Source organism: Periplaneta americana, chromosome 11 (assembly GCF_040183065.1).
Source record: "Periplaneta americana isolate PAMFEO1 chromosome 11, P.americana_PAMFEO1_priV1, whole genome shotgun sequence".
NCBI classification, from domain to species: domain Eukaryota; kingdom Metazoa; phylum Arthropoda; class Insecta; order Blattodea; family Blattidae; genus Periplaneta; species Periplaneta americana.
In genome coordinates this window covers 59,200,743-59,342,890 of record NC_091127.1, presented here as the reverse complement: position 1 = coordinate 59,342,890, position 142,148 = coordinate 59,200,743, and the positions used below count along the sequence as shown (strand labels likewise).

Genomic DNA, 142,148 nt, shown 5'->3' with positions numbered 1-142,148 from the left:
TAGCGCAGAACATATAGCATAAAATTGATAGAATAGAACACAATATATATAGAATAGAATAGTTAGAATAGAATAGAATAGATGGACCAGAATAGAATAGAACTGATAGAATAGAATAGATGTAATACAATAAATAGAAGGAATAGAATTGATGGAATAGAATAGATACATGGTATAGAATAAATGGAATAGAAGTGAAAAATGGAATATAATGGATGGAATAGCATAGATAGGAGAGAATAGATAGAATAGGATAGATAAAAAAGAATAGATGGATAGAATTGAATAGATCGAATAGAATAGACAGATAGAATTGATAGAATAGAATAGATAGAATAGAATAGCTAGATATAATAGAATAAATAGAATAGAATGGACAGCTAGATTAGAATAGATAGAACAGACTAGAGAATAGATAGATTGAATAGAATAGATAGATAGAGTAGAATAGATAGAATAGGATAGATAGAACAAAATAGATTGATAGAATATAATAGATAGAATAGGAGAGATAAATAGAGTAGAATAGGTACAATAGGATAGAATAGAATAGGATTCAATAGATGGAGTAGAATAGATGGCATAATATGGATAGAATAGAATAGGATATATAGAATTGTATAACTAGAATAGAATAGAATAGATGGAATAGAATAGAATTGTTAGAATAGAACAGATGTAATAGAATAAATAGAAGGAAAAGAAAAGATGGAATAGAATAGACACATGGAACAGAATAGATGGAAGGGGATTTGTAAATGGAATAGAATAGATGGAATAGCATAGATAGATAAAAGAGAATAGATAGAGTAGAAAAGATAAAATAAAACAGACGTATTGATTTGAATAAATCGAATGGAATAGAGATAGAATAGAATAGATAGAATAGTTAGATAGATCAGAATAGATGGAATAGAATAGATAGCATAGAATAGCTAGATATAACAGAATGGATAGATGGAATAGATTAGATGGAATAGAATAGCTAGATAGAATAGAATATATAGAATAGAAAAGATAGAACAGAGTAAATAGAATAGAGTATATAGATAGTATGGAATAATTAAATAGAATACATAGAATAGCATAGATAGAATAGAACAGATAGAATAGAATGGATAGATAGAATAGATATACTAGAATAGATAGAATAGAATGGATAAAATAGAATACTTAGATATAATAAGATAGTATGCACTAGATAGAATAGAATAGACAGAATAAAATAAATACAATTGAATATATAGATTACATATAATAAGATAGATAGAATGGATAGAATAAACTAGATACAATGGAATAGAGAGAATAGAATAGAAAGAATAAAATAGACAATATAATTGATAGATAGATAGATAGATAGATAGATAGATAGATAGATAGATAGATAGATAGATAGATAGATAGATAGATAGAATAAAATAGATGGAATAGAATAGATAGACAGAATAGAATAGATAGAAAAGATATAATAGAATATATCGAATAGATAGAATAGAAGAGATGGAATAGAATTGGTAGCATACAATAGATTGAATAGGTCAGATAAAATAGAATAGGTAGAATGGAATAGAGAGAATGTAATAGACAGAATAGAATAGATAGACTAGTATAGATACAATAGATAGATAGGTACAAGAGAATAGTTAGAATAAATAGATATATATAGAAGAATTGATAGATGGAGTAGTATTGTTATAGTAGTATAGATAGATATAAGAGAATCGATAGAATAGAATAGAGACATAGAATAGAATGGATAGAATAGAATAGATATATAGAATAACATAGATATAATAGAAAATATATAGAATAGAATAGATAGAATAGAAGAGATAGATAGAATAGAATATATAGAATGGAATAGAGACATAGAATAGAATGGATAGAATAGAATAGATATATAGAATAACATAGATATAATAGCAAATATATAGAATAGAATAGATAGAATAGAAGAGATAGATGGAATAGAATAGATAGAATAGAAGAGATAGATAGAATAGAATATATAGAATAGAATAGATTTATTGAATAGAATACATAGGACAAAATAGAACAGATAGAATAGAATAGATAGAATAGAATAGGATAGATAGTATTTAAAAGTGAGATAGAATAGAATACATATAATAGAATAAAATAGATATAGTAGCATAGATAGAATAGAATACATATATAGAATAGATAGATTAAAAGAGATAGAATGGAATAGATGGAATAGAAAAGATAGATAGAATAGAATAGATAGAATGGAATATATAGAATGGAATAGATGAAGTAGAATAGATGTAATAGAGAGATAGATAGATAGATAGATAGATAGATAGATAGATAGATAGATAGATAGATAGATAGATAGATAGATAGATAGATAGATAGATAGATAGATAGATAGATAGATAGATAGATAGATAGATAGATAGATACAGATGAATAGATACGTAGTGTAGAATGAATAGCTAGAATAAAATGGGTTAAATAGAATAGATACAATAGTATAGGATAGATAGATTAGGATGCATAGAGCAGTATAGGAAAATAGAATAGAATAAACAGAATAGAATAGGATAGATAGAATACAGAGAAAAAAAAAGGAAAAAATAGAATAGATAGAATGGGATAGAATAGAATAGCCAAGAATAGAATAGATAGAACAGAATAAATAGAATAAAATAAATAGAATATTATAGTTAGACAGAATAAATGGAACAATATTGATAGAATAGAATAGAAGGAATAGAATAGATAGATGACAATGAATAGATAGAAAAGTATATGAAGATGGAATAGAATAGATTTAATACAATTGATGGATGGAATAAAATAGAGAGATAGAAGTAAATAGATAGAATACAATAAATAAAATAGAATATATTGATAGAATAGATAGAATAAAAAATATAGATAGAATAGAATAGATAGAGTAGAATAGCTAGTTAGAATAGAATATATAGAATAGAAAAGATAGAACTGAGTAAATAGAATAGACTATATAGATAGTATAGAATAGTTAGATAGAATACATAGAATAGCATAGATAGAATAGAATGGATAGATAGAATAGATAGACTACTATAGATAGAATAGAATGGATAAAATAGAATACTTAGATAGAATAAGATAGTTAGTATGCACTAGACAGAATAGAATAGACAGAATAGAATAAATAGAATTGAATAGCTAGATTAGATATAATAAGATTGATAGAATAGATAGAATAGATAGAATAAACTAGATAGAACGGAATAGAGAGAATAGAATAGATAGAATAAAATAGACACAATATAACTGATAGATAGATAGATAGATAGATAGATAGATAGATAGATAGATAGATAGATAGATAGATAGATAGATAGATAGATAGATAGATAGATAGATAGATAGATAGATAGATAGATAGATAGATAGATAGATAGATACATAGATAGATAGATAGATAGATAGATAGATAGATAGATAGATAGATAGATAGAGATATATAGATAGATAGATAGATAGATAGATAGATAGATAGATAGATAGATAGATAGATAGATAGATAGACAGACAGATAGATAGATAGATAGATAGATAGATAGATAGATAGATAGATAGATAGATAGATAGATAGATAGATAGATAGATAGATAGATAGAACAGGATAGATGGAATTGAATAGGAAAGATGTCATAGAATAAATGGAATAGAATAGGATAGATAAAATAGAAAGAATAGAATAAATTTGAAGAGTTAAAATAGAATAGATAGAATAGATTAGTCAGAATAGAGTAGATAGAATAGCAAATAATAGATAGAATAGAATAGATAGAACAGATAGAATAGATAGAATAGAATAAATAGAATAGCACAGACAGAATAGAAGATATGGAATAGATTAGATGGAATAGAAGAGATAGATAGAATAGAATAGATAGACTAGAAAAGGTAGATAGAATAGATAAATAGAACTGAATAAAATAAATATAATAGATAAAATAGAATAGATAGACAGAATATATTGAATAGAATAGTTAGATAGAATAGACAGAATGGCATAGACAGATAGAATAGAATATATAGAATCGATAGATAGGTAGAATAGAATAGGTTAAATAGAATAGAATAGATAGAATGGTGTAGAACAGAATAGATAGTAAATATTAGAACAGAATAAATACAATAGCATAGAATACATATAATAGACAGAATAGATATCATAGAATAGAATAAATAGGATAGATAGAATAGAATAGAATACATATAATAGATAGAATAGAATAGGATAGCATAGCATAGAAAGAATAGATAGAATAGAATAGACAGAATTGAATAAACAGAATACAACCGATAGCATAGATTGATACATAGAATGGAATAGAATAGATAGTGTAATACAGATAGAATGGAATAGATTAAATGGTATAGATAGTTAGAATAGAATAGGCAGGATACATAGTCACAAGAGATTAGATACATAGAATAGAATACATACAACAGAATAGATAGAATATAATAGACTTATAGAGTAGAATAGCTAGATAGAGTAGTATTGGTAGAATAGAACAGACAGATAGAAGAGAGTAGTTAGAATAGAATGGAGAGATGGAATAGAAGAGGGAATAGAATATACAGAATAGCATAGATAGAATAGAACAGATAGATAGATTAGAATGAATAGAATAGAAGAGATTTATTGATTAGAATAGATAGAATAGAATAGATAGATGGAATACAATAGGTACAATAGAATAAATAGGGTACAATGGAATAGATAGAATAGAATAGGATAGCTAGAATTGCAAAGAGAGATAGAATATTATTAGATAGAATAGATAGAATAAAATAGATAGAGTAGCATAGATAGAATAGATAGTTATAATAGATAGAATAGAATACATAAATAGAATAGATAGGAAAAATAGATAGAATAGAATAGATGGAATAGAAAAGATAGATAGAATAATGGAATAGAATAGAAGGAATAGAATAGGTAACTGGAATAGAATAGATAGCGGGAATAAAATAGATTGTATAGAGAGATAGACAGATAGACAGATAGATAGATAGATAGATAGATAGATAGATAGATAGATAGATAGATAGATAGATAGATAGATAGATAGATAGATAGATAGATAGATAGATAGAAAAGAATAGATAGAATAGGATATGCAGAATAGAATAGGTACATTAGAATAGTTAGATACAATAAAATAGATAGTATAGAAGAGATAGAATAGAATAAAAAAGATAGAATAGAACAGCGAGAACGGAATAAAGAGTATACAATACATAGAATAGAATAGACGGAATAGAATAAACAGAATAGGATAGATAGATAGATAGATAGATAGATAGATAGATAGATAGATAGATAGATAGATAGATAGATAGATAGATAGATAGATAGATAGATAGATAGATAGATAGATAGATAGATAGATAGATAGATAGACAGACAGACAGACAGACAGACAGACAGACAGACAGATAGATAGATAGATAGATAGATAGATAGATAGATAGATAGATAGATAGATAGATAGATAGATAGATAGGTAGATAGAATAGGATAGAAAGAATAGAATTGGATAGAATAGAATAGACAGAATAGAATAGTTGCAATAGAAAAGAATTGATGCAATAGAACAGATAGATATAATAGAATAGTTAGATGGAAAAAATGGATACATGGAATAGGATAGCTATATTAGAAGAGATAAACGGAATACAATAGATAGATAGATAGGTAGATATATAGATAGAATAGATAGATAGAATAGATGGAATAGAATACAATAGAGAGAATAGAATAGAATTGATGGAATAGAATAGAATAGAATAGATGGAATAGGATAGAATGAATGGAATAGAAAGGAATAGATAGAATAGACTAGATAGAATAGGTGGAATAGATAGATAGAATAGAATAGTTAGATATAATAGAATAGATAGATAAAATACAATAGATAAATTGGATAGATAGGTAGTATATATGTATATATATACATATATATATATAGAATGGGACAGATGGATAGAATAGAGTACATACAATAGAATATATAGATAGAATATAATAGATAGAATAGAATAGGTAGAATGGAATAGATAGAATTGAATAGGTAGAATAGAATAGATAGAGTAATACATAGAATAGAAAAGAAAGAATAGCTTAGATGGATAAATAGAATAGATACAATAGAATAGTTAGAATAGAAGAGATACAATAAAATAGATAGATAGAATAGAATAGACCGTAAAATCAAATAGAATAGATCGAATACAATTGATAGAATGGAATAGATAGAATTAAATAGAGAGAATAGAATGGATAGAATAGTTAGAATAGAATATATAGATAGAATAGAATAGATAAATAGAATACACAGATAGATACAATAGAATACGTACAATAGAATAGATAGAATAGAATAGATAGAATGGAATAGATAGAATAGAAAAGAATAAATAGAATAGAATAGAATGGAAAGATAGGATAGATGGATGGAATGGATAGATACATAGGATGGATATATAGATATGATGGATAAATAGATGGATAGTTAGATACATGATAGATTATATAGATTGGAATAAATAGAATAGAATAGAAAGAATAGAATAGATAGATTAGAATAGCTGCAATAGAATAGATGGAACAGAATGCTTAGAATAGCATAGATGAAATATAATAGATGGAACAGAGTGCTTAGAATAGCATAGAAAAGCTAGAATAGAATAGATGTAATAGAATAGATGGAGTAGAATAAATAGATGGAATGGAATAGATAAATGGAATGGAATGGATGGAAAAGAATTTATAAATGGAATAGAATACAAGGAAAAGAATAGATAAAACAGATTAGATAGAATAGGCTCGATAAAATATAATAGAATAGAAGAAATAGAATAGACAGATAGAGTAGAATATGTAGATGGAATAGAATAGATATAACAGAATTGATAAATGGAATAGAATAGAAAGATAGAAGTAAATATACAGAATACAAAAATAAAATAAAATAGATAGAATAGATAGAATAGAATATATAAATAGAATAAATAGAATAGAATAGATAGATAGAAAGATTATATAGATAGAATAGATAGATAGAATGGATAGATAGAATAGAATAGATAGATAGAATGGCATAGATATAATAGAATATATAGAATAGGATAGATAGAATAGAAAAATACAATAGAACAGTGAGACAGAATAGAATAGATATTATAGAATAGATAGAATAAAATAGACAGAATAGAATAGATAGATAGAATTAAATGGATAGAATAGATAGAATAGAATAGATAGAATGGAATAGAGAGAATAGAATATATAGAATAGAAAAGACAGCATAGATAGAATAGATAGATAGATAGATAGATAGATAGATAGATAGATAGATAGATAGATAGATAGATAGATAGATAGATAGATAGATAGATAGATGGATAGATAGATAGATAGATAGATAGATAGATAGATAGATAGAATGGAAATGTTAGAATACTATAAATAAATTAGAATAGAATAGATGGAATAGAAAAGAATGGATGGAATAGAATAGAATAGATAGAATAGACTAGAGAGAATGGTATAGATAGATATAATAGAATAGAATAGATTGAATATAATAAGATAGAATAGAATACGATAAAATAGGACGGATAGAATAAAACAGATAAAATAGAATAGAATAGATAGTATAGATAGAATAGAATAGAGAGAATAGAATAGGTAAATTAGAATAGAATATATAGATTGGTATAGGAAAGCTATAATGAATAGATACAATAGAATACAATTGGATAGATAGGATAGAATAGTTAGAATAGAATAGGACAGATAGAATAGAGGACAGAATGGAATAGGATAAAATAGAATAGGTAGAATAGGACAGAATAGAATAAGATAAAATAGATAGCGCAGAACATATAGCATAAAATTGATAGAATAGAACACAATATATATAGAATAGAATAGTTAGAATAGAATAGAATAGATGGACCAGAATAGAATAGAACTGATAGAATAGAATAGATGTAATACAATAAATAGAAGGAATAGAATTGATGGAATAGAATAGATACATGGTATAGAATAAATGGAATAGAAGTGATAAATGGAATATAAATGGATGGAATAGCATAGACAGGAGAGAATAGATAGAATAGGATAGATAAAAAAGAATAGATGGATAGAATTGAATAGATCGAATAGAATAGACAGATAGAATTGATAGAATAGAAAAGATAGAATAGAATAGCTAGATATAATAGAATAGATAGAATAGAATGGACAGTTAGAATAGATAGAACAGACTAGAGAATGGATAGATTTAATAGAATAGGTAGATAGAGTAGAATAGATAGAATAGGATAGATTGAATAGAATAGATTGATAGAATATAATAGATAGAATAGGAGAGATAAATAGAGTAGAATAGGTACAATAGGATAGAATAGAATAGGATTCAATAGATGGAGTAGAATAGATGGCATAATATGGATAGAATAGAATAGGATATATAGAATTGTATAATTAGAATAGAATAGAATAGATGGAATAGAATAGAATGGTTAGAATAGAACAGATGTAATAGAATAAATAGAAGGAATAGAAAAGATGGAATAGAATAGACACATGGAACAGAATAGATGGAAGGGGATTTGTAAATGGAATAGAATAGATGGAATAGCATAGATAGATAAAAGAGAATAGATAGAGTAGAAAAGATAAAATAAAACAGACGTATTGATTTGAATAAATCGAATGGAATAGAGATAGAATAGAATAGATAGAATAGTTAGATAGATCAGAATAGATGGAATAGAATAGATAGCATAGAATAGCTAGATATAACAGAATGGATAGATAGAATAGATTAGATGGAATATAATAGAGATAGATAGAATAGAATAGATAGATAGATATATAGATAGATAGATAGATAGATAGATAGACAGACAGACAGACAGACAGACAGATAGATAGATAGATAGATAGATAGATAGATAGATAGATAGATAGATAGATAGATAGATAGATAGACAGATAGATAGATAGAATGGAATAGTTAGAATAAATAGATATATATATAGAGAGTAGAATAGATAGATGGAGTAGTATTGATGGAATAGAATAGATAGATTGAAGAGAACAGATAGAATAGAATAGGTAAAGTAGAATAAATAAAGTAGACTGGTTTGGATAGAATAGGATAGGTAGTATTTAAAAGAGATGGAATGGAATACATAGAATAGAAAGAATAAAACAGATAGAATATCATAGATAGAATAGAAAGAATAGAATACATAGAATAGATCGAATAAAAGAGATAGACAGAAGAGAATAGATGGAATAGAAAAGATAGATATCATACAATAGATAGAATGGAATACACAGAATGGAATAGATGAAGTAGAATAGATGGAATAGAACAAATAGATGGGATAGAGTAGATAAAAGGAATAAAATAGAATAGATAGATAGAATAGATAGATAGGTAGATAGATAGATAGATAGATAGATAGATAGATAGATAGATAGATAGATAGATAGATAGATAGATAGATAGATAGATAGAATAGAATAGAATAGGTAAATTAGAATAGAATAGAATAGATGGAATAGAAAGAATGGATGGAATAGAATAGAATAGATAGAATAGAATAGAGAGAATGGTATAGATAGATATAATAGAATAGATAGATAGAATAGAATAGATTGAATAGAATAAGATAGAATAGAATACGATAGAATAGCACGGATACAATAAAACAGATTAAATAGAATAGAATTGATAGTATAGGTAGAATAGAATAGATAGAATAGAATATATAGATTAGTATAGGATAGCTATAATGAATAGATACAATAGAATAGATTAGATAGAGTGCAATTGGATAGATAGAATAGAATAGTTAGAATAGAATAGGATAGATAGAATAGAAGACAGAATGGAATAGGATAAAATAGAATAGATAGAATAGAACAGAATGGAATAAGATAAAATAGATAGCGCAGAACATTTAGCATAAAATTGATAGAATGGAACACAATATATAGAATGGAATAGTTGGAATAGAATAGATGGACCAGAATAGCATACAATTGATAGAATAGAATAGATGTAATAGAATAGATAGAAGGAATAGAATTGATGGAATAGACTAGATACATGGTATAGAATAAATGGAATAGAATTGATAAATGGAATATAATGGATGGAATAGCATAGATAGGAGAGAATAGATAGAATAGGATAGATAAAAAGAATAGATGGATAGAATTGAATAGATCGAATAGAATAGGCAGATAGATAGAATAGATAGAATAGAATAGATAGAATAGAATATCTAGAATAGAATGGACAGCTAGATTAGAATACATAGAACAGAATAGAGAATAGATAGATTGAATAGAATAGATAGATAGAGTAGAATAGATAGAATAGGATAGATAGAATAGAATAGATTGATAGATAGAATAGAATAGATAGATAGAATAGAATAGATTGATAGAATATAATAGATAGAATAGGAGAGATAAATAGAGTAGAATAGGTACAATAGGATAGAATAGAATAGGATTCAATAGATGAAGTAGAATAGATGGCATAATATGGATAGAATAGTATAGGATATATAGAATTGTATAACTAGAATAGAATAGAATAGATGGAATAGAATAGAATTGTTAGAATAGAACAGATGTAATAGAATAATTAGAAGGAATAGAAAAGATGGAATATAATAGATACATGGATCAGAATAAATGGAAGGGAATTTGTAAATGGAATAGAATAGATGGAATAGCAAAGATAGATAAAAGAGAATAGATAGAATAGAAAAGATAAAATAAAATAGAGGTATTGATTTGAATAAATCGAATGGAATAGAGATAGAATAGGATAGATAGTATAGTAAGATAGATAAAAATAGATGGAATAGAATAGATAGCATAGAATAGAGATAGATAGAATAGAATAGATAGATAGATAGATAGATAGATAGATAGATAGATAGATAGATAGATAGATAGATAGATAGATAGATAGATAGATAGATAGATAGATAGATAGATAGATAGATAGATGGATGGATGGATGGATGGATGGATGGATGGATGGATAGATAGATAGATAGAAGAGATAGAAAAGATATAATAGAATATATAGAATAGATAGAATAGATGAGATAAATAGAATAGATAGAATGGAATAGAGAGAATGTAATACACAGAATAGAATAGATAGAATAGTATAGATACAATAGATAGATAGATAGGTACAATAGAAGTTAGAATAAATAGATATATAGAGTAGAAAAGATAGATGGAGTAGTATTGATAGAATAGTATAGATAGATATAAGAGAATCGATAGAATAAAATAGAGACATAGAATAGAAAAGATATAATAGATTAGATATATAGAATAACATAGATAGAGTAGAAAATATATAGAATAGAACAGATAGAATAGAACAGATAGATAGAATAGAATATATAGTATAGAATAGGTTTATTGAATAGAATACATAGGACAGAATAGAACAGATAGAATAGAATAGATAGAGTAGAAGAAATAGAGTAGAATGGCATAGTTAGAATAGAATGGGATTGATAGTATTTAAAAGAGAGATAGAATAGAATACATATAATAGTTAGAATGAAATAGATATAGTAGCATAGATAGAATAAATAGAATAGAATACACATATAGAATAGATAGATTAAAAGATATAGACAGAATGGAATAGGTGGAATAGAAAAGATAGATAGAATAGATAGATTGGAATACATAGAATGGAATAGATGAAGTAGAATAGATGGAATAGAACAGATAGATGGAACAAAATAGATAGAATAGATAGATAAACAGACAGACAGACAGATAGATAGATAGATAGATAGATACATAGATAGATAGATAGATAGATAGATAGATAGATAGATAGATAGATAGATAGATAGATAGATAGATAGATAGATAGATAGATAGATAGATAGACAGATAGATAGTGTAGAATGAATAGCTAGAATATAATGGGTTAAAATAGAATAGATACAATAGAATGGGATAGATAGAACAGCATAAGATAAATAGAATAGAATAGACAGAATAGTATAGGATAGATAGAATACACAGAATAAAAGAGGATAAAATAGAATAGATGGAATAGGAGAGAATAGAATAGGCTAGCATAGAACAGATAGAATAGAATAGAATAAAATAAATAGAATAGAATAATTAGATACAATAGATGGATACTGATACAATAGAATAAAAGAGAAGGAATAGAATACATAGATGACAATAAATAGGTAGAATAAATTATGTAGATGGAATAGAATACATTTAATACAATTGATGAATGGAAAAGAATAGAGAAATATTAGTAAATAGATAGATTACATTAAATAAAATAGAATAGATTGATAGAATAGATAGAATAGAAAATATAGGTAGAATAGAATAGATAGAATAGAATAGGTAGATAGAATAGAATAGATAGAATAGAAAAGATGGAATAGATTAGATAGAATAGACTAGATAGATAGAATAGAATAGTTAGATAGAATACATAGAATAGCATAGCTAGAATAGAACAGATAGTATAGAATGGTTAAATAGAATAGATAGATAGACTAGGATACATAGAATAGAATGGATAAAATAGAAGAGTTAGATAGAATAAAATAGATAGTATGGACTAGATAGAATAGAATAGACAGAATTGAATAGATAGAATAGATATAATAGGATAGATAGAATGGAGAGAATAGATAGAATAGACTAGATAGAATGGAATAGAGAGAATAGAATAGATAGAATAAAATATACAGAATATAATAGATAGATAGATAGATAGATAGATAGATAGATAGATAGAGATAGATAGATAGATAGATAGATAGATAGATAGATAGATAGATAGATAGATAGATAGATAGATAGATAGATAGATAGATAGATAGATAGATAGATAGATAGATAGATAGATAGATAGATAGATAGATAGATAGATAGATAGATAGATAGAATAGGAAAGATAGCATAGTATAGATGGAATAGAATAGGTTAGATAAAATAGAACGAGTAGAATAGATTTGAAGAGATAGAATAGAATAGGATAGAATAGAATAGATAGAATATAAGTCAATAGAATAGAGAGAATAGCATATAATAGACAGAATAGAATAGATAGAACAGATAGAATAGAATAAATAGAATAGCATACACAGAATAGAATATATGGAATAGATTAGATGGAAAGAATACATGGAATAGAAGAGATAGAATAGAATTGATAGACTAGAAAAGTAGATAGAATAGGTAAATAGAATAGAATGAAATAAATATAATATAATACATAAAATAGAATAGATAGATAGAATATATAGAATAGAATATTTAGATAGAATAGATAGACACAATAATATAGACAGAAAGAATAGAATACGTACAATCGATAGATAGAAAAGAATATGATAAATAGAATAGAATAGAATAGATAGAATGGTATAGAACAGAGTAGATAAAATAAAATAGAATAAGACAGAATAAGTAGAATAGAATAAATAGAAGAGATAGAATAGAATAGAATACATATTATACATAGAATAGAAAGAATAGAATAGAATAGATAGCGTAGCATAGAATAGATAGAATAGAATATACAGAATAGAATAAATAGAATACAATAGATAGATAGCATAGATAGATAAATAGATAGAATGGAATAGATAGAATATATAGAATAGAATAGATAGAATAAGGTAAATAGAATAGAATAGATAGAATCGAAAAGATAGATAGAATAGAATAGATTAGATAGATAGAGTAGAATAGATAGAATGGAATAGATAGTTAGAACAGAATAGACAGAATAGATAGATAGAAGAGAATAGATACATAGAATAGAATAGATAGAACAAAATAGATAGAATATATTAGATAGAATATAATAGTTATATAGATTAGATTAGCTTGATAGAGTGGTATTGGTAGAATAGAATAGACAGATAGAACAGAATAGTTAGAATAGAATGGAGAGAGAATATAATAGATTAAATAGATAAATAGAATAGAATAGATATAATACAATAAGTATAATAGTATAGCATAAGTGGAATAGATATAATAGAATAAATAGAATAGATAGAATAGAATAGACAGAATACAATAGATAGAATAGAATAGACAGAATACAATAGATAGAAAATAATAGATAGAATAGATAGAATAGAATAGATATATGAATAAATAGAATAGATAGATAGATAGATAGATAGATAGATAGATAGATAGATAGATAGATAGATAGATAGATAGATAGATAGGTAGGTAGGTAGGTAGGTAGGTAGGTAGGTAGGTAGGTAGGTAGGTAGGTAGGTAGATAGATAGATAGATAGATAGATAGATAGATAGATAGATAGATAGATAGATAGATAGATAGATAGATAGATAGATAGATAGATAGATAGATAGATAGATAGATAGGATACAATAGATTGGATAGAATTGATAGGTGAAGAATAAATAGGATAGATAGAATAGATAGGATATATAGAATAGATGGGATGTATAGATAGAATATGATAGATGCATTGAATAGGATAAATAGAATGGGATAGAATAGTATAGAATAAATGGAATAGAATAGAATAGATGGAATATAAAAGAATGGATGGAATACAATAGAATAGATAGAATAGAATATATAGAATGGAATAGAAAGATATAATAGAATAGATAGAATACGATAGATAGAATAGAATATATAGAATAGACAGAATGGAATAGGATAAAATAGAATAGATGGAATAGAATAAGATAGAATAGAATACGATAGAATAGAAAAGATAGAATAAAAGAGGTAAAATAGAATAGATAGAATAGAATAGATAGAATAGAATAGGTAAATTAGAATAGAATAGATAGATTAGTATAGGATAGATAGAATGGATAGAATAGAACAGAATAGATAGATAGAATAGAATAGATAGATTAGTATAGGATAGATAGAATGGATATAATAGAACAGAATAGATAGATAGAATAGAATAGATAGAATAGAATAGACAGAATAGAATAGGATAGAATAGATAGAATAGAACAGAATATATAGAATAGAATAGATGGACCATTATAGAACAGAATTGATAGAATAGAATAGATGTAATAGAATAGATAGATGGAATAGAATAGATACATGGAAGAGAATAGATGGAATAAAATCGATAAATGGAATAGAATGGATGGAATAGCATAGATAAGAGAGAATAGATAGAATAGAATAGATAAAAATAGATGGATAGAATTGAATAGATCGAGTAGAATAGATAGAATTGAATAGCTAGATATAATAGAAAGGATAGCTAGAATAGAATAGATAGAATAGATACTCCCCTCCATATAGATCTCAACCAGATTGGACAACGAAGGACCATTCAGATGCCAGAAGGAGAACCTACGATACTAAGGAACAAGAAACCAGGTCTCCACATGTACGCGGCGCCCCCTCCCCTCATCCGGACATCGGGCACGATACAAAGGTAACTCTTTCGGACCTTATGAGGGCCAGTATTTAATATGAATACTCCCCTCCATACAGATCTCAACCAGATTGGACAACGAAGGACCAATCAGATGCCAGAAGGAGAACCTACGATACTTAGGAACAAGAAACCATGTCTCCACATGTACACGGCGCCCCCCTCCCTTTCATCCGGACAACGGGCACGGTATCAAGGTCACTTTTTCGGAACTTATGAGGGCCAGTATTTAATATGAATACTCCCCTCCATACAGACCTCAACCAGATTGGACAGCAAAGGATCAATCAGGGGAACCTACGACCTATTATTCCCCCCATCGAGACTACTATAGTACTGTATATGAGGAGCTTAATACCAAAGACGGACATCTGTCTTCTCCATAATTTTGATCTAGAGGCAGTTTTTTAATTCACAGTGTTCTTTGTAATATTTAAGGCAATTTATTTTATAAATATAATGTTAGAGTTTGCATATGGTTTCACTATAACTGGCAACAGCATGAAAATTTGTATAAAAAACCACAGCCATCTAAATTTCGATTGAAGTCAGATATATATATATATATATATATATATATATATATATATATATGAGCTCACAGACTATTTCCTTATCCAACTGCTCTGAAGATGACCACAACACAGCGGTCGAAACGTCAGCTACCAACACCAAGACAACGCGATAGAAGCCCCGAAGCTTATCCACAGACCAAAGAATATTGAGTGTTTTATGTACTAGAGAGCGGAAGAATCTGGGAAGTGCAGTAGAGAAAAAGTGAAAGTGAGTGCAAGTAGAGAGAGTGAACCAGAAAAGCTATACCAATGAAAGTGAAAAAGTGATAAGTGAATTGAAGATGTGGTAGTATTATTCGAATATTCGAATATTGGAACACTGAATGAATGCAAGAGTAAAATTCTGAGAAAAGCTCAGTGAAAAATAGGGCAAATAATGTAATATTGTAATGTATATAATTGGTGAATATTAGTGAGATATAATAATTGAAGATAAATAGAAAATTAGAGATAACAGAAATGAAAGATAGCAACAATAACAGAGGAGGATTAGCTTAGATTGTAGCCGAGATTGTTTCTAAACAAGAATAATATAGACAACTATTGCAAAGTTATTACTAGGGACTGGATTTGTAGTTTTTTTTTTACCTATTCTTTTCCTTGCTTCTGAACTCCTAATTTCTTCAATATTTTTCCGAATTATGATCGTAGGAGTTATGTATGTGAAGTCTGTTGAACCTTAAAAAAAAACCTAAAGTGGACCTTAGTATCTAAAAGAACCTAAATCATTGTTGATAAGCTTTATCCTATATTTACTGCATTATATATTGACCTTTTTTTTTATTTTGAGAGAAATATCAATACATTTCTCTCAGGAAAAATCTATACTTAGCAGTGACAACATCTATGGCTCCCTTCCTTTCCTCAAGACACATTTCAGTGACCTTCCAAAATATATAGAGTACTTGGAATCTTTGTCGCTACAACTGAAAGTTGCAATTGGTGTCATTGAATTGCTTCTACAGAAACAAGTACCAGGTCCTGTGGGTGAAGCCATTACATTAAAACTGAAGAAAGTATTGGAGACGAATCCAGGGTTTGAAAAAATGAAAAATGTGTCCTCCATTCTCCAGGAGGAAAAACTTCAATTGTCAGTTACCATGGGTAACTGTACAGTGGCAGCGATTAAATTTGCGCCTATGACGTCATGTGCTGTCAATAGAATCTTTTCGCCCTTCAAATGCAAAACTTCTCAATCGAGAATCTTGAAAAGTATTTGGTCATATATTGCAACCAGGAACAGTATCAGTAAATAATGTTGTCTGTTACTTTTAAAATAATTCTTGGCCAAGTTTCAACAAATTTAATTCAAAAGTTGTGTGTACTGTACCTTTTATCTGTTGAAAATTGAAATTTATGTAGTTATATCAAGGCAAATTATATTAGATAAAATGTTAATTGTTACAATCATTTATTCAAACTACAAATAATGTTAAAGGGGGCGGAGCAAAAATTTCGAATCTTATAAATTTTGATAAATGCAGTGAAACCTGCCTTTGCGATCACTTCATTTAGTCCACCTGGTCAAAAGGCCAATTTTCTATGGAACCAATTGGATTTTCCATAAGATCAATACAAATTCTCTCTTTATTTAGTGGCCACCTCATGTGCTGGTCAGCACCCAGGGTCTATTTGGATTGGAACCTGACTATAACAGTCACTGTTTAATAAAAAATCTTTTCATGGATTCTGTCAGACCTATTTTTTCGATGGTTAGAGCACAGGAAGGAATGTCAAGAGGACAACTGCTAAGTGTACAACAGTACACCCTCCATATCTTGGGGTTAGTTGGTTGCTGTTTTATGATTCTTTGTCACTTTCCACTCCGATCCTGCACAGCTATAAATTCTTACTCATTTTTAAAGGATTGAAATACGGACATTTTCTATCGAAAATGTCATGGTGATGTTTTAGGTCAGTAGCTAACCATTCAAATTTTTTTATTTTTTTTTCTCCTCTTTCTATCTTTCTCTATTTGGACCAGCTTTCACTTTTCATTCAGTTGATTCAGAGGAACTGTGAACTTAGTTTGAGAGAGAAATCATGTCTAACAGTAAATCTAGAGTGGTGTTAAGTTTAGAGGTGAGATGAAAAATGATTGAAGAAAGTAAGAAGGAAACATCTCGTAGAAAAATTTCAGAAATATTCAAATGTGGAAGGACATTTACGGTATAATTAAGAATATAGATGAAATATTAAAAGAAAAATATGCGTGGTGGTCAAAAAAGGAAGAGAGAATCTGTGTTTGGTAATCTGAATGATTCTGTGTACGAATGGTTCAAGTGTGCAAGGGCGAAGAAATTGCCAGTAAGTGGGCCTCTTGAAATTGCCAAAGAACTCAATGTAAGAAATTTTGCTGCTAGTAATGGGTGGTTAGAGTGCTTTAGAAAACGGCATAACAATGCATTTCGTTCTGTGTCTGGTGAAGGAAGTGGCATTAAAACCAATGTTATTGAAGAATGGAAAAAGTAGACTGCCTTCAATTCTTACGGATTATGAACTCAGAGACATTTACAATGTTGACAAAATAGGTTTTTTTTTTCAGGGCCCTCCCTAACAAAACTTTAAGTTTTAAGAAAAAAGAGTGTAAAGGGGGGAAGTTGATAAAAGTCAAAATAACCCTGCTCTTTTTTTGTAATGCTGCAGGAGAAAAAGAACCACTCTTAATAATAGGGAAATGATTGAAATCGAGATGTTTGAAAAATGTTGACATGGGCTTATTGGGAGTGAAGTGAACTGCAACAATAAAGCTGGATGACATCATCATTGTTTGAGAATTGGCTACGCGATTTCCAAGATTAAATGACAAAGTCGCAATGTGATCAGTGAAATTAGTGTTTCTTCCCCCAAATACATCATACCTCCAGCCCCTTGTTGATCAAGGTATTATTCAGTCATTTAAACTGAGGTACCGCAAGAGAGTTTTGAAAAGGCTAGTTGCAAGAATGGAAGAGGCTGACATTAATATGCACGATTGTTGTACGCACACAGTACTAAAAAGTCAATGAAATTCAGTATTTTCATGCTGATTCATAAAAAACCGTAACCTTAATCAAGCGGCCACCTGATAAAACGACCATTTTACAAAGTTACTTCAGATGGCCGCTTTAGACAGGTTTCACTGTAGTTTGGTTCTTGAAAAGTTCAGTTTCGTGGTCCATGTTGCCTTAATCATCGCTGGCTGCTATACTACACGCCTTCCTACTACTGGCCATATTCGTGTAATCTTGCGAACAGGAGGTGTACACAAATTTGCCACTGTGTCGCTTATAGCGTGGTACAACTCAACCCACTGAATAGTTATTGCCGTGAGTCAACAGTACACAGCTTCAGTTAGTTTGACAGCCTAACGTGATAAGTGTTCTTAAGTAACGTATAACACAAAGGTATCAGTCTTCTGTGTTAATATGTAATTATGGTGTATTGCTGTGTACCTTTCATTTCATGAATTTCCTGTTAATGCAGAGCGAGCTGAAGCATGGTTGAAAGCAATTTCAAGAGACAACTTCCTACCGAATTTTAATTCAAGAAGTTCTGTAGTGTGTAGTTTACCAACCTGAACTGAAAATAAGGAAACTAAAATATGATTCTATTCCCAGTGTTTTCAGTGAATACCCTTCTTACAAAATTACACCCAGAAAGGCGAGCAGAAAACTTGTCTGCTAATCAGAGAGGTACAAAGAGGAAACGTAATAATAGTCCTGAATGCAATACCACTGTTACTGAAAATGCAAATGACGCGGATACTGTTACTGATAAGTCATTCCACTCCGTTGCAGTTCAAACTGAAAGCAACATTCAACATAAATTAAGAGATACTGAGGCAGAAAAAAGAAAACTTCGATTGAAATTGTGGCGAGCGAATGTAAATATACGAAAATTAGAGCTCAGCCTACAAGACGCCAAAAGAAAATTAGAAAAATATAAAAACAAGTATTACGAGGCTCTTTCTGATATATTAAATATCAATGAAAATGATCCCTCGTATCTTAAAGCCTCGATGTTATTAGACTTAATAACAAATTTTCAGAAGAAATATCCTAGATGGTCGGAAAGTACAGTGAAGCACTGTGTGATTTGGCAATATGCGAGTCCTAAAGGGTACAGACATGCCAGAAATTACATTTTCGATATCCCTAGCAAGAGTATACTTTCCAGATATGTAGGCGATTTGTCATGTGACACTGGAATAACACCTCTCATAAAAAGTCGTCTCCTTCTGGAATCGAATCAACTACACCAGGCAGAAAAATTGTGTTCATTAATAGTGGACGAAATGTCAATCAAGCAACAGTTGATATATGACAAGAAACTAGATTCTTGCTTCGGTGAGTAAGATACTTCTGCCCATATTGCAAATTTATACAAAGCAGAAGATAATGATAATAGAAAGGGTGATAACAAAACAACAGAGAAGCAAACCATCTTGGCAAATAACCTTCTTTCTTTTTTGATATCATAACTGACAATGCAATACAAACTTCCTGCAGCATACTTCTTCTCAAAGAGGCTTTCTGGTGCAGACCTCCATAAACTCACTCTGTCCGTAATAAAAGAAATCGAATCTTGTGGGTCCTTAGTGTTACGTGTAGTAACAGACAATCATAAAACAAATATAAACATGATGTGTAAACTGTCATCCTCGAAAAGTGTGAAACCAAGAATACCTCACTCCCACAACAGTGAGCGACCTCTTTATCTTGCATTCGATCAGTGCCACATACTAAAGAATATAAGAAATGCATTCCTAGATAAAGTTATGTTCGATGGTGATGAGGCAGCCACGTAAAGGAACTGTATGAACTTCAGTCAACAGAAACTACGAAGCCAGTTCCTTTTCTCACCCGCAAACACATTGCTCCCACTAATTTCGAGAAGATGAATGTCAAACGCGCCAAAGATATATTTTCCTTAGAAGTTATCACGGCATTGGAATACCTGAAAGACCTTTTACAACAGATAGGCGCACATGAGTTTTGTAATGCTGGAGCAACAATCACTTTCATGAAGAACATTAAAAAGTGGTTCGACATTCATGATGTTAGCAGCAGTAATATGGACATGCATAAACCGGAGAAAATACATTTCTTTAACATTAATGATGAGAGGTTGCAATGGCTCGAGCATGATTTTCCTCGCTACCTTGCCAAAATAAAAGACGTGAGTGAAAAGGAAGGAAAGGGATTTCTCAGTAAAGAGACATACCAAACCATCCTCGTAACATCGTCGTCTACAGTAGAGTGGATTCCATTTTGTGCTCACAAGGGCTTTTAACAGTGATGCAATAGAACTATTTTGCAGTGCATTATGGCAAATGTCAGGGAATAATGATATGCTGGATGCAGAGCAGTTGTGTGCAGTTTAAACAGAATTCTGAAAACAGGCATTCTTTCAGTTCCATCAACCAGCAACATTGAAAGCAAGAGTGAGACAAATATGATAGGAATGACAAGGAAAAATATTTCCTGTGCAGAAAATAGTCATTCTGAGACTGTACACTTACCGCAGGCAGTAACTGATATCCTTCTACGAGTGCTATATGTATGTAACTATAAAAGTAATAGTGGCATTTTAAAATGAAGTTTAGTATGCAAATGTTACATTATAAAATGAATAATATCTCATAAACCTCATTCATAGGCTTGAATATCATAAGTATCAAGTTTCTTGCAAATGTAACATTTTTATTCCACAGTTTTAAATTCGTAATGATTTATACTTGTTTTCTTTCACAGCTCTTGGGTATCCAAGTATTGAGATAGCAAGTATGGCATACATCGGAGGCTACATTATATCTAAAGTGGTAAAGAAAATTGTCATCTGTGTGTGAATAATATAGCCATATCGAAATGCAGCTCCATACTAATGGATTTAATCTATAAAAGAGACGACTGTAATAAGCTCAACTACCCTTCAAACTCTCTGCTTTGGATTTTGAAAGTAATTCACGAGTTTGTTATGAAGGCAGTTGCTTATGTATCATCTAACGTCAGTGCCAGTCTAACAGAAGTTGTTACTCCCATTCTGAGTGAAGCTCCACTACTGAAGTGCTCTCAGCCTGGCCATTTATAAACAATGAGTGAAATAATTTGTGAAAGTGTAATTCCCTTGTTTCTAAAGAACATAGCCTTACAAACAACTGAACGTTTTGAACGAGTAAAATATCTGAACACGAAACCTCAAAGTCGAAAGGTTTTGCGTGTGTAACCAAATATGATCTACTTTCTAACAGTGACACGCAGGCAGCGTTTGAACTGCGTCGATTTCAAACCTAAAATGGTCCGGTTCCTAGTTATTAGAATAGGATGATGATGATGATGCTGCTGTTGCTGCTCATACTGCTGCTACTGCTCCTGCTGCTACTGCTCCTGCTGCTGCTGCTCTTGCTGCTGTTGCTAATGCTGCTGCTGCTCCTGCTGCTGCTCCTGCTGCTCATACTGCTGCTGCTGCGCATGCTGTTTCTATTGCTATTAATACTGCTGTTGTTGCTGCTATTCCTACTGCTAGTCCTGCTACTGCTACTGCTGCTCCTCCTGCTCCTCCTTCTACTGCTCCTGCTACTGTTATTGCTGCTCCTACTGCTATTACTACTTCTGCTCCTGCTGCTGCTGCTCCTGCTCCTACTGCTGCTGCTGCTACTGCTGCTGCTTCTGCTCCTGCTGCTGCTGCTACTGCTGCTGCTGCTCCTGCTACTGCTGCTGCTGCTACTGCTGCTCCTACTACTACTGTTGCTCCTGCTCCTGCTACTGCTGCTACTGCTGTTCCTGCTCCTATTACTGCTACTGCTCTTGTTCCTGCTCCTCCTGCTGCTGCTCCTAATGCTGCTGTTACTCCTGCATCTGCTGCTGCTACTGCTGCTGCTTCTCCTGCTCCTACTACTACTATTGCTGCTGCTGCTGTTGCTACTGCTGCTGCTATTCCTGCTACTGCTACTGCTGCTGCTTCTGCTCCTGCTGCTGCTACTTCTGCTCCTGCTGCTGCTGCTTCTTCTGCTCCTGCTGCTACTGCTACTGCTGCTCTTGCTCCTCCTGCTGCTACTGCTCCTGCTGCTCCTGCTGCTACTGCTACTGCTGCTCTTGCTGCTGCTGCTGCTGCTGCTGCTCCTGCTGCTCCTGCTGCTGCTGCTGCTGCTCCTCCTGCTCCTGCTGCTACTGCTACTGCTGCTCTTGCTCCTGCTGCTGCTGCTCCTGCTACTCCTATACATTTAGGAGCCACAATCAGATAGTTCACCCTTTCAATTTCCCAAAATAAAAATAAAATAATTTTTATTACAATAATACATTTTCCTGTACCTATGTTAAAGTTTAAGTGTGCTGCAACGTCAGAGAAAATTTACACAGCTATTTACCAACTGTGTATTTAATAACATTTTTTTTTTTAATTTCCACTTTTTTTTAGTGACTCTCATCTCTATCTCCCTCTGGAATGAAATTGATATTCTCACAGAATCAGTTAAACTGGCCTAAATATTTAATACTTCAATTCACTTATGGAACAGAATTTCTTTATAATCTCTACATAAACTGATACACACTTTCCCCCATTCATACACACGGCATGCACAAGCTGTCAGTGACCTCCACAGACTATTTCCGATACATGTAAATCTTATTTTTAAGGGGAGGTGGTTGTATAATTTGAATTTTTTCCTATTTCATCGTAATTTTCCTTTTTTTTTTCATTATGTAGAAATATCATTGCTACAACAACTTAAATTTGAGATTAGTAAAAAAAAATTGGGGCAGAAATCTTGGGGAGAAAAAGTACCAGGGCACTGTAGTTCACAACAGTGAATATATCTCAGCCATTTTTAAGATAAATTCAAAACCTCTTTGTCTTTTTACTCCTAAAAGCACATTCTGTAAAATGGTTATAGCATAATTTTGATATTCGTTTTCACAATGTTCAAATAAAGCATAGGCTACATCTTAAGAATAAATTTTAGAGATATTTTTTAAATGCAACAAAATAACAAATCTCTGATACACAGAAAAGTTTCATAATACCCTAAGAATGAGTGTTTCAAATATCATGCATGTAGCATCAAATAGTTCCGAAGATATAACGATATTAACTCTTTTGTGTGAGAATAAAACAAACAATTAAAGTTACCAGAAATTTCAATCAAAGTTCAGTGTAATTTAAAAACCCTGTGCATCAGACCTTTAAAAATGACAGCTAAAAGTACCATAAATGTATTAAATTTAGTGTGATGAAAGTTTCAAACTTCAAAGATTATTTTAAAGCAAGAATTTTTCTTTTTAAAAATATACTGGTTTTTCGCCAAATTTTAACCATCCTTTCCCCTTGAAAACACCGTGCACCAGATCTTTAAAAATGGCAGCTAAAAGTGCTATTAATGTGCATTAAATTTGTGCGATGAAAGTTTAAAATTTCAAAGATTATTTTAAAGCAAACCTTTTCTTTTTAAAAATTTACTGGTTTTCCACCACATTTTAACTATCCTTGCGCCTTGAAAATCATGTGCACCAGAGCTTTAAAATAGCTTTGCAGTAGCTGAAAAGGGCATAAATCCACATTAAAATTTACGTAATATACCGTATATATTTCTCACATATCGAAGTGTATTTTGCAACAAAATCATTTTTTAATTCAACGGTTTTCCACCATATTACAGCCATCCTCTCTCCTTAACATTCACTGTAGCATTTACAATGAATTTTCCTATTTTCTTTTTGTATTAAAGTTTTCTTTTTTTATTGCTTGCCTATTTTTATTTAACAATTTTAATGACAAATGGTATGTATTTATTTCCTTCTAGTTACTTATCCTGTATTATAAACCATAAAGTCATTAAATTGTGATATAAATATGGAATTTATTGGTGAAGCTATAAGAGACGAACATTTTCGCCATGTAATGGCATCTTCAGGTCTTGTACAATTAGTTAACACAAAATGAACACTTTCAGGAATATTTGGTTTTCTAAAAAAATACTCTCTTGAATATGAATATAAGCATGGATCAATAACACTAATGAGAATGTCATAAAATAAATAGTTGATTTACTTTCGATTACACTAAAACACAATTATTTTTCTTTCAATGACGAAGTATACCAACAAACTAAGGGATCAGCAATGGATGATCCGATCTCAGGCCTTCTAGCCGAGATTTTTCTACAGGAATTGGAAAACAAACACGTTCCCAATTTCAAGACAGAATTCAATATACAATTTTATGCTCGATATGTTGATAATATATCGGTATTTTGTAACAATAACAATCTCCACCTGAAGATGATTTTTAAAAAGTCGAAAATATTTGTGGATATATAACCTTGTGATATATTAGAGAAGGATTTAATTAAATCATCAGCCCTCCAGCGAGGGTGACTACAAGGATTTTGAATACAGAGCAGTTATGTTTTTTTATTAATTAAAAAAAAAAAAAGAATACTAAATTTTAGATTTGGGATTCACTTGTTGCCAGAATGTCATATTCACAAAATTATCTTTCTTGAAAATATAAATGATATTGAATGATATGTCTGAAATCTTAACCTCAATATGACTTTCAAATTTATCGAAACCAGTCAGGCAAAGAAACTTGGATACACGTACTGTTGTCACGCCAGGAGAAGTCGCCTGAAGTACTTAGACGGGGCGGAGGGGAAACCATCGCGCATGCGCACTGCGCTGTTCGCAACAATATTCCTATTTCACAAACATCTACTACACGTGTCTGAGAGTGTTTGCGACTTGTGGAATAATGGTGGCGTTTTATTGTGTTGTTCTATTAGTTTCAGCAGGACAATTGTTTTCAATATACCGCAAGTCTTTGCATTGCTTTAGTTATCGTTTGCTTTTAGTGTTAATAATCTTGATAATAATACAGTTAATGGAATTTGTTATTGTATACTTTTAGTTTAGGCTTATATAGCTAGCAGTTTTTGATTTATTAATGGTAAATATGTCGACAAAGAGGAAACAAAGATTGACAATCTATAGCGAAGAAAGAAATATTATTGCAAATGTAAAATAATTCTGTGAAAGAACAACAATGCTTTTGCATTCCTCTAAAGAATCCAACAGCAAAGGCAGAAAAGTACTTTAATCTAGCCACCAGAACGATACAGCGTATAATGACTGAAATGAAAGACTGCACAGAAGAAAGTGCGTTGTCGACACTTGGGAGATGGGGACAGAAACGTCCAGATTACCGAAACGCAAATGTAGATGACTTTGATCGGAGGTTGATAAACAAGAAAGATGGCCACCGGCGCAGCTCAGGAGATAGTGCATTTTCCTGTTCATCCAGAGTTGCGCTCGGGTATGGGTTCGATTCCCGCTTCGGCTGACTAGCTGGTTGGGGTTTTCCGAGCTTTTTCCCAACAGGAAGGCGAATGTCAGATAATCAATGGCGAATCCTCGGCCTCTTTCGCCAAATACCATCTCGCCATCACCAATTCTTACTTACTTACTGGCTTTTAAGGAACCCGGAGGTTCATTGCCGCCCTCACATAAGCCCGCCATTGGTCCCTATCCTGAGCAAAATTAATCCATTCTCTATCATCATATCCCACCTCCCACAAATACATTTTAATATTATCTTCCCATCTACGTCTCGGCTTCCCTAAAGGTATTTTTCCCTCCGGCCTCCCAACTAACACTCTATATGCATTTCTGGATTCGCCCATACGTGCTACATGTCCTGCCCATCTCAAACGTCTGGATTTAATGTTCCTAATTATGTCGGGTCACCAATTCTATCGACGCTAAATAACCTAGCAGTTGATATAGTGTCGTTAAACAGTCAAGTAAAAAGAGGGTAGTACCAAGCTGCAAGAAACTTTTTCCCGTATTACAAGAGAGAATTTATTTCAAATGGAAGGCAACATTAAGACGAATACTGAAGGAAAAGGGGTTTCGGGTGGAAGAAGTGTACATTGAGAAGAAAATGTTTAATTGAAGGGGAAAACACTGTAAATTGGAGGTGAAGATATCTACAGAAAATAGAACAGGTTAGGGAAGAGGGTAAACCGATTTTGTACTTGGACGAGATACGGATAGACACAAATTTAACGTTTCCCAAGTACTGACAGGTTAAAAATGTTACGGGAATTTTAACTACTGTAAATGAGTCCAACAGACTCATTGTTGTCCATCCGGTTGGAGCTCTTTGCTTTGTCGAGAGATGCGAGTTACTATACAAGGCGGGAACAGCAACAGTTGATTATCATGGACAGATGATAGTCCAACAAGTAAAAAAAAAAAAAATGTGATGATAGTAATACCGACAACAACACTTAAGATGCGGAATCTTATATGTCTGACTTCGTTCCCTTATAGTCAAGTAGACCGAAGTTTTCAGGTCAGAGTGTAGCGTAAAGTTCCCCCGTCCCGCCTATCCACTCCACGCGCCAACTCGTAGCGCGAAGACAGTAGTTGAACATTAAGGTGAAATTACATAAAACCAAAGCCAATCTTCGGTTCAACAAACAATGCCTTCAACATAAAGTGATCAATAATAATTCCATAGCTGCCAAGAAATTCAATGACAAACTCAATTCTGTTGGCTCAAAAATTAAATTAAATTTCAAAATAAGAAAAAAGAAACACTCAGCAATAAATTATATACACTGCATCTACTCACAGCAAAATCAACTGGTATATATTGGGATAGCATACAAAAAAAAAAAAAAAAAAAAGACAAGATAAAGTTAATCAATTGATGAAAACTAAATATGAAACTTTAAACAAGAAATTAGACACCCTTCTAACTTCAAAATCGCAGCAAACTACATCATCAATTCAACTAATAGATTAACCAACTCAAAAGACACTTCTCTTTCCCCATCAGAAATAGAAATCATTAACAGAGGCTACAATACATAACTACGAACCATGTGATGAAAATAAAATTCTCGACAATTTAATAACAGAGACAGAACATATTATACAAAGTAGCTCACATGAAAATAAAGAACACCTAAGATATCAAACTTCAAAAATAATTTCAGAGTATATTAAAGATCCCAAAACCAAACATCAAATACAAAAAGCTAAATCCGAACATAAGAAGGTCATCAAGCTAGAGTAAAAATTTAATCGAAATAATATCATTCATATTAAAGCTGATAAATTCGATTCTATTGTTCTAATGGGAAAAAAAGAAGATTACGTTAACAAAACATCAGAATTTATCACTAAAAATCAAATAACAGAACTTAAAGTGGATCCTACTGAACTCTATCAAAAACAAATAAAGCAGGCTATAAAATCAGCAGTTGACCTAATTTCCCGTCAAAACCCTACAGATATATAAGTAAAAACCCTAGTATCTCTATCTTGAAGACTACCCAAAACTCATAAAGCAAATTTATAAATTACACCTGTCGTTAATAGTATGCAGGCTCCAAATCACAAAATTAATAAATTCCTGTTACAGCTAAAAAAAAACACACACACTTCCAATAGAAAATAAATGTACACTTCTGAATTCTCAACAACTTATTCAACAGTTAGGTGTGTTAAAAGTCAATAAACATGATAAAATGATTTCCTTGGACAGAAAATCTTTATACGAACATTCACATAGATGAAACCATTCAAATAATAGTTACAAAATTACAAGGATTACATATCAACCCTAGCACAGTAAAACAAATTGAAAATATATTACACATTTCTTTATATCAAAATTATTTTACTTTCGATAATAAAATATACAAACAAACAAAAGGTTTAGCTATGGGAGATTGTGTCAGGCTTCATAGCCGATATTTTCCTTCAGCACTTATAAAAGCAACATATTCTTAATATACAGCTACAACATAGCATTAAAGCATACTTTCGATATGTTGACGACACTTTAATAATATACAATAATACTTCATAACCTTCATTTACTGGAAACCTACATCAATAAATTATACCATACATCAAACATCTAATCATCACAGTTCAGTTCAGAAGCTTGGAGACTGCAGTCGGGTTTTTGTGTGCTCCGTGTTGCAAGTTACTACAGTCTTAACGATGGGTAGAAACAAAGATGCAAACTGTGAAGGAGGAAGTGGAAAGGATCAGGACAATCAGATTATTTCCACCCTCAAACTTATGTTTGAGGATCTTAAATCTTCAGTGCATATGGAGGTGAATGAACTAAGAAAATCAGTTGAATTCATGTCTTCCAAGTTCAACAGTGTTAGAGAGAAATTGGCGCACACAAGACATGAACTCAACTCCACGCAGGAAGTGATGAAGAGGCTAGCGCAAGAGAATGACCATCTCAAACAGGAAGTGAGTGATCTACAGCAGTACACACACAGAGACAATAAAATGCTATTTGGAGTTCCGGAGATTGATGAACAATTAACTTATGAAGTCAAAGGCGATAGTGAATTGGTGCAACATGATGTAAGCATAGCACTCGTAAGTCTTGTTTGTGTAGTATTACTGTGCACAACAAAATATAAACATACTTTAAACAAAACAACATCACAGAACTCGAAAAAGATCCCACCACACAATACCACAACACAGTAAAAAGCACAATCAAAAAAAGCAAACACGTAATACCGCAAAACATGAAACAACACTGAAACCAATCAAACCAGCAGCACCTAAACCCAATGCACTACCGGTACCCAAAATACATAAAGAAAACATTACACCTCTAATCAACTACAAACAGGCACCAGCACACAAACTAGCCACACACATGGACAAAATCATCACAAACAATATAAAATTCAGAAAACAGACAACAATAAAAAAACACTATAGACCTAGTCAACAAAATAAAAAAACAACAACACATACCACACAGTGCAACACTAGCATCTTTCGATATCACTAACTTATACACTAACATACCAATACAAGATACATTACAGATACTAAAACAAATGCCCATAGACAACAATACACCACAAGAATACATAGAAGAAATCATCCAAATCACAGACATCATAACAAAGCAAAACTATTTCACACACAACAACAAATACTACACCCAAACAGAAGGATTGCCAATGGGATCACCCATATCTAGCATACTAGCAGAGATATTTTTACACAATATAGAATAAACATACATACTCAACAATGAACACAACAAATATGCAGACAACATAATATATTGGCACAGGTACGTAGACGACATACTCATACTATACAAAGGAAACAAAAGACAAATACACAAACTACACCAATACATAAACAAATTATACCCAAAACTTCAATATACACTGGAACTTGAAAACAACAACTCCATAAATTTCCTAGACATCACCATAACAAAAATTGACAACAAACACACCTTCAAAATAAACAGAAAACCAACCACCACCACCACACACATACACAACACTTCTAACCACCCCATACAACACAAACATGCTGCATTCAGGACAATGGTACACAGATTACTCAACATACCCATGAGCTAACAACACTACAATGAAGAAGTGAACACAATCAAACACATAGCACAAGAAAACGGTTACAATCCAAACACAATAGACAACATCATAAGAAAAACAAAACAAAAAGTTAAAAAACACAAAAACACGCAAAACACAACATAAACACAAGAACACAAGAAATACATCACACTAACATATGAAAACAAAAGCACACATAAGATCGCATCTTCATTCAGAAAGCAGAAATACAACATAGCATACAGAACAGAAAACACACTACAAAGACATCTCAACACACAAAAAACACAAACAAATAAATACGACCACACAAGTGTAAACAAACTCACATGTAATAGTTGCGACAAGTTCTACATTGGACAGACAGGCAGATCATTCTAAACACGCTACAAAGAACACATTAATGCAATAACCAGAGGACACAATACATCTACATACGCCGATCACATAAACAATGCTAATCATGCATATAATAACATAAATGCGGACGAGGAAATCCTACACATACAACCCAAGAACCAAAAACTCAACAAAATATACAAACACACCCCGATCAAATTCTCAACACACAGATCAATTTCAGTACACACACACTATTTGACTCCACTTTTCAACAATCAAACGCACCCACACAACAGGCAGAGGAGTTCTAGATGACGCCGAGATCTAGTAGGCTCTGAGGATGGTGTGATGAAGCACCGAAACAGCTGTAAGCCGCACAGACTTAGATAATTAACACGAGTAAGTCCGCTAGTTAATCAATTACTTACATTTCATTGATCGTCCATCATTCAATTAATGTCTTGACCATATTTTCCTAAAAACTGGAAATAACTTAAATTTTATACCTGGAGTTTACGCAAGTGCAATAACAGATCATTATATGACTTTTGCATTGTTGTCAACCAGTAATAAAAGTATCAGCAGAGAAGCCACTGAACCTTCGGACAATTATAAGCTAATTATAAACCATAAAAGCCTAATATAATCATATTAATAATATGACTTGGAAATCTATATTCTACAATGAAGTCCTTACTTGCAAATATTCTAATCATGTCCCTCTCAAATTCTCAAGTAAGTACAAAAAAATTAAACTTTGGATTACCACAGGTATTGTTAAATCAATACTATCTAGAGATAAGTTAGCTAAGTTAAACGTGACCCACAAAGCACTGTTTTATTAAATTATTACAGAAAATATAGAAATATTCTCACTAATGTAATAAGGACTCAGAGAATCAAATATTATTCTGAAAAATTTGACAAAAATAAAAATAATCCAAAGCAATTTTGGCAGACCATAAACGAAGCTACTGACAGCCAATGTAATAAAAATACTATATTAAAGACAATTATAAGTCGAAATGGAATAAAAATTGAAAATAAGGAAACTATTGCAAACGAATTTAACAATCATTTTACTAATGTAGGTCATGACATCGTATATTCTAATTTAAAAAAGAAAGTATTTAATACTCATCACTATAAGCTTACTTATAATGAAAGTTTATCATCTATGTTTATGTTTCCTGTAAACGAATGTGAAATCGTTAATATTGTAAATAGTTTAAAAAATAATGTTGCTCCTGGTATTGATGGTATTACAACAAATACTCTGAAACTTATTATCGAAGCTATTTCTAAACCACTTGCCTTTATATTTAATTGGTGCATATCTCAAGATGTATTTCCCTCAGCCCTAAAACATACTGTGGTGATACCAATTCACAAGTCTAGTGACAAATATAATCTTAATAATTGCAGACCCATTTCACTATTACCCAGTCTCTCTAAAGTATTTGAAAATTGTATAAAAACACTGTTAACACAATTTTTAGAAAAAAAAAAAAAATAATAAACCGCTAAATGATAATCAATTTGGTTTCAGAAAAATTTGTGTACTGATGATGCTATTATGGCCGTTACTTAAAAAATAATTCAACAATTAGATGTAGGAAATAAATGTCTAGGAATTTTTCTAGACTTACAAAAAGTTTTCGATACAGTCAATCACAATATACTTTTAATAAAATGAATAGATTGGGAATTAATGGATTGGCTTTAAAATTATTTAAATCTTACTTAAGTAACAGAACTCAGTCAACTAAAATCAATGATCACCTTAGTGAATTACGTAACATTGGTATAGGTGTATCTCAGGGATGATTTTAGGTCCTGTTTTGTTTTTAATATATATCAACGATTTACTTAAAATTGACATTAAGAAATATTCTGGTACTCTGTATTCTTATACTGATGATAGTGTGGTTATATTTAGCAGTTCGAGTTGGAATGAAACTTATCAAAATTCTAACAGTAGCATTAATATTATTAAAGAATGGCTGCATGCTCACTTACTTTCTTTGAACATTTCTAAAACAAAATTAATAGCATTTTCATTAACACCACATGACCTTGAAGAACTAAACATAAATAATAATAGAAACATAATAATACATGATTGTAACCTACCTACTTGCTCATGTAATGCTTTGAGTATATCCTCACAAGTTAAATATTTAGGCATTATTATTGACCAATATTTAAAATGGGACAAGCATATCTCATTCCTGTGTAACAGATTGTGTAAAACAATCCAAAAATTTTCCATTCTACTTTCTTATTTTTTTTATATTCGTTTGTTTGATATTTTATTCAGTTCTTCATGCTCTACCACTGGTATTTTTTTGGCAATTCATATGCATAATAATACACATTTAACTAACGAACAATTATCCAACTTAAATACCTAATCCTCTATACAAAATCGTAATAAAATTAATTCTCAGATTGATCCAGTACTTCTGCCAGGTAGCCTACATAGTTTTCTTCATGCCAATCACTTTTTGTAAAGGTCAATCGTGTTCTGCTATGCTACTTCAAGGTTGGTGACCCTCCCCCCAACAACTTCCATGTAAGTATTACATCAAACAGCATTCTTCACACATCACCTTTCACGGTTCATGTATTCATACTTAAATTTTTCTAAAAATCTTCTCTTATTGTGGTTGCAGGATTTCTCCTCAAATTTATCACCCAAAATGAAACAACACGATCACGTTACGTAACATAGCATGTACAACCAGATTGCATATTGATGAAGATACTCAGGATATTTATATTATACACTGTGTACCTTAGTTTTAAATTATGTTAACTGTTTTGAGTAGGCCTAACCATTAAAACTGTTCTACGCACTTATGACATACTATCAAGAAAATCCTTTATTAGTTTTTGCATTTAACCATGGCATCATATTTTATAATATGGACTTTGGTTATTCTCTATAACCTATTGATGTTACATTTGTAACACACATTTTAACAATCCAATAGTTAAATTTTCATTGTGGTTGTTTTATTGATCCATGCTTATATGTATATTTAAAAGAATATTTTTTAGAAAACCAGATATTCCTGAAAGTGTTCATTTTGTGTTAACTAATTGTACGAGATCTTGTAGCTTCACTAATAATAAATTCCATATTTATGTCGTAATGACTTCATGGTTTATAATAAAAGATAAGTAATTAGAGGGAAAGTGAGCAAATGCTGGGTAACTATCAGTGCCAGACTCCAGACTCATTTCATTGGCATTATCACCTTCACCTCATTTAGATACTAAATAACCTAAGATGTTGATACAGGTTCGCAAAATAACCTACTAAAAAGAAATAAAATAAATGAAAAATGTGACCACAATGCTTAATTGTCGCCACATTGCACAGTGTTTCCAAGAGACTCAAAAGCTGGCCAAAAATAATTCTTCCATTTTTAGTTTTATGGTGTTTACAATATACCCCAACTATCTCCAAGGTCTGACGGTCATAAAACAGCCACCCTCGTAGCAGGTCTAATTCTATGCAGTTGTATTCGAACCTTTGAAGCCAGTGCATCAAGTGTCGTTTTTGCTGTGTTGTGGCTGTGTGTTTTTCAATCAGAAATTCAGTTACCGGTATTTTTTTTGTGCTTCTATGGTTGATTTTCAGGTAAGTGTTATTATAGATTGTTAGAGTTATGTTTTTGAATTAAGAGTACGTTGTTATTATTATAATGATTAAGTATATTATGCTTGGCTAAGGACATGTAACCATATTATGTAAAAAAAAAAAGGTATCCCTGTAACATGCCATGAAGGCACTTTGGGGGCATGGAGGTAGAGCCCTATGCTTTCCATGACCTCGGCACTAGAATGAGGTGGTGTGGTCGGCACCACACTCTGACCGCCTTTTACCCCCAGGAAAGACCCGGTACTCAATTTTATAGGAGGCTGAGTGAACCTTGGGACCATTCTGAAAGTTTGGCAACCAGAAAAAATCCTGTCACCACCTGGGATCGAACCCCGGACCTTCCAGTCCATAGCCAGTTGCTCTACCAACTGAGCTACCTGGCCGCCAACCATATTATGTACAATTTTATTTTGTGATTCCTTAAGTTCGGTCTTTATGCAGAATAACAAAAATTGCCTCATGTTGCCCCGTGTTATTTCCTCGACCAATGTGTAGTCTCACATGTTTACTTAATGATCTCGATAGGTAAAACTGCCCATACTTGCCCCTTTTGATAAGATTTAGATAAATATATTTATTGGCGTATTTCAAATTAATCGTCTAAAATACGAATATTCTCAGTATTAGTTAATTTCTTCTCTAAAGCAAAACTATGTTCAATTTGGCTATCAAATAGTTAGAAAAGTTAAAATTAACAAATTTTTCGTCATTTATTTTGGTTTCAGAATGGAGTACCATTGCAAAAGGAAGGAATTGTTACATGATTTATAGAAGGAAAAAAGCGGTAGTGAAAAACAAAAAGACGTAGTATTGCAGTTTCTTATTACAAAAATCGGTATAGAAGGCTCCTACAATCAAATTAAATTGTTAGAAAGACATTTTTCCCGTTTTTTCAGTAATTTGTTTTGCAGACTCGATAAATCGAACAGGATGAGTGATAGATTTTTTAAAAACAATGAGCAGTGGTTAGATTAAGAGTTTGTTTGTGGTTTAAATGTTGTGAAACCTACTCTACAGAAACGAAGAAGACCACAGGCAGAGTTTGGGGGGAACAGTAGTACATCTAAGCGTAGAAAAATTGAAAATGTAAGAAAATCAGCAGAAAGTGCGGAAAGTTTAACATTGGCTGCAAAAATGAAGTATTGCGAGTCTGGCAGTGAAGACCATGCTAGGTGAAGACCATGCTAGGCTTTAAGAGGAGATGAATAAAACATCTACTAGAGCTTTCAAAATTAGAAAAAGCTGGACGTTGGCATCAACTAGCAGCTCTGTTACAAGATGCTATGATGAAGAAGAAGCATTGGCACTTTTCCTGGAGGCAGATTTTACAACACACCAGTACAATATGATGAGATGAGGTGCCAAAGATCGAAATGCAGATATATATCCATCGTATAAAAGGATTTTAAATGTAAAGAAAAGTTACCCTGAATCTGTAATGGTCACAGAATTCCTTACAGAAGTAAAACTTCAAGATCTATTGAATCATGCTGCTAGCCGAATTCTGAGGTCACATGAACCAATAATTGAGAATACGAAAGACGAAAAACTATCTATGACATTATTTTCAAAGTGGGGTTGTGATGGCAGTAGAGGACATTCACTCTACAAACAAAAGGCGGAGGGATTTTCCGACTCTGATATTTTCTTCACGTCTATGGTTCCCTTGCAGCTTTATTCTTCAAACGAAAATGGAGAAAAAATTATTATTGATTGGCAAAATCGTCGACCGTCTTCTACATTGTACTGTCGCCACATATGGGTACAATTTCTAGAAAAGACTGCCAAACTTTCTAAGGAAGAAGTAGCTTACATTGAAGAACAGATATGTGCTCTCAGTTCCACTCACATTAATTTATTTGGAAAAGAGCTAGAAATTAACCATGAAATTGTACTAACCATGATAGATGGCAAAATTTATAATGCTGTGATGTCAACTTTATCAATCCAAAGGTGTTACATCTGCAGGGCAACACCGAAAGAAATGAACCAGTTAAATGGCATAGGCAAGAAGACACATCTACTTTTAAATTTGGTTTGTCAACTTTGCATGGCTGGCATCTTTCCTACTGTTTAGCATTTCAAGTTTGGCAAGTGAGAGGCAAGAAGTTGAAAGAAGGTGTGGTCACTTGCAAGAAAGAAATCCAAAGTAAATTCCGTTTTGAATTAGGGCTCTCGGTAGACCAACCCAAGACAGGAGGAAGTTGAAACACAAACGATGGCAACACTGCCAGACGATTTTTTGATAATGAAGGAGTAAGTGCACAAATAACTGGCATTGACAGGAATCTCATCCACAGATGTGTAATTATACTTAAAACTATATCCTGTGGATTTGAAATAAACACAAATGAATTTTAAAATATGCAAGGGAGACTGCCAGATTATTTGTCTCACTGTACTCTTGGTATGTCCCATGCCATGGCATCGTGGTCTAAGGCATCCTGCCTAGGACCCACATTATGGAATGCGCGCTGGTTCGAGTCCTCATGGGGGAAGAAATTTTCTCATGAAATTTCGGCCAGTGTATGGGACCAGTGCCCACTCAGCATCGTGATGTACGATAGGTAGCGAAATCCAGTTGCGAAAGCCAGCTATAACGGCTGGGGGGATCATCGTGCTAACCATCGTGCTAGATCCTTCATGGGCTGTAGCACCACGGATAATAATAATAATAATAATAATTATTATTATTATTATTATTATTATTATTATTATTATTATGTACTTTTGGTATCCCATGCCTGTCACTGTACATAAAATACTCATTCATGGTTCTGTTTTTATTTCCGAGGCATTACTTCCAATTGGACAAATGTCGGAAGAAGCCCAAGAAGCAAGGAATAAACATCTTAAGCAATTTCGTGAACATCTTACCAGAAATATTTCAAGAGAGGCCACTAATCGTGATGTATTCAATCGACTCCTTGCCACCTCTGATCCTTTTATAACATCCCTCCACCAACAGTACCGAACAAAAGACAAAAAAAGGATCCTACTTGTGGAAGTCATAAACCCATTCAGTTCCAAAACAAACAAGGGATGCCTCATAAGTAGGCCTACTACAAGCACAATAACAACTTTCGGAGAGGAAGACAATACCAATACTAGTGACAGTGATCAATGAACATTCTTTATCCTATTAAATTGTTTCTAAAACTGCATTGTGTGCGTGCTTGCTTAGATTTCTTATTTATTAAGTGCCCCATAATAAATATAATAAACAGTGAAGTTACTTTAATATGTGACAACCACTAAAAAGTTACAATTAAACAGTCATGAACATAATCGTACAATGTTTCTAACACATAAGGCACATATTAACTCAATGAACACTAATAATTAGGGATCGGAAGTTTAGGAAAAATGCCTATTTTGTTAATGTACGTTTTTTAAGGCTGTTAATTTATGTATACGAATCACGAAAAATTAAATCTTGTGGTGAAGTTTTATATTGCCTATATTCGCCTTTTTTACAGTTTGTGCCTTTTTTGTTTTTATTTTTGTTCTTTTTTCCTTTTTCTGTATAGGGATATATAGTTAACAGCACTCATTATTAATTTTTTTCCATGAAACTGAAAAAAACTGATAGTTTTTATAGTATACAAAGATTTGTAATGGAATTCTTAAGACCCTCTACCTAACTAGCCCCATCATTCATACCGACAGTCACTGTCTTGAGTTCAGATAACTGTTTACTTTATTATCTACCCTTCTCCTGCATAACATAGACGATGTATCTGCTTGAAGCACACAGTCTAGGATTATCTTTGTATTTAGAGAGAAGTTATCTGACACTCCCCTGCCCCCTGAGCTCACATGGTTGAGAGCAGTAAAATACTATGCGAATAACTTTGAACAAATAGCACTAATTGTTAAGGAATTTTCAGAGAATGATTCTCTGTCAATCAAAGAAGCGCAATGTGTGTTTCAAGAAAAAGGACTTAAAGAAGACTTAGCATATATCGATGCATATTTCACGTTTGTAGCAGATACCATTCAACAACTGGAATCCAGCAGTCTGTCATTTTGTGAATCCACATCTCTGTTATTGAATGCAAAGAAAGATTATGTGTAGCTCCTGGCAAGTATGCTGCTCAAATATATGAGAAGCTAAAAAGTCTTTTTTTCAAGAAATCCTGGATATGAAACCATTAATTCTGTGTATAAAGTTCTAAGTGGGACCAGTGGTGAGCTTCCTAAGGGGTTTAATGTAGCCAGGATGGTACTGTATAAGCACGTTCCAATCACTACAGTGCATGTTGAGAGATCCTTTTCGGTATATAAACAGATTTTGTCCAATAGACATCACAAGAGCAAGTGTTTTAATCTTGAAAAGTTGTTTGTTGTGTACTGTCATTCAAATTATGAACATGAAGACGAATAAGTGCACACTAAATTAAACATTCTGTAGGACAAATACCACTTATCTAATTCTTTTAAATGGTCATGAAGTGTTATGTTAATTTGCTGTGTATACCTACATAAAGAACAAAAAAGCGAATACTGGCATTTAATTAAAACATCGAGTAACGAAATAGCCCAAATTAATTATTGTGTGTGGCATACATTTTCAGTAGTTAATTTTCCCTAAATTTTTATTTTTAGTGTCTTTTAGGTGTCTGGAATACAATTCTTAGTGCCTTTTTAGGAGCCTAAAATACCATTTTTCAGTGCTATTTTAGGAACCACAAACGCCAATTTTTAATGTCTTAACTTACGATCCCTACTAATAATATATAAAGTGTTAAATTAAGTGCCTTTATTATGGACGAAGAAAACTGGGCCTACCACTTCACTGTTCAAGTATAGGCTACCCAGGGGGACGCGAGCCATCAGTTGAGAAACACTGTCCCAAGGTAAGCAAGTTATATTGTTAATATGATATTATCTTTCACTGTGCACTGGGTGGAAACAAGGGACGGAGCATGAGATTCAGACATATTTTTAGCACATAAAGAAAAATACCGCCAAACAAAATGAAAGATTTAATAGTTCGTAACATTAAGGACTGCACATAATGTAAAATTACTCTAACAGAATTGCTTAACTATGAACAAATGGTGAGGGAAACAAAGGTAGGAACACGCAGAGCGTGATCTATCTGAAAATGGCTCTTTAAGACATAAAATTGGTAACTACTTACGCCTAAAAAGACGACGAATCCCACGAAATACATTTCTTAAAGAGGGCCAGAGACAACCCATCATTCTTCTTTCCTCATCTTCTTCATCTGCTGGTAGATGGGCTGGCATGGGAGCTGGCATGAGAGCTGGCATGATAGCTCGCACGGCAGCTAGGATGGGGCCTGGCATGAGAGCAGGCATGGCAGCTCGGACGGCAGCTAGGATGATGCCTGGCATGGGAGCAGGCACGGGAGCTGGCACGGGGCCTGGCATGGGGGCTGGCACGGGAGCGGGCATGAGAGCAGGCATGGCAGCTGGCTCGGCAGCTAGGATGGGGCCTGGCTTGGGAGCTGGTATGGGGGCTGGCATGGGAGCAGGCATGGAAGCTGGCATGGGATCAGGCATGAGGACTGACTTGGCAGCTGGTATGGGGGATGGCATGGCAGCTGGCATGGGGGTTGGATGGAAGCTAGCATGAAAGCTAGCATGGGGGCTGGCATGGGGGCTGGTAGAGGCTGGCATGGGAGCTGGCATTGGGGCTGGCATTGGATCGGGCATGGGAGCTGGAATGGGAGCTGGCATGGCAGGTGGTGTGTTATCTGGCATGGGGTCTGGCGTGGGAGCTGGCATGGGGGCTGGTTTGGGACCTGGCAGGGGGGCTGGGATGGGAGCTGGCGTGAGACGTGGGATGGGGAATGGCATGGGGTCTGGCGTGGGAGCTGGCATGGGGGCTGGTCTGGGACCTGGAAGGGGGGCTGGCATGGCAGCTGGTACGGCAGCTAGGATCGACGCAGGCATGTTAACTAGAACGGCAGCTGGTATGTCAGCTGGCATGGCATCCAGCATTGCTGGTGGTATGTTATCTGGCATGGGAGCTGACACAGGAGCTCGAATGGGGGCTGGCAAGGAAGCTAGCGTGGGGGCTGGCATATCAGTTGGAATGGGAGCTGACATGGGACCTAGCATGACATCTAAGGCACCTATACACGCACTTATCCTGGCACGAAGCATGGCAAATTGAATTTCAACTGGCAGGGGGGCTGGCATGGGACCTAGCAAGTAGGCTGGCATGAGACTTGGCAGGGGTGCTGCCATGGGGGCTGGCATGGGAGCTGGCAGGGAGGCTGGCATGGGAGCTGGAAGGGGGGCTGGCTTGAGACTTTGCATGACATCTAAGGTACTTATACAGGCACTTATCCTGGCACGAAGGATGGCAAATTGAATGTCGAGTGGTAGATTGTCTGGCATGGGACGTGGCATGGGGGCTGGCGTGGGACCTGGCAGGAGGGCTAGCATGGGAGCTGGCATAAGGGCTGGCGTGGGAGCTGGCATGGGATCTGGCATGAGGGCTGGCATGGGAGCTGCCACGGCAGTTAGGATCGAGGCTGGCATGTTATCTGGCATGGGAGCTGACACAGGAGCTCGAATGGGGGCTGGCAAGGAAGCTGGCATATCAGTTGGAATGGGAGATGACATGGGACCTAGCATGACATCTAAGGCACCTATACACGCACTTATCCTGGCACGAAGCATGGCAAATTGAATTTCAACTGGCAGGGGGGCTGGCATGGGACCTAGCAAGTAGGCTGGCATGGGACTTGGCAGGGGTGCTGCCATGGGGGCTGGCATGGGAGCTGGCAGCGAGGCTGGCATGGGAGCTGGAAGGGGGGCTGGCTTGGGACCTAGCATGACATCTAAGGCACTTATACAGGCACTTATCCTGGCACGAAGCATGGCAAATTGAATGTCGAGTGGTAGATTGGCTGGCATGGGACGTGGCATGGGGGCTGGCGTGGGACCTGGCAGGAGGGCTAGCATGGGAGCTGGCATAAGGGCTGGCGTGGGAGCTGGCATGGGATCTGGCATGAGGGCTAACATGGGAGCTGGCATCAGGGCTGGCATGGGAGCTGCCATGGCAGTTAGGATCGAGGCTGGCATGTTATCTGGCATGGGAGCTGACACAGGAGCTCGAATGGGGGCTGGCAAGGAAGCTGGCATATCAGTTGGAATGAGAGGTGACATGAAACCTAGCTTGACATCTAAGGCACCTATACACGCACTTATCCTGACACGAAGCATGGCAAATTGAATTTCAACTGGCAGGGGGGCTGGCATGGGACCTATCAAGTAGGCTGGCATGGGACTTGGCAGGGGTGCTGCCATGGGGGCTGGCATGGGAGCTGGCAGGGGGGCTGGCTTGGGACCTTGCATGACATCTAAGGTACTTATACAGAGCATGGCAAATTGAATGTCGAGTGGTAGATTGGCTGGCATGGGACGTGGCATGGGGGCTGGCGTGGGACCTGGCAGGAGGGCTAGCATGGGAGCTGGCATAGGGACTGGCGTGGGAGCTGGCATGGGATCTGGCATGAGGGCCAGCATGGAAGCTGGCATGAGGGCTGGCATGGGAGCTGGCATGAGGGCTGGCATGGGAGCTGCCACGGCAGTTAGGATCGAGGCTGGCATGTTAACTAGAATGGCAGCTAGTATGTCAGCTGGCATGGGATCCAGCATGGCTGGTGGTATGTTATCTAGCATGATACCTAGTGTGGCAGGTGGCATGTCAGCTGGAATTGGAGCTGGCATGGGACCTAGCATTACATCTAAGACACCTATACAGGGACTTATCATGGCATAGAGCATGACAATTTGAATGTCAACTTGCAGGGGGATTGACATGGAACATGGCATGGGAGATGGCATAGGAGCTCGCATGGGTGCTGGCATGGGAGCTGGCATGAGGGCTGGCATGTGAGCTAGCATGTCAGCAGGAATGCGAGCTGGCATGGGACCTAGCCTGACATGTAAGGCACCTATGGAGGCACTTATACTGGCACGAAGCATGTCAATTTCAATGTCAACCCTCAGGCGGGTTGGCATGGGACCTGGAAGGGGGGCTTGCATGGGATTTGGCAGGGGGACTGAAATGGAAGCTGGCATTGGGTCTGACATGAGATCTAGTATGGTAGCTGACATGGAATCGCTGGCACGAGAGATAGCATGAGACCTTGTAAGGGATCTGGCATGGGTCCTCGCAATATATCTGGCATGGGAGCTGGTAATGGGACGTGGCATGGAATCAGGCATGGGAACTGCCATGGAATCACTGGCATGGGATAAGGCATGGGAACTGGCGATGGGAGCTGGTATGGGATCTGACGTGGGAGCTGATAGGGGATCTACCTTGGGATCACTGGCAAGAGAGCCGGAAATAAGTGCTTGCATGGGATCTCGCATGGGAGATTGCAAGGAATCTGGCATGTGAGCTGGCAAGGAATCTGACATGGGAGCTGGCACGGGTGTGCTGGCATGGCATCTGGCAAGGGATTTCGCATGGGAGCTCGCTTGAGACCTTGTAAGGGACCTGGCATGGAAGCTGTCATGCGAACTAACATCGGTGACATGGGTATTAGCATGGGATCTAGCAGTGGGAGCTTGCATGGGAGCTAATATGGGATCTGGTATGGGAGCAATGGCATGATATCTGGAATAGGAGCTGGTAATGGGATCTGGTATGGGAGTTGAGTTGGGATTTGGAATTGGGCCTGGAATGGGATCTGGCACAGCATATGGCGCGCGATCTGGCACGGGAGGTGGTATGGAAGGTGGCGTGGGTGGTATGGGAGCTGGCCTGGCTTTCGAGAACCCTGCAACATAAAAATAAACTTCATCGTTAAGCATGTGTCATTGCATTCACTGGCTTTCAGTGATAACATTAATAGGGCCACGATTCGTATGCAATTGCATAGTTTTACTGTCCATTTGGAAGTCATACAAAATCATTTTATACACATTTTGAACTACTGTAATGACGAATATTCCAAATTAATTGTGCATGTTTTTGCATATTTCAGGCGTTCTTGTACATAATAGACTAATGAGCAAGCAATATTTTTAGTATTTTGTGGCACAAAGCCCCAAATTCGCATATTTTGTAAAAAAATATTCTGAATTGTTTATCACAATATTTTTATCTTAACTGTACTCGGTGGCGGGAAATTCCTTGAATATGCAATGTGGGTGTGGAAAAATCCAAACAACCACACTATGCTTTTGTTACTGCACAACAAGAAGCAGTCCCAAACACCTCTACCTACCTGAATTAATCATCATCAACAGCAGCTATACAAATAGCCTATTAGCCCATGTGGCCTATTAGGCTCTCACAATAAAGATGAATTCCCCCCCTCTTTTTGGGTCGTCCCAGAAATCTCTTCCCATAGACTTGTAGAGAAGTATAACTTTCGGGATTCTGTGGGATCTCATACGTCGCAAATGGCTCTTCCAATTGTTCTGATATTTCTGTATGAAATGGAATACTGATTCCAGATCAAGCTCTTTCATACTTCGTCGTTGTGTTTGTGGTTCCATTTTGTACAGCAAGCTGTTCTTTGCATAAATCTAATTTCGTTATTGTTATTCTGCTTTCATCCACCCGCCTTAATGTTCATGCCTCACTACCATAACAGTGAACAATGTTTATTAAAGGCGTGTTATAGGGACTTTCGTAAAATGGAAGGTTGCATTATCCTGTTGATTATTCCCATAATTTTGGAGTATTTTACAATTTTGCTCATAGTCAAATCAAATATTAATTTCTAGCCGAGATATGTAAAATCATTAAGTCTTTCTAAAATTTTGCATTCTAAACATTTTACGAGATATTTGTTGCGACGAAAGTGTGAAAAAAATAAGAACAGAAGAAAGAACATCCCTTTTCTGTTACTTAGCAATAAAAATATGATTAATTCACAATATAGAGCTCCAAATATTTCTAAGCATGATGTACTTGTTTGGAAACGAAAGAATTAAATGAAAATTACAACCACACGTGCTTAATTGTCGCCACATTAAGTGAAACTAAGAGACCGAGTGTGAGATTCAGATATATTTTTAGCACATAAAGAAAAAGAGTGCCAAACAAAATGAAAGGTTTAATTGTTGGTAACTTTAAGGAGTGTACATAATGTAAGTACTATTACTGTAACAGAAACAAAGGAAGACGCCGAGGGCGATCAATCTGAAAATGGCTCTCCGACATAAAATGTATATTTACTTACCCCTAAAAAGACGACGTCTACGAAATACATTTCTTAAAAAGGACCAGCAGCCAATCTTCGTTATTTTTTCCTCAGCTTCTTCTTCTTCTGCTGGTAGGTGTTCCAATGATGTTGTTGGCATGCGAGCTGCCATGAGATTTGGCATGGATGGTATGGCCTTCAGGATGGGGATATTTCGATAGTCATCTGTGGGTTCCTTCACCTCTGCAAGAAGCAAAATAAACTTGATCGTTAAGCATGTGTCAATGTATTCACTGGCTTTCAGTGAATGGCTTATTAATAGGACGAGGATTCGTGTGCAACTGCATATTTTTGCTGTTCATTTGGAAGTAATACAAAATCAATTTATACACATTTTGAACGATTGTAATGACGAATATTCCAAATTAATTGCACATACTATTTTTGCATATTTCAGGCGATCTTGTATATAATACACTAATGAGCATGCAATGTAACGTATTTTTAGATTTTTGTGGAATGAAGCCCCAAATTAGAATATTTTGTGAAAACAACAATATTCTAAATTATTTGTAATCACATAATATTTTTTCTCTTAACTGTACCCGATGGCGGGAAATTCCTTGCATATGCAATGTGGGTGTGGAAAAACCAAAACCACCACACTATGCTTTTGTTCCATTTAGTTACTGTACAACAAGAAACATTCCCAAACACCACTACCTACCTGACTTCATCATCATCATCATCATCATATTCATCCAAACATTTAACCTATTAGGCCATGTGGCCTATTACGATCTCATAATAAAGAGGAATTTCCTCTTCAACTCTTTGGGACGTCTCAGAGATCTCTTCCCATGGGACTGATAGTAAAGTATAACTTTTCGCATTCTGTGGATCTCATTCATCGCAAATGGCTCATCCAGCTCTGATATTTCTGTATGAAATGGAATACTGATTCCAGACCGAGTTGTTCCATACTTCGTCGTTGCGTTTATGGTTCCATTTTGTATATCAAGCTGTTCTTCGCATAACCCTCATTTAGTTACTGTTATTCTGCTTTCAGCCACCCGCCTAAATACCCATGCCTCACTGCTATATCAGAGCACAAGGTTCATTAAGGGCGTATTCTAGTGATTTCCTGTGTCATGGAGGGTTTCATTACCCTGTTAATTATTCCCATAGTTTTGGAGTATTTTACAATTTTGTTCATATTCAAATCAATATCAAATATTAATTTGTAGCCAAGATATGTAAAATCCTTAAGTCTTTCTAAAATTTTGCCTTCTGAACGTATTTTACGTGGAAGAGAATATTTTTCCCAGAAGGCTATAACTTTGTCGCTTTTCTTCTGTATTTATTTCCATGTTATATTGTTTTGCAATTATATTTAAATTATGTACTGAATACTGTAAATCATTTTCTGTAGGTGCTATTGAAACCAGGTCATCTGCAAATACTGCAAATACCAATGAACCTATTTTTAAAATTCTGTTTATCTGCAACTGATCATGTCGCATTTGTCTCCATTCCTGAAGAATTTCATTCTTGTGCATTATAAACAGAAGGTGGGAAAGACCGCAATCCTGTTTTACGCCTGTGTTAATTTCGTCATATCGCGTGTGTAGGATGTTTGGCTGTATCAGTAGCTCGTGGATTTTTGTTCTGTTTTTATTGTCGTATGTTATAGATGGCTTATGTTCATGTAACTGATTTACATTTTGTTTTAATGTTTATAATATTAGTGATTAAGGAGATCATGAATCATGGCAGGCCTATGTAAATTTCCAATCTGGCATGTGCCTTCGTGACGGAGGGAAACCATGAAAAACGATTGACTGAGCAAGGGATTTGAACCTGGGGCCTTCCGAATACTAGTTTCAAACACTACCGTTTGAGCCAAGTCGCTCAGTTTTCTTTATTTCTTATCCATTTCTTGTAATTTTATTGTTTGTTAGTTGCAATTATAACAATAAACATTACACTAACAATTATAACAATAAACATTACACTAAAGTAGACTACTAAGACATGCTGTGTTGTGCAGTGTTGTTCAGTTGTGCAATTAAAAGTTCTTCGGAGAAAATTTTGTCACTATAACTCTTATAACTCTTTCATCCAATATTCACACGATGCATAACATGCGAAAATTTCGGGGCATTGTACTGGAATGTGACGCTTTTTAGATTTTAATAATGATGAGGGATATCTTGCTCCAAAACATGACGGCCTTTCTTCCAGAAATTGGTAAATTCCCATCTTCTCCTCAAGTCTTAGGCACGTGGCAGAAATGAAATATTACAATAACTTTAAGAATTGGCAACTGAGCTAAGTGTTTATCCCTTGCTCGTTCCTTAGGGCCCTTACATACGAGCGACTTTTAGCCACCAAGGTCGACTGCAAAAAGCAGTCGGTTTGCCGCCGACATGAGCGGTTCTTCGACGGCAGACGCAGTTGACATGAGCGACTCTACAGTCGATACGGGCGTTGTGTGTCGTCGGTTCCGGAGGCAGTCGAACTGCAAAAGGTGCGTCATTTTCACTCGCATCATAATAATGCACGTCGAGGAAGAACTACTTTTATTATTTCTTCTCCGTCCTAGAAAAATACGTTTTAAACATAGAAAATATCGGATACATCGGATTCTCATTCAATGAGCGCAGTATGGCCAATTTCAATGTATTTTTCACAAGCTTCGTGCCTATGGAGATAATTTTCTTCACTATTTCAGAATGTCAGGGTTATCATTCGATCATCTGTTGGAAAAAGTGACAGACGGTGCAGACCTAGGAAACCTTTTTCTGAAGCTTCTGAAAGGTCTGAGAGAAGGAAAGCTAAGAACATATTGCAGGCCACCAGCGTCAGTCGACTGAGGTGCTCGCCTGTTGATCTGGAGTTGCACTTGGGCGTGGGTTCGATTTCCGCTTGGACTGATTACCCGGTTGGATTTTTTCCGAGATTTTTGAACCGTAAGGCGAATGTCAGGTAATCTATGGCGAATCCTCGGCCTCATCTCGTCAAATATCTCGCTACCACCAATCCCATCGACGCTAAATTACTTAGTATTTGATACAACGTCGTTAAATTACCACACACACTGCAGTCACAAAAAAGGAGCAACTTCTCTTTCTTACACAGATAAGCTTGACAGATCAGGGAAAGAGAGATACTGCTAATTTTGTCAAGGAAATTACAATTACTACACCGAAACGTGCCACAAAATAAAAAGAGCATACATGTCAGCTGCCATAAAGCCTATTCCACTAACTTTTGCCTCTTGTTACAAAATAAATATTTTACCTCTAACTACTGTACAAAGTTTGATCATAATCTGATAGATAGAAGGAAACTTATTAAATTTATCTAATTTCACCCCTATAATGGGGTAGTTTGCTTTACACAAATATAATTAGAGCTTGTATACAAAACAAATATGTTACCCTTAACTAACGTACAATTTTGATGAAAATCTGTTTCGTATGAGAAAAGGTACTAATTTTATCTAAATTCACCCCTACAATGAGACAGTTTCTTTTACATAAGTATAGTTAGAGTTTGTATATAAAACAAATATACTGCCTATAACTACTGTGTAAATTTTAACGAAAATCTGTTAGATAGAAGAAACGTTATTAATTTCCTCTAAATGTGCCCCTTATAAGGGGTAGTTTCCCTCAAACGTAACAAGAGTTGCTGTACAAAACAAATATACTTCCTGTAACTACTGTACAAAGTTTTTAATGAAAATCTGTTAAAATGGAGAAAAATTAATAATACGAGTAGTTGTTAATTTTTCTATAAATTCAGCCCCTATAAAGGGTACTTTCCTTTATACAAGCGTAATCGGAGTTTGTATACAAAACCAATATACAACCCATAACTACTGTACAACTTTTCATGAAAATCTGTTAGATAGAAGAAAAGTTATTAATTTTTCTCTAAATACACCCCCTTAAGGTGTAGTTTCCCATCTACCAACGTATTCAGTTTGTATATAAAACAAATATACTACTTACTTACTACTTACTGGCTTTTAAGGAACCCGGAGGTTCATTTCCACCCTCACATAAGCCCGCCATTGGTCCCTATCCTGAGCAAGATTAATCCATTCTCTATCATCATATCCCACCTCCCTCAAATCCATTTTAATATTATCCTTCCATCTACGTCTCGGTCTCCCTAAAGGTCTTTTTCCCTCCGGCCTCCCTACTAACACTCTATATGCATTTCTGGATTCGCCCATACGTGCTACATGCCCTGCCCATCTCAAATGTCTGGATTTAATGTTCGTAATTATGTCACGTGAAGAATACAATGCTTGCAGTTCTGTGTTGTGTAACTTTCTCCATTCTCCTGTAACTTCATCCCTCTTAGCCCCAAATATTTTCCTAAGCACCTTATTCTCAAATACCCTTAAGCTATGTTCCTCTCTCAAAGTGAGAGTCCAAGTTTCACAACCATAAAGAACAACCGATAATATAACTGTTTTATAAATTCTAACTTTCAGACTTTTTGACAGCAGACTGGATGATAAGAGCTTCTCAACCGAATAATAACAGCCATTTCCCATATTTATTCTGTGTTTAATTTCCTCCCGAGTATAATTTATATTTGTTACTGTTGCCCCAAGATATTTGAACTTCTCCACCTCTTCAAAAGATAAATTTCCAATTTTTATATTTCCATTTCGTACAATATTCTCGTCACGAGACATAATCATATACTTTGTCTTTTCGGGATTTACTTCCAAACCTATCTCTTTTCTTGCTTCAAGTAAAATTCTCGTGTTTTCCCTAATCGTTTGTGGATTTTCTCCTAACATATTCACATCATCCGCATAGACAAGCAGTTGATATAACCCGTTCAATTCCAAACCCTCTCTGTTATCCTGGACTTTCCTAATGGCATACTCTAGAGCAAAGTTAAAAAGTAAAGTGATAGTGCATCTCCTTGCTTTAGCCCACAGTGAATTGGAAACGCATCTGACAGAAACTGACCTATACGAACTCTGCTGTAAGTTTCACTGAGACACATTTTAATTAATCGAACAAGTTTCTTGGGGATACCAAATTCAATAAGAATATTATATAAAACTTCTCTCTTAACCTAGTCATATGCCTTTTTTGAAATCTATGAATAACTGATGCACTGTACCCTTATACTCCGATTTTTTCTCCATTATCTGTGGAATACAAAATATCTGGTCAATAGTTGATCTATTACGCCTAAAACCACACTGATGATCCCCAATAATTTCATCTACATATGGAGTTTATCTTCTCAAAAGAATATTCGACAAAATTTTGTACGACGGCAACAAAAGTGATATTCCTCGAAAGTTACTTCAGTTAGTCTTCTCCTTCTTCTTTTCAAATATAAAACAAATATACTACCCGAAACTATTGCACAAAGATTTATGAAAATCTGTTAAATAGGGGAAAAGTTATTAATTTTTCTCTAAATACACCCTCTGTAAGGAGTACTTCCCCTTGTACCAACGTAATCAGAGTTTGTATACAAAACAAATATACTACTCGAAACTATTACACAAAGTTTTTATGAAAATCTGTTACATAGGAGAAAAGTTATTAATTTTCCCTACATGCACCCTATAAGGGGTAGTTTCCCTTATAAAAACGTTATCAAAGTTTATATACAAAACAAATATACTACGTGTAACTACTATACAAAGTTTCATGAATATCTATTAAATAGGAGAAAAGACATTAATTATATCCAGATAAATTTATATTCTGAACCACTGCATGTCGCCGATCTTGGCGGCTACAATTCGTCTTTGTGTAAGCAGAAAACGCTGCCACCGGTTGCGGGGACTGACTGTGAGTCTGCCGTCGGGGTCAGCGCTCATGTGTAAAGCAACCTACGTTTTCCATTTAAATACATTACCGACTGCATCCCCGCGACAAGCTGCTGAGGTCAACTGCTTTTTGCAGTCGACCTTGGCGGCTAAAAGTCGCTCGTGTGCAAGGATCCTTAAGTGGTGAAGAGTGTGAGGGAAGGCCGTCATATTTTGGAGCAAAGTAATCAAATTTACGTTTCCTAAAGAATGTAAAGGTGTCGTCTTTACATGCAATGAAGGTGTTTGGGGGCCAAGGAGATAGAACTCCATGTATGAGTTACCTCCCATACCTAGTGAGAAGAAAGTAACTAGGGGATTGTAAATAGACATAATAATTAAATAACATTATTTCATGATAATTATGAATATTTCACTTAAGGTTGTTCCACGTTAATTTATCTACATAGGCCTATTTATAAATAAAGTTAGCCTTTCTCTCTTTCTGCATTGGATAGTGACTTGGTTGTATAAAATTCCTAATAATAAGTAACTTATGTATTATGATAATTTGAAATTACAATATTAAAACTTTTGCTTCAGTTGTGAAAGAAAAAACAAAATTACCAAGAATAGTTTCATTTACTTCTGCCTGTATGGCTATTTAATTTTTATAAATAACACTTGTTGAGCATTCGCCTTCCATAAAACTTAAATTTTCATTTTTTCTTCTTCTTTTTGCGTCTCTTTCGTATCTTTGGGGAGCTAGTTGAGATGAGGCAGTCTTTTTCTTGTAATCTTTTAGAAAAATACTGGGAACGGTATGCTAGTTTTGGGGGTGTCCTGATCTCGTTCCCAATAAAATGAATACCACAAATTCTTCTTGCGGGTGTTTGTTTCCAAGGTGAACCATCAACACTTGAAATCAAGATCTTAAAAAACAAGGCTTTAGAAGACTTGATGAAATGCCTTCACGTTTCATTGCACTACACTGATTGCTGTGTGGGATTTAGATTCAAACATAAGCACAGTTAAATGATACTGACTACTAACGACCCAGCAACCATAAAGCATTCCGAATTTTATTGTCAATACTTTCAAAGAAAAAATAATAGCTATATTTCATTCAAATGGAATAAAAATTGTAAGAGGAATATTAAAAGAGGAAAACGAAGTAGGGTAAAAGTTGGTAATCCTGTAATACGAGTAATATCGTGATACTGTGTTTGATAGCTTATCACGGTTTTACAGAGTGAGAGAAGGACCAAATGTCCACGAACTTATCCTTAATACGTTATCGTAAAAAAACTGATTTTTGTCTCGATACGTAAAATTGTAATAAATTCTCAAACAATCACGATATTACAAGCGTTTACCGTATCTTATTAACGTGCATAATAGTGTATTTTGTAGTTAAAAATCTATTTATTTATTTAAATTGTGTTTTTTAATAATAAACTATGGTTCATTGTTGTGTGTACGGTATTAGCACTCAAAGGGAAAGGGGTATTGGTAAACAACTGCCTAAGTAAAAACAGATCGATTTCAAGCCTGCAAGCATAATATCGACGGGCCATTTCAAAAGGGAAACAACTCAAAATTTAAAGTTTTCAGAAAACTGAAGTTTAAAGCTTCAAGCATATATAAAACATGATCCGAATTTGGATTAAGTTAAACGATTTTCCCACCTCACTTCTGATATTCCCATCACATCCATTCTGATTCCTCTCATTGTTTCCTTCAAGTTTTCCAACTTACCTGGTACAGGCGGAGTCTTCACATCCCACGTTGAAGTCGGACTTCTTTTCAATCTTCTTGTCCATCTTGTCCATCTTCTTGTCCATCTTCTTGTCCATCTTCTTTTCTTCTCTCCGTTGGATTTCGTCATGACATGTCCTTCCCCAGTATCCCCCACCCGGACATCCGATTGGGGGGATAGTTTACGTCCGGAATTTTTTACCAGGGAAAGACTCATCATGGCATTTTTATCATATCATCTTCTTGGGATATATAAATGCGGTAGCCTCCCATTGCTATCCGCACACCACTCTCTCTTTCGCATCTTAAAAGATCCCAGGGGGCCCCAGCGTGAAGGTGAGGAGAGTGGATTTGACTAATTAGGCCCTCCGGACTTCACCGAAATTCTCCACAAGGGTTAAATATCAGTTCCATCAGGGTTTTTGACCCGATCAGAGACCAGGAAATCCCAATTAGCCTTTGCCCCCCATATTGAGTTTAAAGCGTTATAAAGGTCATCCATGCGAAAGAATAACTAAGATTCTTATCAAACATAACACCAAGAAAGTTAGTCTTCCAGGATTTAAGATTAAAGTTACGTCATTGAAATACTAGATATGTAAAATTAACATTATTACAAGAAATAAATATTAAATCTCAAATCCCTCTGCAGTGCATATGAAGAGAAGGCATATGTCACTGTTGTTAGGGATTCCTCTGTCGGATAGGGGCATTAAGCTTCACGGCCCCCTTAGTGCTATTCGACAGGAGTAGGCTATGTGCCGGCACAGGGGTTCTCCTTCTCTCTTTCTCATCTTCATCATCATCATCACTCATTCCATATACTATACTTACATATACACTCACCCTAGTACAAGACATAACTCTCCACAGATACACATCATGTACAGTGTGACCCGCCGAAGTAGTGTGCAACTAGAAAATGGGGCACAGTTCTGCAATCTATCCGCAATATGCGAAACCCGAATCACGTAAAGTGAAGTGGGTAGACATTAAATACATACATACTAAGAAATAAACGTGAAGTTCTGTCTACATTAATAAATAAGATTACTATAACTGTCGACCTGCGTGGCGCAGGCGGTATAGCGCTGGCCTTCTGTGCCCGAGGTTGCGGGTTCGATCCTGGCCCAGGTCGATGGCATTTAAGTGTGCTTAAATCTACAGGCTCATGTCAGTAAATTTACTGGCATGTAAAAGAACTCCTGCGGGGCATAATTCCAGCACACCAGCAATGCTGATATAACCTCTGCAGGTGCGAGCATCGTTAAATAAAACAATTTATTTGTTATTAGAACGACACCATTTTTAAGTTCACAAATACTGTTAATTAATTTTTAGTTTGCTCATTATCTAGATGCGAAGCAGAAACAAGATGAAATCAAATGTCTATCAAGATTAAGCAAACTAACACTTCAATATTATTCATTTATGCAGTGATAAGAGAAGTTGTGAAACAAATACAAAGGAAAAATCGTGAACTGAATACAGTTTATTAAATTAATAACTATAGGATTGTTATAATTCTGAAAAAAAAAAGTTTTAATTTTAATTTTTATATTCGTGTGGAGTGGTGGACACACAGGTATGCATGAGATAATTTTGATTGTGCTACTAAAACCCCTTGAGTCTTGGTGTTGCCTAAACCCCAAAAGACACCGCTAGAAGGAAGAACATACTGTTTTATCGTCATTGAAATCGACATGTTTTCACACATTTGAACACAGAAGCTATCAAAATATCTCTACAAACTAATTTCAAGAATTAAGAAGGATTGCCTGTTCAATACGTTATGAACATGCAATAATTTAACGTGTATATTTCTCAAAGCCAAAGCCTTACATTTCTAGAGGTAAATAATCTTAAACCCTCAGTTTCCTGCTACTGCAATGCGGACCAGGAATATTTCTTGAGTAATAGTTCTTGCTAATTCAATTATTTGACGCAATAAAGAAGATGAAAGTCGCAAGGCCTTAACTTGTTGGCGAAACGTTTAGTCCACCATCATTAATCCCACTGTCTGTTATCCTGATGTTCGACAGGGTTAGTTAAATGGTCCCACTCCATGGGCTGCATGTCACTGTCGGCGTCGATGTCTTCCCACTGCATAGGCTCCTGTTGTTCCTAGAAAATTTCAGAAATGTGGAATAATAAATGTTAAAATTTTAATCGACGATGGTGAAGTTTTAAAGACTATAAACGGCGTAATTTGTCTCACTTTAGAACAAAAGTAAAGTGATGTGTCCCATGATTTAGATTGACGCAATTACATTAGACTAGTCTTACCTAAATGAGAGGATTCTATGGAAGATTTAGAGTTCACTTTGTCTGAAAATGTTCTCTGTTGCAAGCAGATCTCTCTGTAAACTTACAATACTGCAAGTAACTTCGATAATAATCGAATCAGTGAATTACTTGAAAATTCCTGGAATTGTTTCGAAAGTTCTGAAAGACTTGTAAAAGCTGCCTAAAATTTTAAATTTAATTTAATACAGCTGGTGACAATCGGCATAGATGGACTAGGGAAAGAGACTTGTGTGCTGGGATGTGAGTTTGATTACACTCCGGCTGATTGATTATAATTATGTGCATAACCTATATTTTATTTCCACGCTCTCGGAGGCAGTGCCGAAAATGCAGTACAGACAGTGCAACTTTCTACATTCGAACGTGGAAAGATAAACTGTATCCACTTTTTTTTTCTTTCCGGCAGCTTGTAAGTCTGTTATTTAACGAGGTCACTCAGCGTCGACTGAATTGGTGGAATGGAGGTGATATTAAGGCAAAATGAATCCATGGTGAAGTACGGGATTATGTGACCCAAACAATTGATCAGACCAAGTGGGCTGGAAGTAGTTACGAGATTCAATATATTTCAATTTCTGTCAACGTTGAGACCGCTTCGATAATAAAAGTACCAAAAAGGAAAGATGAGTTTGTGTCAATTTAGCCGTTATTAATTGAGGGGTCTATGATTAGTTAGTGGCCACCTGTAAGACCTCTGATATTGTGAGTTCGTAACGTTGGTTAAAAATTATAGACATTTCGAAGCAATTGTTCATTCGTACAATATATTTCTATAAAATTAGAGACAGATGAAGATTTTCGTAACAGTTACTTGAATTTGAATTAGATTTAATAACAACTACGAGTATGAACATATTGTAATACGTTATGCCAGTCTTTCTCAAACTTTTTTCCATTTCGGATCACTTTTAACGTAGTGTACAAACTTGGAATTCTTGTAGTCCATTTTTATTATTATTATTATTATTCATTTAATGAGGTGGGTGTAACTGTAGAATTGAAACTATGTTAATAATGCACATACACTCTCAAAAACTTGCATTTTCAATTCGGTTTAAAGTGCACATTCGCTATAATCAGTAGGCCTATTATGATCTTGTATAAGATTTTTAAAAGAGTAAAAAAATAATAACTTAATAAAAAATAATCCTTAGTATACAAATGTTAATATATTTTAATAGTGTTTAACAATAATTCACACACGTAATTATATAAAATCTAGTACTTAATTATTGTTTTGTTGAGTGGGATGAATATGTTACTTTTTAAAGGCATAATTATCTGGTTTTAGGGCGGAAAGCTGTAGACTATTTCTATGATTTGTTTTCATGGATAAATACACAGAGAATCCAGATATGAAGTGATAAATATTATATTTCTTTTTAGATATTCAATAGTAATAATTATGAAATATAATAATGATTAATATTTTGGGGTCGGGCGCAGAAATTTGTTATCATTATTTTACACTAAACCTTGTTTTTAAATTAAGACTAGTACACTGTCTGACATCATGTTTTTATTGATTCGTATTTTCGTGACTTCATATGCTTACATTTTGCAGTAATCTCCAAATTTGAAATACTACTTAAATAGTCTACAATTACAGAATTCCAAACTCTCAGAAGCGCTGCATTATACGATTTATTTTGTTTATGTTTATTGATAAAAAAGGATGGTCATAAAGTAATGTAATGTATTAAAACCATAAAACTTCCTTGTCCTCAGTATTTTTTAAATTGAGTCGCACGATCGGTAGTGTTTTTAAATGTGCCTGTCCAGTCGAGGCTTAATTATCAGCCCCCAATATACACATTTATTCTTAGAATCGCTTTTGACTCTATGAAACGTAAATGTTTCTATTCCCTACTTATTGTTGCAGTTTTCAAGCAAGAATCATAATAAAACTTAGAAAGCTTACCTCAGTGGGAAAGATTCATCCTGGTTAACCCATGGGACTCGAACCGAGCTCCTCAATACACATACTGTACATAAAACGCTATCTTTGCTTGTTTTAATTGAAATAAAGAATCATAATGGCGGTCCAATATGTCATTTGCTTTGTTGAAGATGGCATTGTTACGTGTTGAGCAATGAATTCCATAGAGAATGAAAAAATGGAACTAGCATCAATAAGTAGAAGCACTGCCTGCTGGAACGCATCTTATGGCACATCTTATGATGAGATCTAGCAGACAGTGGTAGAAGTTTTAGAAAAGAAAATTGATAGTAGACTACTTGGGTTGAGAACTTTCTACTTTATTTTAAATGTAGTCGACCGGCCACAAGGGAAATTAAATATTGTCGTTTTGTTTAGATGAGGTGTTTGGACTTTTTCCATTGCTGGTTGTCACCAAAGACGTTTTAGAGTTTAACCTAGACTCACTACGAGCGCTGTTCCTCGACCAAAAATTGAACACTTTCGCGCATCTCCATCTTGGGGCAGAGAGCCAAGTGATTACAATATGTTTACATCACAATTCCACTTAATTTGAAATCACATAGAAAATTATTCAGTATTATTGAATGTGTTAGGAGTAAGTGCGTATTAATTTAATCAATAGTGTGTGTGTGTGTATATAGTGTTTATATAGTTTAAATGAATCGTTCTCCTGTGATATACGTGAAATCACAGTGTAGGCCGACTACTGTGCTACATATGAGGCCAATACATATAGTGTTTATATAGTATTTTAATCATGGTATAAGTGAAACCATCGTGTGCTCTTGTGCTGCATACAACTGTACAAATAGTGTTCTTTTATCATTTATTTTCATCGTACTCCTATATAAATTCCGTAAGTGGAATCATGGTGCATAGTTGTGCCGCATACAACTGTAAGAATCGACGTAAGAAGGATTCGGAAATTTCTTTTCACAAGTAAGTTAGTTACTTATTGTATTTGGATATTGTAAAATGACTGAGAACATTAGTACATATTTATTGTGTTAATAGAAGAGAATGTTTTATAGGAGTAAGCGCAAACTTTCTTTTTAGATTTCCATTCCAAAAGCCTGAGCTTCTCTGTAAGTGGTTATCTGCTATTAAACACGATAAATTTATACCATCAATTCACCACCAGTATTGCTTTGCACAAGAAGATAGTTAGACAGCATCTCTCTAAATCAATTTTATTTATGAATCAATAAGTGAGTGCAAAATAAATCTGATTAAGTATTTTCATACAATCTAGATATGGCATAGTTACAATATTTTGACATTCTTGCACGTATTCGATTTAATAATAACAGTTGATGCATTTCCTTGTTTATTGAAATATTTATTATTAGGCCTAAGCAAAATGCACACAGTGTACAAGATTAAGTTAATGTTCTAACTCGATTAATTAAATATTTCAGGAACTCCATCGGTACAGATTTGATGAATTGTGTAAATATGAATAGGCCCAAGAATTTTTAATTGACAGTTTTAGCATAACACCTTAATATTTGTTGTTCACAAAGATGACGATTACTGACTGACAGTTCCAGTTTCTCCAATTATTTGCTGTTGTAGACTACTATAGGTATGCAGGTGATTACGTTTCACTGTTTATATTTGTTTTTATCCTTGTTACTCTTTTAGCTTATATTTAGTTGTTTTTTATGGTATAGTAATAAATCTTAGTGTCTTTTGCAGTTGCGTTCTATCAGCATTACTTTTCGTCCGCTATTTTTCACGACTGCAAGATTCACACAATGTGCAAGATTAAGTTAATGTTCTCACTCAGTTATTGAAATATATTTCAGAAAGCCCATCCTACGGATATGAATTATATAAATATAAATACCCCCAAGTCACAAAGACGACGACGATTATTGACTGACAGTTGCAGGATTAATATCTTTGATTATTTGATGTTATACCACAAGAATGCAGGTAATTACGTTTTACTATTTATATTTATCTTTATCCTTGTTACTCTTAGGCTTATGTTTGGTTGTTTTTATGTTGTATAGTAATAAATCTTAGTTTCTTTTACGATTGCGTTCTATCAGCATTGTTTTCCGTCCGCTATCGTCACAGCCCCAAGATGGAGGCGAGCGATCGCTTCTATTTGGGTCCAGTTGTATCTTCTGCGCAGCCGGCAGTGTGGGGACTTGGATGTCACAATCAAAAAATTATGACACAACGTTTCGAAGGGTGGTTCTCCCTTCGTCTTCAGGTGGAAAGAAAGAGAGAAGAGAAAAAAACCTATTGTTGGGATCGTTATGTACAGCTATTCTGAATGACTGACCGTCGATTCCTGGCTTCAGTGGAGATTATAATTAAGAAAGACCCGAATTCATTAGCAGTATGTTGGCACTAAAACCAAACGGAATAAAGAAGATGGGCGTGAAGTGGCTAAAAAATTGATGAAAGACACACAAAAGGAGGGGGTGGGGAACTGAAAAAATGAAAAAGTGTTATGATCCCGTGATAGAAAATAATATAAAGCTAAAAAGGAAAAAACTAGTAACAAAGGACAAGATAAAAAAACTACTACTGCCACCTAGCGGTAGCAGACACTACTACTAATTACTAAGCTGCAACACTAGGTTGCGTTGTCTAATGGTGGTGGAGATGACCCCAGGTGGTCTACGTGGTGTAGGTGACAGCATTCTTCCTCTTGTATTGAATATTTCTGATGTCTTGTTCAACTATGGGTAACCAAATATCCGGAAGAATTAGACTAGGTTGACTAATGGCACTGTCCGAAAAACTCATATGTGCGGCTTTCTTGTATTTCCTCTGAGTCAGAGAACGCTCAGTTTGTAGGATTGAAGTATTTTCCCACTTTATTTTGTGTCTGGATTCAAAGCTGTGTTGTACTATTCTTGATTTGTCTATTAGGCATTGTTTGAAGTTGTACTTGTGCTCCTTAATTCTTGTGGACAGAGGTCTGCTCGTTTCACCTATATACACGCGACTGCATTCACACGGAATGTTATAAATGCAGTCTCTGGTATCCATGTAATTAGGTTTGGGTTTGTTGTTGGACAGGATTCGGCTGAGTGTACTCTCTGATTTGAAGACTGCTCTGATGTTATATTTCTTGGAGATTTTCTTGAATTTTTTTCGGAGGTGCCTCTTACATATGGGATAACTGGTACTCAAGGGGTCGGGGAGGGGGGGGGATCGCTCTTGTTTTCTTGGTTATGACTTATGGCTTTTTGATGAATTCTTGGGGATAACCATTCGTTACAAAAGTGTTAGTGAGTGATTGTACTTCATTTTGAAGGTCGGATTCTTTATTACAGATGAAGATACCTCCCCATATGTGTGGATTTCCGGTAGACTGTGGTTGCCAGTTTGTCTTGGTCCCTCGTGACTAATACATCTAGAAATGGCAGACAATTGTCTTTTTCCAATTCCATCGTGAACTGGATAGAGGGGCGGAGTGAGTTGAGATGTATTAAGAAGCCATCTAATAATTGGGGACTATGAGGCCATATTATGAATGTATCATCTACATAACGCAGCTACAGGGTAGGATTATGGCTGGCAGTAGATAAGGCCAGTTCCTCGAAATATTCCATGTAGATGTTGCTGATGATGCTGATGAGAGGGGAAAGGGGGGAACCCATCGCCATGCCTTCGTTCTGTTGGAAGAGCCTGTTGTTAAAAACAAAATAAGTCGTCTTAAGACAAATATCCAGTAGTTCCATTATTGACTCTATGGAGAGTTGAGTGGATGAAGAGATGTTATTATCAGCTTCTAATTTCCTTCTTACAATGGAAAGAGCTTCATCTACTGGGACATTTGTAAATAGGCTTACCACGTCAAAGCTCACAAGAGTGTCGTGCATATCTACAGAGGTGTTCCTTATGATGTCGACAAAATGTCTGGAGTTCTTTACGTAGGAGGACGTCTTCCTGGCGAGATGTGTTAAGGTCTTGCACTAGAATCTAGCTAAGGCATGACAAGGAGAGCCTATGGAACTCACTATGGGTCTGAGAGGGACATCCTGTTTATGAACCTTGGGGAGACCATATAAGTGTGGTGGTTTGCTGTGGCGTGGGGTAATCTTCTTGTAGATATTCGGTGGGAGAAGAGATTTGTGTTTGTTCAACAGTTTCTTGATTTTGTTTTCCACCTTAGTGGTGGGGTCTTTGTGTATTTCGGTATAGGTCTCGTTCTGAAGGAAATCGGAGATCTTTTCTTGGTAATCAGTTGTATTGAGTACTACGGTACAGTTTCCTTTGTCCGCAGGTAGGATTTTGATGTTAGGGTTAGTTTTTAGGTCGTGTAGGGCTTTGCGTTCTGCAGGGGATATATTATGTTTAGGTGGTTTCGATTTCTCGAGCATGGATCTAATTCGCCACCTGTACTCAGAGGCCTGTGGATCTGAAAGTTTGGACACTGCAGCCTCGGTTGTACATGATAGGTCCAGATTGGTGACCGGGTTGGACAGAGCGAAGTTCAGTCCTTTATTTAGAATAGAAGATTCTGCTTCTGACAAGTTGTAACTCGAGAGGTTGATGACATGATTCACACTTGACGAACTGGGTATCATTTCTTGGTTCCTGCGGTTTAGATGGTTCAGTTTGTTGGAATGGGATTCTGATTGTTTCTACATAAAGAACTGTCTGGGAAGTCAATGTCAGTCATTTGCTTAATGCGAGTCTTTAGTCAAGTGTGAACTTCTATCACATTAGAATTCTTCTGCCATGATTCAATTGACAGTATGTTCACTAAAGTCTAGCAGACACTGGTTCAATCCTCATCAGGGAGTGGCTCTATTTGTGAATGTCTAATGTAAGTTTAAAATTATTATTATTATTATTATTATTATTATTATAATTATTATTATTATTATTGGCGGGCGGATGTTGATGAAAAGTCATCTTCTTATTTTCACATTAGGACGATGCCTATTAATATAGAAATCCTTACTATGTTAATATCAACGTAAAAACGTAATTTCTTATATTACATTTTTTTTATATTTTTTTACTTTTTTAACTAACAGGTCATATTTATATTTTTTCGGCATTTTTTGGACATTTTTAATACTTTGAAGAATGTTGAGATAATTTGGAATGCATTTTACTTTCTTCTTTACTGATAGGTCTGTTATATCATTTTCTAATCAAATAGATCAGTAGCAATTACCTATTGAATAAGTGAATAACAATGGAGTTTGAGTTTTATAGTTTGGAACAGACTCTAAAGTCCATCCCTCATTCCACTGAAGGCTTCACCTCACACCAAAGAAGTAATATCAAATGCTTGATAGCAGCTTAGTTTAAGTGAGGACCTTGACCGCTACTGTTCTTTTGTCGGTAAGAGGGTGTCTTTAGAATTTATGTTTGGAACGGGGGAAACTTTCACCATGTCCTGGACAGGACGTTGTGTCCTCAACATGGTTCGGAAGGGATGTCTACTGCAGCAGACAGCATTTTAACACAAAGATTGCAAGAATGCAGCTGCGCCACAATTTGTTTCGTCATTCACACTTCCTCATCTGGAAGATCTGGTAACAAAAGTGAAGTGCGGAAGGAGGAGGAGACAGAATGAAGGCACTGACATGGACCACCCCTGATTGAAACACAGTGTAAACCCTCATTAAAATCTATAGTTTTCCCTTGAAACCTTCATTTTGTTGCATGTTCTTTTCCTTTACCTTAGCCAAATTGCAGGAAGTTGCCTCCTCTCTCCGAGAGTTTCAGGGCAATCATTGAAACAAGGTGACTAATTTTTAAGAAGTTGTGGTGTGAGTACGGTGAATAATATTTAAATGTCATTTTCTTTTAATTTTATGTCATTTTTCCATTAGTTGAAGGGCATTTTAATGATCATTTTATGTAAATTTTGAGGTCATCAACATCCGCCCCCTAATTATTATTATTATTATTATTATTATTATTATTATTATTATTATTATTACGCCGAGCAAAGTCCTTTCGTTGCTCTTAATGCAGGACTAATGAAAATTTGAAGAAAACAATAATAAAGTAATTCTTAAACAAGTACTTGTGGCTTAAAGAATCCTTCTGCAGTTTTCGCTTTTAAGTGACAGAGCTATTCAGTACGTTCTAGTTTTTTCAAGTGGATCTGAACTATATGAACCGCGCTGATAGTAGATTCAACAATATTTTGACGAGAAAATCTCACAATACAAGTAACCTAAAAAAAACAGGTTTTAATTCAATTCTAATGCTGTTTGTAGTTCTTTAATCCCCCCAACTTTTAAAGTTCTATCGAGTTTCATATATGGAAGCTCTAAAATGTATATCGATATCGAGTTTCGAGAAACTGTGGTGCCGACCCATCTCTAATAATAATAATAATAATAATAATAATAATAATAATAATAATAATAATAATAATAATAATAATAATTAATAATACTGTAATAAGCCTCACCCTGTATAGGGCAGAGAGCTGGATGATGCTGAAGAAATATTTTGATGAGTCAATTACGGTTGAAATGGACTTCTGGAGAAAATCAGCAGGAAACCACTGCTAAAAATACATCAGGAATACTGAGATAAGGAGAAATATGAAAATGAAGAGGATATAATGGTGGAAATTGAAAGAGGACGATTTAAGTGGTAGGTATGGACATTTATGCAGAATGGATGAGACATGTACTCCTAAGATGGTGTATGAATGGAAGTTGGAGGGTAGAAGAAAACGACCACAGACTTACTGGAAACAGAATATGCAGCAACCTATGAGGAATATTGAGATCACAGAGGATGATGCTAAAGATAGAGATCGATGGAGGCAGTTAATAAATGGAAAAAAAGAGTGAAGCTTGTGTGGCTGTAATGTCATACTGTTCTGGCAGGAGAAGAGCCTCTGTAGTGAGGAATATCCTCAATGCTTGCTCACTCGCTCGTTCGTTGGTTCCTTGGTTCGTTCGTTCGTTCGTCTGTTTATTTACTTATTTATTTACTTATTTACTTACTTATTTATTTACTTATTTATTTATTTATTTATTTATATTTATGTGCTGGTGAACACCCGTTGGCCAATTAAAATACAGTATATAGGTAATAATAATAGAGTCATTCCATGTCAAATCGACAAATTGGCTGTGGCGCAACTTTTTTGGATACTGGTCAAAATTGTTCCAGTTATTCATTAATACTGACTATGAGTACAGGCGAAGTATTTTGTGCAAAGTCCTATTCATTTCTTTTGTATGCACGTGTTTGTATAGTACTTCATCCCTCGATATTGGTGTACGCCTTTTCGGAAAAAAATCCGTAACTTACAAATGAATGGAAATTTCTCTGTCAAAGTTAGTGACAATATATTAGAGAACATTTTGTACCATTTAGTGACACAGCAGTACAAACTAAGTTTATATTATAATGGAAATAAAATAAAATATATAAAAAATAGGTCAATACTTTCATGTTGTATTGAAGATAAAGGCAAGGAGAAATAATAACGAAATGTTAGTAGCAAAAACATTCAAGCATTCTGTATACACGGTAAAATTTTGAACTTGTATTTCGGCTCCCTTCAGTCTAGACACGTGTGTACGTACATGCATGTTCAAACCTGCTCGGAGTTCGGAGCATAACCAAGCATGTCTTGGAGGTGACGACACTCCACTGTCAGTCTCAGGATAACCAAACTACAGTATCTGCCATATCTGTTGTGTACAGTAACGTTCACTTTCGGATGTAATACATCAAACATGTGTCGGAATTAAGCGGTATCATCAGTAAATCTATCATTTGAGTACTGTTAGTTTATAGATCAGTGAATTAAAACTGTGCGCTGTTATTTGTAGAGTTGTGCATACTTTACAGTAGCTTGACGTTAAGACATTTCTATTTCAATGTATTTCTCGGGTGACGGTAGAAGTAGGATAGATAGTGCCCAAGAAAATGGATTCTTGTTCTGTAGGACAATATTGACAGGGGATAGTTGTCACAAACTAACATTGACCCAATCTATTGCCTTGTTGGACTGAAAACCTTGCCTGATCGAGATAGGCAATTAATGTGATGCAGACTGAGAAAACCGAAGGACTAGAGACTATTTTATCATCATCTGAAGATATACTGCAGTGACAAATATACACATCTCTTTGGACGAAAATGTTGTGATCCATATATAAGATATGACTGTTATTAAGAAGGGTTTACGACAGGTAACAGAAGATCTCGCCGACAGAAAGAAAAAATTCTCTCATACCTGGCCAGTGTATATGTACAAATTGCTATACAAGATTACAAAATAATAGTGATGACCCTGATGAATTAATGGACAATCAGCCATTCTCAGTACCGCCAGACGAAGAGTGAGAGTCAATAAATTTATCATTTTCTCAAGTAGGAATATCACCCTTTAAGCGGAGGAGGCTCAGGAATGAACAAAAACTTGCACTTGGGAAGAGAAAATTAGCACAAGCTTCATCAGCTATCTAAGGTAGATTGGAAAAAACCCTTCAGGTTACATTGGAATAGAGTTCAAAAAATTCAGAAAAACATTTTGTTGCACTTGGTAGGGATTATAAGGACCTTCTTGACTGTGTTATAAGTTCCTTACAAACAGCATTAACAGTTCAAGAGAAAATACAACTAGTTTCAGTTGCGCCACGAAGCTGGTCATTAAAGAAAGTAGCTGAGGAATTTAGAGTATCAGAGTGTATTGTAAGAAAGGCGAAATCACGTGGTTTGTTCTTTGACATCACAAAGAAGACTGGCCAGCCTGTGCCTGAGAATGTTAAAACAGCAGTAGTTGAATTTTATGAAGATGATGGTTACAGTCGCGTATTTCCTGGGAAAAAGGACTTCGTGTCTGTAAAAAACACTACAGCAGATTCTATTGTACGAGACCAGGTGCAAAAGCGTTTAATATTGTGTAACTTTAAATAATTGTACACATTATTCTGCGAGAAAAACCCTTCACTTTCTATTGGGTTTTCAAAATTTGCCGAGTTGCGTCCAAAACATTGCATACTAGCAGGTGCAAAAGGAACACGTACAGTGTGCGTGTGTGCAATACACCAAAATGTAAGACTCATAGTGCCAAGTTTAAAACATATACTGATAGTTCATGGAATGGATGAAAAAAGTCTTCTTCAAATGATGGCATGTTCTATACAAAATGACCCTTATCACGGTGTGAAAAATGTCCTGGCCCTGGAAAAACACATGAATTCTTACTGGAAAGTGAGGAAAGCATGCAGGACGGTGAATATTAGCAGTAGGTGACAGTAGACCGATCTACATTGAAAACACTTTTTACACCATTCGAAGAATTCGTCGAAAAGTTCATTGATAAGATAGGGGTAATTTATCGCCCTCATAGCTTCACTGCTCATAATCAGGCCCAATATTTGAAGCAGTGCAAGGAAACACTAAAGAAAAATACATTCATAGATCAAGATGTGGTTCAAGGCTACCACTGGACAAACGACCAGGTGACTCTCCACCCGGTAGTTATTTCTATGCACCAGGATGAAACACCAACTGTTCCCAAGCCCATTTCTCTATGTAGGTCTATAGTAAGTGACTGATGCATGTAACTAATACTTTTTTCCATTTTCAGAAAGTTTTAACACCTCAAAACATTAGACGAGAATATGACGAAAATTTCTTACTTTAATGACGGAACCGCATCTCAGTATAAAAACAGAAAGAATTTTGTTTATTTATTTCATCATAAAAATGATTTTTGAATAGATACAGAATGGAATTTTTTTCCACAAGCCATGAGAAAACCCTTGTGTGCTATTGGTGAAACAACGAAAAGACTAGCAACAAAAGCCAGCTTTCAGCGTCCATATATGGACCAAATTTTGACAGTCAGAAATCTATACAAATTTGCAAATGAACACATTGCTGGAGTGAAATATTTTCATGTCAATAAAGAAGACATATTTTGTCTCACGGAAGAGGAACTTATGGAACGATTTAATAACACTCTACTAACTCCTGGTACAAGAAAAAACTACTCATACGTACCATTAGATGACGGACATTTGCGAGTTTCCAGAGTTTCATTGTCATGTAAATTCGTTGATATACCTGGAATAAAATAGGCATGAAGTATAATAAGGAAGTAAGCCTAAATATGCAATAAAAATGTCATGGATCAGAGTCAGTAAAATTAATTGTCAATGATGCATGTCAATGATAAAAATGTTGTATCTCTTCCAAGAATGGAAAATACAAGACCGTTTTATTTGTATTGAAAGTACAAATAATGAATAACCTTCTGTAAAAGTTGCATAATGTTTTCCTGTGCCCTTTCACACAATAAATTTAAGAAAATATACTTGAAAAAATACATTTTATTTTCATTTCAGCCAAGGTCAAACAGTAGATCAAGATGTCTCACATGTCAGAATGAGGCAATACAACACCACTATAACTGGAAGAAGTTTCGTGAAATTCTCTGCAGTAGTCTGTCTGTAATTAATTTTTTTCCTTTCAGACAGAGCGCCAAAAGTATGTACACCCCCACATACTCAATTGAACATTTCTCGAAAACTATTGTCCCATAGAAAAAAATACTGTGTTTCCCTTCTTATGAAACATCAATAATTGTTCAGACTAAGTTTCACTCAAATCTGGAATTTGACCACCACAGGTTTTCGGCGAAATTTGTTGATTTGAGATGGAATGACTCAATAATAATAGTAATAATAATACTAATAATAATAATAATAATAATAATAATAATAATAGACTAATATTGAAATTATCAAAAAACGAAAGTTTTTCAAACCAGAACACTCAAACTACAACTGTGGAACACACGAGAATATTTTCGAAGATCATAAAATTCAGTACTTATATCGAGAAATAATGCAGTTAAATTTACAAACAACCACTTCATCAAAGGGATGCCATTAAATGTTGCTGCACAAACAGTAGAGGCTTTCCAATTCTGTTAGGCCAGTGGCCATCAGCACTCGCTGAAATGAGTAGAGTGCATGGAGGGTAAGGAACTCTGCTCCGTAGTGCACAAGGAATAGAGAGACAGCATACCCGCCAGCAGCGACGATTGCACGCTAGGGCAGTGTCTGTCCGCGGGTAAGAGACGCTAGCCCGAGAGTGCAATGTTCTGATGATCGCTGTGTTAGGCTATGTACTAGGGTTGTAGGTTGATGCGTTAACGTAATTTAATCAAGTAATTGTCTTGGAAGAGGGCAATTCAATGCAGATATTGTAAAGCTCATATTATGTGGGGTTGGAGCAGTGCCAATCCGATATTGTAAGAAAGTAATGCAATCTGACATAACTGGGTTACAAAATCATATTAACAATGTGTGAAAGAACAACCTTCCTGATTCGTTTTCTTTATATCGTCGGTTTAGAAGCAAAACACATTAAGTCAAAAATATAACTTCTGAGAAAAAGGCGTATATAATGTGCACAATGCAGTCTATGTGTATAAACTTAGAATTGAACAATCATATACACATAAAGAGAACAACTTACTAAAAATAATACTTTGAGGATTCAGTTTTTCCAAGAACATACAAACGCCATTTCTCAAAATTAATTAATATTTTTTACTTAAATTGTTTTGCTTGTAAACCGACATTATCAAAGATTTATCCTAAATTACCCTATATTAAAAGAAATACATGAATATTAAAACAAGAGAATAATTTCATCTTAGTTTCACACTTATCGGTATTTGCATGATGTCAAATTACAAAATACTTTCAATGAATTGAGGCAACATAGCCTTATTGATCCTAAATCTTTAGGTTTAAACCCTGATATAAGTGTTTTAGATTATTGGAAATTTTTTCTCTGAAAAATGCTGCAGACCATCAGGTGTTCCCGAATCTGAAGACTATTTTCTGTCTGCCGTCGTCAAATGCATCAGTAGAGAGAGTTTTTAGCCAGCTAAAGCTAATAAAAACTCGTCACAGAAATCAGCTAAAAACAGACACGATCACAGTCCATCAGGACTGTGTTAAATTTGAACCCGCAAAAAACTGTTACAGCAGAATTGGAAATAAGACTGATATAGTTCAATATTAATAGTAAAATAATGCTTTAATAAGCAATTTCTTTTTCCATATCAAAGCTTCTAGTTTTTTCATTATTACCCTAAAATTACCCTAAGAGTAACCTTACCTTAGAATTACTCTATGTAGTACAGAATTACCCTAAAAGTGGCAACACTGCTGTATTTGTAGTATTTAAATCTAATTCCATCTAATAAAATACATATTTCGCATACATGGAATGAATTATACCATTATACAGGGTGGAAGGGAACCTATTGCACTAAATCAGAGTGGTAATAGATGAAGTCAATGCGAACCAATTTTGTCAAATAAGTTTTTGATATGTCCAATAGTTTTGAGAATAAGAAATGTAAGATGTTGCAATGCTGCAACGCTCCTTGAGGTCATTGCTACTCAGTATGGGTGGGTGAGTGTAACTGCAATCATCCACTCCGCAAGACTTGCGAGAGGAGAATGTAAACAAAAACGTCTCATAAAATACATTTCAATAAAATTACTGTAGATGAAAACAAAGTATTGAATCAATTAATTACGCAAATTGCTTGGTTTTTAGCATTCTTTATTACATGATGAAGGATGGATAGAACAGAAAATACTTTAGCCCTTTGTCCATTTCTTAATGATTCGAGGGAGTCTCGCTATCCTTCAGCAGGCCTTCGTACACAACTTCTTTCTTTGTCTTGTTTTATCTCCGCCTTAACCGACTCAACAAGCCAATGAGATGTAGGGGATGTCATATCTCTCACAATACAGGACCATCGTGGAGACGTTACAGGACAAGTGCAAGACCTACCGAGTCCTGTGGCATAGAGATAAATTTCACTCCACGTCAGGAATGGAACCACGGACTGCCTAGTTGTGAAGCACACGCTGTCGTAACTGCGGATCCTACACTTCTTTCCTGTGAAAATTTATTGCTAGCTACTTTCACAACGCGACTTCTTAAAAGTATTATTTTATTCTATTTTTACAGCAAAGTGCTGGCTGGCACTTTCTCTTAATTTGCAGTTAGCTTATCGAAACAATTTTGAAATTACTGAAGAGTGTGATTAACTCGCAATTTATTAAAGGAGTATGTTAATTCATTTACAGCTGTTGAAAGGACTGCGACTGGATAGGTAAAACGTTTTCCCGTTACTAATTAAACTACATAATAGCGAACTAGTATTTACTATTTAGATGTAGTTATAGTCGTTTTCAGAATACCCTCAGACCGCTTTAATGTGTATTTGCTATTTGATGTATTACATTTAGGACACTGCAGTCCTAAGTTTCCAATAATGTTTTAATTACCACTGGTCACAAATGTTTGATGAAATAGTTAATTTCGGCGAACTAATGCACGTAGTAATTTACCAGAAATCTTTTCAAACTTATTTTCCTTCTGATTTTGTTGTCAGAAATATGCAATGTGAATTCATCCCTTTCTTGCAATATGCCATTTTGCTTAATGTGTGAATTTCGGTATTTCTCGTGTGATTTATCTAAGTGTATCCAACCGTTCATATAGTGCTGTTTTTTTTAAACAGTGCCCTTTTTTTGTAACAGAAAATAAGCAAGTAATATGTAATAGTAAATAAAATATTTGAACAGGTGAATATGTTCAGTTTAATAGTATGGCTGTTATCAAATACAGCTAAAATGGTTTCTGAGGCTAATGTAATTGAAACAACAGCATTATGATTCACCGGTGAGTAATATGTTTTCTTTATCAATAGTAGCAGTAGCAGGGCAGTCTCTTCTCTACCTTCTACCTCGGTTTGTCACGTGTTTGTTGACAGCTTGCGGACTGTTAGAAGTGGAGTGGGTGAAATTCGTTACAGGGCCGGATTTACCAGTCACCAACAGTACGTACTTTGGTACATCAAAATAATATTCTTTATGACGCTATAACCACTTTAACTTTAAGTTTAGTGCCATGAAACTTAATTTAACATTCACTGTATCTATTTCCATTAAAGATTCCTTTGCATTAGATGTAAACTCAAAATAACATTATTACGAATACACATCCTATAACTCAATCTTCATTCAAGTTATTATCTTTGAAGGAATTAAAAATAAATTAATTTAGAAAAGAAATTAAGTTTACAGTATTGTTAAATAATGTGTTAAGTGTTACGATAGTACAGTAATTTGATCGAAACTTATGTGATGAGACGTTTTTGTTTACATTCTCCTCTCGCAAGTCTTGGAGTTACACTCGTCCCCACTGCGGAGCAATGACCTCAAGGAGCGTTGAAACACGTTATGTTTCGTACTCCCAAAACTATTGACATATCAAGAAAATTATCTGTCAAAACTGGTTCGCATGACTTGATCTATTATCTCTGTGAATATTGTAATAGGTTCCCTATGTATCTAGTTCCTTCTCATACATAGCACACAATTATTCTCCTCCTAAGAAGAGCATGTAGAAATTATCGTGAAAAATTAATTTACCAAAATTGTATTTAAAGAGCTACTTTTAGTTACTTCGTCAAATATTTAAAAAGAAAGTGCGTACTATTTCACACATTCTTATTTATTTAACCGCAATTTTCTGCCATAAGCAATGTTTGTAGGAAAGTCTGTAGCATTTCCCACGTATCAGGCCAATTAATCTGAGCACCGAATAGAGGCATCAGCACTGCTACTATCCGTGTGAAAGTCTCTTGTCCATACCACGAAACTTTGAGGAAATGCATTAGGTTTCATGAACATCACATTCGTGTATATTTCATAATGTGAAAACTAGGAAACTTGGGAAGTTTACAGTTGCCAGCTTCTCCTGTACAGCAACTCAGTGGAGCGCACAGCTGAATGAAATAACGAAATAGGTTTTTGATTCATTCATAAAACATCAGAGTGGACGCAAAACTGAACGGCAAGCAGTTTGACAACCGGAACAAATCTGTCACTTGGTAAATAATTTTTACATATTAAAGTAAAATCTGTTGCCAGGAAGTCAAAAGGAGGATAGCAATGGCCAAGGAAGCTTTTAATAGAAAAAGGAGCATCTTCTGCGGACCTCTGGAAAACGAACTAAGGAAGAGACCAGTGAAGTGCTTTGTGTGGAGTGTAGCATTGTTTGACGGCAGAAACATAGATATTACGACGAAGTGAAGAGAAGCAAATAGAAGCATTTGAAATGTGAATATGGAAAAGAATGGAAGGTTGAAGTGGTCAGACAGAATAGGAAATAAAGCTGTGTTGGAAAGAGTGGATGAAGAAAGAATGATGCTGAAACTGATCAGGAAGAGGAAAAGCAATTGGTTGGGTCACTTGCTAAGAAGAAACTGCCTACTGGAGGATACATTGGAATGAATGGGAAACGAGAAAAGAGTTCGGGGCAGAAGAAGATATCAGATGATTAAGATATATGGACATATGTGGAAACAAAGAGAAGGCAGAAAATAGAAAAGGTTAGAGAAAGCTGAGTCTGCAGTGAAAGACCTGTCCTTGGACAGAACACTATGAATGAATGAATGAAAGTACAATTTGAATATCGTAATTTTGTGATAGGCTATATTGTTGTAGTCATCTCTTGTCCCCAAGGTATCACATTTGCCATCTTCAAAATAGTGTAAAATCTTCAATGCTTTGTGTAACATAACACAATGTAGACCTTACTGATGAGCCCTACACCTCTTAGCTGAGAAAAATAATTATCTCCACCTCGTACAAATGCACTTATATATATTTACTGGATGTACCTGCTCTACAAACCTAAATATTTAAATTGATTTTTTTAATTTTTAGTAGGTTATTTTACGACGTTTTATCGACATCTTAGGTTATTTAGCTTCTGAATGAGATGAAAGTGATAATGCTGGTGAATTGAGTCCGGGGTCCAGCACCGATAGTCACCCAGCAAATGGTCATATTGGGTTGAGGGAAAATCCCGGATAAAACCTCAACTTGCCCCGACCGGGAATCGAACCCGGGCCACCTGGTTTCGCGGCCAGACGCGCTAACCGTTACTCCACAGATGTGGACATATGGTCTTATATCGTTATATGGACACTGACACCGTTTATGAAAGAAATGTCCTGTAAATTATGTTTTTACACGATAGTGTGTTTTTTCGTTACTGCAAACGGCCGCACTTTCTTTTTATGAGAAGTTTTTGATTATTTCCACCTAATTTTCTTCTAATTTCATTCAAAATTCCTCAAAATTCCCCTTTTAGTCATCCATAATCTCTCCAATAAAACAACACTCTTTCTGAAAATGATTAATGTAACCAAAACTGCTTCCATTTTACCTACAATTTGAAGAGCTAAAAACCCAACAAAACAAATTTACAATTCTTGAACCAGGTGACAACCACGTAGATAAAGTGCAACTGTTTTTTGTGGGATTGCTTTTCAAGTACCGAAAGTCAAGAGTTGGTTTATTTCTTCTCCTCGAATATTGTTACACAGCATTCATCTCTTACACATCACGTGCCGCTTGAAGGTGCCTCTGCCTATCTGTCTGATAGGGCTGTGTAAGGTAGACAAATATTCTTTTAGATATGTCAATTCTGCTTTATAGCACTAATATCATGTTAATTCAATATAGCATACTGCGCATCGTATAGCTCAGTGTAAAACAAAAAGTACATTAGCATATTAAAACATGATATTGTTCATATAAGGAGATTCCCTCAGATATAGAAAAATTGAACCAAGTTCAATTCTCAAAATTTCCCAATTCTATAACTTACAGAAAATCTTATTATAACCAAAATATAAATAGACTAAATTAGGATATTTTTAAACACACTTCCATACAAATTTTTCTAGTTTTATGAGAGGAATATTGGTAAAGATTTCTTACTGAAATGAAACAAATATACAAAATATTTTAACTACTTATTGCACTATTTTTTTATTTAGGCTCCTCATGAAAACTCTTCCTTGAAGGACATTAGGACTGAATTTTTGGCCAAAATAGTAAAAATAAACATTTTTGTTTCTTTCCATAAATAATTATCTTATACAATTGTTTATATCCTCTGGCTGATATGTATAGCCTATCTATTATCAGGCAGTACATCTCACTTGACGATATGTGTCAGAGGAAAAATAATTGTTTGTATGCATCTGAAGTCTGACTAGTGTAATATGTAGCTAGTCGGCAATGTATGCAATGTAGGGGAAAAGTAACTGACCACCCTACCCCACTATCTCCTGGTCTAGTTGCCTCAGTGCTTTGTTGGTGTCACTTGTGAGGTTCAAACCTGTCTTCGAACAGTTGACTAAACAACAACATAATTTGTTTAACATTCTGTCCTATATTTAACCCCCACCTACAAATTTTAAAGCTCTGGCGACCATTTTTAAGATGCTCTCTTAAACCTACCACACCCACTAAAAATAAAGTTTTCTCAAAACTAGGGCTTTTGTCAACATAGAACGGCTATTATTTCAGGAGTTGCATAACTTAATGCGATAATTTATGTTGAAGGCTTCCGTTTGCTCCGATTTACATGAAACTTTGCAATAATACTCAGCTTAGTCCAATACACAAAGCTGTGTATGGAATGAGTTCTTTACCGAAAACTTTTCATGACATGAATTTTTAACTTTAAAAAAATTAAAGAAAATTATTAAGCAAAAATTATTATTTGTAAGAAAATGTTTATCTCGTGAACCAATTCTCAAATTTAAAAATCCATACACAGTTTTCTTTATCATGGAATATAAGTCCCTCAAGAAAATGTTTAAAAGCAAAAACAATTCTGAAGCCGTCAGCTAGGACTATATTTTGAATTTACGCATAATTTAAAATTACTTACTTATTTACAAATGGCTTTTAAGGAACCCGCAGGTTCATTGCCGCCCTCACATAAGCCCGCCATCGGTCTTTATTCTGTGCAAGATTAAGCCAGTCTCTATCTTCATATCCCACCTCCATCAAATCCATTTTTATATTATCCTTCCATCTATGTCTCCGCCTCCCCAAAAGTCTTATTCCCTCTGGCCTCCTAAATAACACTGTATATGCATTTCTGGATTCGCTCACACATGCTAAATGCTCTGCCCATCCCAAACATCTGGATTTAATATTCCTAAATACGTCAGGTGAAGAATACAATGCGTGCAGTTCTGTGTTGTGTAACTTTCTCCATTTTCCTGTAACTTCATTCCTCTTTGCCCCAAATATTTTCCTAAGAATCTTGTTCTTAAACACCCTTAATCTCTATTCCTCTCTCAAAGTGAGAGTCCAAGTTTCACAACCATACAGAACAACCAGTAATATAACTTTTATAAATTCTAACTTTCTGATTTTTTGACAGCAGACTAGATGACAAAAGCTTTTCAACCGAATATTAACAGGCATTTCCCATATTTATTCTGCGTTTAATTTCCTCACGAATATGATTTATATTTGTTACTGTTGCTCCAAGATTTTTTAATTTTTCCACCTCCAATTTTTATATTTCCATTTCGTACATAATCATATACTTTTTTTTTCTCAATTTACTTCCAAACCTATCTCTTTACTTTCTCAAGTAAAATTTCCGTGTTTTCCCTAATAGTTTCTGGATTTTATCCTAACATATTCACGTCATCCGCATAGACAAGAAGCTGATGTATCCCGTTCAATTCCAAACCCTCTCTGTTATCCTGAACTTTTCTAATGGCATATTCTAGAGCGAAGTTAAAAAGTAAAGGTGACAGTGCTTTAGCCCGCAGTGAATTGGAAAAGCATCAGATAGAAGCTGGCATATACGGACTCTGCCGTAAGTTTCACTGAGGCACATTTTAATTAATCGAACTAGTTTCTTGGTAATACCAAATTAATAAGAATATCATATAAAACTTCTCTCTTAACCGAGTCATATTTAATATTAATTTAATATTATTCAAATAAATGAAAATTAATGTCTATGGGCCATATTCATAGACATTCTTAGCGCGGACTTCTGGTGTATGATCAGCGAACTAACGTTTTTCGTATTCATAAACCAGTGTTAGCAATATGATATGATATGAATCCTGTACAAGTAATCAGTCGATAGCCGGGGCTAGTTTAGCACGTTCGTAGCGCGGGCTAGTGAAATGTCTATGCATAGCACCCTTTGTAACTAATGAATAAAACTTGATGAAATTTGGTACTGTTATTTAAATGTACAGACACAACAAACCCACCGAATTTGAAATAAATTAATCAAAAACATTAAAAGCTTCAAAACTCAGTCCCAGTGTCCCTCAAACCTCCGTATTACTGCAGAACCTCTGAACAAAAACTCCAGTTTTATTTTGACTGCATGAAATCATGTAAAATAGCGCAAGATTTTAACGTTGAGGCTGATAAATAGAAAACAGATTTTTGAATAGATGTGTCATCCTAATATCGCATTGGCGCACAATTACACAGCACCCCCCCCCCCCCAAATAATCGATTCGTGGTGCGAGAAGCTGCAGTGCCGTGATAACTCGAGACTGCAGCACTGCAGCAGAATAAAGCCAGTCCTGTGCAAGTCGTTGACCGCCCGCCTCTCTCTTTCCTTTGCCGCATTGCGAAGTTGTAAGAAATGTCGGCACAAATGTATTTTCCACCCGAGAGTGCACGTTGTTGCACTACCGTCAATGTAAAACAGCATTACACGGGTTTAAATGTAAACTAGTGGCTTGTGCAGCAAATGCTGCTGCAAACTAAGTTCGTGAGACGTTCAAATAAAATTTTTTCAGATTTATTTTCAGTGAAGAATACTTGATATTTCGAAAGTTATTTGCTTCCATAATAGTGAAACATTCTCCCTCTGAATGTTTCTTTTTATACCAAATACTTTTTCTTGAACTTATCCGTCTCCAGTTCTTGAGTTTCAATGTGAAATCACAAGTAACAATGTCAGGATGATCAGCGAGTTTTTCATGCGGGAGTAATGAAGTAGCTGTTTCAGGTCATTGCGGATTGTAGGTGAAACTTAAGAAAATGTAAGGTTTGTCATGCTTCGAACAAAAGACTTAGCATCTTGGTATAGCTGCTGCATGTTTCGTGAACTACCCTGAAATGTAGAGGGCAGAATCACTTTTTCCCACTAAGAGATCTTGCTGAGGTGATCAAGAGGCTATAAAATCTTGTAGGCCTCTTATTTTACCAGTAAGTACTACCTTTTGGTCTTTTCTTAGGAATTGTAATTTTTGCGCTTCCTCCAGACAATACTAATCTACCAAATACTGCTGGATTAATTTGTGTAACAATGAATGTTATCCTGTATATTCTCTGTAATATAGGCTGTTGTGAGGAATCTATTGCTGAGATGAGGAAAATGAGGCGAATGATATGTCAGAGTTGTAGAATCTTATATGCGCCCTAAATAAAATTGTCCGTCGTAAATTGTTAGCAGTTTCAGTGTTTCATTCGTTGCTGGTTGCGGGAAATAAACTTACTCATCACGGTAGCAAGAAGTGAAATGGCATTCTATTTTCCCTACAACAAAATATGCTTGGCAGCGATCACAAATCTAATCAATTAAACCAAAGAAATATTAAATTAATTTTTATGCAGTTTAAAGATGCAGCTAAAATAGGAAGCATAACTCAATTACTACCAAGGAAAATTAGAGAATCAGACATCATAATTATACATATCTATACCACACTGCCATTAAATACTGTATATGAAAAAGACCCACACTACTTGATTAATAACTATAAAAGTATTTCATTTTTAATAACAATATAGTTACCTTAAGTAAGTTTTATAGTTTTCAGTAACATATATAGCCGTTACTCTGTAAATTATAAAAATGAAGATCTAATATAAAATATTCTCTCTGCGTCTACTTACTTAAAGCCCCAAAAGGATTCACTTTCATATCATCAGTATATCATTATGTGTTGCATTAACTATAATAATATTTCATTTTAATGGTAATAATGTCATAAAACATTCTTAAATTTTGTAGTTCTTAATATCCAATACACAGCTGTACTCAGAAAACTACAGACTAGAGAATCAGACCTGTAAATTATTTTTTATAGGTAATCAAAAAATTACACAAATAAAGATATACATATTGAATTATGATGTGAAATAATCTGAGCCATCTGAACTCTATGTCAGCAATCCTGTAGGTCATGGCCTTCGTGTAATAGTCTATTGTTTATTGTAGTGTGTGTTTTGTTTTATTCTGATATGCAATTAATTAGTTCTCAAAACTGACGAAAGATGGATTTTGGAAAATAGGAAAATGATGTAGGAAAATTGAAATTTCACTGAAAACTACTATTTTTCTGAAAAACTTTGGGTTCCAAGCTTCAAAATGAGGGGTCATTTATTAAAATCCATTCAGCCGCTTTCCCGTAATTTCCATTACCAGTTCAAATTATATATATACAGATATATCATCTCCCTGTGCCTGATTGTTATACTACAATTGAAATTTTCTTCCTGCATTCAATTTATCTTCCCAGTCACCATCCTGTAATCCTCTCGCTTCCATTACGCCAATAAACACTCTTTAATTAAAGCTTGATTAACTTTGTGGTTCCGATAGCTTAAATAATTTTACTTACAAGTTTTTATTTCCTTCATAACTTATGTTTAATACAAATTTATATTTGAACTAACGTTTTCACTGATGTGATTATTATCAGGTCCTAACAGAGACGTACGCAAAGAGTGTGGAGGGGGTTCGAACCCCCTTTAAACTAGAAAAAGACATATTTAGATCTGAGTATTTTTAATCCATAATCGTTTTCCCTCTAATTTTTCACGTCAGAGTAACAAAAACTACATCGACATAAGGTATAGTCCTCCTACCCCTCCTTCAATATAATCCCTGTGCTTGATGCTTCGGCACGTTTGAATTATAACAATGCTATATTTATTATACCGCCTAGTACCGACCTTGTAATAAAATGAATCTGACACAATATGAAATTTAACTCGTTAAACATACTGAAAAGGTTGTTTTGACAGTTCTGCAGTGCAGACGTTAAATATTGTGCATTGTAGATTTTAAAATCATTTTCAGAGCAGTATTCATCCGTTCCTTAGTTATTATGAAAAGTTTGTTTAACATTTTGTGCATTTGACAGTTCATATCTTTAATACAGTATAAACTTCTTATGTAAATATAATAATTACACAAGTATTTTTATTATACAAAATTAAACAGAAGTTAAAATTTGTTAACAATTGACTATGAAAAAATCACGTTACAGAGATTTTATAAAGATATTCATGAATATGTTCTATTAGAATAGTACAATATTAATAAATAATACCCAACATAATAATAATAATAATAATAATAATAATAATAATAACAATAATAATAATAATAATAATAATAATAATAATAATAACAACAAAACACAAAATTTAAAATATCGATGAAGAAAAATAAAAAAGGTAAACTTTCAAATTCTAAATGAGGCAGTACAGTAAGTGAACAGTTTCAAATACTTGGAGTGTACTATAAGCAGTAACATGAACTGCTGCCACGAGGTCAAAAGAAGGATAATAATGGCTCAGGAAGCTTTTAATAGAAAAAGGAGCATCTTCTGCGGATCCCTGGAAAAATAACTAAGGAAGAGACTAGTGAAGTGCTTTATATGGAGATGGCATTGTACGAGGCAGAAACATGGACATTACGACGAAGTGAAGAGAAGTGAATAGAACCATTTCAAATGTGGATATGGAGAAGAATGGAGTGTGTGAAGTGGACAAACAGTATAAGAAATGAAGTTGTGTTGGAAAGAGTGGGTGAAGAAAGAATGATACTGAAACTGATCAGGAAGAGGAAAAGGAATTGGTTGGGTCACTGGCTGAGAACAAACTGTCTGCTAAAGGATGTACTGGAAGGAATAGTGAACGGGAGAAGAGTTCGGGGCAGAAGAAGATATCAGATGATAGACGACATTAAGATATGTGGATCATATGCGGAAACTAAGAGTAAGGCAGAAAATAGGAACGATTGGAGAAAGCTGGGTTTGCAGTGAAAGATCTGTCCTTGGACAAAACAATGAATGAATCAATGAATGAGTCATAGTTTGATGACATTGTGGTTCCGATAACTTAAATAATCTTACTTACAAGTTTTTATTTCCGTCAATAACTCATGTTTAATACAATTTTATATCATTTGAACTAATGTCTTCACTTATGTCGAGCATCATCAGGTCCTAACACGGCCGTACGTAAGAGTGGGTTACGGGATTTTAACCCCCCCCCCCTTGATCTTAAAAAAATGGCATATTCAGATTTGAGTATTTTTTGTATCCATAATCGTTTTCTTTTGTCTAATTTTTCACTGCCAGAGTAACAAAATCTACATCGACATAAGACATAGCCCTCCTAACCCTTGTTCAATATAATCCCTGTGTTTGATGCCGCAGCACGTACAAATTATAATAATGTTATCTTTATTATACAGAGACCTACAGCCTAATAAAATAAAGCCAACACAATATAATAATAATAATAATAATAATAATAATAATAATAATAATAATAATAATATTTATTAATACTATACACTTGAGCTACATTAGGCATTGCAGCCCGAAAGAGCAGAAGCTCGTGCTCGGGCGCAGTTCAGATCAGTTATACAAAATATATCACAAAATTACGAGAGTTCATTGAGCACAATCACATTAATAAATGGTAAAATACATACAGCATGTAATAACAGGGTCTATATACAAATAGAAAATACAGAAGTACATGAATATTAGAGTAACAATTTTAACTCAATTAGCTTAAACAATTAAATAATTAATCTGATTTGTTTCTTAAATCTATGTGTGTTAAGTGTACTTAGCTCAGGGTAAGCTCTAATTAATGTATTATATATTTTGGGTCCAAAATTTCTGCTGTGTTTTAATCCAGCAGTTGTGTGCCATTTGGGAGTATTTAGAAAGAAACTGTAGTTTTGTCTCGTCTGGTATTCATGAGGATCATATTTAAATTTATTGTGGTTTTTATGGAAGTAAATCAGCAATTTTTGTTTATAAATTTGTTCTAGATTTGATACGCCAAATTCCTGTAAAATTAATTTTGTTGGGTAATCAAAAGGTTTATATAGACAAATTTTGATAATTCTTTTTTGGAGCAGATTTAAAGGATGGAGAGTCGATTTTGCCATTCCTCCCCGACCTAAAATACCATACTGAATTATTGATTGAAACAGAGCTAAGTACACAGTACGCAGAACATAAACAGGTAAATAAGAGCGTAGAATGGAAAATTTGTGGATTGTTTTACGCAATCTGTTACACAGAAAGGAGATATGCTTGTCCCATTTTAAATGTTGGTCAATAATAATGCCTAAATATTTAACTTGTGAGGATATACTCAAAGCGTTACATGAGTTACATGAGCAAGTAGGTAGGTTACAATCATGTATAGTTATACTTACATTATTATTTATTTCTAGTTGCTCAAGGCCATGTGATGTTAATGAAAATGGTATTAATTTTGTTTTAGAAACGTTCAAAGAAAGTAAGTGAGCATCCAGCCATTCTTTAATAATATTAATACCACTGTTAGAATTTTGATAAGTTTCATTCCAACTCGAACCGCTAAATATAACCACAGTATCATCAGCATAAGAATACAGAGTACCAGAATATTTCTCAATGTCAATTTTAAGTAAATCGTTGATATATATTAAAAACAAAACAGGACCTAAAATCGTCCCCTGAGGTACACCTATATCAATGTTACGTGATTTACTAAGGTGATCATTTATTTTAGTTGCTTGAGTTCTGTTACTTAAGTAAGATTTAAATAATTTTAAAGCAATTCCATTAATTCCTAATCTATCCATTTTATTCAAAAGTATACTGTGATTGACCGTATCGAAAGCTTTTTGTAAGTCTAGAAAAATTCCTAGACATTTATTTCCTACATCTAATTCTTGAATTATTTTTGAGGTAACTGCCATAATAGCATCATCAGTGCACAGATTTTTTCTGAAACCAAATTGATTATCATTTAGTAGTTTATTTTTTTTCTAAAAATGTTATTAACCGTGTTTTTATACATTTTTCAAATACCTTAGAGAGACTGGGTAATAGTGAAATGGGTCTGTAATTATTAAGATTACTTTTGTCACCAGACTTGTGAATTGGTATCACCACAGCATGTTTTAGGGCTGAGGGAAATACACCTTGAGATATGCACAAATTAAATATAAAGGCAAGTGGTTTAGAAATAGCTTCGATAATAAGTTTCAGGGTATTTGTTGTAATACCATCAATACCAGGAGCCACATTATTTTTTAAACTGTTTACAATATTAATGATTTCACATTCGTTTACAGGAAACATAAACATAGATGATATACTTTTATTATAAAGCTTATAGTGATGAGTACCAAATACTTTCTTTTTTATATTAGATACGATGTCATGACTTACATTAGTAAAATGATCGTTAAATTCATTTGCGATAGTTTCCTTATTTTCAATTGTTATTCCATTTCGACTTATAATTGTCTTTAATATACTATTTTTATTACATTGGGTGTCAGTAGCTTCGTTTATGGTCTTCCAAAATTGCTTTGGATTATTTTTATTTTTGTTAAATTTTTCAGAATAATATTTGATTCTCTGATTTCTTATTACATTAGTGAGAATATTTCTATATTTTCTGTAGTAATTTAATAAAACATTGTTTTGTGGGTCTCGTTTAACTTGCTTAGCTAACTTATCCCTAGATCGTATTGATTTAACAATACCTGTGGTAATCCAAGGTTTAATTTTTTTGTACTTACTTGAGAATTTGAGAGGGACATGATTAGAATATTTACAAATTAGGTTACAGAGTATTTTATAAAAATTATCGAAACATGTATCTGCGTCTTCATTGTAGAATATAGATTCCCAATTAATATTATTAATATTTGATATTAGGCTTTTATGGTTTATAATTAGCTTATAATTGTCCGAAGGTTCAGTGGCTTCTCTGCTAATACTTTTATTATTGATTGACAACAATGCAAAAGTCATATAATGATCTGTTATTGCGCTTGCATATACTCCAGGTATAAAATTTAAGTTATTTCCCGTTTTTAGGAAAATATGGTCAAGACATGAATTGGATGATGGACGAGTAATGGAATTTAAGTATTTCACGTATTCATATTCATGCATGATATTTAAATACGTGTTGCCAAAATTATCTAATCCATTTTCTAAAATTTGAATGTTTATGTCACCAAGAATAACATGGTTGTTTAAATCTTTGTATATTGACAAGAAGCTTTCAAAATTTTTCAGAAATTCATTTTTGCATAGTTTTGGAGATCTGTAAATTGCAGTTAGGTTAACAAGAGTATCATTAATAAGTGTTAATTGAAAATGTATAGCGTTGCAATGGGAAATGTCAATATCACTTAAAGACACTACGATGTTTTCCTTGAAATATACAACTATACCATCACATTTATTATACTTATTACTTTTAACCAATTTTTTATAACCATTAATATCATAGCCAGAGTCATGATCAAGCCAGGTTTCAGTTAGAACTATAATATCAAAGTAAAAGGAAAAATTATTAAGTAAAACACAGAGTTCGGAAAAATTTTTGTTGATGCTACGAATGTTTAAGTGAAATATTTTAAGATCTGATAGAATATTGGTAATATACTCATTGCAGTGAAGTAAATCGTTAAAAACCATTGTGTCATTATTGTTATTAAATTTGCACTGATGGATTTCATTTAATATAGTATTACTAGCCATTTTTAAGTCAATTATATTGTATAATTAAACGTGGTTACCGACACAATAGTATTTACAAATTATTTACATCGTCAACATTAGTGATTTTACTCACGGGGCTGGCTTCATCTTTTCTTGCAAATATCTTACCGTCTCTTGTCCATACAAATTTATAATTCTTCAGTCGTGCTGCATCCCTTGTCTTGTTCAAAAGGTCTCTGGTCACTGCTGTCAGTTGGTCACCTGCTGTGATTCTTCCTTCCGGAAGTTCCCTGTTGACTTTCTTTGTCGCAATCCCAGGGCCGCTGTCGTCTTTCTTGGCCTCGTTCCTGAACAGCTGGAGCCATTCATCACGACTTCTCCTCTTTGTGAAGCGGATGACAATAGGACGCATCTTTCCTGGCCTGGATGGTATACGATGTGCTATGCTTACATCATGTTGCACCAATTCACTACTGCCTATGACTTCCGATATTTGGTCAATAACTTCATAAGTTGATTGTTCATCGACCTCTGGAACTCCAAATAGCATTATATTGTCTCTGCGTGTGTACTGCTGCAGATCACTCACTTCCTGCTTAAGATGGTCATTTTCTTTCACTAGCCTCTTCATCTCCTCCTGCGTGGAGTTGAGTTCATGTCTTGTGTGCGCCAATTCCTCTCTAAGACTATTGAACTTGGAAGACATGAATTCAACTGATTTTCTTAGTTCATTCACCTCCATCTGCACTGAAGATTTAAGATCCTCAAACATAAGTTTGAGTGTGGAAATAATCTGACTGTCCTGATCCTTCCCACTCCCTCCTTCACAGTTTGCACCCTTGTTTCTACCCATTGTTAAGACTGTAGTAACTCGCACCACGGAGCATACAAAAAAACCCGACTGCACTCTCCGAGCTTCTGAACTGAACTGAACTGAAATCTAACTTCTTGTGAAACATATTGAAAAGCTTGTTTTGTCAGTTTTACAGTGCAGATGTTAAATATTATGCATTGCCGATTTTAAATTAATCTTAAGAGTGGTATTCACCCGTTCGTTAGTTAGAGTTCTGACTTTATTGTGAAACATTCATTTAACGTTTTGTGCATTTGACAGTTCATATCTTTAATTTAAACTTTTTATGTAAGTGTAATAATAACACAAGTATTTTTTATTATACAAAATTAAACAGAAGTTGAAATTTGTTAAAAATTAGATAACTGTGAAAAAATTACGATTCAAAGATTTTATAAGGATATTCAAGAATATGTTCCATTAAAAGAGTACAATATTAATAAATAAATACCTTACTTACTTATGGCTTTTAAAGAACCCGGAGGTTCATTGCCACCTTCGCATAAAACCGTCATCGATCCCTATCCTGAGCAAGATTAATCCAGTCTCTACCATCATATCCCACCTCCCTCAAATTCATCCCGTCTACATCTCGGCCTCCCCAAAGGTCTTATTCCTTCCGGTTTCCCAACTAACACACTACATGCATTTCTGGATTCGGCCATAAGTGCTACATAATAAAAATAAATAATACTGTAACATAATAATAATAATAGTAATAATAATAATAATAATAATAATAATAATAATAATACATAACATTTAAAATAACGATAATGTAAATTATAAACAATTTTCATAATGACCGTTATAAACATCTGTTGGTGACAAAGTGTTGCCTTGGAATAAAATAGTCACAACTCAAAAATTACCATTTTTTATTTTCCCATAATTTTAATTTTATGTGGAAAACCGTCACCAATTAAATTCTTTTACTTTCTGAAAAAATAAAATAATTACACTCTAATAAAATGAAAGCTTTGCCTTTAATTCACCTAAAATGATCTCCCAATTACTGGGGAAAGACCGTCATATTACGAGTATAAAAGGGTTTAATAAAAGAGATTTATTATTATCATAATACTCAGAGATTAAAGTCTAACGTAGCACATAGTATCTTCATTTTCGACATAAAACAGTTTTGTTGTAGGTTAATTTTCGGATTCATATCAGGGTTTGTGTAACGCCTAATTTTTTTATGTTTCTCCTGAAAAGAATTTTAATAGTTTGTTACTAGATGTGATTTTAGTCAGTTTGTAAAATATTTTTGGTCCAGGGAAAATATACATCTTTTTATGAATATACAACAATGGCTGACTTAATGGCTTATGCAACGAGAACCGGGTACTAGGAAACTTCCGAAATTAGTAATAAGTATACATATTGTTACTTCAATTTCAATCCCATATCCCACAGTTCAATATTAAGCTTGCATATTAATTCTTAATGTCCAGCTTACGTAAGGAAGAATCAAGAGATACGAAAATGAAAAGGGAGAATTTTGATATAGAAAATATTTTGAGCTTTTTAGTTATATATTTATATACATCATTTTAGAATCAATATTACATAAAAATCCGGACTCTACTCGTAAGTGATATTAATCTTTAAGTTTCTATTTAAACTGAAGCATTAAGTTTCATTCTTTCACCAACTGGTCTCTGCATTCAAAACAATAAGAGCCCTCCACTGCTACTGCAGTTAATATTAGTACGCAACAGCCCATCAGAACTTACACATTTCATTATAAAATGTACCTTTAACGATCGACAAACAAGAAAATACATTCAAATATGTTATAGGCCTATTATCACCTGTCATAGAGCATACAATAGTCACTTGTCTCGTTCCGGACGTATATTTTCTGTTATTTATTCTCTAACCTAGATAGGAAATTAATTAATGGCATCGTTAGTATTCTGCGTGTAAAACCCGGACCTACATCTCTGGAGATGGCTTGCCTGGTCATTCATCCCACAACAGCCTATCTTATGTTTCATTCCGTGTTCGGTTAGCACTAGTATTCGTCCCCTTTTCAAGCTCTTCTTTATTCTGTAAAAGGTGCAGTTAGTACCTTGTTCTTATTTTGTATTTGCATTACTTATAGCAGCGGTGGCGAAAATGTAATCGTGCGCCGAACCACTGTGTAACCTGCAAAATGCATAGCACCTATGGAAGGAGGCAGCCTCATTGCCACCCATGTCACCATTTCGTACTGCAGCTAAAGCACGACTCATATCATCTTCCTACCACCGATCATATTTCATTTTTGATGGTATCTAGGAAAGAAAACATACATATTTATAATATATGCATGTAGAACTAATCATTTGTTTACATTATACAGGTATTAAATCAGCTAGCACGGCTCTTCGTTAACTAATTCGAAACAGTAGTTATGGTGTCCATCATTGGGCCATTAGCCCATTCATAGCAATGCAGACTGACTCATTGAAGGCAACTAGCAGTGCATCGTTTAACATGACTCTGTATCCATCCAAGGTAACTAAATTTTTAATGGAAATATGACTAAATAACGAGAATTCATCGTACTTTCAGACAGTGTCTGTAGAAATTTATATAGGATTAATATTTGACAGAAATGCTTCCTTCATTACACTAGTAAATTAAAAGAAAAACGTGAAAATCTTACCTTATTTCACTTTTGCTTTGTGTCTGCGTTGAGCAACTCACAACTAATATGGCGGCACTTTGGCAAACCTGAAGTACACTAAACAGGCACCAGAGTGTACCTATTGTCAATACCTATGGAGAAATCGAGCCGGCCCATCGAAGGAACTGGCCCATTGATAGCAACCTTACCCTACCTCTACCACCACTACTACAGGCTTGGTTTTAAGAATCGACGCATGTGAGGTGCAGGCTGGTGCTGTGTACCATCTTTGCAATGACATGCGAGGCTTGTGGTTTCTCACGCTGCAGGATTTAGTGGATCAGTTGCTGAACGCATGTTGTGTCCAATGAATCTCTCTGCCTGTTTGCCACTTTTGGGAAAGGAAGTTAAGGATGAAGAAGAAATCATCCTGCACACTTTGGTAGAGAAGAAAGTGATATCTTCAGTAGACTGTCAATACTCTAAGTATCTAATTGTTTTATTTTCCTATTTTATTATTAATTTTTATCACAGATTTGTTCCTTGGACTCGCATAATTACGAACTTACATCCCTATCGATATAAAACATTAAAAAAATCTTCCCACACAATTCATTTTTGGCAGTCTGAGACAAAAATAGGTAGAGTGATTCTAAAACAAGTTACAAAAGAGTTTTTTTACACTATTTTCTACACATTTACAGTTCCCTGTCCAACAATATGAAAGAAGAAGATAAGCATGGACTGGGGTTATCCATGATACTATGGCAAAAACTGAAGTTTTTCTAATCTTAGCTCTACATACTTCGCTTTTGTCTCTTGACAGTCAAACTGCTATTTTGTAGTTAAATTTTAAGTTAATGAAGTGATATCAGAGGTCGCTCCATTCTAATAACACTAGTCAGCGATGAAATTCCTGCCTCCAAAGTTTTAATGTTTTTAGGGTATTTTTAGCATGCTGAAATCAAATTCAAAGCCAAAAAGTTCCTATCACGTACCATTTTTTGTTATTTTTATTTTCTTATAATATATTACGACAATTTATAGCATAATCATTTAAACTGTAATACTTTAACATATGTAGGTTTAGTATGTTAGGATATGAAAACCAAATGTATTCAACATATTTTTAAGGTGTTTATTTTGAAAACCAAGGACACTGGATGTTTCTTAGCAGATAGGGGGTGCAAGCACATAAGGAAGTTAGGGCGAAATAACGTGCAGCCTTGTCATTATTTTTATTTGTGAAAGATAGAAATGTCAGCCACTCCTTGGTGAGAGACTCAACTCAACTCGTCTAGTTTCTCTCATATTTCATTAGTCTGCGTTTCATCTGGAAACGAAACGAAATCAGTTTGAAGCTTTATTGTGGAGTAGAATGTTGAAAGTTTTTAGTTCAGTAAGAAAGTATTTACCATGTTGCATCGAGGATGTCTAAATAATCTAGACCGCTTTTGTTATATAACTTATGTAGGATATACACATTGCCTAAGCAGAGGTGTAATATTACAGATTTTATGAAAAAGTCATACCATGCCTATTTTGGAATCAAACTTGGAGACCAAAGCAAAGCTTGGGCACCACACAAAGTATGTAGAGTACGCACTGAAGAACTTCGTCATTTGATCAATTGGAGAAGACCGTTGCTGTCTTTTGGAGTACCTATGGTTTGGACAGAGCAGTCGAACCATAGTAATGACTGCTACTTCTGTTCGTGTAATGTGAAGGGGTACGATTCTAAACATAAAAATCAAATCGTGTATTCAGTTATTCGGTCAGCCATTTTACCTGTGCCTAATGTATACCAATCCCTGTGCAAGAGGGCCTAGAAATATAACAGAGGGGTTCAATCCTATCCTTTACCCTGTTAACCAATGCTAAACTCTTTTACCCAACACTATGAGCGCTACCATCGTTTCTTACCAACATTCCGCCACTGAATTCAGACTCCAAGAAATGGAAAATGAGCATGCGTGATTTTGGTTTAAGTTGTCAGTCCCAACAAGCAAGGCAAAGTGGGAAGAGTGAATTCATTTTTTAATTTGTTTGATATGTTGTGCTATTATTAAAAATGCCATCACATATTAAATGCGAATATTTCGAGTGCAAGAATCAAAAGGACAGCTACCCGAAGAAATTGCCAACGTTTCTTTAAAATACCAGGAGATAGTGAAAGGTGAGTTTTCATTTACAATGTATTAATATTATCATTTAAACTAATTTGATGTATTGTAGATTTTCCTAGCGACATGGATCATGATGAATTGCATGAATTGCCGGATACTATGTTTAAGTTATATAGGTGTGTATATGTGTGTGTATATATATATATATATATGTGTGTGTGTGTATATATATATATATATATATATATATATATGTATATATAATCCTTACACTCCCCACTTTATTATTTAAATGTATTATATATATTTTTTTTTAATTTATGTAATATATATTCGTCTAAATTAACAATAACTTACCCGATGAACAGATGCAGTAAGCCACGGTAGTACACCGTTTTACTACAAATTTTCGGCATATGAAAGGGCTAACAATATTAATTTTTTATTAGGCCTACATTTAAATTTGTTTCATTCACATCGTATTTTTACAAATGAATAGCTAAGCGGGAAAACGTTGCAAACGACATTATTTCTGTTCCTCTAAATTATCATTTGGAGCTTGCAAATTTTTCCACTTTGCTATTAAAATATTCGTAAATTATGAGTGTTTTTCTCCAAAAATGTGTTACAAACTGAGTAATAATTAGTATTTTTACCTTTAAGGTCATTGGAGCAGTTTCTTTTCATTTTCTAGCTTATCCGAGTGATTTTACAAAGCACCATGAAATGGTGTCGCTGTGCTCATCATTTATATTTATATTTTATTCTCTTTTTTGATTTCAGATGCAAGGCATGGCTAGAAGCAATTGTCAGAGAAGACCTAATGATGAATGTGCCCAAGAAATTGTACAACAACTTTCGGGTGCGTGCAGGCCATTTTGAAGATAAGTATTTCACAAGTACCCTCTGGACACATCTGAATAGAGAAGCTATACCTTGCAAAGTTCAGGCTATCTCCATGAAGTCAAGGTAACTTATTTAATCGTATACTTTTTAGGTATCATCGCCTTACTTCTAAAACCTAGTCCAAATTTTCCAGAATGTTGAAATCTTTGTATAACTACTTTTAAAATGCTTCTGCTGATAACATCTCGTTATTATGAAAATGCTTCTACATTCTGTATATGACAAATGCATAACAATTGTTAGCTGGAGTATAAAACTAATAAATTCTTCCCAACGATATGCAATTTCAATGCTTCAGAACTATACTCATAAATTTTGTCATAATTGGAGATTCTGTAATTGTTATTTATAGGAAAAGATAAGTAGTCCCATATTGGGCTTAGTAGACCCCATAACTGCAACCTCTATTCGTGGTGTTATAGGCCTGCTTACTCTTACTGTTAGTTTATAATTATATATTTTCTGTTTTGTTTTATACAGGTTCTGCAGGGCCAAGTCACATGGAGTGGGAAGAGGCTGCTCAACCCACTGCGAGCTCCAGAGACCATGAGAAGATTGATAGTAACACCGAAGAGGAGAAAGATTCGCAGTCTTTGAGTACAATTGTATCGTCTGAGAGGAAGAGTTCTCAAGACTTCGCAGAAAGAACCGAAAATACACACTGCCCTTGCATTTATAAAGAGTAAGGTTCCTGGGCCATTATATGAACTGGTAAGAAATTGCATCTCTTCAGATGCACGGTGTGTACAGAGGAAATCAGTGGTCACCGGAAATGAAAAAGGCTCTGAACATTTATTTACAGAGCCCAAGTTCCTATAGGATGATTAGGAAGTTATTAAATTTCTCTTGAAAATCTACATTGCTTAGAGTATTGCAAAAGTATATCACTGATATTGGTTTTCGTGATAAACTATTTGACATACTAAGGAATGCCTGTAGTAAGATGACTGAGACTGACAAACTGTGGTGTTGCCTTATGTGGGATGAAATGTCTTTAAAAGCAAACTTATGCTACAATAGTAATGAAGACATCGTAGATGGCTTCGAGAGATATTGTAGCAATTATTCATCAGATAAAATTGCCAACCAAGGTCTTGTGTTTATAGTTGGACATATTTGCATTAATTACAAACAAGTTCTGCACTATTTCTTAGCACATTCAAGCACCCCTGGCAATACATTAGTTGAACTCATTGGCAAAGCAATAGAGAAGCTGAGTAGCATTGGTTTAAAAGTAGTAGCTACTGTTTTTAATCAAAAAGCGTATCATTTATTGAGAGTTACTACAGATCAGCCCTCCTTTACAGTAAATGACAGGAAAATTGTGGCATTTTTTGACACTCCACACTTGATTAAAAGTACACGAAACATGTTCAAAAAGTATTCTGCGAATTTACTTTACCTTCCTATTGTGAATGGGTCGAAATGACCCATTGCATTTACTAAAATTAACACAAAACTTACAAAAACAGCGATAATGTGACAGGGCTTTGAGTAATCCTAAAAAACATCATTACGAATATTTCCTATTACTTTTATTCACAAAAATATAGTACTTCGTCATATTATATTTCACTTTGACACATCTATTGTGATTGGGTCATTTAGACCCAGTCACGGATTTTGATTTTAATTATGAGTTACGGACTGCTGTTGTGTTCCGATACACACTCTCATACACTCTCACACTTTCTCATACTCTCACACTCTGACACACTCTCACACTTTCATACTCTCACAAACTCTCACACTTAGGCCTACACACTCACTCACACTGATATTAGCCGGTGTGTACAGATCTGCTGGATAATCACTTCATGAACTGTGGGACAGTATGTATGGTAGACCTGTTTTCTGTGCAACAGTATCACTTCAATTTTTCCATACTACTAGCAGGTTTTCTCAGGTTTGACAACAAATCAGTCCGACCAGTTAGATGACGTCATGATAAATTGGCTGCTATTATATCTTTTTTCTACATGTTTGTGGAACAAATGCCAAAAATATTCTTGCCCTACTAAGATGTCACAGTATATGAGCAGTTGGTGCCATTTCGAGACAAATGTCCCTTCCGCCAGTACACACTTTCAAAATCCATAGGGAAGTATGGTATAAAATTATGATGTAAAAACGGCATAATATGTTTGTGCAGCAGAAGTGTGCAAAGCAAAGCCAGAAAGTGGACCACGAGAAACAAACCAAGGCAGAAATGTTGGTAGCATTGAAAAGACTGATCGAAACATCACCACGGACAATTTTTTCACCAGCTATATTTTGGCCGGTCCCACGACGTGGTCTAAGGCATCCTGCCTAGGACTCGCGTTACGGAATGTGCACTGGTTCGAGTCTTCATGGGGGAAGAAATTTTCTCATGAAATTTCGGCCAGTGTATGGGACCGGTGCCCACCCAGCATTGTGATGCACTTGGGGAGGTATGATAGCTAGCAAAATCCGGTTACACAAACCAGCAATAACGGCTGGGGGGCTCATCGTGCTAACCATACGATACCTCCATTCTGGTTGGATGATCGTCCACCTCTGCTTCGGCATGCGGCCGTGAGGCCAGCAGCCGACTGGTCGGTCTTGGCTCTTCGTGGGCTGTAGCGCCACGGATTATTATATTTTGGCCGAGGAACTTCTCAAGAGGAATCTAACTTTAGTCACAGCTCTGAGAAAAAACAAACCATAAGATATGCAACTAAACTGTACGAGACCAGGGTGTCCAAGCATTTTCGGATTTCAGCCCGACATAACTATGGTGTCGTATGTGTCTTAGGAGAATAAATCAGTGATTTTGCTGTCCACAGTGCATCACGACTGCAGTCTATCTTCAGAAGAGCACAGAAAGCCTGAAATCATATTAAATTACAACAAAACGAAGGAGGAATTGACACCACAGATAAACGTGCTAGTACCTACTCTTGCAAAAGGAGTACCAAAAGATGGTCTGATTGTATGTTTTATAATGTACTCGATATTGAAGGAATAAATGCTTATGTATTATATATTCATGTGAGTACAATCCAAATAAATTTTACAGATGAAGATTGTTCCTGAAGGAATTGGACTAGGCCTACAATTAACACAAGCAATGCGAGAAAAAAAAAAGATGAAGAAGCCTGCCTCAGCAGATAAAATTATGTTTGGAAAATGTTCCAGGAACTAGTTCAGGAGAAAGTGCAACGAAAAGGAATGTAGACTGAATAAAGACCAAAGACTGTCAAAAATGTAATAGGTGCAAAGCATTCCTCTGCCAAAATCATGTAAACATGTTAGGCCTAATGCAACATTTGCATAGACTAAATTGGTAATTATTTTGTGTTCACACATTGGAAAATAAGACATTATTTGCTTTTTTTGAACCAAGGCATAAATAAAAGAAAATGTTTTACTGTTATATCCATTTTTCAAATCCTGGGTCAAACTGACCCATTCACAACATGTGTGACAAAGTTTCAAACATAATAGGAAGGTTAAATGTGTTGAAGATATGACACATAAGTTTGATAATAACTTTGAAAACCTGATTCCTAAGCCTGATGTAGTACAGAGATTTACTAACCTCATTCAGAATGAAGTTTTTTTGATTTCCTTGCATCTACTTGTAATTCTGATTGTAAAAGATATTTGGTTTCATTGTTCACAAGAGTGCTGATTCATGCAAGATTACGGAGAATGAATGTAAAACTGTCAAGTGGTGACAACAAAAAGGAAGAAAAGAAAATGAAAGAAGTTCTGCATCAATAAACTGGAGTCTTATATAATATAATTTCATATTATATTTATGCTATTTTATGTTAGCAGTTTATTGGTGCAGATGGTTTTTGTTTTTTTGTTTTCTTTTTTTTTTTACATCAGAGGACATATCTTCATTCAGTTTTCTGAGTCTTGCATTGATTTAACATTATAGTGAGAAAAAAAAATAATTTTTACAGTCATACTTATAGTATGAAAGAAAATAAAAATTAACACTATTATGAATCAAGCTCATTAAATTGCTTTCTTACATCATTCTGTGACAGCAGATTTTCTAAGCCATTATGAAACATTTTGGTCATCAATGTGACATAATTCTAATAAATGCATTTTTTAATTGTTTTCTGGACCTATATGGTCACCTGTTATGACAGGCGGATGTATAAATAAATGACAACTGAGGATCTTCGGTTACTTTTTCATATTCCTTGAACATAAATGTTACTAATATTTGAGGAGAAAAATTCGCTCCGGCGCCGGGGATCGAACCCGGGTCCTTGGGTCTACGTACCAAGTGCTCTGACCAGGAGCTACGCCGAATTCAATCCACAGCACCAGACCGAATCCTCCTCCTTCAATGTTTCCCTTTGTGGCCTGACTCCAAGTTAGACATATATGTTGACGTATATGTCCAGTGTCAACTGCCATTATAACTCTGCCAGTTAAAATAAACCATTATTATTATTATTATTATTATTATTATTATTATTATTATTATACCAGGAGCGCACTCAGCTGAGTGACTTGTTTGGCCGGGATTTCTCCTCAAATATTAATTGTCAATATCACAGATATTATTCTGTAGGACAAATCAATAAAATAAATCTACAATAAATGTTTTGCCCTCTTATATTTTTCATTGTCTGCAAGAGCTGCACGACAATTAACACACTGTTTAGCATCACATGTCTTCTTAGCAATATAACCAACAATATATTATTATAATGCATTTGCATTCACGATCTCATTATCAACATCAGAGAAATTAAAAGATTCCCTCACCAGCCATTAACCTCTTTCACAATTTCATTTGTTACTAGAACATAACATTATTTTAAGCAGCAATGCCCGATTACTGTACTGAATATCATTGCAGGAAGAGTTATCTGGCTTGTTCTACCATCTTATTTCTAATTATGTAAAAGTAAATCTCTAAATAATCTTAATTAATACTCCAAATTAAGAGCGAATGCATACCAGTGTACATTTTTAACGACTTCCTACAAATCATACTATAAAGGAAGTAAATTCAGTTGTAGATGCTAGATATAGGTTGGGATGAATTCTTTAATCAGTGCAGCTTATTAAATATGTTCAATAACATATAAAATTTAATGTTGTTAACTAATGCTGAGTTTTTTCATTCAATAAACCCATCAACTCTCTTGCTCTCCAATATTCCCATACACAGTCTAGAATTTAATGTAGAAAATTACGAACAAACTGGCATAATGCTATTAAGTGTTAATCTTAAAAAAAATGTATGTGCCTTCAATGTCATCATAAGGCTTAACACATTGTAATCACTTATTTGAAACATCAATATTTGAGGCGTTCAGAGCTAAAGTGGATTAAGTCACAAATTTTCATACATTGAGTTTAATTCATTTTCTGATTGTCTGAAGTTGGATCTTTTCCGAGCAGTGATAGATCAAGCCTTAATTTCCAAGCATTCACCGGTAGGTGACACTAGTCACTTTTGGCTCAAATTATTTGTTCACGATGTTCTTAGCCACAGTGGATCAAGTCACCAAAGCATTGCATTAATTAACATCACAATTGTTTATACTCGTATATTATATAAATCTAGAATGTAAGAATGGTGCAATAAAATTATTGCTAGCAAAATTAGGTAATCCACTAGAGCAGGTTTGTCCTGCATAGTGGCGTCCTGTCTAGGACTCGCGTTAGGAATGTGCACTGGTTCGAGTGTTCATATGGGAAGAAATTTTCTCATGAAATTTCGGCCAGTGTATGGGATTGGTGTCTACTCAGCATCGTGATGCACTTGGGGAGCTACGACAGGTAGAGAAATCCGGTTATGAAAGGAAGTTATAATGGCTGGGGCGGGGGGGGGGGGGATCGTCGTGCTAACCACACGATACCTCCATTCTGGTTGGATGATCGTCCACCTTTGCTTCGGCATGGGGTCGTGAGGCCAACAGCTGGCCGGTCGGTCTGGGCCCTTCACGGGTTGTAGCGCCATGGATTATTATTATTATTATTTTATTATTATTTCTAGAGCAGGTTATCTTTAAGTCCTATTATCTCAAAACTACAACTCATGGAAATGATCCACTTTAGCTCTGAGTGCCTCATTTATTTTTACAAGACAATAAGAATACAGCATTGCAGACTCCAATTTCTACTGAGGATGATTTGAACTTATTTTCTTCATACAGAATAATAACTCTAATGATAAATCTAGACATTTTAGAAAATGAAATAAACTGACTTTAAATATTTTTTCATGGAATAATCTCTGATTTCCAACATACTTAAGTATACATATGATTTTTTTTTACACTTTCCTGTGATGTTAATTATATTATATTAATTATATTATTGTACTAATAGTGAACTTAGGAATCATGAAATCTTTTCTGTATTGCAATAAAACAGTGGAATTTAATTGTAACAAAATATCTTGTATGTTTATGGAAAAAAAAATTGTTACCTAAATAAATTTAATGCCTTCTAACCACAACAGATTTGGTTGGTCATGTCTAATTCATTTCATATTTCACAGCTCTCTTCCTACCTTCACTTCCTGGCATATCACGTTCTGAAAATCCTGATGATGTTGGCTCAAGATCTTTATTCCAAAAAAATTAATAAATAATTGTAATAGGGATGGTTACATTTCAAACATTGATATAAATAGTAATATAACGGAGAGAATTTGTAAATAATTCACGTGGAGGTGTACGTAATTATCGGCGGAAGTCTTGAAATTGTAAATAATAATACTACTACAGAGGAGAAGGGAAGAGAAATCTTTATTTTCCCGCAATTTTTTGCTTGCTTGTGGCACTCCTCTGGTAGGTACGAGAAGCTTCTTGACAGATTACACTTAATCTGGCTTATGCACTCCTCTTATATATATTCTAAGCCCTCTTGTCCCTGTGCGATCAGAAAATCTTAAACAAACATATTCTATTGGTACTGACAACATGAAATAGGTTTTAAATACTTTTTCTCCAAAGATGATAATTTTGTATATTGCAGTAATGTGAAAGAATTTATGCTAAAACTTGGACTTCCAAACTATGACCTAAGTGAATGGAGACTGTTCACTGATGCTTCCAAGCGAAGTTTAAAGGCTTTCCTCCTTCATAACAGAAACGTTTTTGGTTCAGTGCCCGTTGCCTCTTCAGTGATCCTCAAAAAATCATACACAAATTTGCAACTGCTGTTATAGCGACTAGACTATAGGAACACAACTGGCAAGTCTGTGATGATTTCAAAGTTCTTACTAAGTTGCTGGGTCAACAATCTGGTTTTACCAAATTTCCATGCATTCTTTGCCTATAGGATAGTAGGGTACGAGTTGATCACTGGACTATGAAAGACTGGCCACCTCGACAAAATTTGGAAGTCGGTTGTAAGAATGTTGTGCGCCAAAGCCTTGTGAGTTCTTCTAAAGTTGTGCAGCCATCAAGCTTGGCTTAATGAAACAGCTTGTAAAAGCTTTAAGTAAGGAAGGAGGCTGTTTTAAGTACATATGTGAGAAATTTCCACTACTATCTGAAGCAAATTGAAAGAAGATATATATTTAATGGTCCTGACATAAGAAAACATGTCTGGTGCAGCATTTAAAAACAGTATGGATGAAAAGGAGAAATCAGCATGGATGTTGTTTTAAAATTTCTTGGCAACAAGAATCCTAATTACCGAAACATTGTAGCTAACATGCTTGAAGCATACAAGGAATTTGGTTGTAAGATGAGTATCAAAATTTTCTGTTTTCTCAGCTAGATTATTTTGCCGAAAATCTAGAATTTTTCAGCTAAGAGTAAGATGAACGATTTCACAAGGATCTGCAGGAGTTCGAAAGAAGGTACCAGGGACGCAGGAGCATCAGTATGCTTGGTGATTATTGTTGGATGTTAAAGCGTGAAATACCTGAAGAGAAACATAAAAGAAAGAGGAACAGGAGGACTTTCTCAACTAAGAAGAAAGTGGTGTAATTTTTTGTGTGATACATTGTGCTAATTTATACATCCAATAGTGAAGTAAACAAGACAAAACAAAGCAAAAACACTCTAGTGACATGTATGAACAACCATACACATAATTTCAGCAAGTTGTGTGTTTTAAATATTGCTTTTGAATTTGAAATAAAAAAGTGAAATGAAAAAGTTTGTGATGAAATTCATATAATTATAAAATACATTTAAAGTGATTTTGCAAACACACCTGACGTGATAGAAGCAAACGTATTGAAAATTCGGTTTCAGCACATCGACATTATACTATAAAATCACATTACTTAGTTAGGCAACAAACACAAAGTTGAAATTCGCAGGCTAGTGTAATTTATGTCAATTTTATCAGGTATGAGTAAATGAATATGTCTAATAGTTTGAGATCTTCCCCTATGAACTGGCTCCTTGGGAAGCCAATCTCTAAATTGTCGACAGCAAGATTACCACGTGGATTAGACATGCTCCAAGTGTACAGTTTCATCACTTGGACAAAGACAAGCCCCTCCAACATACTTACAAATTGACCTAAGGGAGCGTGCAAGGATTCCAACTCTGTGAATAGATTTGTGTGTTAAGAAACTTCCCAAACTATGATAAATATCTGGATCTAAAAAAAAGAGCTAGACAGGAAGGAAATAATATAATGAAACAAAACACATTAAAGAGATCTGGGCAAGTTGTTTGACACATGCAATGAAAGAGATTAGAAATGAGGAGGACCAAATATTTCTTGAAAAGCAAAGAGAAAAGTATTTTGAAGTAGCATGGAAGGTAGTGATCTCAAACAGCTGCAAAAGAAACCAAGAATGAATGAAGAGAGCTCGGTACGAAGAAGTGAAATCTGTGTGTGTCTAATGCCTACCCACTTCACTTGCGTGATTCTGCATACCGCGGATAGATGACAGGACTGTGACCCATTTTCAAGTTGCACACCACTTCGGCAGGCCACGTTATGCATAATGTGTATCTGTTAAGAGTTATGTCGTGTATTAGGGTGAGTATATGTGTAAGTGTAGTGTAGGAAATGATGAGGACGATGACAAAGGTGAGGAAGAAAGAAAGGGGGAAACCCGGTGCCGGCACGTAGCCTACTTCTGTTGAATAGCACCCAGGGGACCACCAGGCTTAATGTCCCCATCCGATGGATGAATCACTATCAACAGTGACATATGCCTTCTTTTCATATGCACTGTGGAGAGATTTGGGATTTAATTCAGGCATACTGGTGCACAATTTAGTGAGTAAAAGTTGTGCACCACCATCTCTCCTAGTCCCAAGGTAGAAATCTTACATGAAAATTTCTGACCCTGCCGAGAATCGAACCTGAGCCGGCTAGTCTGAAGGCAGACGCATTACCACAGCGCTAACTCGGTGGACATGAAGAAGTGAATTTATATCCATGAAAGGTAGAGCAACCGACCCTCTTCATCATGTTAATCACCTAGTGCATCTGATAGTGAGAATGCATATCGACTGTCTGAACCATTATCTTGATTTTCAACATTATTACCTGCTTCAGATGTTCCCTCCTCACCACCTAGTGTCCCTAAAAACATATTCCAGTCACCTAAAGTAGTCAGTGCCTTGGATAGAGTCAGTCTTCCAGATTGTGCAGCAGTATTTGTAGCTGGAGGCATTGCTGAGACACTAGACAACATTAGAGAGTGGAACAAACCATCTATTGGTATCAAATACTCTCTAACATTAATACTGGAAAGTTCACGATAAGAGAGGCGAAGCCACCGGCGTGGCTCAGTCAGTTAAGGCGCTTGCCTGCCGGTCTGAAGTTGTGCTCGGGCGCGGGTTCGATCCCCGCTTGGGCTGATTACCTGGTTGGGTTTTTCCGAGGTTTTTCCCAACCGTAAGGTGAATGCCAGGTAATCTATGGCGAATCCTCGGCCCCATCTCGCCAAATACTATCTCGCTATCACCAATCTCATCGACACTAAATAACCTCGTAGTTGATACAGCGTCGTTAAATAATCAACTAAAAAAAAAAAAAGAAAGGCGAATGACTCATCAGTGCTATCTAGCGGCAGGGAATGTTGACAGTGAGGATAACGTGACACATAGCGTGGTAAACTGCATCTAACAAGAGTTTTGTACTTCAACACGTGGTGTAAGTCGTAAGGATTATTCTCATGGCTGTTCCACAAAATGTCAGGGAAAAGTGGAATTGTTTGTTCTGTGTTCTTCTGTAAAAACTACGCTTGGCAAAAAGATGCTAGATCGTTCTTCAGATTTCCGAAGTGAGTAGGTGAGTGAGTAGTCATGTAAATACGAATAGTCTATTACTTTTCTGCCACAGGATGATGATTATTATTATTATTATTATTATTATTATTATTATTATTATTATTACAGTAGAGTCAGTAGATAACTTGTTTTGTGACCTTATCATGTGTTGTGGCTATCACCAATGGGTATGGAGAAGGAAGATAATTAGTCTGAGATGAACTTTCGTGTCAGTAGATTCGTATAATTTTAATCATGAAACAAACTCTCTTTCTGTTAGCTCATTCTTTCCCCACTCGCACGATTGACATGACAGGTCTCGTGTCCTCACCATCATCATCATATTATTATTATTATTATTATTATTACTGTTATTTGTTTTTGTCTTATTGATGTGCCATATGGGTAAATAAATGTAAAAGACAGGACCTAGACGAAACGTTTAAAACTAGAGGAACAGAGTATCTGTACAAAAATCACAGAATATGTTCAGATCACTTTAGATTATCGGACTTCAATAATCCTAATTTGAAAAGTCAGGAGTAAGTAAAAATAAGGTGTAATTGGAAAAGTACCGAAGTTTCAAATGAGTCATAGACCTGTTAATTTTTAATATATTTTTTTTAATAACAGAATGAAGAGAACAGCTATTCCTTCACTGAATTTAACAGCTCCTTCTTCCGAAAATATGGGTCAAAGTATGATGAAAGAACCGCGAAGGTCCCCAAAGAAACGCATTAGACCTTCCATCGAGGAGGCGACAGGTTCTCCGATTCCAGACAGAAACGACGATAGTCCTCTACCAGGTACCTCATAATCAGATAGTACATTAGCAATAACATGTTCTCTGTGCTAAGTGAATCAGTTATTAAACTGCATAAAACTACTTTACTTCCATCATACCAAACACAATTTCTTTATAGTTTCTCCATATAAAATACTGAAAGTCATGACTTTTTCAAACTAAATAGATGCATATTGTGATACGTAACATAAAAATACGAATTATTGATTTTGTGAAGAAAGTGTGTGAACTCATGTTTTCTCATAAAAACTGATTCAGTTAGTTATTCGTAAAATATTATTTACCTAGCCCTAGACTTTCAAGACATTATTAATATTTCACTAAATTAAGTCCCTGTTTATTTTTTAAGATGCAAGAAATCCTAAAAGGTCAAAGATGGCTCAAGATCTTCAGATAAAGACACTTTCTAAAAAATTGATTGTAGCTTAAAAGTTGGTATCTAAACACAAAAAAATTATTTCATCTTTTCGGGCGGTAGTGAGAGCTCTGTAGACAACCAGTTCAAATACTGATTTAATCAAAATTGTTTCTAATGATGAATTCATTATGTCGCAAGTGCGCTTAAAAAGAAAGAAAAAAATGGGAAGGCGGTATTCCAGTTACGATAAAAGTTTTGCATTGGCACTCCATTATTGCTCACCTCAGGGCTACAGATTTTTAAGGAGAAAATTGTGTTTGCCAACAGTCAGATCTCTCCGAAATTGGCTTCATGGATTTGGTATAGGCCCCGGTATAAATCCCACCATTTTACAATTATTAAAAGTTGTTGTTGTTGTCTAGTGCCTTGCATTTGGCAATGAAGCCATTAGCAATCGTGCTTTCCAATACTTTTGAACTGTAGTTTCTTCTGATCTTAATGCTTCACAGGTCTGCAAGTGGTCTTCATTCATTTCTGCTGGATCGTTACACAGGACACATATGGGTGAAGCTGAGATACCTATTCTGTAGAGATGACTTGCTAGACAGTCATGATTTGTCAATAGTCTGAAGGCTGCAACTGCTGTTTTCCTTGGTCTCTGGGGGACTATATCTTGGTTGGAAAGTAGTGTAATCCATTTTTTTGTCTTTAGCATTTGATTCTATTTCTTGTAGGTATGAATGAGAAAATTTTGTAGTGATCAAGAGTTTTATTGAGGAATATGAGAAATTAAATTTAGACTTTTGTTTTATTGTTGTGCCTTTCTTGGCAAGTGTGTCTGCTGTTTCATTCCCCATGACTCCACAGTGTGCTGGAATCCATTGGAAATGGACAATCTTATTAACTTTTTGGAGTTGTGTTAACATTTTGTAGCATTCTCTTATTTTTGTTGACTTCTTTGTAGCATTTGAACATATTCCCTGAATTGCAGCTTTAGAATCTGAAAGAATTACTGTCTTGTTATATTTATTTAAGGGAAGATTTAATAATTGGTGGAGAGCAATGTGTATAGCCTCTATTTCACCATCATAATTTGTTGTGTCTCTGCCAACAGAATGATAAAAGGAAAAATGTGTACATGTAACTCCAGCTCCAGTAAGGTTTTCTGTGGTTGATCCATCTCCTACCCAATTCCCAACCTCAACCTGCCCGTGGTACACCCTGCTTTTAACAGATGAGGATCTGGGGACCAAGTCACAGCGGTATAACTGTTTCATCTAAAATGGAGGAAATGCCACTTACATATGTGCTGGCCTATCACAGCACAACAGCGTCCCTCAGCGGCACATGAGGGAAAGGTCGGTGGATCTAAATAACATCTATTTAGTCCTCCTGGCTAGGTCCGAAGGACCCGTTAACCAACGACAGGTGCAGTCCCCCTTGCATAATGGGGGTTTACGTCAGGTGATGTAACTGCCACATTGTAAAAACTGGTGCCCGTTAAGAAAACAGTTACATGAAAGCCACAACATATATGAGTATGAGTCCTAAAGATAAATATTCTGGAGTTAAAACTGTCCCCCAACCAGATCTCAGGGTGGGGACATCTTTAGGCAAATCTCATCATATCAATTATTAAAAGTAAAGCCTGGAATACTGCCACTAAATGATAAGGTAGTAACAATCGTTGTAGATGAAATGTATTTGAAGGAAAATATAACGTACAATGCTAAAGTGGACATTTTTGAGGGATTCATTGAATTGGGTATACACAGCCCTAACCAACAATCTCCAACTAACGTAAAAGATTCAGAGGTACCACTTGCAAACCAAGCAATGGTTTTTATGATTCGAGGAATGTGTAAAAATTTTAAGCAAACCATTGGTTATTTTCTATCGAAAGATGCCATGCCTGCAGAGATTTTAAAATCACATCTGCTTGATGTAATAAATAAAATAAAAGATATGGGATTTATCCCTAAAGCGATTGTTTCTGACCAAGGATCAAACAACACTAAATTGAGAAGACTGCTTGGATGTAATGAAGTACAGCCTTATTTTGAACACAATAGTGAAAAAATGTATTTGTTTCATGATACACCACATTTGATTAAGAGCGTAAGGAATAATTTAAAACATTATAATTTTAAGCTATTTGATAAATTAATTAAGTGGGAATACCTAGAAAAACTTTATTTTATAGATAAAGATATGAATCCCCGACTTTGTCCTAAAGTAAAAACTTAATCATTTGAATCTACCACCATTCACACCGATGCGAGTGTGCCTTGCTACACAGTTATTAAGTCATTCTGTAGGAAAAGCTATGGCAACTCTCATAAAATTCAAACAGTTACCAGAGGAGACTCAACCTACTGCAGACTTCATCCTGTTTATGGATAAAGCTTTTGATTGTTTTAACTCTTCGAGTTTCCAAACTAGTAAAGCCTTAAATAGGCCACTAAGTGAAAATTCCACACATTGGAATTTTTTTAATGAAATAGAAAAAAACATTTAGAAATATTCAGGTAATAAACAATAGGAAAATGAACCCAAAATGTATAAATGGCTGGCTAGAAAATTTACAATCTTTAAAACTGCTATGGAAAGAATTGCATTATAATTATGGATTTAAATTTTTAATAACAAGAAGATTAACACAAGACTGCAGAGAAAATCTCTTTTCTATTATTCGATCTAAAGGTGGAAACAACGTAACTCCAGACTGCTCGAAGTTTAGAGCTACAATTCGGGCAACCATGACGAATCAATTCCTAAGTCCTCCTGAAACAAGCAACTGTGAAGCTGACGTTTGTTCTTTCTTACTCAAGGAAGGAGATATCGAGGCTGCTAAATTGAATTTTTGCAGTCCAGGCATTACAGATGTCTCTGATTTGGATGTAACTGTTGATGACAAAAATGTACAGCATACAAATAAAGAAACCATGTTGCAAGAAAATGCAAGGGCTTATGTTGCAGGTTGGGTGTGTAGCAGAATAAATCACGAAATTTGTCGAAGAAATTTATCTTGTAAAGAAAACCCCAACAATGACGTAACAACGCACATCGCAAATAAAAAATACTGTAAAGACTCAAAAATTGTTTTTCCTAATGATGTTTCTCTAATGCTCAGCCAATTGTGTTCTGATGTTTTCAAAGAAATTGATCATGTTATTTATAAAACTAGAATTGGTGTAAAAAAAGAACTAGTTAAAATGGTAGTGCTCCCTGTTAACATGTCCATTTGCAGTGACTCTGCCAATGTCTTCATTGGTAAATATTTCAATGTGTTAATAAATTGTTACATCAAAAATAAAATGGACAACCATACAGCTAAAAAACAAAACAAGCGATGTATGAAAGCTGCTAAAGTCATGCACAACTAAATTTCATCAAATTTGAAAATATGAGAATTTATCAATTCATTTCTATTCTAATAACTTTGTAATTTGTTATTAATTAAAAATGTTATGAACAAAGTGACTCTAAAGTATACTATTTATTGCTTTGCAGCTTCTTATTGCACACCTCTCCTCTTTTCCTCACATAATCCAGCACAACGCATGGAGTGTGCGAACGTTTCAAGCCGCCAGATGGCAGCACTGTTACTTTTCGCTGCTGCTTGCAATGCTAAACAGGAAAGCTTTCCAGTATTAATGTTAGAGAGTATTTGTTGGTATTCAAAGTCCATATAATGATATCAAGCTTCTTACTCTCCATAAGAAATATCCCAACCAAACTGTAGATAAGAAAGCACAATTATAGGCTATTATGGCATTTTGCCAACATCTTTGGTTTCTCTCTGAGCATCTAGTTGCTTTTTTGATGGCCAAGTGACCACAGAGAAAAAGAAAAATCATCACAATCATCATCATTTACTAAACAGGCTTTAGATAATGTGGTCTGTTGCGGACTCAATTTGTTTAACCAGCAAAAAAGGAAAATATAGTAACAAACTTGCAGCCTCCACAGAAACCTGATACTCCTCAATGACTACAGACCATGGCTAAATTGTAAAACCTGAAATTGGAGAATCCTTGTAACATTAAGAACCAGTTATTTATTTGAAGACTGAAATTGGAAGAGACAAATCTCTATCTTTCCTGCACAGACTTCCTACAGAGTGGTTTTCAAGGAGCTTCGTGATTGCTCCTCTTAGACGAAAGTAGTAAATGACACGACAGAACGCACTATCAACCTGTTCCAAAAGTAAAATGAGACATTGACGAAGATGAATAGAAACAGTTTCTTCTATAACTTTTATCCAAACACCGATAAGAGTTTTCTACTCCTTCAAAAGCTGCTCTGATTTTTTTCTTTCACTATGTTACACATTATAAACTTCTCAGCTCTGGAGTGACTTGTAAATGGTAATATTTTAATGAAATTTTTTGTGCTTGTTTTACACATTAATGCATAATATTAGCCTTGTGGGAATTTGAATTTTTGAAAGTTCGGTTTTTTGGGCCACACTACCATGTCAAGACACTGGAGGAATTTCTGTTAGCTACTAGCAAACACATGTAATTTTTAAGTGAAGAGTTCTCTTTTAGATCTCTTATGTCAGATTCTAGAATATTGACATAACTAAGTACTTGACTGAGGGTATCGAATGTATTTTGCATGTTTAATCTTACTGTTTCTAGTTGGACTGTAAGAGATTCGGTATCATGTAGACTCTGGCAGACTTAGTGTTCTCTCAGAAGATAAAATTTTCTTGGTAGGCGATCTATTGCAGACTCCATCCTGCTGTTCTCTCACCAGTGATAGCTTGGTTGAAACATGATGTGAACTGACATGAACTTTTGTACTGTCACCCCTTGACAATCTTTCTGATGATAAATATTTCTTGCATGGAAAGATGAAGGACCCACCTCATGTAAAAGCCTCATACTCAGGATTGCCGAATTTGAGACAATCAAGGTGGAATGCACTTCTGACCGCGCACCTCTTAGCTTTACAAACCACTCACTATTGCTCGTATAGTGTGATCTCTCACCTCGCATGCATTGGATCTTAAAAAACAAGCCTTTTGAAGACTTGATTGCTGTGTGGATTTAGATTCAAACATGAGCACAGCTTAAATGATATTGACTACTAACGACCCAGCAACCATAAAGCATTCTGAATCGTTAGAGACTGGAATTTTTTGTTGAGTTCAAAGTGCAAAATGTGGGATTTTCAAATGGGGAAAATCGGTGCTTTCAATTGAATTTTTCAGTATTTTCACATTGTTGTTTTCGAGCTTGGAAATTGGTATTTTCGTTTTTATAAAATCTTTACAACACTTTTTCCCAGATATTCGCAAGTTTTCTTTTTGTTTTGCACACTGCAAAAACAAGTGGCAATAGAAGTCAGCACAAGAGATTGTTCGTCTTCCTTGCGAAAATTAATTGCCGATGCATGTTTTACCGACTTCAAATCTTTCTCAACAGTATCTCTTCTTTCCCACGAGACCTCACAATTACAAAATTTACACATGACTGTACTTTTGTCTGTGCAATAAAACCCATGCCTTATATACTGGAAAGCTCTATTGGAGCTATTTTATTATTAAGCATTCTTGTAGCCTCACTTGCATGGGAACACAATAATGTTATTTCGCCTTTGTGTGACACTATACTTACTTACTTACTTTTACTTACTTATTGGCTTTTAAGGAACCCGGAGGTTCATTGCCGCCCTCACATAAGCCCGCCATTGGTCCCTATCCTGAGCAAGATTAATCCAGTCTCTATCATCATATCCCACATCCCTCAAATCCATTTTAATATTATCCTCCCATCTACGTCTCGGCCTTCCCAAAGGTCTTTTTCCCTCTGGCCTCCCAACTAACACTCTATATGCATTGTGTGACACTATAAACAAATAAAACAAACACACTCAACACGCTCCAAAATAATATGAACTAAGGATGCATTCAGCAGGCTCACAATGCTTACCATGCTTACAATACGATTCTCGCACATCGCTACATATATCAGATATGATGTCAGGAGTGTGTTTAAACCAGGTATTTGAATTAAAACCTTCTAGCTCGTTGACCGTTGACTAAAACAGATTCAGTATCGAATGTGCAATACTAGCGACCATAAATATCGACCTTATCTGTGCGACAGCTATCGATTATCGATTGTAGTAAAAAAAAAATTAAAAATCGAAAATTCGCGCACATAATTCGCTAATTGCTTAAAAAATCGCATTCCCGACTTGATACGGGTTTCGCGATGTTTCACGAATTCAAATCAGGCATAAATGAATTGAAGAATGTATATTTACTGCAATTAGATGTTGAGAAATATTTTTTTTCCAAAATTCGAGAAATATTCCATTCCCTATGAATTGTCAATACTTCAAAAGAAGGAAATAATATATTTCATTCAAATGGAATAACAAATTGTAGGAGAGAGGAAAACGAAGTAGGGTAAATCTTGTTAATATTGTGATAAGAGTAATATCGTGATAATGTGTTTGATAGCTTATCATGGTTTTACAGAGCGAGAGAAGGACCGATTTTATGCAGCAACTTGTCCATGAACTTGTCCTTAATACATTGTCACAAAAAAACAGATTTTTGTCTCGATAAGTAAAATTGTAATAAATTCTCATACCAACTATCACGATATTACTCATATCACGATATTACCAACCTTTACCCTATCTTATTAATGTGTTTAATAATGTATTTTGTAGTTGAAAATCTATTTATTCATTTAAATTATGTTTTTGAATAATGAATTATGGTTCATAATTGTGTATGCGATATTAGCACTCAAAGAGAAAGGGATATTGATAGACGACTGCCAAAGTAATTGCAGATCAGTCTCAAGCCTGCAAACATAGTAATATCGACAGGTCAGTTCTAAAGAGAAACAACTCAAAATTTAAAGTTTTGAGAAAAATGAAGTTTAAAGCTTCAACCATACATAAAACATGATTAGTTGAATTTGGATTAAGTTAAACGATCTTTTGATTCTTCGCAGCAACATAAAGCTTCAAAATGCAGGTTTCTTTAAACTTTAAATCTTGAGTTGTTTCCCTTTCAAGCTGGGCCGTTGATTTTGTATTTCTGTTTTGACTGCCTGCACACTTGGATAAGAAACAATAATTTAATAATATGATATGATTATATTTAATGTAAAATTAAAAAACTAGATAATTTGTGTTAAAATGTTAAATTAATATTCTTCCTTTTATGTCAAGAACCTAATTTGTTTTAACTACAAACATTTAAGAACAGGTTCTATGAACTAAGGCAAATTTAACAAGTGAATCCACTGGATAAATGCCCTATTCCCTACCAGTAAGAATCCAAGTCTCCTGAACTTGTTCCACAGAGTATGTGGATATCCAGAGTACCGCAATCCTTTGCGCTGGAAATGCCGACAAATCAGCCATTTTTATTACAGCGCTTGCTATTTGCCGTACACATTTGTAAAGGAAATGAATGTAGCCTAAATCAGAATCAAATATTTTTAATTTTAAGGGCCATGGCCTCAATTGAGTTTTACTTTAAATGTTCCTATCCCAAGCATGTTGAACTGGAATAACAATAGTGGCCGACTAGTTGATTGCACTACTCTAGGATTCTGCTTGTGCATAGCTGAAAGAGCATCTACTTCAGGATGTAAACAGTTACTGTACCTGAGTACATAGAGAAGTCGAAAAGACGAATCGCCACTCTCTGCAGATGCTGCAGCTCCTCCAGCCTGACTTCCTCCTCCCACTCGGCGTACCGTCTGCTGGATTCCTCGAAGTGGTCGCTGCTCGACGGTTGGGTGGCAGCGTCTAGCATTATCAGCTTTGCCAGCTTGCCAGTTGTATCACGTCGAGCTAAAAGGCAGTGTAATTCTGAACTGAAATCTTCGTAATACACTGATTGTTAACTATGAAGAGAATAAATAGGTACTGTCCAGCTGAATGGTTATGTCTTATCCCAGTTTGTCCCACTCGTTTCTCCTGTCCTCTCTGTAAGGGCTAGTGGCTGAGCTGTTAAGTTCTTCTCTGCAAATATTTGCTATACGGAATTGGAAGTTTACGTAATATTATACAACTGTTTAAAATCATTTAAAGAAAAGGGCCCCATTAAGTAAGTAACTGTCATATGATTGAGTTTTGACGACTGTGTGACACAACCACTTGGATGGACAGTAGCATGACAACATGTACGTCACCAAATTAAACTATTAACAATAAGTGAATCATAAAAGTAAAATCTGAAAAGGAATCAAAAGATGAAGCACGTAGTAATGGCTACTTCTAATATAGGCATAACCTCTAAGAAAAATATATTCAGAGAACTGAACTGAAGAAGTTTAGACTTTTATTAAAAATGAAATTAAATCATCCATATTCTTTTATGTACAGATGGCTTCTAAATGTTATGTTTCTGTGTGTACCAAAAATTACTAGAGTGCTTTAAGTGAGTGTGTTACATTACAGTTCTCAAATTTTCAACTGAAAAGATAAGTTATGTGGCTGGAAGCTACTCGTATACTATGAAATATTTTCACGCCAACAAAGCATTCAGTTGTGTGTATTAAACACTTTGAAGTAAACGATTTGTATCTAGTACATGTTTCTAGAGACAGAGAAGGAAATGTGCAAGAATAGTCCTAAAACAGATGTCTCTTATAACTATTTCCAGGTTTACGGGAACAATTAGATAATCTTATTCCTCAACAAGAATGGACCCTGCTAACAAGTACATTCAGAGATTTGAGCAGCAACAAATTAAGTGGTTGCAAATGGACAAAATTAATTCGTTTGATGAAATATGTAACATAGATACTTTAAAAAAGATAGCAGGTGGATCATTAATCTCAATCCAGTGTTTCTGTACTTTTTGTTGGTTAATTTTGAGGGTGTGTCACAAATATATTGATGTATTAAAATATATGAAAATTTATCAGTGCAATTGTGTGTAAATAATCAAAATGATATTCATTGCATCACAGAGTTGGTAAGTGCACACATGAAATTAGAAATGTGGTCTCAATTGGAGAGCATTCTTCTGAAGTACGTAAATTATAATTATTATTATGGTGTAATGATGTTTAGTGTTAACACTGACAGCATGTTGGCCACGTTTGTATGTTTACTTAAATATAATGCTTTATTGTAGGAAGTATTCGAAAGACGCTTGTTATGTTTATTGGAACAAATTTCAAACACATTAAATATAATGCCAAAATACTTATGTGATGTATTATAAGTGCATCTTTGTTGTACAAACAGTCATCTTCCTCCTACAATGTTATTAGAAACTGTCCATTTTATATACTAATAGAATACTGAAATCTTTTAACAAATGCAGTAAATCAATAATAATGAAGTAATTTTTCACTTTTTTGAACTCGTGTGCTAGTAATCTTTTCTCATGCGTTAATTTACGACTCTTTATCAAATGCTATTATTATCTAGCATCTGAATAAAATAAATAAGTGCAAGAACAAGCGCGATAAAGACACAACATTTGCTCTATATGGGTTGAGAGAAAACTGCGGAGAAAACTTAAACATTGACATCCCTTAATTTGAGGATCAGCCAGCAAACCTTGAGAAACTGCTATAGAAGCAGCACTTTCTCTATCAATACTGTCTTTACTTGTGCAATACAATATGCTAACTATGAGCACTGCGGCTGCAGTTTTTGTTCTGTTGCATTGAATGGGGGACAATCACATCACATACGTGGTCAGAAGTTAAGGTTGTTGCAACCATAAGGCAAATTCCTGCATGACGCAATCTGCAGTAGGTTCTGGAATGTAGACTATGATTACACCGTAAAAAAGGTCCGTTCAAAAGAATAGGGCAATAATGCAACAAAAAGTAGAACATTTCCTTAAAACAGTAAAAGACCAAATAATGCAAATAAATGTAAAATAAAAGTAGATTGTATTGGTTCACATTGAAGTGTAAAGAGTTTATATTGTATCCTGCATTATCTCTGATGTATAAGAAAAAATATGATGAATAGGGCTCGGAAGTTGATGAGCCCTATTCATCACTCATCAACTCATCACTTTTTCCCACCTCACTTCTAACATTCCCATCACATCCACTCTGTTTCTTCTCATTGCTTCCTTCATGTTTTCTAACTTACCTGGTAACTGTGGAGTCTTCACATCCCGCGCTGTACTCTTCAATCTTCTTTTCTTCTCTTCATTGTATTGCCTCATGATGTGCCCTTCCCCAGTATCCCTCACCCGGACATCCAATTGGGGGGATAGTTTACGTCCGGAATTTTTTACCAGGGACGAACTCATGATATGAAATTGAAAATTATTAATGGGATATATAGATGCGGTAGCTTCCCATTGCTATCCGCACACCACTCTCTCTTTCGCATCTTGAAAGATCCCAGGGGGCCCCAGCGTGGAGGTGAGGAGAGTGGATTTGACTAATTAGGCCCTCCGGACTTCACCGAAATTTACCACAAGGGTTAAATATCAGTTCCATCAGGGTTTTTGATCCAATCAGAGACTGGGAAATCCCAATTAGTCTTTGCCCCCCTTATTGAGTCTAAAGCATTACAAAGGTTATCAATGTGAAAAGATAACTAAGATACTTATCGAACATGACACCAAGAAAGTTGGTCTTCCAGGATGATTTAAAATTAAAGTTATGTCATTGAAATATAGATATGTAAAATTAACATTATTACTAAGAAATAAACATGAAGTTCTGTCTACATTAATAATAAGATTATTAGAACGACACCATTTTTAAATTCACAAATACTAATAATTAATTTTTAGTTTGTGCAATACCTAGATGCAAAACAGGAACAAGATGAAGTTAAACTTCTATGAAGATTAAACAAACTAACACTTCAATATTATTAATTTATGCAGTGATAAGAGAAGTTGTAAAACAAATACAAAGGAAAAATCGTGAACTGAATCAAATTTATAAAAGTAATAATTATATGATTGATAGAATTCTGAAAAAAAAAAAAAAAAGTTTTAACTTCAATCTTTATATTTTTGTGGAGTGAAGGGCATACAGGTATGCATGAGGTAATTTTGATTGTGCTACTAAAGCCCCTTGAGTCTTGGTGTCTCTGAGTGAAAACATGTCTACCAGAGTTCACATTTGACTTGAACGAAAAATTGTGTGTGAAGATTTTATGCGCTATGCACTTATCTTTGGACTGATACTAAAGACAGGTAGGCCTACATATTGCAAGTCTGCATGATGGTCAGCACAGCATACAACTACTGCTCACACAACATTTTCCACAGACTATGGTTTGCAGAATTGCCCAGTGTTAGTATTCATTATTATTAATATTGTAAATTTGTGTATCTTACGCTATTTAACAGAATGTTGGAAAAATCTTACTCTCGCCTTTTTGTATTTGTTGTACACACAAGAAAAGGCGTAGTTAAATTTACAGCAGTTTTCATTTCCAGGACTGATCCATTAAAGTTACACGAACATGCACTACAAAGAGCAAACAGCTCATATCAACAAAATCATAATAAAAAAAGAAATGTTATGCATTCTCATATGCACCGAGTACTTACTCTTATCGAAATTCTTTCATGGAGCGAGTCTTGATGGGAATCTACCTGTATGTAGGCAACAATTTCGCACGACTGTCTACAAGTAGCATATATACAGGGGCTCTTGTTTACTGCACATGCGCAATGTGTTGTAAGCGAAACATACAATAAGGGAGCTCCAAATTTTTTTCCGTATCTGTACATATTCGTAGATCTGTAGTTGATACTTTTGTACGTGGTTTGTAACAGCTGGTGTTGCCTAAACCCCAAAAGACACAAAACTCTATATGGAAGAACATACTATTTTGTCGTCATTAAAAGCTACATATTTCCACACATTCAAACATGCAAGCTATCAAAAAATCTCTACAAACTAATTTCAAGGATTAAGGAGAATTGCCCAATCAAGATATTATGAAAATGCAATAATAATTTAACCATGAATATTTCTCAAAGCAAAAGCCTTATATTTCTAGAGGTAAATAATCTTAATCCCTTAGTTTCCTGCTACTGGATTGCAGACCTGGAATATTGCTGGAGTATTAGTCCATGCTAATTCAATCATTATTTAACCTAATAAAGAAGATGAAAGCTGCAATGTCTTACCTTGTTGGCGAAACGTTTAGTCCACCATCATTAATTCCATTGGGTATCCACTTCATTATCTGGTATCCTGATGTAGCCAGATGTTTGACTGGGTTAGTTAAAAGATCCCACTCCATGGGCTGCATGTCATTCTCGGCATTGATGCCTTCCCACTGCATGGGCTCCTTTATTTTTAGAAAAAATTCAGAAATGTGGTGTTAAAATTTTAATCGACAATGATGAAGTTTTAAGGACTACAATGCAGTAAATTGGCTCACTTTAGAACAAAAATAAAGTGGGCATCCCATGATGTAGATCGATGCAATTAAATTAGTGTTATTCCTGAATGAGTGGATTCTATGAAACATTTAGGATTCACTTTTTTTGAAAATTTTCTCTGTCGCAGGTAGATTTCTCTATAAACCTACCATACTGCAAGAAACTTCGATAATCGAATCAGTGAATTACATGTAGATTCCTGGAATTGTTTTGAAAGTTCTGAAAGACTTGTAAAAACTGCCTAAAATTTCTTAACACAGCTAGTGATAAGTAGGGAGCACATTTTTATCTGCTAAACATTTTTAATATATTTATTTCTTATGTGCAAAAAAATACGAAAACATTTGCTAAAAAAATATATTTCTTTTAATATGACAAAAATATCTCACTTAGCTTGAAAAAATTGTTACTAGGTACTCACCAATCACACTTGAGCATCAGTTGCTAGTAGCTGGCCGAGAATTGCAGTGGACAACAAAGGTCATCTCCAAATTCTCCATCACAAATGCATGCCGATTATCTCTGAACAACGACTTATACTGTAAAAACGATCTTTCCACAACACAGGATGTCAGACATGAATATTTAAAGGGAGGAATGTCACAAAGACATACAGTACACCATCAATTTCACCTACAGGCACACCCTCCAATACTTGAGTAACTTCACACATTTTTTTATATCCACTGTTTTTTCCCAAACACATTCTGGAATTTGTCACTTAGTAGGCTTTCTTGTACTTCTGAACCTGGTAGCGAGTCTAGTTTAATCCATAGATGTTTCAAGTTGAATGCTCTTGGAGGCAATGTCGACAATGCAGTACACACAATGCAGCTTTCCACATTCGAACGTGGAAAGATAAAATGTATGCACTTTTTTTTCCTTTCTGGCAACTTGTAAGTCTGTTATTTAATGAGAACACTCAGTGTCAAATGAAATGGTGAAATGGAGATGATATTAAGGCAAATTTAATCGATGATGAGCTACGGGACCCAAACAAGTAATCAGACCAAGTCAGATATAAGCAATTATGGGATTCAATATATTTAAATTTCTGTCAACACTGAGACCGCTTCGATAATAGGAGCAGCAAAAAAGAAAGATGAGTTCATGTCAATTTGGCCATTATTCGAGGAACCTGTCATCAGTTCGTGGCTACCTGTAAGACCTCTGATATTGTGAATTCGTGAAGTGACTGAAAAATTACAAACATTTCGAAGCAATTTTTCATTCATACAATATATTCCTGTTAAATTACAGATATATTAATATTTTCGTAACAGTTACTTGAATTTGAATTAGATTTAAGGCACTCTGGCACGCCCTATTTACCTACCAATGTTAAATTACTGATTTGAAGTGTATGTTTTCTCAGGATTTGCTTGGAGTAGAACTATGAAATTTTGTGGACTTGTTCTTGGGACACTTGTGAGCAATTTAACATGGGCTTTTCAAATTATGTCATATACAGTCTGATCCATTTGGATATGAATAATATTAATTTATCATTATAAAGCTATTATGATGGTAGGAAAAATTTCTTGCTGGTTATATTATGATTAAAAGATGGGAATTTCCATATATGACAATCAACAATGCATAATCTGAAAGGACAAATGAAAATCGTAGATGATTAAAATGGCTACTAAGAATCAACAGGAGGCACAATGTGTTCTTTGGTATGCTAAATTTGAGTGTGTTAAAAGAGGTCAAAGGGAATTTCGTCGTGAGTATGGTGTGCATAATGTACCTAAATATGATTCCATAATGTTGTTGCATTGAATACTTGTAAAAAGAGGTTCTGTGTTAAAAAAACATGCAAGAGATAGCAGGCGAAACCCAATAAGAGAACCAGCTATCCCTTGGCTTGGTCTCCAAACTCCCCAGATCTAACCCCTCTTGACTTCTTCATGTGGGGGTTTTGTTAAAGACATTGTCTATTCACAGAAACCCAGGAACATTGATGATCTGAGAGTTAAAAATTTCTCAAGCTTTTCAACAAATCACCCTCTTATGTTACAACGGACATGGGCTGAATTACATCACCATTATGAGTTGTTCAGAGTGCGCAATGGGGGTCATGTTAAGCTCTGAGGAATCTCCCATCTTTCAGTGTTGTGTGCACAAAGTTTCAACAAATAAAGTTCAGTAGTAAATGTTTTACGGTTGTTTCATTTTAACCACACCAAAACGAATCACCCTGTAGTATACTGATTAATTATTTTCTCTTTTCAGGCATCTTGTCAACAACATTTTTCATCATATTTTTTAGCCATAACTCATATAAAAAATTGAAAATCACAAAAAGCTCGTGTTAAATTACTGACGTGTTCATGATTAATAAGCCCTCAAAATCTGAACTAATTTTTACCAGTACAACCTGAAAAAAAGTACAATTTATAGAAAAAAAACACAACTTATGAGAAATGGCCGCTGAAGTTTCTCAATACATTCCTGGTCCATATGATGGATTGTCAGCTTCCTCTTCCAGATCATCCACTAGTTTTCTTTATGCAGATCTTCTGTGCTGTCTAGTCTTCATTTCAACGTCCCTTGCATACTAATCACCAGCTCCAAGTCTTTCTTTGTCCATCTTGTACATGGCTTTCACTGTACAGAGTCCGATGGTTTTCAACAAGCTCTGTAACACTTTACAACTACACATGTTGCCATCATTGAATGTAATCACAGTATCATACACTCGAAAGTGAAGTGCACTGATTGAAACAAACACTGTCTCTTTGGTAGTTGTGTCCATATGATAGTGTTGACGCACTCATTTGGATTCTGTATCTGATCGTAGAGGCATTTTTTCAAAAGCTCAGTATTTGTAAGATCTTTGAATATTGACTTGTATATGTTGTTTTCTAATGCCAGGCGTTTGACAATAAAGTCATTTGACCTCTTGCACTCCAATATTTTTCAAAGATATTATCATGGCCAGCCACTGAAGCACAGATTTTGAGGTGTTCCGAATCCATTTCTTGGTTTGAGTTGCACAATGGGCAGTTAGGGGACTGATATATTCCAATTCTATGCAGGTGTTTGGCCAAACAATCATGGCCTGTTGCCAATCTAAATGCAGCTACAGACGATTTTCGTGGTAAATCAGGAATTAACTGTGGATTTTGATGCAGAGAGTTCCATTTTTTCCCTTGAGATTGTGTTATCAAATTTTGTTTGTTGAAGTCTAAGTATGTAGATTTAATAAATCTTTTCACAGAGTAATACATAGATTTAGTAACAGGTCTGTAAGTAGCAGTGCTGCCCTTCTTTGCTAAAGCATCCACATTCTCGTTTCCCAGGATTCCACAATGGGATGGTATCCATTGGAATACAATTCGTTTATTGAGTGATATTAATTGGGAGAGCATTTTAGTTATTTCTGCTGTTTGAGATGAAGGTATGTGTTTAGAGGCGATTGATAGAATAGCTGCTTTGGAGTCTGACAATATAACTGCATTCTTAAATTTATTGATGTGGCAGAGAAGATTCCTGAGACTTTCACTTATTGCAATGATTTCACCATCAAAACTTGTTGTTCCATATCCAAGAGATCTATAAAGTGAGAAGAGACAGCACGTAACACCTGCACCGGCACCTTGTTCTCTAGAGATCAGGGATCCGTCGGTGTATAAATGAAGCCAGTTTTGTGGAGGGTACCTAATATTAATTGTCTCTAAAGACAATTGTTTCAATATTTCAGTGTTTACTTCTGATTTCAGTATTTCTTCTGTTAAATTTAGATTATATTCTATATTTAATAGAGTTAAAGGGTTTGGTTTAATTTGTAAGTTTTCTTTCAAATTCGGGATATTGATTTTCTGTTTTAATTCTTGAACAATGGATATGAAACTTTTTTGAGTTAAGTTTTCACCATGCAAAAGGATCGAATATAGTGTGTCTCTCTTCGAGGGTACACCTACTTTGATTGCTTTACTGGTGCCTCTTGTCTCAAATACAAAATTACTATGGTTTCGGCTATAAGGCAGAACATCCATAGTGTTCACAATCTCTTGGATATATTCTTTTGTCTTGCCAAAAAAGGATCCAATTTAATTCAGAATACAAATACAAGCCTAGCTTTTACATCCATCAAAAGACTAATTAAAAATAAATATAAAATCAAGCAAAACCAAGCACTATGTACCAAAGCCAAAGATAAAGAATGGAGCATTTTAATAAAAAAACCAGAAATTATTCCAGAAATTCCACGTAAATCTGCAGTAGCAAAATTCAGACTGCTTACAGAACACGATTATTTGGCCAAACACTTGAATAAAATAGGAATTTACACAAATCCAAATTGCCCTCTATGCAACAAAGAAGAAGAAATGACTGAAGATCATCTCATAACCTGTGAAGTTCTACCTGATGGATCCACCACAGAGAAATATTGGAGAGCAAGAATGCTAATGGCTTCGTTGCCAGAGCCCGGCATTAGATAACAACAACTTTTTTGAGTTTTCAATCTACAGAGAGGACTGTATGAATGCCAATTGTTTCCTGGTAATCTGATAAGTTTTTCATATTGAATCAGTGCTTTTTCTTCTATTGTCATTTTGATGCTGTTAATATTAGTGAGGAATCTCATAGAATCTATGGGAGTTGTTTTGATTCCACCAGTAATGAGCCTGAGAGCTTGGTTTTGAACATATTCTATTTCGTTTATGAAAGGTGAAGTAATTAAAATTTCTCCGCAGTATGTCAGCACTGGCTGTATAAACATTTTGTATGTAGTATTCAAAGTATTCCTAGAGCATTCCCATTTCTTTCCTGCTAGTCTTTTTAGAAGGGAGAATCCTTTACGAGCTTTTTCAGAAATGTATTTCAAATGGTTGCTCCATGTTAACTTACTGTCGAAAATAACTCCAAGATATTTGGATTCATAAGTCCTAGGAAGGTGTTGGCCATTGTATTGGATATTGAATTCTCTTTCTTTTTTACCAAGTGAAAATATTTGGTAGTTACTTGTATATGTATGTATATATATATATATATATATATATATATATATATATATATGTGTCTTTAAGCAATATATCTTTCGGTGGGGCAGCACTTCACAGGATATTGACTTGATTTCTTCTACTATAGCACAAGGTAAACTGTTTCTGTGACTGAAAGGTTGGCCAGATTCTTTGGCTTTTTGGTATTTACACCAAGAGTCACCACCTTTAGGGCATAATTCATGATTTGGACTTTTATCACTCGAAGATATGTGAAGTAAAATACACCACACTGCAGTTTTCATTGCCTCAACACTATGGGTGGTCTGCCTTATAGCCAAAACCATAGTAATTTTGTATTTGAGACAAGAGGCACCAGTAAAGCATTCAAAATAGGTGTACCCCTCGAAGAGAGACACACTATATTCGATCCTTCTGCGTGGTGAAACCATTTCGATTTCGGTAGAGCAGTGTGATTTCCAGAGCAGTGGATGGATAGGGAGGATGGCGTTTGGTTTCTGGAAGACAGGATCAGCAGTCATGAAACCGGAAGAAGAAGAAGAAGAAGAAGAAGAAGAAGAAAGAAAACGATCGGACAGACCCTCACAGAAACAACAGGAAAGGACTTCTGGACTATGCTCTTATGAAATGTGGAAGGGTTAAAAAGCATAGGTAGGTAATGAACTTAGCACTGGATAACCTGCTGGAGACACACGACATAAACCAGAGGTCTGCATCGAATGTTTTTGCTCGAGCGCCAAGTAGTTCATACTTGGTAGCATAATCCGATAGGTAGAGCACATGCATGATGGGTAAAATTGTCGCGAGCGATAAATCCTCGAACGGTATAAGCCGAGCATTAGACATTCGTTCTTGTTACAGTGATGAACTGTATAGAAACATCATATATGTTATGATGTTATCATTTCAAAACTTTGCAGTGTTTAACTAAACTCTCCATAGTACAACTACAAAACTTGCTTTAAAATGTAATATAAATGTTGTAGGTAAACGTTTTTTTTTCTACACAGGAGTGATTATACTTTTGCCACATCTGATAGATGTTATTGGATGTAAATGTAATTATTATAAACGGAGAACACAATCACGATAATGCAAGAACCGTATCAAGTTTTCTAGTAATAATCATCATCATCATCATCATCATCATCTTCCTAACAAGTATTAGGCCAAGTGGCCTGTTACGGTCTCAAACTAGAATTTTCAGTCCATCTCTTCTTTGGACGGCCTAGAGATCTTTTGCCATATGGATGGTAATGAAGCAGTGCTTTTGGAATTCTGCATCGATTCATTCGTTCGAGATGACCCTTCCACTGAAGTTGATATTTGCTGATGAACTGCATAATGGGTTCTATTTGAAGTTCTTGCATTAGGTCCTCATTTTTTTTATGATCCCAGCGAGTATATCCAGCTGTTGCTCTCATAAACCTCATCTCACTTGCTGTTATTCTACTGACATCTTTATTCTTCACAGTCCACGCTTCGCTACCATAGCTTAATACTGGCTGTGCTAATCTAGTAATAATAATAATCTCTAATAATTAGTATATCAATCTTTGCGTCTGTAACAGTTGTGCAGCATGATTATTCGTTTTATTATATTTTCTGTGATGTTATCTCTGTAGTAATATTGTTATTAATCTACTGCTATATCAATAATATTTTGTAAAACGTTTCTACATTGTCGCAGTATATAGGCGGAACACTATGTATGGACCTATCATATTATATATGTGGTAAATCATATAGTGAATAATTCCTAATTAGCAATAATAACTGTATATCAAAGTTTTTCATACTATTTTATTTATAACTTTGTGCTACTGTTTCGGTACGTTCCATTAGACCATTCCATTAAACGTTTATCATAAACGCAGAAAATAAAGCCTTATTTTTACCGTGTGAGCAAAACATATGCATATCTTATGTCGCCTTCCATACAAGATAAGATATGTCGGTGAGATGACCTTGTACTGTGCTTCTATTTATTACGAGTGTATCACGACCGATCTTATCTCACTCGAGGGTGCGACATTCGACCGAGCGCAAGTGAGCAATTTAACTCCAATGCAGCACTCTGACGTAAACATACTCACAGAAACCTTCACCACAGAACCTGCCGAAATACCAGGTTACTATAGTATACATGCCTTGGCTACACAAGAAACAGGAAGATCCACACACATACACACATAAGTTGCATACACAAAAAAACCTGATCTTCCTAGAGACAACGAGTTTATACATAGCAGGAATGTACTGCAGGCCCCAAGAAGACTCAGCAGATATCACAGCAAAATTACTAACTGCAATATCAAAAAATGTGCCATGACAAGCCTGCGCTGATAGTGGGCGATTTAAACTGCAGACTTGACCAACCGAAACTCAAAACAAAAGAAATCTTGAAATGCCTAGAAGAAGAAGGTTTGATACTTATAAACGAGGCAAAAACGAAAATCTACTTTGCACCAAGTAGATGTAGCACAATCGACCTCGTTTTCTACCAAGGAAACATCAGTCATGGAAAGCAGACAGGGAAGTGGAAATCTGGAACAACCCCACTCAGAAAACACTTACCCATTACCACGGAATTCCCCTTCAATGAAGACAGGGGATACAACAGGAAAGACGAGCAAAAGACCACCAACTCGAGAAAAATAGACCCGCAAAAGCTTACTACCGAAAGGATGGAAACAGCCGAAACTCTAATACAAGATGGTAACATAAACGAGGCAGTAGAAATATTAATAAACGTCATCAAAGAAGTAATTGTGCCAGCATACATCAAACAGGGGAAGATGTGTTTCGACCACGACTGCTACTAGAAGCGCAAGAGAGTACTAGAACTTCTCCACGCCATGAAGACAAGTCAAACATCTGAACATATGAAGGAATATTCCAAGGTTCGAAAGGAATACAAGAATATGATCAAGCCGAGAAAAAATAAATACTTAGAAAGAGAAGGAAGAAAAGAAGCCGAGGAAGGCAAAGGTGGACCCCATTGAAACAAAAGAAAAGATACTGAATACAATACCAATGGAGAAATGGGAAGAGCACTTTGAAAGCATCCTCAACAAAACTGGACGAATCCACCCTTAACAAGAGCCTTAAACAAGTCGAGCAAAGAGTATAATAGAATCTCAGAAGAGGAAGTAACAAAAACGGTAACAGCCTTAAAGAAATGCAAGGCTGCCAGCCTTGAAAAATTATTCAATGAGCACATACAGGACACCAGCATGTTAATGACGAATCTATGGTCAAAAATCTTCAACCTAGAAGTGGGAGACATCCCCGACCAGTGGAAGATCTCGCAAATAAAGTTCTTGTACAAGGGAAAAGGATCCACTGATAGCGTCGACTCATATCGTGGCATCGCCCTAGAGAACACCATCTTCAAGGTCTTCACAAAGATTCTAACGGAAAGACTGACCGAACAAATCGACCATCAAACTCCAGACCAGCAACTCGGCTTCCACAAAGGCAGGTCGACTTTACACGCAATCGGGACCTTATAGATGACATAACAAGTGCCATAAGGAGACCAAAACGAAAACTATACGCTGTGTTCGTAGCTTACAAGAAGGCATTCGATTTTGTCGACAGGAAAATTCACAGGAAATGACGAACCCAGTATGATCCTAATCAGAAATATTCTGACAGAAAACAAAGTTCATATAAGTGATTCTATAACAACATCAAGAGAAATAACTCAGATGAACAGTGTTCTACAAGGGGACCCCCTCAGCCCTCTCCTGTTCAACATACATCTGATATCGCCAAAGCACTGCAAGACACGCCAGCCTCACTGTACATGTACCTACACCGACAACATGATACTAGGATCAAGAGATAAAAACGAACTACAAGCGGCACTGGACACCCTGAGTGAATGGGCACACATCAACAGCCTGGAAGTCAACGAAACAAAGACCATGCAGATGGTGTTCAGAAAAGGGGGGCAAATAGCAGGAAGTGAATCTATTGTACTCAATGGGAAAAAATTGCAGTTCGTGAACACCTTCAAATACTTGGGGTAACTTTCCAGACAAGCGGAACATGCTTCAACATACATGCAAAGGAAAGGGCAACAAAAGCAACGAAAGCTTCTTACGAGGTAAGACAGCTAAAGAAACTGTCGCTGGATACTGCAATGACTCTTTTCAGTGCAAAAATATCCCCGATTCTCAATACAGCATAAATCTAATTTGGCCATATTCATCCAAAAAAGCTCTGGAAAACTTGGAAGCAGTTAAAGCCAGATTTCTAGAGACAGCTCTTGAAATATCAATATATACACCATCACGACTAGCTTACGACCTTGCCCGGGAAACCTTCTTCATCGAGGATGTTCGAACACAACTGCTCCTGCCATCTTCAGAACGAGCGGAAGAGCTCTTACTCGAACGAGAAAGAAAAGAGAAGAGATCTCGCAGGAGTTCTTCGCAAGGATCCCATGATAGATAGAAATTGGACAGGACCAAACTGTGAGCTGCGCAGTGCCCTGATAAGACTAGCAGTCCGCAGATTTCACCACAAGCTATGCACAAAGCAAGATTCCAAGAGCCAACAGAACAGTGTGTGTGCAATCTGTGCGAGAAACATTGTAGCCGCTACCATTTCACTGTATGTCCCAACAGTACAAGGTCTCTGAAAGACTACAGCAAAGAATAACCACACAATAACTATACAATCTGCACATTTGTGCGAATTCCTCGTTATTACTATAAATATTCTAAAGAAATCCCTGTATAAGTGGGCTATTCAAATATGTAACAGTTCAAATCTGTGAAATGTCAAAACCCAGACAGGCATGTCCATGTAACGTTTTGTTTAAACGATTATTAAAACTATTTAGAATGGGAAAACACACATACAGTATATATCATTCTAAAGAGGAGTTTAAAGAACATGAATCCATAAAATAAAAAGAATTAAATTAAAAATATCACCATTTTCAGCTGTCTGGAGCAATGATGTTATATAGTGGACCGGAGTGCCTTAATAATAACTATAAACCTAATGTAATACATTATGCTAGTGCTTCTCAAACTTTTTCCATTGCAGTTCTACAAACTTGGAATTCTGAAGACTTAGTCCATTTTTATTTTGCTTTTTATTATTATTATTATTATTATTATTATTATTATTAAATTATGGTTTATTTAACGACACTCGCAAATGCCGAGGTTATATCAGCGTCGCTGGTGTGCCAGAATTTTGTCCTGCAGGAGTTCTTTTACAAGCCTGTAAATCTGACATGAGCGTGTCACATTTAAGAACACTTAAATGCCATCGACCTGGACCGGGATCGAATCCGCAACCTCGAGCACAGAAGACCATCGCTATACGGACTGCGCTACCCAGGTCTACTTTATTATTATTATTATTATTATTATTATTATTATTATTATTATTATTATTATGCATAAATTACAAAAAAATATCTTAATAGGTTACACAATCCATGCTATTGAAATTGGTTTGGAGTGATTTATTAAGGATAGTATCCAAGTTTGATTTAGAAACATGTTAAAGGAATATGCTCCATTGGCTAAAATTATCGTATTTTATTATTTAGACACAAGTTCGATTCAGAAACATGTTGAAGGATTTATTCTTGTGCAAAAACGGATGCTGCCTGGACCAAATGATCATATTTTTATTATGTAATTACTTTATAAAGTTTGTTCTAGCATGGTCCAAATATTGATTTGCAAAGAAAGGAACTTAGTCAAACCTTTCTCTGTATCTCTAACATCAAGTTGATACACTCGTATTTAGCCTATTCATGAAAATAAGTTTCTTTGCTCTCCTGAAAACTAGCAAATTTTGACTTAGTTCCTTCCTAAAGTGTGCTATTCATTTGTAATATTAATACATTTCTCAATTTCATTTGATCATGAATTAACGGAACGCAAATCTGATAACAGTCTCATGTGAGGTATGGGAGGATTTTCAAGTTTCATTATTGTTAGAATTATTATTTTCTGTATTTTATGTAAATATTAAGATATACACGTAGCCTACACTAAATTGAAAATGCAAGTTTTTGACAATATATGTGCATTATTAACATAGTTTCAATTCTACAGTTAAACTTACTTCAATAAATGTGTAGCAGCAGAGCAGCAGTAGTAATAAATAATGTAATTTTTTTCATAAACAAATATGCACAGAATCCAGATATGAAACTGATAAAGGTTATATTTCTTTTTAGATCTTTAATAGTATTAATAATAATGAAATATAATAATTAATATTTATTTTGTAATATTACGATTATATCATAATAATTATTATTGGTGAGGTTTCATATTTTTATTGATTCGTATTTTCGTGACTTTTGTACACATTTTTCAGTATTCTCCAAATTTAAAATACCATTTAAATACAATTTATGATTCACAGAATTCCAAACTTTCAGAAGCGCTGCATTATACTATTTCTGTTGTATTTACTGGTAAGGAAGGATGGTCATAAAAAGTTTAATGTATCAAAACCACAAAACTTCATTGTCCACAGTAAATTTTTAATTGGTTCGCACGTTCGGTAGTGTTTTTAAATGTGCCTGTCCAATTGAGCCGTAATTATCAGCCCTCAATATACACATTTATCCCTAGAATTGCCATTGACGCTACAAAACGTAATTTTTTTTTTTATTCCCTACTTATTGTTGCAGTTTTCAAGCAAGAATCATAAAATAACTTAAAAAGCTCACCTCAGAGTGGGAAGAGGTTCATCCTGGTTGTCCCATGGGTATCGAACCGAGCTCCTCAATACACATACCCTCCACAAAACGCTATCTTTGCTCAAGGCTTCTAAACTCCTCATAGGTTGCATTATTATCGAGCTTGTAGGCGAGGGATTGACGGGGAAAGGAGAGCGATTCTGACGTCACAAGATAGCTGAGCGTGCCAAAGCTCAAATGCTTCAAAGCAGTATCTCGTGTTTTTTCTTGTTATGTTGTTTTGAATGCATTATGCCAGGTCAAAGATGTCCTGTTGCGGTATGCAACAATTCTAACGATAAAAATAAAGCGTTGTCTTTCTTTACCATTCCTAAAGATTTAGGAATTAGAAAAAAAGTGGGTAATTGCGTGCAAAAGACAGGATAAATTCAATCTTGATACAAGCAGAGTATGCTCTGATCATTTGAAAGATGACGATTTTGTTCCTGACTTTCGAGCAGCTTTAATGAAAATAAAGCCGAAACGACTGACAATGTTAAAGCCTATAGGTAAGTTTAAATAAATCACGTAGGTCTATATAAGTAAGTAGCCATGTTAATAACAGCATTATATAATTAGATTTGGTTCATCTATGTTAGCCTACAAATTATTTTTTTTTCTTTTGTAATCATGTTACTTATATAAAAAATACTAACCACTTATACTACTACTAATACTAACAGTTGCATACCAAAGGGGTGGAGGGTTAACGACTGATACCAGTGATGTTTTTTCACTATAATTCTCATTATATTGATTTTATATTAACGATTTATGACATTTTGTCATTATGGCATAATCAGTGGGTTAATCATAATAGCCTCCAATGACAATTCATTGTTGAGTTATAATGATTATTGTAAATTAACGTGTTGTTGACATTTCATTACTGGTACATGCCCCTTTTTCCAAACTGTAGCATGAGATATTAAAATCAATGTTAGATTTTTATAAACATCCATTTAAAACAAAAACACCACCATCTTGTCCCTCTTAAATTTTAGTACATTATTCTATCTTTTGAAGGTTTAACCATGCCATCACCAGCATGGCTAAGTACTTTCAATAATATTGAAAAATTCTACAATGAGTTTCATGGGAAGAACACGATTAAAAAGGGGCGGAATATTATAAAAAGAACCAAAGAATATGTGGCAATGTTCATACATAACGTTCCACATGAAATTTTATTGTTGATTGTACGGTCAAAACTAGCTTCTTCTGACGACTCTAGTATGTGAACACAAGACTGGAAACTAGCAGACGAAAATGGACGGCAGACACTGAGAGCAGACGAATTGTTAAGAAATACAGAAAAATAATGAAGTGACAAGTACAGCTTTTATATACAAGGTATAAACATTTTCAACATATTTATTTTATTCCATGATACGTACACACTTGGTTTATATTCCTTGTAATGTTTTTATTTGAGGCGATTAGCAGCACTAGAGTGCTTAGACAGCTTGTCTCAGGTTGGGATTCCCTATCATCTTCTCTGATAATTGGCTTTGAAACAACTTGTCATTCTAGCTGCAAAAAACAGCTAATGGTTCTGAATACAATTGAATTAAATAAATTTCTTGCCTGTGCTCTTTGTCCAAGAGTCATAATTTTGAAAGGTGCTGCTGCGTCCAAAGACTCTCTATACATCATAATCCCATTTTCTTGAATAAATCGATGCCATTTCACATTTTTCCACATAAACTTTTTGCCGTTACCAATCTTCTTCTTCTTCTTCACTTGCAAGGCATCTTTGAAGAAATCAGAACACTGGTAAAAATTTGCTTCATTTTTATCACTTTAATTGGTTTCTTTCTCCCTGTTCCTCTGACAAGTTGCATCCAATCATGTGGATGATCGATAGACATTCCACTTATTTTCTTTCTTTTTTCTGTCCGAGCTTGATCTGATTTTAAAATCTATATTTTCTCATTTATTTCAGTTCAATATTGCTTACAATAGGTATACTATCACTTACCTCTTGATGAAGAATTGTCAAGACGCATAGAACAGAGTGCTGTGATATTACAAGTCCTTTGCGAAATCTTAATTCACAACTCACAAAAATTTTACTACTATTTAGGAAGTGCCAACACAACATACTTATGAGCTCTAATTTAGAAATTACAATTTAATGCCACCAAACTGTGCTTAAGGAAATAAGTTTACATATTTCCTTTTACCCAAACCAAATTATTACATTAAAGTTCTGTGTCCTTTTATACACGTGGATTTAACAATTTCTAATAGAGATATCTCTGTTTCCCTTTACCCAACTAAAGAACGCGCTTTCAGGATTATAACAGTATATATAACTCATTTTGGCCAAATTTTGACATATTCCCCTTTACCTGAAGACCACAGGTTTTATCCATTACTAGCGTCTAAGTTTAATTTTAAATTGTAGCCCTTTTCTTTGTAATGTGTTGTTTGTGAAGAAGTTAACTTCACTCCAGTTTATTTATCGACATCCTGCGAGTCTGCACACAACTGATATTAACGTCCTTGCACTTGTTTATCACTTGTAGTGCATTTATTTGTTGTAGGGAGAATCTGTGAACGCACCAACTTGAAAATTTGTTAAAGCTCCATTTTAAAATTACAGAGATGTCTATTAATGAATGAATGTATGAATTTTATTGCTGTGCTAATGTTGTCAAGGAGAGAGTGATTTAAAAACTTTTAATTCACTGCTGTGAATGAAGTAATTGTTTAGGTTGCTAAGGACGGTGAAATAAAGACCAGGTTAGATATGAGTAATGGATAAAATCAATTAAAAGTTGTCCAAGTTATTACTTCCATGTGAATAGATAGTGTACCAGAATATTCAAATAAACAATTCATTTCTTTATATAAAAGATAATAGCTTAGAACTAAAGCTCCATGCCTTCATGACCTCGGCACTATAACAAAGTAGTGTGGTTGGCACCATGCTCCAACCGCCTTTTATCCCCAGGAAGGATCTGTTACTCAGTTTGATAGGAGGTTGAGTACACCTTGGGGCCATTCTGAAAGTTTTGGCAACGAGAAAAATCCCATCACCACTCACGACCCAATTGAGTCTGTAGCCATTCCCAACTGAACTACTAGACATTATATTCGTTTTTCCGTACTGAAATGATTTTTTATTCCACACAAAACCAATCCTTTGTTACAATAAAATATACTGTGTACTAATTACTACATTGAGCACCAATATTCCTGGGTTAAATCCCAAACCTCTCTGCAGTGCATATGTCACTGTTGATAGTGATTCATCCATCGGATTGGGATGTTAAGCCTGGTGTTATTCGGCAGAAGTAGGCTACAAGCCAGCACCAGGTTCCCCCTTCTCCCTTCCTCACCCATTCTCTACAATACACTTACACGAACACTTACACACACACTCACCTAAAAACACGACATAACTCTTCACAGATACACATCATGCATAACGTGGTCTGCTGAAGTGGTATGCAACTTGAAAAAAAAATGGGTCACAGTCCTGCCATCTATCTGCAGTATGTGGAACCCAAATCACGTTAAGTGAAGAGGGTAGGCATTAGACACACACGTACCGGTACACAATTTTCAGAAAATGTATGTGTACCTAATGCCTACCCACTTCACTTGCGTGATTCGCGTTCCGCATATTTCGGATAGATGGCAGGACTGTGACCCATTTTCAAGTTGTACACCACTTCGGCGGGCCACGTTGTGCATGATGTGTATCTGTGAAGAGTAATGTCGAGTACTAGGGTGAGTGTATGTGTAAGTGTAGTGTAGGGTATGGGTGGTGATGATGATTATGATAATGAGGAAGGGAGAAGGGGAAACCCGGTGCCAGCACATAGCCCACTCCAATCGAATAGCACCAAGGGGGCCGCCAGTCTTAACATCCCCATCCGATGGACGAATTACTGTCAACAGTGACATGTGCACTGCGGAGAGATTTGGTATATTGGTGCACAATTGAGGAGCGTTTTTGCAAAAGTTGATAGATGCAGAAATCAAGATTTTACAGAAATTACACTAAGTGACAGGATCTATCGAGTTTTGAAAAAATCTGGAAGGTTTGGTAGTCTCTACATACGGTATGAATCAAGTTTTGGTAAATCTGATTTCATAGATCGATTCTGGAGATAGAAAACATACGATATCCATATGTAACTCACTTTAGAAAATTTCTGCATCTATCGACTTTTGCAAAAACGCTCCTCAATTTAGTGATTGGAAATTGCACACCGCCATCTCTCCTAGACCCGAGGGTGAAATTTTACATGAAAACTTAGAAGAAAATGTAAACTACCTTTTATTGAGGTTTCTTTATTTGTTTGTTCATGTTCATATTTCATTTTTACACTGCATGTAAAATTATTTAAACTGGAATGTTTGCCTAATTACACTAGCATTGTACCAGTCATTCTTTATTAATATTATGCATCTGTGCACTGAGGGATACTGCCAGCTCACTTCTTTGGTTAAGGGGTTAGGTACAGCTTACAGCAATAAAATTTTGGAAATATTCAACATGTTTTTCCTCCATTACTGTATCTTGTACAATAATGAAAATTAGTATATGTAAAGCACTGTCCTTCTGCTATATGAAAAAAATATTTTTACGATTTAAAAAAAATATTTACATTTTTTTCTTCAAAATTCAAAATGGTGGCAGTTCACTGTGCAATGATGAAGCGTTTCCCTCACAACTCAAAAACCATCCAACATTGTGATGAAATGTTTTATATGTATTTATGCATGTCATATCTACAATATGATGCAGAATCACTTCTCTACCTTTGATAGATTGTGTGATAAAAAAAATAAATTAATTTAAAATATGGTCAAATATCAGTATTTTCTTCTAATACAAAATAAAAAAAATATTATTTATTAAGGACTGTAGTTGAAAGAGCATGATATTGTAAACATGGGTTTCAGCAATAAAATAAAAGGGAGAGAACATGAAAAAGTTAACAAGTTTATGAGTTAGAGGGAAATGCTTCATCACTGTACTCTGAATTGCCACCATTTTGAATTTTGAAGAAAAAATAATAATTTTTTTTTTAAATCGTAAAAATACTGCATATTTTTTTTTCATATAGCAGAAGGACAATGTTTTACACATACCAATTTTCATTATTGGACAAGATACAGTAATGGAGGAAAAAAATTAATATTTCCAAACATTTTTACTCCTGTAAGCTGTACCTAACTCCTTAAGTACTGCATTTTAGCTTTGTTAAAACAGCAGCAGCTCTGTTAAAATTTTAAAATGCATACACACTCGCACACACAAATACACACACACACACACACACACACACACAGATAATAGCTGAGCATTGTCCCAAATCAAGGGCATCTAGTGTACCATGGTGATACAAATTGTTACTAAATATATTTTACTGGTCTTAAAAATTATAATTTTCGACAGAAGGCGTGAAAGTGAAGGCCAACATGGGTTAATAAGCTAAGGATGCAATAACTTCAACAAAAATAAAAAGAACTGGGAAGAATCGTCAAGATTTACGGATGGAAGGTGAGCAACTGGAAACACAGTTGAGAAGAGCAAACTAAAGGGATACGTCCAGAAGTCTGCTCAGACAATTGTACAAGTACCGCTCATTATCAGACTTGGAGGGTTGCAACACCCTCAGATAGAAGAATTTCGACCATGTTATAGGAAACTACATGGACTCCGTAACTGAAGTGGACACCACCATCACTGAACCGTGATTGTAACCTCTGAGAAGTGCATAATTTTGAAATGCACATCAATACCTGTGACTTGTTGACTACTAGAAATGGGGTACAGATCCCTTTCCTTTGATAATGCAAGTCATCTCCTACTGCTGTCAATGAGAATGCCCATGAGTGCTGTTGTGTGTAAAACTAGTCTATTCAAAGCCAATATTTCATTTAAAAAATGTCTGGGGACAAACATGGCAGCTATTTTATTTATTTCATCTCATACAAGAAGAAAAATAAAAAATGCAGTCAATTTCGTGTTGACTGCCTTTTTATTCCATTATTTATTTCAAATAAATATCTATTAATTTCTTTGCTAAAATGATTGTAATTCACGTGCATCATTCTAAGATAAACTGATTTGTGAATACTGAATATGAACAAAATCCGTCAAATAGTTTATACTTTATAAGACTTCCCTGGTGCCGATAATATTAATAATGATCTAATTAAATATGCTTGCAACTAATTAAAGTAGGCCTACCGCACATTAAATCTATTAAACATATCTTAAAATTCGGTCATATACCTAACTGAAAAAAAGGCACAGATATAAATATAACAACTACAGAGGAATCAGCATTTTGTATATAATATGTTGTATTATAAAACATATGCGACAATAATAAAATAAACTAGTTGGAAATAATAATAGATATTAATATACTACCGGTACTTTAGAAGTTCAAGATGGATTCTGAAAATGCAGAGTTTATGCAGAATGCCTATTCACAATCAAATAATTAAAATCAGAGTTTAACATAACATGTACGGTTTTTATAGAGTTTAAAGAAACTTTTGATAATTTTAATAAAATCACATTATGGATTATAATGAAACAAAAAGGTATAACGCAACATTTAATAGTAGCGATGATGATGATGATGATGATAATGATGATGATGATGATAATAATAATAATAATAATAATAATAATAATAACAATAATAATATATTTGCAAAAATTTAATTTATGGCAGATTGAAAAAGACTGAGAAAGAAGAAAAGATGTACAGACCGATTATTTAGTCCTGACAGCTCGACGAGGCAAAAGAGGGGAAGTAATAGGAGTAGAGATAAGAGTGAGCGGTCAGTAAAGGAATGCAGTTAAGCTTAACTGTACTAGAAACATACCGCTATACCGCACACATGACATCCGATCGCTCTGAAGACAAGCGACTGACTAACCCAAACATCCCTTGGCATAACTAAATGGACTCGCCTGACCCAGGCACACACTGCCGGCGACTGCCAGGACTAAATAATCGTACTGTAAGATAAAGGTGTCCTTATCACAACCATAAGAGCCATACAAGGAAGACATTATAAATACATTTATCATATTTTCTCGAATACTTCAAGTCCTCGCATAAGCTGCACACCCCACTTTTGAAAGGCAAAAAAATAAAAATAAAACAAACACAAATTAAAAAAATTGAACTTCGAAAAAAATGTATTCACGACAAATTAAAACACAAATACAGTTCAGTTAATAAATTAATATATTTTGTACTGGAATAGGACGCATTTCAAACCCATCTTATGCATACACACACTGCACACATGTCAGCTGTCGTCTTAATCTTAACATGATATCCTGAAACATTATTAGCAGGCATTACGATTTCCATGTTCCTCAGGATCTTTGATCATTTTAAGATTTTTGCTGTAAGTAAAGGATCACAATCTCATACTTTAGTGGTACTGATTTTCTTCTTAATTCAGCTATCCACTTTTCAGCGGTTGCTTCTAATTTCTGTCCACCATAAGGATCTATCATTCCACTGTCCATCTTCTAAGTCGAATTTAATAACTTTTTTCACACTACCACACCAACTTAAACGAATTCTTCCTCTTTTCCTTCTGTCCTTGTGGGGGACCAATGAATTATCCGTCTGGGCCATCTCTCCTCCTCCATTCTTTGTACATGTCCATACCACTGCAGTATCAGTTTTTCAGTCCTGTTTACTACAATTTCTCTTGCTTCCATCTCTGCTCTAATAAAATCATTTCTTATATGCTGCAACCGAGACACTCTCATACTTCGACGTAACCCATCCATCTCAGTGCTCTCCAACTTTTTCCTCCATCTGTCATTCAAAGTCCAAAACTCTGACCCATATATAAGGACACTCTCTACCACTGTTTTCAAGATACATTTTTTAGTTGCTTTTGTCATTTCTCTGTTCCAAAGGATACCATTCAAGGATCTAGTTATTTTTCTCTTTTCTAGTTATTGTCCTTTTCACAAGTACCAGAACTATCTATAATTGATCCTGAATATTTAAACTGGCTGACATTCTTAATTGTTATACCATTTACAACCAAGTCCTCTCCTTTCCCTCCAACAACCATATATTTTGTCTTCATAAAACTCACTTTCAATTCGTGTAGTCTATACTCACAAGCTTGCGGAACATATACTCAATATCTTACTGATCTTGTCCTACTATTACCTGGTCGTCGGCAAATAGCAAGGTATGCAACATATGGTTATTAATATTGATGACCATACCTCTGCATGAGTCATTCCATTTCTTCGAGGCATTCTCTAGGAAGATTTTAAATAAAGTTGGTAACATTCCACACCCTTGCCTCAAACCTTTTGTAGTACAAAATTCTGCTGATAGATTTTCTCCCATTTTGACACATACTATACACTTATACATTCTCCTTATGAGGTCTATGGGAGGATTTGGGGCTCCAGTTTTTTGTAGGGCAGTCCAAAGTCGATTAACTGGTACTGTGTCATATGCCTTTTCTAGATCAATGAAGATAAAATGTATCTCTTTTCCTTTGGTTAACATTCTTTCCATCATCTGTCTAATTGTAAATATATGGTCTACACAGGATTTGTCTGTTGTAAACCCAGCTTGCTCTTTGGGTATCTTATTTTGTATTAAAGACTCCAATCGTATCTTGATTATTTTACTGAGTATCCTACTCACTGATGCCAAGACATTGATACCTCGATAATTCATTGGGTTCCTCTTTGTATATTGTACTTATATATGATAAGGTCCATTCTGGTGGAATAGTATCACCCTCTATGATCTGGTTGAAGAGTTTGGTTAAGATGGTACTGATTTTGAGAATTGAAAATATAAGACGCACAAACTATACATTTATCACCAGGGAAAGGATTTATATGTAAATACATATTTACTTATAAAGCTAATATAATTTATATTTTGCATTATCTTTATGTTTCACAATGTGTAGGGTTGAAAAATCCTACTTTTATTTTCCATATTTTTCCATATTTTAGAGTTTAGTACATATTTTCGTTAATTTCCATATATTTTCCATATTTCATATAAAACAGTCCATATTATATTAGGTTTAACAATAAAACAAAACAAAATTCCATTAACTTTTAAAAATACATTTCAACAATAGAGATTTAAACACATGTTCAGTAATCCCTTTAACATCAGAGTTATTTGAAAATTAGCAGTCCTATCAACAATGGGAAAGTAAGTTACAAAACTGTATTAATTTAATTTAAAATTTTTAACAGACTTCAGTTGTGCAGCTCAACAGTTAAATGCCAGTCAGAGTACACATAGGTTCAGTTTTGTAAATCATACTATAAAGACGGTAAATATGCCAAAAGTACGTCATTCAGTCAATTTAAAATCAAAACTAACAAGTTACATTTCAGAATTTAAAGAAGATGGTTTATCAACTGACAATAAAATATTATTTTGTAATTTGTGTCAGTGTGCAGTATCATCTACACAAAAGTTCCTGGTGCAACAACACATTACAACTAGTAAACATCAGGCCAACAAACAACTAAATTCCAAGCAGAGACAATTGTTTTTAACACAACCAACAACATCGAATGTAAGATCTGAGTTTAACATCGACCTGTGCCGTTCTCTCATCTCTGCTGATATTCCTCTCTACAAACTAAAGAATAAGGTCTTCAGGGAATTCCTTGAAAAATATACTCAACATACAATCCCGGATGAGTCAACACTTAGGAAGACGTATGCTCCATCCATCTACGATGAGACAATACAGAAGATAAGAGATGAAATTAAAGATAGTTCAATTTGGGTTTCCATTGATGAGACTCCCGACAAAGAAGGTAGACTTGTTGGTAATGTAGTTATCGGTTTGTTAAGTGAACAATATTCTGAACGAATTCTTTTACATTGTGATGTTCTAGAAAAGTGCAATAACAAAACTATAGTTAAACTGTTCAACGAAGCTATGGGTATCCTGTGGCCAAAGGGTATTATGTACGATAATGTGTTATTCTTTATTAGCGATGCTGCCCCTTATATGGTCAAAGCTGGACAAGCATTATCTGTTGTATATCCTAAATTGACTCATTTTACTTGTGTGGCGCATGCATTTCATCGTGTGGCAGAAGTGGTCAGAGACAATTTCCCTAAAGTAGATTTGTTGATTTCATCAGTGAAAAAAGTATTTCTCAAAGCTCCCAGTAGAGTTAACGTGTTGAAAGAAATGTACCCTGAAATTCCATTGCCACCAAAGCCAATTTTAACTAGATGGGGTACATGGCTAGAAGCAGTTGAATATTATGCCGAACATATAGACTCTATTAACAATGTTCTCCTTGCATTGGACTCTGAAGATGCAGTCTCAATTGATACTGCGAAAACAGTTACCTGTGACATAAGTGTGAAGAATGACTTAGCTCACATTCAGCATACATTTTCATGCATCATAAAAACGCTCAAAAGTCTCCAAAATAGGCACCTTTCACTATCTGAAAGTTTTGAAATTATAAATAGTACTGTGGAACAACTGAATCGTGGTAGAGGTAAAGTTGCAGATGCAGTAAGAGCTAAGGTGGACACTGTACTTTCAAAAAACCCTGGATATGAAGAACTACAAAAGGTTGTTGCTGTGATGAGTGGTGAATCAACAGTGAAGATTAACTTGGACTTATCCCCAGCAGACATTGTGAAATTGAATTATGTACCAGTTACTTCTTGTGACGTCGAACGCTCTTTTAGTCAGTATAAATCTATCCTCAGAGACAATAGAAGAAGATTCACTTTTCAGCACTTGAAAGAAATGTTTGTAACCTATTGTTATGGTAACAGACAATAAAAATTGTGTTTTGTTGAAACTACATTGGAAGATAAGGTACGTCCATTATATTTTTTGTTTAGTTTGATTAAAATGTACCAATATTTAACGTACATAGTCATTTTTTTATAATTTTAAGTCCATATTTAATTCCATATTTTGGTAAAAATCCATATTTAATTCCATATTTTGGTAAAAATAACTACATATATATTTACATATTTCATATATTTTTAGTCCATATAAATCCGTTCCCTGTTTATCACACTTGAACTTGATTCTGACACCTGTACTGCTAATTCAAATCCCAATTAACAATGTTAACAATATTGACATACTCACGTGGAAAGTTAGTGGTATGTACTATCACCTTAGGAGTTCCGCAGGAGGAAAATTGGGCAATGTTGCCAACTTTACTTAGAATAAGCCACGTATTTTTTACTTGTATATTTTGGAAAGAGAAGTGCGTGGGATATTCAAGAAATTACATTTAAAGAAGATACCTTGGCAATATTTATTGACTTTCAGCTAGCATATGACTCTGTTTGGAGAAATAAATTATTACTAAAACTCTAGAAATTAGGTATCTCCAGCAATATGTTCAGATGGATATCAGAATTCCTTAGTCAACGATTCATTGCCACTAAATTCAATAACTCACTTTCTAGTTACAGACAAACATATAGAGGTCTACCTCAGCACAACTTTATTCAATATTTATATAAATGACTTACCCTCCCTATTACAGGAATCAAACATGAAAACAGCACTATTTGCAGATGATATAGTTTTGTGGACTTCCAGATCTTACAGAAGACAAAATTCAAAATTCTGCTCTTAAAGCTCTAAATCAACTACATGAATGGAATACATCAAATTTGATGACACTCAATTTAAGCAAAAGTAACTACCAAATATGTTCACTTGGTAAAAAAAGAAAGAGAATTCAATATCCAATACAATGGCCAACACCTTCCTAGGACTTACGAATCCAAATATCTTGGAGTTATTTTCGATAGTAAGTTAACATGGAGCAACCATTTGAAATACATTTCTGAAAAAGCTCGTAAAAGATTCTCCCTTCTAAAAAGACTAGCAAGAAAGAAATGGGGATGCTCTAGGAATACTTTGAACACTACACACAAAATGTTTATACAGCAAGTGCTGACATACTGCGGAGAAATCTTAATTACTTCACCTTTCATAAACGAAATAGAATATGTTCAAAACCAAGCTCTCACACTCATTACTGGTGGAATCAAAACAACTCCAATAGATTCTATGAGATTCCTCACTAATATTAACAGCATCAAAATGACAATAGAAGAAAAAGCACTGATTCAATATGAAAAACTTATTAGATTACCAGGAAACAATTGGCATTCATACAGTCCTCTCTGTAGATTGAAAACTCAAAAAAGTTTTATATCCATTGTTCAAGAATTAAAACAGAAAGTCAATATCCCGAATTTAAAAGAAAACTTACAAATTAAACCAAACCCTTTAACTCTATTAAATATGGAATATAATCTAAATTTAACAGAAGAAATACTGAAATCAGAAGTAAACACTGAAATACTAAAACAATTGTCTTTAGAGACAATTAATATTAGATACCCTCCACAAAACTGGCTTCATTTATACACCGACGGATCCTTAATCTCCAGAGAACAAGGTGCCGGTGCAGGTGTTACGTGCTGTCTCTTCTCACTTTATAGATCTCTTGGGTGTGGAACAACAAGTTTAGATGGAGAAATCATTGCAATAAGTGAAAGTCTCAGGAATCTTCTATGCCACATCAGTAAATTTAACAATGCAGTTATATTGTCAGACTCCAAAGCAGCTATTCTATCAATAGTCTCTAAACACACACCTTCATCTCAAACAGTAGAAATAACTAAAATGCTCTCCCAATTAATATCACTCAATAAAAGAATTGTATTCCAATGGATACCATCCCATTGTGGAATCCTGGGTAACGAGAATGTGGATGCTTTAGCAAAGAAGAGAATCATTTGTTTCAGAAACAGCACTTCTCCCTCCAGTAACATTTTTCAGGAAATTGAAAAAACGTTCTGTAAGGCATATTTTATTGTTCACACTTGTGGTATTTTTTTCATTTGATCATTTACTAAATACAAACATCCTGACATCTTGCTTATTTGAATGAGTTCAATACCCACAACTACAGAATTTGTTTAATTTGGAGGAGATGTGCTGTTTCTGAAACAAACAGTAGGAATAACAAGAACAACAAGTAGATTCTCAATGTTAATAAACTTAAATTAATATAGAAATGCTAATATAAGTTAGAGAACATGCTTTAAACCCATTCATTCAAACTTCACAGCATAACCTGCCTAATAATCACAACTTAAAATGCAGAAAATGTTACTTGCAAAGAAAAAGAAGTTCACTAAGTTTCTGTCAAACAGGACATTTTTAATTATGTCAATAATAAATTCATGATGGCATCAAAGCATACACACAACATTACTCTTCCTTAGTATGTTTTCTTGCATCACCATGATTAGTCATCAGTTGATGTCGTTGGCCAAGTATATAGTTTATTATAAAAATCATGATATTCTGTTGGAATGTATGGTTCCAATTTGTTAATATCTGATAATAGCCATGTGGATAAGCAGGAACACTGGGCAGCATAGGAAGCACACTTCTAGAAAGGAACAACTTGAAAGTATGAACAGTCAGTCCATCAATAAAGTTCCTTCCTGAGATATGATCCACTTCATATTGGAACTCCATAAAGTCATTCACATGAAACGTTACTTTCTGATCTCTTTTCACTCCTCTTCCTATGGACTCAATGGACAGAACAGACTTCTTGAAATAGGTCTTCCACCAATGGTTAAAGTCCAAAATGCCTGCAGTTTGTATCATTTGAACAGAGAATCTGTTGTTCTTATTTGATGCAACTATTAACTCTATGTATTCTTTTATTGAATAGATTCTGTCTGATATGCGAATCTTCCTCTTTATAACACCAAAATCTCGATCACAGGGCATGAAGGAATGCCCACGAATCGGAAAATAATGGTATATTTTTTTTAATCTGCCAGTAGTAACAAGAGTTTGGAGAAATCGAACAACTGTGTTATTCCTATTCTGACCTGGGCAGCTATCAGAGAAGATGTGTAGGTACTTTGTTGTGTTTGGTAACTCGTTGCTTATGTAACCTAAGATAAATGAACAGACTTCATCTGGACCTTTTTTAACCAGTCCCTCGTGATATATATACAATTTTGCTGTGTTATCCCTCAAGTTATGTATATTAAATACATTAACATTAAGTTGCCTGAGATAGAATGCCTCCTGCACAGGTATCTCTGGCAGATGCAAATTCTGCTTACAATCTATACATATTGAAGAAGTTTCATTGTCTTCTTTGCAGAGATTAGAACAGTATTCCATTTTTTTGGTGAACTTGTTGGCTCTTCTTTTATGGACAATAAACTCTGCTCCTGCTACACGTTTGGCGTTATCATTCAGTGATGGACTTTTCATCCTTACCAATAGTTGTTCGCATGTACAGTAGGTATCCATTTGTGGCTTCCCAAATGATAGACTGAATCGCTCCTTAAAAATTTTGCGGTATAACCAGTAGGATACCTGTTGGTCAGGATACTTCTCCATAAAGGAAGCATGCATTAATGTGATATTAATTTAACCTCTCGCTCATATATTCTATTTCTCTTGATGAGTAGTGAGATTTTTGGTTGGATATGAGCGTATGTGATCTTCCACTAATATACACACTTCCCCAGAAGTTTCATTTCCAGAAGTGTTTTTACTCCTCAAATCCTTTGGAGATCTTCTAAGCAGTAACAAAGATGTTAGACGACACGAATGCGACCCTTTGTCACACCATGCAAGTTTAGAAATGCTTTGGCACACACTTGTCGTCCAGAACTATATGTCACATAATACTTGAAATTACGCGATCGTGGCTTCTTTGGTTCATCTCCCTGCGGACGTCTCCTTTTAACTTGCACTACTTCCACTAATGCTTGTAAATACGAATCCTGTTCGTCTTTAGTTTCTTTGGCATAAAAGTTTGTAAATATTTCTTCTCGATCCCCCTCCAATAATCTTCCAAAGCACTTCAATTTACACCTGAAGGAAAGAGAGATTATGTTATGTGACGAAAAGTATAACAGGAGTAAATATGGATTCAACATATTATGAATCATGTTACATTGCAACGTATGATTTTCATACCAACAGCAACGCTATTGAACAGGTAAACATTAATACTGTGGCATACTCACTTGCAATCATTTCCAATTTTCTTCTTTGCGACCACCTTAGAAGCATAGTTGATATGTTCTAACCCCTTTACTCTTCCTCTTTTCACATGTCCTCGTTTGTATTCAACACTTCTAAATCCTCTCTTTCGTTTTTTCACTACGGACAAAACAGCTCCCTCATCACTACTAGACGCCATGTTGGAATAGTACTATTGGAGGAAACTAGCAGTTCTCCTTGTGGAGAACAGAAACAGCACCTCTCCAGGATAAGTGTTGTTACTGCACAAAACGGAAACTTTCGATTAAGTTTGCAAGCAGCAGTTATGTGATGGAAGTGTTGTTTCTGCACAAAACTGTAGCATTTCAGTCGGTAATTGCGATTGTGCTAACAACTCATATACCGTCAAACAGTGGAGAAGTGTTGTTTCTGAAACAAACGATTCAAGAGCAGCACTGCTACTTACAGACCTGTTACTAAATCTACGTATTACTCTGTGAAAAAATTTATTAAATCTACATACTTAGACTTCAACAAACAAAATTTGATAACACAATCTCAAGGGAAAAAATGGAACTCTCTGCATCAAAATCCACAGTTAATTCCCGATTTACCACGAAAATCGTCTGTAGCTGCATTTAGATTGGCAACAGGCCATGATTGTTTGGCCAAACACCTGCATAGAATTGGAATATATCAGTCCCCTAACTGTCCATTGTGCAACTCAAACCAAGAAATGGATTCGGAACACCTCAAAATCTGTGCTTCAGTGGCCGGTCATGATAATATCTTTGAAAAATATTGGAGTGCAAGAGGTCAAATGACTTTATTGTCAAGCACCTGGCATTAGAAAACAACAACAACAACATTTAATTATGTGTGCAGCACAATAAAAAGATAACTTAAGAATACTGGAATAGAAACTAAACTAAAACTGTATGAACTGTGAAGTTCAGAATCATGGAATTAAGCAAGAATAAGGAAAGAAAAATTGAGGCCGAAGAAATTAGATTTTTAAGAAATGTTGCTGGATATACTCTACTAGACAAGAACAGGAACAAGAATATCAGGAGAGAACTCAATATCTGCAAATCAACAAATAAAAATATACACCAATACAGAAATGCCGGAAGGAATATGGAGGTCAGATACAGGAACACCGCATTATGAAATTAACATTAAATTATAAGAATAGAAGATATGTTGGCCGACTGAAGAAGAGGTGGGTACAACAATTCTAATTCATGAAATTTGGAACTGGCCATGCAAGGCTTAATCCCTGAAAATGATGATGACGACGAGTATGATGATAATTAAATTAGTTTCCACACATTCAGCAATATCGCAGAAATTATGAAAGGTATAAAAAATATACCCTTACCCTTTTTATTCTTTATCTTATTAGGAACAAAAAAGTTTATTAGGACAATTGTTGTAGAACCGACCTGAGACAAGTTACAGAGTTACGTCATACATCTTGAAATGGTGACTTTGCACAGGCTCTCTGCCACAGATTCAGACAAAACACCTCTCACTCATAAGCTGTACATGCTCAGTAGTCATGCTGTTCCTTCATTTAAAATCTTACGGACTAGGATATATGAACTTATACCCCTCCACTATACTGGGTGTAAAAAATACATGCTACAAGGCTCGGTGGTAGGTAAGTGCATACTACGTGATCATATTTTGTTAATAAACTCATGTCTGGAAACACTTTGTTTACATGCTAGCATCTCTGAAATGTGGAGGAGAATATAGGCAGTATGGATCACAAAAACTAGGAAAGAAGTACAGTAAAAAAGACAATTTAAATTAAAATTGCACCCATGTCCAGAGACCCATCCCCAAAAGTCTGGTCCCCTCGCTCACCTGATCTGACACCATTGGATTTCTTTGTACATGGAAACCGAGACTCCCATGGAGACACAACAAGATCTTGTGGCACGAATTCAGGTAGCAGCTGGAGTCATCCGAGATATGCCAAGAATATTTCCAAGAGTTCGACAT

The 142,148-nt window shown here is 34.8% G+C and overlaps 2 protein-coding genes and 1 long non-coding RNA gene across 3 annotated transcripts; all 3 read right to left on the bottom strand.

Moving 5' to 3' along the window:
* Positions 1 to 21,774: 21,774 nt before the first annotated feature.
* LOC138709040 (calphotin-like) lies at positions 21,775 to 41,809 on the bottom strand. The gene is made up of 2 exons (XM_069839521.1): positions 39,693 to 41,809; positions 21,775 to 23,323 (listed from the first exon to the last, which is right to left on the bottom strand). The coding sequence occupies exons 1-2, from the start codon at positions 41,785 to 41,787 to the stop codon at positions 22,560 to 22,562; spliced, it is 2,859 nt and encodes a 952-aa protein (XP_069695622.1). The 5' UTR covers positions 41,788 to 41,809; the 3' UTR covers positions 21,775 to 22,559.
* LOC138708520 (uncharacterized) lies at positions 41,796 to 52,703 on the bottom strand. Its single transcript, XM_069838636.1, has 4 exons — positions 52,252 to 52,703; positions 44,733 to 44,936; positions 41,904 to 43,319; positions 41,796 to 41,815 (listed from the first exon to the last, which is right to left on the bottom strand). Exons 1-4 carry the CDS (start codon positions 52,469 to 52,471, stop codon positions 41,796 to 41,798), a joined length of 1,860 nt encoding a protein of 619 aa, XP_069694737.1. The 5' UTR covers positions 52,472 to 52,703.
* Positions 52,704 to 53,601: 898 nt separating this feature from the next.
* LOC138708597 (uncharacterized) lies at positions 53,602 to 115,428 on the bottom strand. The gene is made up of 3 exons (XR_011334714.1): positions 113,115 to 115,428; positions 108,644 to 108,832; positions 53,602 to 54,375 (listed from the first exon to the last, which is right to left on the bottom strand). It is a non-coding gene; the product is annotated as an uncharacterized lncRNA (long non-coding RNA).
* Positions 115,429 to 142,148: the final 26,720 nt, after the last annotated feature.

Excerpts from the sequence above, each read along its gene's own strand:
- LOC138708520 (XM_069838636.1), bottom strand. The coding sequence starts at position 52,471 with ATGATGAGTCTTTCCCTGGTAAAAAATTCCGGACGTAAACTATCCCCC. Across the intron at positions 43,320-44,732 it reads TAGACGTCGTCTTTTTAGGG|GGTTCTCGAAAGCCAGGCCA; the intron begins GTAAGTAAATAT and ends TTTATGTTGCAG. Across the intron at positions 41,816-41,903 it reads CATTCAATTTGCCATGCTCT|TCCCATGCCAGCCTACTTGA; the intron begins GTATAAGTACCT and ends ACCCCTGCCAAG.
- LOC138709040 (XM_069839521.1), bottom strand. The coding sequence starts at position 41,787 with ATGCCAGCCCCCCTGCCAGTTGAAATTCAATTTGCCATGCTTCGTGTC. Across the intron at positions 23,324-39,692 it reads GATTCGTCGTCTTTTTAGGC|GAGTAGCAGGAGCAGCAGCA; the intron begins GTAAGTAGTTAC and ends CTAAATGTATAG.